Below are 126,223 nucleotides of genomic sequence, written 5' to 3'. Positions count from 1 at the left end.
TCGGGGAGGACCGGAGAGGGTCCAGAGCCCAAGAACTGTAAGGATGAGACCTAGAGGTGCGCCCCCTCCTGCCTGGATCTTAGAAAGGAGACTCAGCAGCTCCTGCAATTCAGAAAATAAAGGAGGGATTAAGAATGTCTGTGTTCTCCGTACTGAAGGGGAAAAATCCAGTTGTCATTTAAAAATTTTTATTTTGGGCTGGGGATGTGGCTCAAGTGGTAGCGCGCTCGCCTGGCATGTGCGCGGCCCGGGTTCGATCCTCAACACCACATACAAATAAAGATGTTGTGTCCACCGAAAACTGAAAAATAAATATTTAAAAACTCTCTTTCTCTCTCTAAAAAAAAAAAAAAAAAAAAAATTTTTATTTTACCACCATAAAATTTTTTTTTTTTTAAAAAAGAGGATAACAAATTGGTGACAATTTCTTCTATAGTCATCAATGCAGAAATTAAGTGGCATCACTTGGGGAGAAACATAAAATGTTACCTGGTCGCTGTTTAATTTTTTTTGGGGGGGTGCAGGGATGGAACCCAAGGTCTCATGCACACGAGGCAAGTGCTCTACCACTAAGCTTCATCCCCAGTCCTAAAATTTATTCTTCAAAAAGTATAGAACAGAGCTGGGCACGGTGACGCACACCTGTAACCCCAGCAGCTTGGGAGGCTGAGGCAGGAGGATCGTGAGTTCAAAGCCAGCCTCAGTAACAGCGAGGCGCTAAGCAACTGAGACCCTGTCTCTAAATAAAATACAAAATAGGGCTGGGATGTGGCTCAGTGGTCGGGTGCCCCTGAGTTCAATCCCTGGTATTGAAAATAAAAATAAAAAATAGAATAAAATTCAGAACATATGGAACATTTTGCTTTCCATCTTCCTAGATCTATTCCCATTTAGCCATTTTAAAACCTCAATAGGAAATTTGTAGAGAATCAGATGTGACTGCGTTACTATTACTGTCCTTGATGGAGTCTGCCTGCAAACGGGATATTCTGTCAAGGTATAGATAGGTAACAGCGGACATGCTTGAAAACGAGGTGTCTGCTGTCCTTGGGAGGACTTGCCTGCAAACGGGATGTTCTGCCAAGTGCGCTAGGAGGGCGCTGAGAAAAATTTCATTATCTGTTCTTAACAAGAGCAGAACTCGGCATGCTCGAGGCCGAGAGTAGATGAGCCATGAGAATCGGGTCACTTCTGATTAGAAAGTAAAACTTCTGTGTGCTGTTTAATTAGCTGAAAGACCTGATTTATTGCTGTTGGAAGGCTGCCTTCTTTGTTCACAATACTATAAAAAGATTGCTTGTATGCAATAAAGGACTGTTTTTTTCTGCTGCTGCTTTGCTTGCTCTGCTTCTTCTTTCTCACGCTGACCTGCGAGTGAACTACTGCAACATTTGGCGTAGATGGCAGGATCCAGCACCGAAAGGGTAAGCACCCCGGGTTAAGAGAACGAAAGGGGAACTTTCAGGATTAACAAAAAAATCCAAAGGGTATCGCCCCGGGTTGAAAGGACTTTAGGGGGACTTTCGAACTAACAAAATATCGAAAGGTATTGCCCCGGGTTGAAAGAGACCTTAGGGGGACTTTCAGAACTAACATGGGAAACTCCCAGTCCTTAGAGGAACACTATGTGGAGTTACTACAAGGATTATTATATTCCATAGGTGTGGAAACATCTCATAAGAGACTCAAGGAGTTATTTAAAATTATAGACTGTCATTGTCACTGGCTCCAGTATCAAACCAAGGTCCAGTTAAATTTAGGGGAATGAAAATTGACCAGACCCACCACATCCCCTTTCTCTAAATCCCACTTGACCTGCGCACAGAGCTGTGTGAGGGCAGATGTGATTTCTGTCACTCCTGTATTTTTTGAATTCCTTGGTGGTGCCTGAGCAGTCACTGATGGCCTCTGTCACCCCAAGGGCGCCAAAGCCAGAGAACAAAGAAAGAAATTCTGGACTTTGGGGCTCACAGTCACGTTGTAGGTAGAAGATTTGGAATTATTTGGAAAAACAAGCAACCAGGCAGAACTGGAGAGGAGCTCTCTAATGTCACCAATGACCAATAGGGAAGGTGACAGCTCAGGGGACGCCAAGTGAGGGTGGGTGAACACTCGGGACCGCGTGGACCTGAGTGAGGCCTTCAGGACTCTGCGGACATGGTTTGAGTGTCCCCAAGGGCTCGTGTGCTGGGAGCTTGGTCCTCAGTGTTGGGAGGTGAGGGACTTCAAAAGGAGGGGCCCGGTGGGAGGGGCAGGACCAGCCCCACCTCGAACTCCTGTCTCCCAAGGATCTCTCTCTCTCTCTCATGCACTACCGCTGATGTGCCCTGAGGTGATGCAGTCAGGGGCCCAGCCATAGCCTGTACCCTCCTGGTCACACTTTCAGCTTCTAAAACTGGGAGCTAAGTAAACTTCATTTCTTTATAAGTTACCCAGTCTCAAATATTTTGTTACAGTAACAGAAAACGGACTGATATAAGCAGTGAAATAAAGAAGATCATGTGTTGGGAGACCCTGCTGGGAAGAGGGGCAGCGTTAACACACCTATCGGGTTCTACCCAGGTCACATGGAAGGATGGAGCAAGGACCACTCGTACACAAGGAACTTGGAGTCAGGAGCCCCTGAGCTTTCAGAGCACCCGTTTCCCAGGGAGGATGGGTCAGGCAACCCTGGGACTGCCCACCTGTCGCAGGCAAAGGTGAATACTTGGTCCAGTAGAGAAATCAAGAAGCCAGGGATGAAGCCCCACCCGAGAGGGCCAGAAGATGAAGGGGGAAGAGGGCAGGAGTGCTGGCAAACACGAACGGGACCCTCTCTGCTGCTGTGGGATTGCGACACCATATTTAACATGAACAGTTGGATGGGAATACGCAATATCAGCTCTATCTCAATCACTTCAAGTATAATACTGGGACGTGTGGTGTAGAAAATATTTTGTCTCCAAGATACAATAAAGTCAAACCTTGGAAATGACTAAAATTACATTTTACAGCTTGCTTTGCAGTTGCTAACGTAGCCACACTGTCATCTTGATTCTCGCTTCCCCTGCACCCGGTGAATCAATAGGGAAGCCACAGGATCTTGCAGGAAGGACTGAGATTTGCTGGTAGGGAAGTGGTCAATGATGTCCCCCTGTGTCCATGTCCTTATCGCTGGAATCTGTGAATATGACCTGACTTGGAAATAGGTCTTTGCAGATCCTTTGAGCATCCTGGATTACTTGGTTTGGGTAGGCCCTAAATCCAGTGACAAGTGTCCTTAGACAGAGGAGAGGTGTACAGGGAGGAAGAGGAGGAGCCATATGAAGACAGAGGCAGAGTGATGGGGCCACAAGCCAAGGAATGTGTGGAGGTACCAGAAGACGCAGGAGGGATTCTCCTCCAGAGATACCACCTTGATTTTGAACTTCAGAATGAATTTTTGCTGGAACTCGCCACACTTGTGGCTCATCTGCTACAGCAGCCAAGGAAAGGAATACGCCGTTCTGTGAATAGCCAAGTGAGGTCTGGAGAGAAGGAAGATGCTCAGGGCTGGAGCAAGGACCCACTCGGGGTCTTCCACACAGGAGAGGCGCAGGTTCTTGGTCCCCGGTGTGCATTGGAACCCCCTGGGGAGCTGGTCATGTCCCAGGCATTGGGCCCGACATGAGTTTGAGACAGCAAGGATGTGCACTGTTGCTAGGCTGGGGACCCCAGTGACACGAGCCAGCCTGCATCCTCTAGACGCATCCTTCATAGTCAGAATGATAAACAGCCACTACAAAGACAAGCTAGAGAGAAACGGACACCCCTCAAAAGAGTCCAAACACGTAACACTAAAGAAAACCAGGTACCAAGTGCAGCAGCACACGCCTGTGATCCCAGCAGCTGCGGAGGCTGAGGCAGGAGGATCAAGAGTTCAAAGCCAGCCTCAGCAACTTAGCAACTCAGTGAGACCCTAAATAAAATATAAACCAGGGCTGGGGATGTGGCTCAGTAGTTAAGCACCCCCAAGTTCAGTTCTTAGTACCAAAAAAGAAAAAGGAAACCCTGTGGTAGGACTGACCAGAGTCGTAATGAGACAGAAAAGATGGACTAGGGCATGGGTATAAGATTCGACCTCTGATGAAGGTCCTCCCTCGTCTCCCCTTTCCACTGGGAACCCTGACTACGCGACATGTGGGGTCCCGGCCGGCATCTAGGTCTCTGGCTGGCTCCGTGCTTTGCTCCTCTCTGTGCAGCGGCCTGTGCCTTCTTCACCCCGCGTGCGTGCGCTGGGCTTTGTCAGTGGGCACTGTTCAGTACATGCTGCATGCAAGGTGCCTCCTTCCTGAAGTCCCGCATCCCCACCCCCACAGCTCCACAACCAAGCCACCGCCCTTCTCCCTGGCAAGAGAAAGATGACCCCACTGGGGACTCCAGTTCCCCTGGATGCACAGGCCCCTGGCCAGCATCGAGGGTGGAACAGTAAAGGGTTTCTTGGGACGCGAGCCCGAGGACTTCAAGGCTCAGAGCCCTCACAGCCCGATTGGCGCGTGTTCTCTCGAACCACGCAGCGCAGGCCCTGCAGGCCACCCGCGCTCGCAGAGGACTCCACACACGGCTCGTAGCACATGGTACTCTTTATTGTGACGCTCAGTGGCGAACATCTGTAAACCAGCTTACTGTAGTGGTGGCAGCCGTGACACATGCTAAGGCACTTTCGTTATAGAAAAGGGTGCTCCCCGAGAGTGCTGCTCACTCCATGGTGACAGCAACTCGGACCTGAATTCAGCACTTTCTAGGCATCCAGAGAGCTTCATGGTGGCGGGGTTTCTTTCCTTTCAAAAGAACGCCTCCTGCCTCAAGCGAGTCTAAATGCAGCATTTACAAACAGGAACAGGAGCAGACTCGGCAGCCAGTGTCGACCAGGGGACAGCTACTCTTCTAAACACGGTTCCCAAGGAAAGGCAGTGATAAGGACTCGGCATTTTATCATTTATTAAAAGAAGGGAAAAAGAAAACCTTTTTTTTTTTCTTTCAAAAATCTCTGCAGGTGGCTGAGTTGAAGCTGCTGAGTCAGCAGTGCAGGTGCGCTACCCTCGGGCCCAGTCCTGGAGCAGGCACCCGGCCACAGAGGGCCACCAGCCCTCTCTGATCCTCTGGCTGCAAGACTTGGGATAAGTCCCTTAACCATTAAATATATTTGGTCCCCAAGAATGATGGGAGAAGCCACGGGAAGGCTGCTGGACTTCAGAGTGGCCCAGACACCCTGGCTGCTGGGCCCCGACAGCCTCGCTGTGCAGGGACAGGCTGCCCTGGCCAAGGAGGGGAGGGGGCATTGCACTTGAGACCCTTTAGAATCAGGAAGGGGGCAGTGAGCACGGTGCCGCCCAAAGGGGGTGGGAGGAACGGCGCTGCCCCCAGCATTCTGTGCCCTGCACAGAGGTGGCACTCCTGGGCCACTCGGGGGAGGTGTGAGGTTACCGCGTGTGATTGCCAACAGCAGAGAGGGAGGAGGAGGGGAGAGCTGGTGGCAGGGCAGGGGACGGGAGGGCGACACACCTCTAGGGTGTCAAGCTATCAAAACTCCTTTAGTCTGAAGAAAAATAGATTCATAGAAAATTCTAGGGCCCACCCCGGGGCCTGCCCTCACCTCACCGTCTGTGCTTGTAGGCAAGAGAGGGTGGAGACCTGCTGGTCACTTGTTCCCCGGGCCTGGGCCTGGCCCTGACTCTTTGGTATCAGATTCGAGGGTGGGAGGGGAGCTGGGGCTGCAGCAGAGGAAGCCAGCGCCCTCGACAAGGCTGGGTGGGTAGGGTCGCGGTCACAGCAGTCCTGAGGTGGGGTGCCGCGGGGTCTGGGAGGGGGAGGCGGAGTCCTCTGTCCGTCCGGCTCGGGCAGCGGGCAGGAGGAGCGGCCTACTCAGCAGGCTTGGCCTCGGCCCCGTCGGCCTTGCCATCCACCTCCTCGTCCGAGCAGTCGCCAGTGCCTTTCCGAGCCATTCGACGGGGCACAACAAACGGCAGGTCCCCACGCCTGTGGACGGAAGCAGAGGGTCAGTGGCGCCCAGTGGGGGGTGGCCTGGCATGGTGAGCACATTTCACAGGTGTCTTCAGGAGACACTGGGCACTCCCCGGGGCAGCAGTGCTGAGCCTGGGGAGCCACTGACTGGGTGGGACAGGGACAGACTCAAGGAAGCAGAGGGTCCTGCAAACCATTCATGTCCCAGATATGGTGACACAAAGCGCTGGCACTGACGGTTCAGGAAACAGGACAGAAGCTGCTCAGGTCACCTTCCCTGGCAGCCGCCTCCCTGCTCGAGCTTCGGTCACCCAGGCAGTGGCTGGGGGTGGCTCAGGGGCAGAACAGTTGCCTAGCATGTGAGGCCCTGGGCAGCACCCTAGGACCCTCAGGCAAGACCTCTGCCCAGGGTAGGTGGCACCAAGAAACCCAGGACAACTACTCACAGGGACCCAAAGTCGGGCTTCTTTGATCAAATCAGAAAATTCAAGTGAAATATTGACGACAAAGTCCAGTCTTATTATTATGTCCCCACCCCCAACCCGCAAAAAAACAGGTCCCTGTGAAAGAGGTCAACAATGAGGACCTGGGAGGGAATGATCCCCTGGGGCCAGCAGGCACCCCGAATGCCAACAGCCGCTCTGGAACTTTCTCACAGTGGCTCACTTGCAGGTAACCCCAGGAGCTAATGTGCTGGGGATGGGCCAGGGATGCAGCTCTGTGGCAGACAGTTCGCCCAGAGGCCCCGGGCTCCATCCTCAGCAAACCACCCCCCACCCGCCTTCGAGTGTGCCCCAGGTCTGGAGCTGCAGGACAGGCTGCCAAGGAACAGGTGGGCCCAGGCCCCACGGGCAGGGAGAGTCCAGGAAAGCCCGCTGCTCTGTGACGGGCAACCTCTGGGCTCTGCCACCAAGCACCCTGCTCCTGGGCTCTGGCTGGGCTCTGTGACCAGGCTTATAAGGAGGTCACCCCCTGAACAGGCCAGCTCTGGAAGGACAGACGAGGACAGGGCGGGCCGCCTGAGCTCACCTGAGCTTGTTCTTCAGGGAGCTGACCTCGCGGTTCATGGCGTCCGCGGTCTCTGTGGCGTCCTCTAGCTCACGCTGCAGCTTCCGGCGTGAGGCGTTGGCCCTCTGGGCCTCCTCCTCGGCCTCCTCCAGCTGCCGCTTGAGCTGCTTCAGACGGGTGGACGCCTTGTCTGCCTGCAGGGAGAGGTGGCAGCCCTGGTTAGGGGCTGTGGGCAGGAGAGGGGGCGGCCCTGGCGGGGGCTGTGGGCAGGAGAGGGGGCGGCCCTGGCGGGGGCTGTGTGCAGGAACAGGGGGCCGCCCTGGTTGGGGCTGTGGGTGGGACAAGTGTAGCCCTGGCTGGAGCTGACAGGTGGCAGCCCTGGGTGGGGCTGAGGGTGGGGACAGGTGGCAGCCCTGGCGGAGGCTGTGACCCACAGGCCTGGCCACTGCCCTGCACACACCTGGTCCTTGTACTGCTCCGCGTTCCTGCGCTCGTCATCCACCTGCAGCAGCACGTCCTTCAGCTTCTTCTCTGCCCGGCGCACCTGCTTGCAGGCTGCCTGGCGCTCCCTGTGTGGCAGACACATAGCTCAGGGGGCTTGTTCCCAGGGAGTCTGGCCAGCAGCCATTTCTGGACTACCCATTTCCTGGGGCCTCGCTGGCAGGTGCCCACGGGGAGGCCTTGAGGCTAAGGTGCCAGTCTAGCAGCCTGGTCTCTGGGACAGGCTGAGATCCCAGGCTCGGGGAGGGGACACTTCTTGAAGAGCACATATGGAGCTGGGGGCTGGGTAAAGTGAGGTTTAGGGTCTGGAGAGACCCCCACTAGCTCCAAAGCAGTCTCAAACTTGCTGAGCCACAGATGGCTACACAGGGGGCCAGGACCCCGGCCTCTCCCTACTTTAGCCCTGAGACAGCCAGCAAAGCCCCCAGCTTCTGAGGTGAGCCACGGTCCAGTTCAAGTCCTCCAAGGCCTCAGCCAAACACAAGGGCCCACGTGGGCAGAAGGGCTCTGGGCTCAGAGAATGCTGGTTCCTGATGTGTCTCGGGCAGGACCCAGGCAGGGCCTGTGGCCTTTCCAGGGGGTGCACAGAAAGGCCCCCTGGCAACTTGGGCAGGGTAAGGGGCACCTACTTGGTCTCGTTGTCCAGCTGCTCCTCCAGCTGGGCGATCTTGGCCTCGAGGGCGGTGATGGAGGCCTTGTACTTGGACTTGACGGTGCCCTCCATCTCCTGCAGCTTCACCTTGAGCTCCTTATTCTGGCGCTCCAGCTGCTGCCGCGCGTTCTCGTTCTTCTGGGCGTGGCTGCGCTCCAGGTTCAGGTCAGTGTTGATCTGGTCGATCTGCAGGAAAGAGGGAGGGCTGGTGACCTCAGGGAGGCAGGGCCTGACTGCTGGCCAGAGGAGATGGCAGCAGATCCCACCAGGCCCTAGAAATTCCAACACCCAAGACAGACTCCACAGGGGACCTCCAGCCGCCACGACAGCTTCCCAGGAGCCAGGGGCAGTGGCGCCCGGCCTGGCCGCCCGTGCCCACCTGCAGGTTGGCCTTCTTCAGGCGGTCGTTGATGAGCTCCGTGTTGCCCTGCTCCTCCTCCAGCTCCTCCTCCAGCTGGGCGATGCGCGCCTCCAGCCGCCGCTTCTCCTCCAGCGCCAGTGCTCTGGGGGGTGCAGGGGAGGTGAGAGGCCGCGGCTGGGAGACCCTCCGGGCCCACCTCTCACGCCCCGGGGCTCACCCTTTGCCGCTGCTGTTGGCGATCTCATCGGCCAGCTCATCCCGCTCCTGCTGGGCCTGACGCTTGGCGCGCTCGGCAGCTGCCAATTCCTGCCGCGAGGACCAGGTGTGACCGGGGCTGCTGGGCCTCATCCCAGCCGGCCACACACCTGAGGCACCCCCATGCACACAGCCCTTCCTCTCCCTTGAGCCCCTTAGCTCACAGGCTAATTCCTCCCTCTGCGGTCACAGCTTGAACACCACATGTTTACAAAACCCCTCTATCTAAGGTGCTAGGAATCAAGCCAGGGGCCATGGATACAAACGAGAAATACCCAGGGACAGATCAGACCCGAGACCAGGCAGGCTGAGGCACAGGTGAGTCAGGCTGGTGTTGAGGGCTCCGCACACCAGGTCTAGGGGGACAGTTTGACCCTAGCAGCCTTCCAAGCAGGATGTGCCTGAACTGGGCAGGAACGTCTCGCAGGAGCCCCTCAAGGCCTGGGGATGCTTTCACCATGGGTTGCCTGGTGTCCCACAAGGCAGCAGGGGACACTCGGGCCCCTCATACCAACAGTCACCATTTCTCTGAGCGTGTGCATGTTAATCACACCAGGGGCCTGGCCACGTGAAGAGGTCCTGGAGGGACTCCTGCAGGACGGGCAGCTCCCTCCTGGGGGTTGCCATGTGCTGCTGGCCCTCCCTGCCGACCCCAGCTGGCGGGTGAAGCCCTGGGCTGTCCCCTGCAGCCTGCCTCACCTCCTGCAGCTGAATCATCTCCGCCTCCATGCTCTTGAGCTTCTTCTCGTTCTCCTTGGCCTGCGCCAGGATCTCCTCGCGGGAGGCCCGAGTGTCCTCCAGCTCCCGCATGCAGTCTTTCATCTGGGCCTGGTGGGGAGGAGAGATGAGCACTGCCCGCGCCCGCCTGTTTTGCCCCAATGCTCCCCACAGGGGCACCTTGCCAACAGGGACGACAGCTGTCACCTGATGCCGTGTTGAACCCACTGGGGCCGAACAGTCTCCCCTCTGACCTCGTTCCCATGGTCAGGGTTCACAGAGCACATGGCACTCTCCAGGGGCAACGGGCCCAGTCCCGCTCCCTCTACAACTTCCTCTTAACTTGGGTAGGTGCTCATGGTGCTACCCCACATGCTGACCTGTGGTCAGCACCCAGGCTGACTGGCTACCAGGCATAAGGCAGGCGCCTCCTGTCACCCTCCTGCCTTCTGCTTCCACTCTACCTGTCGAATAGTCTTTTATCCCTTTGCAGAGGAATCCCACACTGGGGTTCCCTGAGCACCGAGCCAGACTATGCCAGCTAAAGATGCCACCAGCAGTCCTGTACCTGTCCCCACTACCTTGGCCATAAGTACCTTGGCACAGAACCCAAGGCCTTGTGCATGGTAGGAAAGCACTCTACAATGGAGCTCTCTAATCTTTACCCTCTTTAGTTCCTCAGGCTGGCCTTGAACCTGTGATCCTCCTGCCTCAGCCTCCCAAGTGGCTGGGATTACAGGTGCATGCCGTGGCGCCTGGCTTTCAGACACTTGTTGCGGGCACACTGGGCTCGCTGGGCCCACAGAACAGCTGCGAACGTGATGTTCTTTCATTATCGAGAGATGAGACCCTCCTGAGCACATGTCCGTGCTCTGGGCTGCGGCCTTCTGCCCTTCAGGCCAGGCCAGGCCAGTACCTGTTTCTTCTGGACACCTGCACTGGTACCTCCCTTCCCTAACTCTTCAGTGCAGCCAGGTTTGAACTTGTCTGCTTTTCTGTTGAAGATACTCAAGGTCACCCATCTTACTGAGAAGGTGCCTTTAGCTTAGGGTTTCTGCACTCCTCTGGACCCAAGGGTCCACGGGGTGGGCCACGACATCGCATCCTTGTTCAGAGACAAGGTGATGAGTCCCAGGCTTCCCCGGTCTTGCCCCCTGCCCCGCCCAGCCTCACCTGCAGCTTCCGCAGCTGCTTGATGGCCTCCTCCCGGTTCTTGTTGGCTGTATCGATGTGCGCCTCCAGGTCTTTCAGGTCCATTTCCAGTTTCTTCCGAGCGGCCACTGCCATGGAGCGCTGCTTCCTCTCGTCCTCCAGCTCTGCCTCCATCTCCCGCACCTGAGGAACGCTGGCAGCTCAAAAGACCGGGCCACACCATGACCCCAGGCCCGCTGAGCCCGACCGGCTCCGACCAATCCTGTGGGGTCTGTGGGGCCTCCTGGGCCAAGGGGGGGCTACTGACCATCCGACTGTAACCGAGTGAGCCAGTGAGCCCTGGGCGGAGGACGGTCCAGGAACCTCAGCCCAGGTGGAGCAAGGGGAGGGAGGGCCTGCTGGGAATCGGGATGGCCCCGGAGTTTCTGCGGACGAGGGGTGCCCGACGCACCTGCCTGACCAGCTGCTTCTTCTTTTCCTCACTCTGCTCGTCGCGGCCCAGCAGGTCCCGCTCAAACTGGGCCTTCACGGCCTGCAGGTTCACCTCCAGCCGCAGCTTGGCGTCTTCGGTGGCCTGCAGCTCGTCCTCCAGCTCCTCCAGCTGGGTCTTCATCTCCTCCACCTGCTGCTCCAGGGCCCGCTTGGCCTTCTCCAGCTCATGGACCTGGCCCCGAGAGCGAGGTCAGGCCGGATGCACGGGCAGGAGCTGCGCCCGCCTGCCGCCCACCCGAGACCCTGCCGAGGTGCGGTGCTCACGCTTTTGCCCACGTCGTCCTTGGAGCTCACGAGGTCCTCCATCTCTGTGCGTAACTGCTTGTTGAGCCGCTCCAGCTCCGCCTTCTGCTCCATGGCCTCTTCCAGGGCCCGCGCCAGGGACAGAGCCTTTGTCTCCTTCTCGCGGGCCTCGGCCTCGGCTCGGTCTCGCTCCTCTGCGTACTTGGCTGAGATGGTCTTCTCCTCAGCCAGGAGCTGGGAAAGAGGTGGGCATCGTGAGGCCAGAGCCGCGGACCACTGTGGGCACAGGCAGGCCACGGACCCAGGACCAGCAGGCCTGAGAACTGGCTGACCCAAGGATGAGAGGCACAGGGTGTCCCTGTGGCCAGAGGAGAGCGGAGATTCCTCTACCTCCGTGTTTGGATCTGTTTAACTCATCACTCAATAGTAACACGGGTGCCCTTCTGGGAGAACCCTCAGGAACCATCCGTGCCCCTGAATCTGGAAGACCTTTGGCTTCTGTCTCGAAGACAATGGGAACCTGGCCTCCGCCAAGGACGCTCTCCACCCCCTGGTGTCCATTCTCTGCAGGGGCCCACCCCACTGTCTGACCGCCCTCTGCCCCAGTCTGCACTGGCTCCCTGTGCTGGGACCGTTTTCACAAGGGCCAGAGAGTACACTCGTTCCTGGCTGGCCAGACCACGTGCAAACGAAGGAGCCCAGCTGTGTTCAAGGAAACGTCTCCCACCAGTGTGGGGGGCTGGGTTTGGCTGTGGTGTGCTGCCCCCAACTTATCCACCCTGTGACTCTACTCGGCCCCTGTACTCCAGTCTCTGGAGGCTGCTTCCGATCGTTCTGAATGAGTACTAGACCAGAACGTGTAACTAAAGCATTTTAAACAGTGGGTAAGACCAGCTCATCTTAGAAAGTTTAAAAAATATTGGGGCTGGGGATGTGGCTCAAGTGGTAACGCGCTCGCCTGGCATGCGCGGGGCGCTGGGTTTGATCCTCAGCACCACATAAAAGTAAAATAAAGATGTTGTGTCCACTGAAATGTAAATATTAAAAAGTTCTCTCTCTTTAAAAAAAAAAAAAATTGAAACCAAAAGCAAACCAACAAACCATGAAGGAAAAGATGCTCCTAACCCTGTTGCGGAGGAACCCCAACTGCTTGCTTTGTCCCCAGGCCCCTCGGCAAGCTGGAGACCGAGGAGCCCTGGGCGCCTGTGCCCTCCTGGCCTTCCCCAGGCTCTGCTGATCCCACCACGGCCCTGGCCACGGGCTGTGGTGCTGGGAAGAGGGACGAGGAGGGCCCCGGGCTGAGGCCGCACACCTGGTCAAACTTCTTCTGCTTCTTCTCCAGGTTGGACACGCTCTGCCGCTGGTGGTCCAGGTCCACCAGCAGGTCGTCCAGCTCCTGCTGTAGGCGCGTCTTGGTCTTCTCCAGCTTGTCGTAGGCGGCCACCTTCTCCTCATGCCGCTGGCTCAGTCCCTCCATGTCCTTCTGGAGTTTCCGCTTGGCTTCCTCGGCCGTCTCCAGGCACCCCACGCCGTCCTCCATCTTCTTCTTCATGTCAGTCACCTGGGCAGGGCAGAGAGTCGGGAGACCCCAAGATGTCACCTGTTAGGACACGCCCCTCCCTGGGGCACCTGGAGGCCGGCCTGCTGTGCCACAGGAGGGAACCTGGGGTCAACTTCCCTCCTTCACGGGGCTGAGAAAAACGGAGTCTCTGTGGAGGGGCAGCGCACCTGGGCGTGGAGGGTGGCGATCTGCTTCTCCAGGGTGCGCCGGGCCTCCTCCTCCTCCTCCAGCTGCTCCTTGAGGGAGCTCTTCTCGTCCTCCACCTGCTTCAGCTTGGTGCTCAGGCCCAGCTTCTGCCGGTTCTCCTCCTGCAGAAGCTCCTACCCCAGGACAAAGATGGCGTGCTCAGGAGACGCCGGACTCGCGCACCACAGCCCCAGTGCGGGGGAGGACCAGCCCTCCTGATTTGGGGGACAGCCACATAAAGCCCAGGTGGGAGCTGGGCAGACCCGCAGATGGAGGACGGGGTGATCGGGTGAACTCTGAGATGAAGGCCCAGAGGCCCGCGCTAAGGCCACGTGGGCATGGGATCCGGCTCCTGGTTCCCGACGCTGTCCTCACCTGAGTGTCTTGCAGCTGGGACTCCAGGGCGGAGAAGTCCTTGGTGAGCTTGCTGGACTTGCTATCTGACTGGTTGAGAAGACCGGTCACGTTGTCCAGCTCAACCTACACAGGAAGACAGGGGCAAGACGGTGAGCCCAGCCACACCTGCTCTGGCAGAACCGGCCTGTGTCTCGGGTCGCACCAGAGGCCCCGCTGAGCGCAGGAGGGAGACTGCGGCGAGCGCCCTGTGGGTCCGGGCCGGGGTCCAGTAGAAGCCTCACCTGCAGCTTGGTGACCTTGTCAGCCAGCTCGGTGCGCACACGCTCGCCCTCGTTGAACTTGACCTGCAGCTCCTGTAGCTGGGCCTCCACCTTTTTGCGCCTGTGCTCCGAGTCCCCCTTGCCCTGCTGCAGGGCCTTCACCTCATTGGCCAGCTCCCCCCGCTCGCTCTCCAGGGTCTGCTTCGCCTTCTCAAGGGTGGCCTTCACCTGCGGGAGGAGGGACGGTGCAAATGGCATCTGTGCCCCAGCATCTGCTGGCCTTTCTAACCTCACTGAAGAGCCGCTCTAGGCCCAGAAGGTGTTGCCTTTCCAGCAAAAACGATGGCCGCCAGCAAGAGCCCCGACTCAGAAGGCCCAGACCCTGGGTCCTCTTCTCTCAGGGGGAGTGAGGTGTGTTCTCATCTCCAAGGACCTTGGCTCTCAATCTCTAAAATAATCCTGCCCAGCTGCCCTCCCTGGGAGGAAGAAATATTTAATTTTTTGGTACCAGGGATTGAACCCAGGGGTGCTTAACCACTGAGCCACATTCCTGGCCCTTTTTATAATTTGTTTAGAAACAGGGTCTTGATCAGTTGCCTAGGGCCTCACTGATTGCTGAGGCTGGCTTGGAACTTGTGATCCTCCTGCCTCTGCCTCCTGAGCAGCTGGGATCACAGGCGTGTGCTGCTGGGCCAGCGGGAGGGTGTATTTTAGGGTAAGATGTCATTGCCGATGCTGAGATTCTCGCAATGCTTACGACACAACGAGGGAAACTGTAATTTAATGTTTTGACTTCCAATAAAACCCTCCTGAAATTTGATGTTCAAAGTAATAATGTAATGTTCTTTCTCAAAATACAAAAGTGGAATTAACAAAATAAATGCAAAAACTCCATTCTAGACAGCAAGTTCAAGGCTAAACTGGCCCCTGAGTGAGTGCAAAGGCTGCTGAGCGAAACCTGAGAGAATAAGGATCCACCTCAGGCCAGGTGGAGCCAAGGGAGACAGGCAGACCAGGTGTGTTGGGGTAAGTACTCGTAAGAGCCTTGGCCTCTCCAGGGCTGCCTGCCACCATCCCGGGACCAGGAAGCCAGCTGCATGGCCACCACCATCCGGTTTCCCAGTCAGTGTCAGCTGACCATTCGTGGATGCTCAAGAGAGCACCCCAGGCGGAAAAGGGACCACTAAGGCTCTGACCCTCGGTTTGGGTGGCTCTGACTCCCTTTCTGGTCAGGCAGATGTTGAACAGGACAGGCCTATCCTCTGCCCAGGTCCCTTTAGCAGCTGGAGGCTGGCTTCAGGCCCGGGCAGTCTGGTGCCAGAACTGCTCCTCTCTATAGGCCTGGTTTAGAGACGGCCAGGGTCACCCCCGGAAGCAGCCTGGCCTGGGGAGACGCACCCTCTTCGTCTGCTCCAGCTGCTCTGCCAGCTCCTCCACAGCCTGGGAGTGCTTCTGCCTCATCTCCTGGATCTGAGCCTCGTGGGTCTTGGCCTCCTCCTCGAGGGTCTTCTTCAGGATGTTCACCTCCTGCTCACGTTTGGACCTGTGCAGAGAAATGCCCTCAGAGTGGAGCTCAAGGGCCCTGCTGCCCTGGGCTCTTCCCCAAGCAGGGAGGATGGCCAACACACAGCTATTCCAAGAAGCTCGCCTGCCACCCTTCCCCTCCTTGGCCTCCATTCTGTACCTTTTCAACCTAGGGCCCACCCTTGCTTCACCCCAAATCTTGAGTCCGGTTCTTCAACAGTTCTTAAAGCAGAGAAGTTGCTGAGGCACTATCCATGCCCACACCTTCCCTGCACCTGAGGCCACTGTGTGTGCAGAGGCCTGGATTCCACCCCTTCAGGACAAGGCCTCCCTTACTCCACAGCCCTTCCCCGTCCTCCATGACCTGCCAGTCTTCCCCATGGAGCACCTGAGTTCCTGCTGGGCAGCTGTGGAATCCAGAGTGTCCTCCAACTCTGTTTTCAGTGCTTCCAGCTCTTCCCCAAGATCCCGTTTCTGCTTCTCAGCTTTATTTCTAGAAGCACGCTCAGATTCCAAGTCTTCCTGGAGTTCAGAAATCTGAGATTCCAGCTCCCGAATCTTCTTTAGGGCCATATTCTTCTGTGCAGCTTCTTCTTCCACTCTGTCAAAGAGACCAATAACATCAGTAAGAGGCCAGTTTCACCCTCAAGGAACAGGGTTTGTAAAAGAGCTGTGTGTGTGGGGTGCAGCCAAAGCTGTATCTGGTAGTCATAATCATGGCCCTCAGGCTCATTCTCAGCCAATCAACAGCTGAGGCATCTTCTCAGAAGATTCAAGAACAAAGCACTTGGAAAACTGGAAAACAAAGGATTTCATTTTCCAAATTTAAGAATCACAACTTTAAGAAAAATCAAAAGTTCAATGAAAAAAATGTGAATGTACTAATGACTTTAGATGATTAAGAGGTGTCAATGTTTAAGTTCACCGAGGTAACAAAGGTACCATTCTGGTAGAGGGGGATACGTGGGAAGTCTCTATCTTCTGCTCAATCTGCTATGAATATATAAATAGTGTAATTTCTTTTTTAAAAAGGGAGGACGACTTGAGGTGGGCAACAAGGGTTTTAGATGACTCTTTTTTGATGTTAGAAACAAAAGACAAAGCTGCCCTCTTAGGAATACGAGTGGCAAGTGATCTGCACAAACCGGCTCTTCTAGGATGACAGCAGAGCATGCGTGCAGCTGGCCGATGCACGGTGACAGGCCAGGAGCCACCACCAGGCGCTGACACCGGCAGCCCGGGCCTCACCTGGCCAGGGCGGCCTGCAGCTCCTCCTCCTTCTTAGCCAGCTGCATCTTGAGCTCTGCGATCTGTGCCTGCAGCTCGGCAATCTGGTCACTGAGGTCTGTGGAGTCTCCCTCCAGCTTGCGGCGCGTCTTCTCCAGCTCCTGCCGCTGCTTCTCCTCCCTGCGGAGGCGCTCTGCCAAGGGAGGGCGTGAGGGCTGAGGCTCAGGGCCGCGGGCTTTCCGTCTGCTCCTCGTTACTTATACAACGTGCTGAACATTTACTCTAGGACAAAGTTAAGGTCCAGAGGGTGGCCATACACACCCTCACACCCAGCTCTTGGACAGAGGGCAGGACACTGCGGGAGCTGCCAAGGCCCGAGACTCAGTCCACCTGCACCCAAATTTGCATTGGCCCTTCCCTGGTCTCCCTCGATGGCTGTGCCACATTCTGCAGGAACGTGAACTCACACAAAGGATTTGGAAAAGCAGTCGGGTTCAGTCTGGCTTTACGACTCCTTTGTGACGCCACCTGGGTAATTAACCGTGCTGTATCCGGCACTGATAACAAAGATGGGAAGACACCCTACGCCACGAGGCTGCTGAGAGGTGGATGAGCCAGCCTCGCCAAGCACTCAAATCCAGCCTTGTGAGCACCAGCAAAGGGTCAGCAGTGGTTCTTCCTAGACTTGCCTTCGGCACTCGAGCTGGTGCTCTGGAGACAGCATAGTAGGCCTCCCAGGGTCTGTTCATTCGGGCCTGTCCCCTTGTACATGCATATCCCAGGGCACATGGCCACGGGCAGCACAAGGCCACGGGCAGCTTCGCTAGGTAATGGTTGCTCATGCTCAAAGCCATCTACCACTTATATTTCCACGCACCGTGCCTGGATCCTGACTGGTCTACATCTTGGTTAATACCTGCTAGTGGCAAACTGTCATACTGGCTGCCCCCAGACCCCTCCCAGGTGAGGGAGGGCATCTGTGGGAGAAGTGCTGTCTGCATAGGGAAGTGCTCTCTTGCCCACTGGCCCAACTCACCTCATCCTGTGCTGAGCACGGCCAGGCAGGGTGGTACTGCCAAGCTGGGGAAGCACTCCCAGCACTCAGCCTGCATGGTTTGTCCCCTGCGTCACCAGATCTGAGCTGGGAACGGTCTGGACACCCAAACCCCCAGCAGTCCACTTTTCTTAAAGGGCAGGGGCAGGGCTCTTCAGAAGTCCAGTCCTCCTCCTGCCTCATATCAAGCAATGACCTCGGCCAGGCATGGTGGCCCACGCCTATAATCCCAGGGAGGCTGAGGCAGGAGGATCACAAGTCCTAGGCCCGCCCAGTCAACTTAGTGAGACCTTGCCTCAACATAAAATTAAAAATGGGCTGGGGACATAGCACAGCACTGAAGCACTTGCTAGCACACGTGAGGCCCTGCGTTCAATCCCCAGTACCACAAAAAATAAAAAGACAAGCTGTGATCTCCAGCGATATCTGTCTAGCACTTCACAGCACATGTGTCTGTGTGAACATAAGGCCCTCTCAGTGTCCTCCATGCAGGTAAGAGAAGCTAAAGCCCACCCAGATTAACAGGTGTGAGGTGACGCAGCTTGTAGGTGACAGAGTTGGTCAGTTCTAGAGTCCAACCCAGACCCCTTGTGGGGCGTCTTAAGAGCTTCTGAAAACACGTTTCCAACAATGCAGTGACCCCAAGGTTCACCCTGAAGACTCCTCACAGTCCCATCCAGCCACAGGGACCCTGAGCCCACATTCCCATGGGGACCAGACACTCTGCAGAGCCTGGGGCCTGGGGCTGCACTGAGGCCAAGCTCATCACAAGCCGTGCTGCCCTGGTGCCCGCCCTGGTGCCCAGTGCACAGGCAGGCCCTGCCCCGCGGCCTCACCTTCCAAGTCGGTGATCATGGCCTCGTGCTTGTTTTTGAGCTTGGCCAGGCTCTTGGATTTCTCCTCCTCTTCCATGAGGTTGGTGGTGAATTCAGCTATTCTGTCTTCCAGAAGCTTCTTCTCCTGTGGGGAGGGCGTCGGGTTAGGGTCGGCTGAGCATAGGCACCCAGCTCCCCAGGGGGCCCAGAAGCCCAGGATGGAAGGGCGAGGCAGGGCCCGCTGAACTTCATCCATGTCCCAGTTCACAGGGTGGCTCTGAAAGGTCGCTGGCTGCCCCAGAAGGGCTGCATAAGCTTCCTTAGGGCCTGCACACGTGGGTGCCATGCCTGGATGGTCTCTCAGGCCCAGGTGAGAAAGGCTTCTAGGTGTGGCTGGAGCTGGGGGGACAAGTGGCCCTGTCCCTCTAGGGAAGCTCTGTGGTGCTGTCCACGCCACCTTCTCTGAGCCCCCAGAGTGCACAAGGCTGGTCTCCTCACCTTGTGCTTTGTGGGGCTCCCCTGGGGTCCTACTCTCCGTAAGGTCCCCCAATATCTTCCACTTCACCTCCCCACCCCTGGGGACCAGGGTGGCCTCCTGGCCCTGTCCTGTCTTCTCTAACCTGCTCCTCAGCTTTATCCGTTCACTGGGCTGCTGTTGACAGGGACCAGCTGCTGCCTCAGAACTGGTTAGGGGAGAAGCACCCCCCGCCTCCACAGCAAGGAAGGCACCCCAATCCCACCAGGGACTGACACGTGCGCTGACACCCAGAGGTCCAGCCCTTGACTCTTGGGTCTGAAAAGCAGCTAACCTTTCCCCAAGCCCCAGTCTCCATGCACCAATTCCTTTAAACATGGCCCTGGCACCCAGAGGTGAGGGGCACCCAGGGAGAAGCCGCTGAGCCATGTGCTGGAGGGCAGCTCTGCAGGTGACGGCTCGCCCTGCCATCCGCAGCCGCCCGGGCCCACCTTGGCCAGTTTGCAGTTCTGGTCCTCCATGATGATCTGGTCTTCCTCCAGCTTCTTTAGCTTGGCCTCTGTGGTCACCTTCTCCAGCTGCAGCTTCTGCCGGGCACTCTCCTCCTCCTCCAGCTGCTCCTCGAGTTCCTGTTGGGCAGGAGGGGCCGTGAGAAGGTAAGGCAGCTGCGGGGAGGTGGCCAGGCCCCGTTCCCGCCAGGAGCCAGGGGCGTGGATGGGCTTCCCTGGGCCAGCTCTGTGCCGGGCAGCAGGCAGAGGCCGAGCTGAGGACGCTGCTCCCCAGGCAGGTGGAGCGAGGACAGACGGGAGGAACTCGGGGGTCTCTGAGCCTTCGGAGCTCGGCCTGGGAAGCCTGTGGCAGGAACCACCACCCCAAGGAGGAAGTCCCTGGAGGGCCGCCCTCGGGGACAGAGTGACAGTCGAGTTCACGAGCCCCCGGGTGCCGCTGCTCCTCCGGAGCTGCCCGCCCTGCCGTCCCCGGGGCGGCGGCGCACCTGGATGTTCTGCTGCATCTTCTTCTTCTCGGCCTGCAGGTGCTGGCAGCGCTCCTCCTCCTCCTCCACCCGGGCCTCCAGGTCGTGGCAGATCTCCTCCAGCTCCTGCTTCTTGGCCGTCAGCCGGGCCCGGAGCTCCTCCGCCTCGGCACACAGCTCTGTTTCTGCCTGCAGCTGCTCCTGCAGCTGCAGCTTCTCTGCCATGAGCTGCACAGAGCACACGACAATGGAAGCTCCTCCGCCACCTCAGGTGACATGGTCTAGAAAGTGCTGCCGCTCCCTGCCACCCCCCTGGCTTGCCCCTTCGCCTCAGCTGCTCCCCGGTGAGCTTCAAACCAAGGTCCAGAGGGATCAGGGCAAGGGATGAGGGGGTGGAACTGGGGCTCGAACCCACCATTCATGACTTCCACCCTCCCGTGGGCAGCCTCTCCCTGGAGGAGGTGTCTGCAGACACCAGCCACTGATTTTCTGCCAGGCAGCCTACCTAGAGGCGGCCAGCAGGTGGCAGCACTGGAAGAGTCCGCACTCTGGGAGGGTCCTTGCCCACACCTACCTGAGACTGCAGGGTCTCCATCTCCGTGAGCCTGTTCTCTGCAGCCAGCTGCTTCTCCCGCACCTTCACCAGCTCCTCCTCCTTGGCCATCATCTCCTCCTCCTGCCGGCTCACCTGCAGCAGTGGCTTGACCTAGAAGACAAGGAAGTGAAGTCAGCCTTGGCTGGAAGATGCCCACCTGCCAGCAGTCACAGGCTCGTCCCTCACCTCTGGAACCCAAGCTCACAAGAGTGAGGGGCCACCAGACCCTGCGGGGAGGCGCAAGCGCCTACGACTTCCTGAAAGTCCATTTGGCACTGGTGCCGCAGGCCTCTGGACTGCTGGTCACATGCCAGGGAAACCATCCCTAGCCACACACGAAGATGACCACGGCAGCACTGCTGATGGCAGCGGAATACAGGAATAGGGGGAAGGTCCACGGTTGGAAAAGTAGGTAAAGCACACATCCTCCGGGGAGCAGGAAACGGACTTCTACACGCTGACACTGAGAGATCCTAAACAGAAAGTGTAAAATACAAACTTCCTACGAGTCAAACCTCAGCCACGTAAGAATGCAGGGACTGAGAAAGAGCAGGAACAGACCCGAGACACCTACTGCTGGTCGGGGGTGAAGAGGCCACAGGTGGACCGTTAGCTACCACAAAATACACACTACGAACAAAAGCAGCCTGAACAACAAGCAGACTGTAAAGGGCTGGGGAGGGCCATCGGACGGGAGCAAGGCAGCTAAGTCACCACTGGGCTTCTCAAGAGGGCGCTGACGGGCCCTGGCAACGTGGGCCTTGAGACGTCAGGAGCTGCTCTCTGAGCCCACCTGGCTGTGGCCATCCACACCAGACAAATGCCACGGTCACATGCCGGGCCCCACAGGACAGGACAGGACCACCTGGGCTCATGTTGCAGGCACAGGGCAGCTGAGGGCAAGGCTCACTCTGGGGACAGTGACTGCCACACAGAGGTGGCACTAGGCCTACTTGTCCCTGTGCTGCTGGCAGCCGGGGAGCACGTGGCGGGTGAGGGAAGCCTTTCCAGCACCCACCTTGGTGAAGAGCCGCCACCACTGCCAGTTCCGCAGCTTGAGGTAGGCAGCACAGTTCCTCTGCAGGACCTTCATGGCCGTCAGCTGCTGCTGCCGCTTGGCAAAAGCCCTGTGGGGCAAGGGACATGGTCAGCGCCTTAGGGTCGGGAACAGCAGATACAACCTAGGTCCTGACCCACCAGACCCCAGCCCTCACCAAGGCACTCAGTGTGAAGGCCGCCGGGAACCAGCCACCAACCCCATTCAGTAGGAAGCCTAGCAGGACCCTGATCACAGAGCCCAACGTGCCCAGGAGACTGACACCTGCTGCCACCCTGCTGGCCTCAAAGTCTGAGCATTGGTTGGGTGGGGGAGAATGTTTTGCAAAGCTGGGGTGTCAGGTGTTGGCCAGAAGGCTCGGGGGATAACCAGGACACCATTTGTCCCAACACCACAAACTCATGCTCCACCTCCCAAGGCTGAGCTCACACTAGGATCCAGGTCCTAGAGCAAGGACCCAGGGGCTTGGGGATCAGCGTGCAGCATGGGAGCCCGGCCTCCCTTAGGAATGCTCCTGACTCAAGGAGAGCACAGGGCTCCTTGGGGACGTGCAGCCCCTGGGTATTGTCCTCACAGAGCAGTGGGACAGGCAAATCCAAGCACACAGTCCCCTTCTTGCCACTGGTACCTCTAATAGGAAATTAGATTAGATTAATTTCTAATCCTTGGACTGAAGGAAGGGCAGAAGAGCGAGCCTGTGGGCCTTCCCTGGCAGACTCTGGCTGGCACTGGGTGCCTTGAAGTATGGCTGGCCAAGCACCCCCAGCTGGCCAGCAACAGGAGGCCATGGCAGAGTATGACGTAGGGCAGGCATGTCAGCACTCACTTCCTGGCCAGGTAACCCCTGCAGCAGGCCTGGAAGCCTATGATGACATCAGTGATCTTCAAGTCCCGCTCCTCCTCTAGGTGGGCCAGCACGCCGGCCCGGAAGAACACTTTGCTCTGGCCAATGCGGTACAGATTGCTGTCGAGCTCCAGGGCTTTGATCTGAACAGGAGGAGAGCAGAGTGCTGAGGCCGCGCTACACTGGGCTTTAAGATCAGAGCAGACACGAGCAAGAAAGCAGGAGGTGGTCCCCAAGAGGATGGACGCTACCCGTCCTGGTACCAAACACCAGTCCCCATCACCCAAATGCCGAGAGGCTGCTGCTCAGGGCACCCAGCAGAATCACAACCAGCACGGACGATCCAACATGGCATCAACTGGTGGAAGGGCCGTCATCCAACAGGATGGGCACGAGCATGTGGGGCAGGCACATCAGCAGCCAGAGGCCAGCAGCCAGAGGCCCGTGCTCCGGAGGGACAGCAGCTGGACTCACCATGAGCACACACGCCTGCTTCCCGTCCATGAAGCCCTTGGGGATGGAGTTTGGCGTCAGGATCTCATACCTGAGGAAGGAAAGAGAAGCCTGGTGATTCCACCTCTCGCTTCCATTCTGCAAGGCCCGGCATCATGCGGGATGCTGGGATCACCCGCAGTGGAGCAGACACACAACTCCTCACAGGTTCTCCTAAGCAGGAAGGCACCTGGCAACTCCCACCCTGCCCTTTCCTTTGGCTGAGGGGCACAGGAAGGCTGGGTGCTTTCTGGAAGGTGACTGGAACCTCCCGCTGCACTGTTTCTACCCTCCAGGGGGCGCTGTAGCCCGACCCTGCTCGTTGCCCATTGTCTTGTGTCTGGGACCCCGGGACGGCCATCTTCCCTGGGAAGCTGCAGGACTGTACAAGGAGCCCAGGGCTGCATGGAGGCAGCCACTGACACCCAATAACCATCAGGCAAAAACGACAGTACTCCAACGTCTGCACACCCGGCAAGGAGCCGCGGTGTTCTATGACTTCCATCTTCGTAAAGCTCCTCTGTGCCCATCTGTCTGGCTGACACTAAAAATTTCTTTCATGGTTTCTCTACCCGCAGCAAACAGCACCAGGCCCGCGCAGTGGCGGGGGGCGAACGTCTACAAGATGACTTTCATTCCGCTAAGAAGCAAGGACCTCCCTCACGTGGAAAAGGCGGAACAGGAAGGACGTGGGGGGAGCCAGCCGGACCTCGGCTCCCTGTGTCTGTGCCTGGGGCGGCAACCGGGAGGGGGCTTGGGCCCTGCTCACCTCTGCCGGAACTCCTGGAAGACCACCCTGTTGGGGAAGCCCTGGCGGCAGATGCGGATGCCCTCCAGGACGCCATTGCAGCGCAGCTGGTCCAGCACGAGGTGAGGGTCCAGCTTCCCAGCCTAGAGGGAACAGCCCACATGGGCTCAATTCTGTGCTTAAGAGCCGATGAGAAGGGGAGGCCCTGGACTCGGCAGAGAAGGGCCCGAGGGAGTCCCTGCAGCCCATAGGTTCTGACAGCCACGTATGAAGATCTGCTGAGACAGTGGGCCAACAGGAGAGCAGGCTGCGGACACAGCACCTCCTAGGCCCAGGGCCGGTCCACAGAGGGACACCACTTGGGGGGGCCTGCCTGCTGCTTCGAGAGACAGACAAGGACACCAGAGCCCACACCTCCCGCCGGCCCCACCAGCTGCCAAGCAGCCGCACCTTCTTCTCGTGATTGGGGATGATGCAGCGGACGAAGTTGGGGTTGGTATTCCTCAGCGTGGCCATCAGCTTGGCCAGCTGCTCCTTGTAGAGCTGACCCACGGTGCGGAACATGCCCTTCCGGGTCTTGAAGGCCCCGGGCAGCGCCGTTTCAGACATGCCAGCTACCTGGTCCAAGCCAATGATGCGGTCCACTGCGGAGGCCAAAAAAGCGCATGAGTGTCCGGCCATCCCAGCTAGGGATGGGGCAGAGGGGGTGGGAGGGAGGGAGACAGATGCAGGGACAGAAAAAAGGACAGTATGGAACTGCAGGACCTCGTGCCCAGAGCTGGAGTGTCGAGATCACCCCACGCTGAGCTGACGAGGCCCGAGAGGGAAGCAGCGGGGGGCTGCATTTGCCGCGCCGCCTCTCATGGCTGCAGTGTCCCCAAGGCGACCATCAGGTCCACCTCCCTCACCCTGCCCACTCTGCGAGCTCCTCCTCTCCAAGAGACAGCCAGGTGGACGGTGAGTTCTGGGATAGAATCCCACCAGGCTGGCTCCGGGTAAGGAGGGGTTAACCCGGCCTACAGCGCGCTGCAGCCCCACGGCCCCAGCTGGAAAAAAGAGCTCGGATCTTGAGTTCACCCTGACCTTTACTGAAGAGCGTGAGCTGACCTAGTTGACCTTCACCTAAGAGTCAGGAGGGAGCTCCAAAGTGACCCTGCCCTGTGGGCCAGCTCTGAGGACTGCCCGCCATCACCCTGCAGAGCCCTCAAAAGTAAGGACAGAGCAGCGCTAGGTGGCGTCAGAAACAGCCCCAAAGGCCCACTGTTGGCCACCGGCATTCGCAGGCCTCTTCACACAGCTGCCATCATCCAAACCACCCGAGGAAGCCGCCCTGCGGGAGCGGCAGTGAAGCAAACGCTTCCTCCAAGGTGAGAACCAAAGCGGAAGTCACGTGAGGTCACTTTTAAGCAAGAGCTAATGTGAGGCCTGGAACCTCCGTTGCTGGGCGGATGCCCCAGGACAAAGCCCACGTCCACTATTTTTTGAAGACAGTGAAGAGCACACAGCCAGCAGGAGGCTGGAAGCTGCGAGCCCCATCCCACCAGGAGAGCCACTCACTGTCTACCAAGGCTTCCCGGGGGCGGGTGGCTTGTGAGAGCCACAGGGGAGGTGCCCAGGAAGGTGGATGTGGTCCCACAATAACTGGTCCTTCTACACGTGACCTGTCCCTGGCCCAGACGGCACAGGTCTTGGCCAACTGTTGGACACACACAGAGATGCCGTTTCGGTTTCCAGGCAGAGACACACGGCAGCGCACAGCACCCAGGCCTCATGCCGAGGCCCCAGCAGCCATTCAAGCAGGAAGCCGGGCCCCTAAAGGCGGAGCGCCAGGAGATCCGAGGGCTCAAGCGGTTTCTTTTCTGCATTTAACCTGAAGTTCCCAGATCTCTCAACATAGCCCCTCATTTGATTTTGTACTGTAGGACTGTGGGCGCCAGTCGGGGGTCTGCCCTGAGACAGATGGGGACGGGCACAGGCGGGCAGGAAGAGCCAAGCGGGCGAGGAAGACACAGCAGCGCGTGCACAGCTCCAGAGCAGCACACACACACACCACTCCAGGACGGCCAGTCACCTGATTCTAGGTGGAGGATGGGAAAGCGGTGATAGAAATAGGCTCTCTGAGTGCGCTGCATCTCTGCAACAGAGAGGTTAGAGCAAGACCCGGGCGAGGGAGAGGAGACACCTCAGGAACAACAGAAAAGAGCCGCCTCAAGCAATCAGTCTACCAAGGAGGAGAAGGCGGGAGAGCAAGGTGGGCCGGGACCCGAGCAGCTCGGCTGCCTGGTGCACCTGGAGGGTGCGGGGCGGCCAGCAAGGCCGGAGCAGCCTCTGCCTGAGAGGAAATGGCCCTGGCGCTGGCCTTGGCAGGCTCTCCCTTTTTGTTCAAGGAGACCGTTCTTGTGGGAGCTACCAGACAGACACCATCTGCTTGCGTCAGGGCCCCTTGTTTGGTGGCTGTGCCCATTGCAGAGGTGGGAGGATGACTGGCTACGGCCAGGGGCAGGGTGTGGAGGGCAAAGGGCGTACCATCCTTCCACAGCTCTGAGACGAACTTGTCGGAGGACTGGTGGAGCAGCGTGGCGATGTTGTCATTCAGGGGGTCCATGTTCTTCATGAGCCACTCGTCGGCCTTATAGTCCACCTGCGAGACCAGAGCCCCGTCACGGGCTGCCACGAGGGACAGGAGCTCCCACAACCTCTCCCAGGACAAGGTGAGCCCACGTGGAAAACATGGGAACACGCTCTCGGTGCTTCTGTTCCCAGAAAGGAAGTGGCAAGTGACAAAGGCCATGAGAACTGACACTCTTCTCTGAGGGCTGGACCTCGAACAGATGACGATAAACAGCCACAGCCATGTGGCAGAGCACTGACCCTCCCTTTTTTTTTTTAAACATTAATTTTTTAGAAGTAGTTGTACACAATGCCTTTATTTATTTACTTTTATGTGGTGCTGAGGATCGAACCCAGGGCCTTGCACGTGCTAGGCCTTGCACTCTACCTCTGAGCCACAACCCCAGCCTCTGACCCTCCCTCTTAAGGTGGTATGATCACAAAGAGGAAATCCTGGAGGGACATGTAACAAGCAGGCCCCTCGATGGAGCAGAAGTGCTATGTAGCAGGAAATCCCTGAGCTCCTGCACCGATGTGCACTTGCGCAAGGCGGGTGCACACGGAGGACGCTGAACAGACAGTGTTTGCTTTTTCCTGGGTAGTTTCAGGAGAGTTGCTTTCGCAGCCTTAGAAACCAGACAGGCTCTGCAGGGGAGCCTGGCTGGTGTGGGCCACAAGCTGGAGATTGGGGTGAGGCCTGGGATGGTGTGGATGGCCTGGCAGGAGACTGCCCAGCCCTGTCCGACCTACATGCTCGCCTGCAACTAAGACTTCAAGCGAGGGGCACAGAACCTACTGAGAAGAACCAGCTTTAGGCTCACCTCAGACCTCTGTAGCTTGGCTGAGGAACAAGAGGCTGAGAGATGACCGCCAGCAAGTGCCCAGGGCAGGTCCACCAGGCACGGGCTGTGCAGCCCGGGCAGTGCCAACAGCTCCTGCCACATGGTGGCTCTGAAGTGGGGGCAAGTCCCTGCCCCCTTGCAATAGGACATGCTGGCAATGTCTGGGGACAGATGCTGTCACAGCTAGGGAGGGTGGTACTGCCTGGCCTCCAGTGGGACAAGCCAGGAAGGCTGTTACATGTGGCCCTGTGTGCAGGACAGTCCCCACGATAAGGAATGATCCCGAAGGCACATCCACCCCCAGCACTGAGGCCGGTGAGCAGGCTCACAGGGGACATGGAACCCTAGAAGGCAGGTGGTATCCCATCTTCCAGATGAGGAAACCAAGGCTCGGAGATTAAGTAACTGTCCCAAAGTCACCTGGCTCCCTAGTGACAAAGATCTAATTACAACTGCAGTCACAGCCTAACCTCCTCCACACCTGGAAGACGGCTTAACACAACTGCACAGCTACAGCCGCCGGCCACAGCAGCGAGCCGGGGGACCAGCCACACCATCCAGGAGCCACAGGAAACACCACGCCCCCAAGCTGCCCCTCCTGCTCCCGGAGACATGGGCCCCTCGTGCACCTCACCTTGCCGGCATAGTGGATGATGCAGAAGTCAGCTTTGTCCTTCAGCTGCTTGGGCTTCTGGAACTTGGGGTGGGTGCCCTGCTCCTGCACCACCTTCTCCACGAAGCTCTTGTCGGTGGCTTTGGGGAACCAGCACTCCTCGTCCAGCAGGGCCAGGATGCCAGGGGGACCCGCCTGGAGGGCGTGCAGCACAGGTACAGGTGAGGCACATGTGCGAAGCCACCCCACCCACGAGAGAAGCCAGCACCTGGGATGGCAACCCCAGGACCGCACGAGGCAGCACCACGCTCCACGGGAAAACACAGCACAAGAGGGCATCAGCGTGGGAGCCCCAGGTCAGCTCCCGGCAACAGAACCATCCCCTGGCTCAACCACGACAGACAGACAGACAGACAAGAGTTCTAGTTTGGGCAGGGGAGGAATTCTGGGGTCTCGCTGTGGCCCAGAGACCCCGACCTAACGCTCTGTCACAGCAGCTGTGTACACTGGCCCCTCTGCTAACGAAATCCACTGCGGGTCTGATGAGAAGCAGCCCCTGTGCCAGGCAGGGTCTGCCCAGGTGGCTGCAGCTGGATTCAGCTCCTCACTCTGAGCCCTGTCCCCAGACTACGTCTGCTCAGGTGTATGGTGAGGTGACAGGGTACCCAGCACGTTCCCTGAGTAACAGAGGGCCCAGAGACCTATCAGCCTACGGACACTGAAGCAGATTAGGACATTGCAGACGGGTAGACAAGACATAAAGCCAAGTGGGTTCTTGATAATTAGAAAATTTGATGTCTTAGAAAAGACATCATCGTGTCTAATTAATAAAATACTCCAGTTGTATAAAAACAAAACCCCGCTGTCATTGCTAAAATAGTTCCAGGAGAGCTTTGGCCCCACCCCCAGCTAGTTTAGCAGCGCTTCTAAAACGAAGGCTTTGCTCTGGGTCTTCTGAGCAACGTTTCTGGGAAGCTTGGGCGTCCACGGGAAGAACCTGAACATAGTGTGTTTCTGTTCGGGAGGTAACTCCAACGCAGAAAAGCTCAGGCCTCATTACGGAGCGCACACCCCAAGGCCAGCCACCAAGAAGGGACCCAAACTCCACCTGGCGAGATCTTAAAACATGTCCTGCTTGGGAGTTTGGAAAGGGGAAGGGCTTCTAGCCCCAGCCAGCCAACAGCCAGCGCCTGCCGTAACAGCTCCAGCTCTGAGGATCTGAAGCTGTCTGTGGCACCCGTGCAGCCGGGGACCATGCTCAACACGCGGTCTGCGAGGTTCTACGCAGCACCGAGAGGTCCTGGGGACAGGACCTCACTGCAAACTCAGGGCTGTTTCTTTAAGACAAGGAATGACAGGCAGACCCCGGGGTCTCCTGGAACTGGAGGCAGGACGCTGGGCCCCAGCCACGCGCCTCCAGCTGGCACCGCATCTATGCCCAGGCTTATCCTCCAGGTGGCACCAACACCAAGAGGAAGAGACAGTACCACAGCCAACACAGGGCCAGAGGTGAGGAGTGGGCATCAGAGGGAACAGGACAGGAGCCATGTGCAGAAGAGGCCGGCGCGAGTCTTACTGGCTTATCGATGAGGTCGATGCAGGGCTGCAGGTCGAGGCCGAAGTCGATGAAGTTCCACTCGATGCCCTCGCGCTGGTACTCCTCCTGCTCCAGGATGAACATGGTGTGGTTGAAGAGCTGCTGCAGCTTCTCGTTGGTGTAGTTGATGCACAGCTGCTCGAAGGAGTTCAACTACAGGGAGGAGAGCAGTGTCAGGGGCACAGCCCGCAGGGGGCCAAGAGGAGAGCAGCTGGGCAGACTCCCGGGGCCTCCGCGCAGCCCTCGGAGCCCGGGCCGGGCCCCATGCCACCCAGCAGACTGGTAACGTCTTCTCAGAATGATCTGGTAAACCACACACGGCAGGCTGCCAAGGAGGCGTCAGGGTTAGGATGACTTCAAAAATTGTGCACCTATGAGCAGGAGTTAACCACGGCTTAAAAGCCGAGATCCTGGCGACAGGTGAGCGTGACCTTAGTGCCAGTACAACAACTGGACTCTGATGTGAAAATATCCAACGTCTACTAGTGACAGATCACAAGTCTGAGTTCATGGTTACCCTGAACCCAGTGATGCCAGGTCTGAATTCCTGGTCTGCTGGGGACGTGGCTCAGTGGTAGCGCTTGCCTGATTCATGGGAGGCCCTGGCTTCCGTCCCCAGGGCCACAACAAAGAAAAAAAGTATCTATGTGAGCAACAACAAACCACCCTCTGATCTGATGTAACTGTCCGTTTTCCCTCCTGGAACTCAGAGCCTTCGTGAGCAGGGACAGTGTCTTACCCTGAAGTCCAAGAAATATCGGCTGAAAGACTAAATAAGTCAGAAGCACCTGTCTACAAGAAGTCCCATGCTTCCCAGCGTCTCTGGCCAGACTCCTGTGTAGCCGAGAACATTCCTAACTGGTGTCTCCACGCAGGGAGGGAGGTGGCTGAGTCAGACAGCCGGGGACCACGGAAAGAGCATTCTGAGCCCAGGAGACAGAGGCAGTGCTCACATCAAAGATCTCGAAGCCTGCGATGTCCAGGATCCCGATGAAGGAGGCGCCCTGCCGCTTGGTCTTGTCCAGGGCTTTGTTGATGCGCAGTACCAGCCAGCGAAACATCCGCTCGTAGGTGGCCTTGGCCAGGGCCTCGATGGCAAAGTCGGCCTGGGGGTGACACCCAAGGAACAGTGTCAGATAGTTGGAAAACCCATGTGCCCTCGGCCCCAGTAACTTCACACTGGGAGCCTTCCCCAGGAGACAGCCCTAAAGGGGAAATGGGAAGAACGCTTCATGCAGATGCTCACGGCCACCGAAGTGACCTCCGTGTGCGACCACACAGGTGCAGTAGACGTAGACAAAAGACCTTTTTAAATAAAATGGGAAAATGATAAAATATTTACAGAAGTGATAAAAGATGCCTGAGACGCGCTTCAAAATACGACAGCTGGGCGGAGACAGGTGCGACTAACGGTGACACGGGACTGGCAGTGAGAGGAGAACTACTGAAGGTGCCTCCGGATGGGCACATGGAGGTCTTTCCACTATTCTACCTTGTTCTGTATACATTTGAAAAGCTCAATAAGGAAAAGCCAGTGACGACTGAGTTAAAAGAAAAAAAAAAAGCTATCAGAAAATAGCTGCCCATGAAAATCCCCACCGGGCAGGACGTCGTCACTGCTTTCTCTTCTCTCAACTTCACTGCATTCCTTTTTTTTTTTGATCTTTATTTTCCCCCACATTTATTAATTGGTGTGTCACAGTCTGTGTGGAAGGGGTTTGTCGTGACACGTTCACACGTGCACGTGATACACAATATGACTGACTGTAATTTGGCCAATCTCTCTCCCCCACACTTGACTGCATTTTCTGAGCTGTTGAGGTTTGTCCTAAATGATCAGGGGTGTGCGTGGCTGGTGGTAATGACACACACTGTCCTTGCAAACTATGTTCCCACCCTTTGTATGTGGATCTGCACAGAAGATCCTTTGGAAATAGGGTTAACAGGTGCCACCCTGCAGGTGTCAAGAGATGGGACTGGCACCTCAAGACCCCCACAACCAGTGCCATGACTACAACCAGAAATATCAAGAGAGGAGAACAAGGTCTGGCCTGGGAACAAGGGACCCGGGCTCCCAGGTCAGCAGGCTCATTTGCCTGGCTCAGCACATACGGCAAGGAACAGCTGCCGGCCTGGGGCGCAGCAGCAGCCGGGAGCCACGCTACAGAAACACCCAGGCCTCGATTTCCACGGGGCTAGAAGACGCCTACGACGAACACCCAGGCAGTCTAACGTCGCCTAGGTGCAGAGAACAGCGAGGCCCAGAGGTGGCCAGAGGTGTGAGCACGTCCCTCTGCTTCCCGGGGAGCCACGTGGATTTGCCCTGGGGGAGCTGACGACTGAGGGGACTCTAAGTGCAAGTGCCTCCTGGCTGACTGGGCAGAACAGGCCTCCACAGAGCCACAGTGGACACAGTGGAGTAGGACACCAGCAGGAAGGCAGCCCAAGCTCCCTGGACACGCGCACACACCTGCTCTTTGGTCTGCGCCTTCTGCACGTAGTCTCGGCCCACCTTGATGCGTGGGGTGAGGATGCCTCTGGTGAAATCGGTCACGTTGATCCCCAGGAGGTGGGACACCTTCTGGGCAGCTGGAATTTTCAAAGAGGAGGAGGAGGAGGAGAGGGGTAAAAATTTTAAGTGGACCAAAGAGAATGAATCCCTCTGTTCAAGCTGCAAATGGACAGGAAGAAACTGGAGAGGTAACCAAGCAGTCGGTACCAGGACAACCGAATCTGGGCCCTTCCTCAGCAGGGCCAGGTGCAGACCAGCAGACCTGGTATCTTTCACCCCCATGGAGTCCCGGGACAGTGGGCAGACCAGCCTAGTGCCAAAGGCACAACGGGGCGCAAGGCCCTAGAGGAGTGCCCTGGACAAGTCACATGCCCCATGTGAAATCTAGAGTGCCAGGCACAGTGGCTCATGCCCATCTTCCCAGCTGCTGGGGAGGCTGAGGCCAGAGGATCACAAATTCAAGGCCAGACTGGGCAATGTAGAGAGACCCTGACTCACACTAAAGAGAGCTACAGATGCAGCTCAAAGATAGAGCTCCTGCTCAGCAAGGCCCTGGTTTCCATCTCCTGTCACACACACACACACACACACACACACCAAAAAAAAAATTTTTTTTTTTTTGTTTTCGAAGGCAGAATGACTTCAACGGAGTCGTGTGCAGTCAGCCACGGGAATATGTGAGGCCAGACCAGGTGCAACAACACATGAGGTCACAATCCAGACCCTCGCACTATTTGGCGCTACGGCAAAAGCCATTGCATCAGTAACCAAGAGGAGAGGTCTGGATTCAGCAGGGATGAGGGAGGCCCTGACCCACACGACCAGCTCTTCTAGCTCATTCTGATGGTCACCCAGGGTCACGTTCACTGGAATTTTATGTCTCTACAAAGCACACTCTAGCCACAAATGCAAAACTTCAGAGGGTCTGGGACTCCTAGAAGATGCTTGCTGCTGAGCAACTCCCCAGCTGGGCACCTGCCCCTGACTGCAGGCGAGAGGAGAGGTGCGGTTACCTGTGTTGTCAGGCATGGACGCCTGGTCGGTGTTGCGCTCCTTCTTGAAGACGATGTTGCCAAGCTGCAGTACCCCCGAGATGACCCGCAGCAAGCCTTAGGGTGACAGAGGCAGGTCAGCAATTGACTCAGGCGGGAGGAAGCCCCTCTCCCACTGGGTAGCCACTCCCGCAGAGATCCTGAGCACAAGCCAAGCAGGGACGCCACATTCCGAGGGGCCCCAGGTCTGGTCTAATGGCATGTGGTGGTCCAGCTGCCCTAGAGGGCTCACCACCTCCCTGCCAGTGTGGCCTCTATCCCCTCACAGACCTCAGCTTGGGCGGCCCTAGGCTTAGACAGCATCTGTCCACACTTCCAACATTCCTAAAGCTGAGCAGGGACACACCTGAAGCCCTGGCCCACCACTTTTCTTGAGAAATAAAGTTTTATTGGAACACAGCATTGCCCATGCATTTACATATTATCTGTGGCTGAGCAAAGATGGCTGTGTCAACAAACCCTGTCCCACCGCCCCCCAAAAAACAGAGAGAAATCAGGGTCCTTTCTCCCCACGCCCCATCTGTCCACAGATGCTTATTTGCCTCAAGCCGGCAGAGGACACAGGCCATCCCACACTGCTGTTTGTTCTGAGCTCTGCCCAGGAGAAGAGCCCACACGGGCACAGGCAGCAGGGCTGCAGCAGCGGCCTGTCCCAGGCGATAAGCACATCATTTGCCCCCCTCTGTAAGTGCCTGTGGCGCCACCAGGAATGACCGCCTGAAGCTCTAACCCCACCCACTCAGGGTCCTCCTGCGCCTCTACAGGGCCCTCAGCAGGAAGCTCCCCAAGGCCTGTCGACTCCCCCGAGGCCCTGGACAACACCATGGCCAGCCCCGCCTGCCCCTCCCACCCACAGGAGGCCAGGCCCTACCCATCTGCTCGTCTTCTGGGATGCCCATGATCCTCATGGCCTCCATGGTCTCCTGGAACATGTCCTTGTCCTGCTGCCCAGGGATGGTGACGTGCCCGTTGGACAGGAAGCGGTACTTGTTGTATGGCTCCAACAGAAGGTCAGCTGTGAGGGTTGAGGGCAAGGGCGGGTCAGCGAGGCACTGAAAGCCAAGGCTTCTGCCAACACTGTGACCTCAGACTTGGGAATGGGGAGCAGTCCTCAGCCAGTAAGGCACTGGGAGCTGCAGGGTGGTGGCACTGCCAGCTCTTCAGGGGATGAGACTGGCACACATGAGCCACAGAAGAGTGGCAGGCCCGTTGGTGTGCAGTCGTGCCTGCGACATGCCCACCCTCCACCGCACGCTTAGAAGCCAGACTCGTCCCCAGGATGGACGGGAGGTGGGAGACATTCTCACTCCTCTTCTCCAAGGCACCCCCAGGCTCACCCCCCAGTGGGTGCCACCCACCCCCAGGGCACAACTCACTCTTGAGGTGCTCGCCAGCCCCAGACAGCAGGTAGTAGAAGATATGGAAGGTCCGCTCCTCCTTGGCTTGGCGGATGGCCCGAGATTTCTCCAGAAGGTCTTTGCAGATGTTGAGGAACAACACAGGTTGAGGGAGGCCCGCTACCTGGGTTCCACACTCTAGCTCGTCCAGTAGAGCAGCCTCCGTCCTGGGGAGCCTGGCCTGCCTAAAGGTCCCCTTCAGACAACGACAGGAGGGCAGAATACCCCCTAAGCACAGGTCCTGACACTGGTGCAGGGGAGGCACAAAGGAGTGTCTACCCAGACAGCAGCCACTGGGGGCCACGCTGGGGGATTTTAACAGCTCCCTCCAGATCCACGCAGAACCTTGTCTGGCCAGTGAAACTCCTGAGCTCTGTGCTCATCCTGGTCCTTCCCAACCCCACAGAAGAGGCATCGAGGGGAAATGTTGAAATCAAGGCCAGCTTCTCTGGTGACTGCTAGTTCCCCCCAGACCCCCACTTCTCATTTCAACTAAACCACAAGGATACAGGTCTCAATGTTGGCACCCACGATGTAGCCATTGACATCAAAGTTGATGCGAATGAACTTGCCCTGAGGAAAGACCAAGAGATCAGAGGCTCTGCCCAACCAGGCAGCAAGGAGCCCTGCTCCCACATCAGGAGGCACAGGCTGGAGAGAGAACCAAGGGTCTACGGGTGCCAGGCCAACGCGGCACCCAGGATTTGCAGACACCATGCTGCCCGGAGCTGGACTGGTGCCCAGAACTGGCCAGTCTGTGCCGGCTCCTCTGGGCGGAGGCAGGGAGGCCTGTCACCAGCAGTGCTCCTCTCTGTGCCACCTAGTCTGGGTGCCACCAGGACACTGGCTCTAGCAGGAGACTGAGAGCTATGGGTGACTCCCAGCTCTCTCCCTGGCTCTTCCCAGCTTTAACGGAAGAGGCTGAATCAACTACGTATGGCCATCTGGATAAAGAGGCGAGGGCAGGTCTGTGTGCAGGGGACCCCAAACAGCCCCCTGGGCCAGCAAGCACCAGGTTTGACCTTTCCTCATTTCTGAGGCGAGAGCTCCCAGGAGGAAGGCCACGTGGGCTGAAGCTCTGGGTGGGCTCTCTGCCCCCCAAAGTGCCGCCTGCTACTCACGAATCGTGAGGAGTTGTCGTTCTTCACGGTCTTGGCGTTCCCAAAGGCCTCCAGGATGGGGTTGGCCTGCAGCAGCTGCCGCTCCAGCTCCCCCTGCAAAGGAACCAGAGCCTTGGTGGAGGCCGAGCAGCGGCGGGGACCGCAGGCCGCCCGCCCACAGACGAGCGCAGCAGAGCCAGGTCCGCAGCCCCACATGCCAGGGACAGGCTTCCGGTGGCGCTGGCAGCTGCGGCTCCACCCTTGGCCAGGCTCCCACATCACCCAGGTGCCACATTCCCACCAGGCTGTGGACATCCTGACCCGTCTGAGCTGGCCAGAGGCGTGTGTCTGAGAGCAGCATGTGGACTAAGAAGGGACATGGTGGCACTGTCCTTCTCTGAACGGAGATAGCTGTGTATCTATCACCACCGCCCCCTTGTTTCTAATCTCCAGTTTTCCTTTTCACAGGGTGAAGGACAGCTCATTTCACGTCCACCCTCATTAGCACTTCCCTGTCCCCATCAGCCCCGTCCCTGCCACCTCCACACCACTCCTGCGACAGCAGGTATCTGAGCACAGGTTCAGCAAGGCCCACCCGGGTCTGTACCGCTCATCAAAGTCAATGAACCCTACTGTGGACTGGTGCTGTCGGGAGACAAAAGGCCCCTCGGGTCCCCGCAGCCTCGTGATACCCCGGCAGACTTCAGGGAGGCTCCGCTTCACAATACGGGAAGTCGAGGTTCAGGGGAGGAATGATCTGCCCAAGGGCAGCAGCTACCATCCAGCAAAGCAGGTCAAGTTGGAGTCTTCTACCTCACCATCAGCCACTGTGACAACCTCCACCTGCCCCATCCCACAGCGGGGCTCTGCCCCAGCAGCCCAGATCAACTCTGGAAACAGACATGCTCTGAGCACAGGTTCAGCAAGGCCCACCCGGGTCTGTGCCACTCATCAAGGCCCAGTAATGACCAAGACTCTCACTCCCCAAGACAGCCTGGACCCTCTGAGGGAAAGGCCTCACAGGCCAAGGTGGTGGATAGGTGAGGCGGGGTGGGGGAGTCAGGGCTTTACGGAAACACTTTACGGGAACACTCTCGCTGCCTGGGAGCCGGAGAGGAAAGCTGGCCACAGCAGGGCTCCCGCAAGGCAGGCCACCAGCACACCTGTGGCAAGCTGTCCTCCGCAAGGCACTGAGGACGCCCTGGAGTCTGCCACCGCAGGTCGGTCGCATCCCAGCTGCATGCGGAAAACCACTGGCAGCCCCAGGGCATGGACAGAGCCTCCTCCTCAACAGCCACCCTTGGCCAGGGCACCTCCCAGGCTGGGGAAGCCTTCACTCGAGGGCCACATGGGTAAGGGGTGCCGGGTGCCTAGGAAGGGTCATCAGATCCAGGCTGAGGGGAAGGAGGCTGCCTCACAGAGCAGGCCCCACGTGAGCAGGGAGAGGTAACCAGACACCCGGCTCCACCCAGCCTCAGGCGGGCCTGGAAGGGCCCCTGGGAAGTCGGCTGAGGCAGCCCTCAGAGCCAGATCTGGGTGGGAGCTACTCCCCACCCACCAAAATGTTCCCGTCAAAGCCCAGGCCAGGCCGCCAGGCTGGCGGAGCCACTCCCGTTCCTGCAGACAGACGAGAGCGTGGCCCCGCCAGTCTGCGCCGCCTGCTTGGAGGCAAAGCTGAGGTCTCTGTTCAGAGCCACACACAGCTGCTGTGGAAAGTGGGACCAGGGGCCAACTGGGAGCAGGCCCTCTGGATGCAGTGCAGAGTTGCCCGCTGAACATGGGGATGGCTGCGTTGTGCGTTTCTCTTTATCAACACCTAACTGGGCACAAAAGAGACTGATTTTGGGGGGAAATCTACAATATGAAATGATGAGGTGGGTGGTGGTGGTGCCCGTTCCTAAGTCTGGAAGGCTCTACCAGGTGTTGTTTCTGCCAGGAGGGCTCCAACTAGTGCATTAAAAAATGGGGGCCAGGGCAAGTGTCACGGGCCATAGTACAGAAGTCTACCCAGAGAGACCCTCTACCCAAGCTCAGTTAGATACTATCTGCAAGTTTTGGGTTGGTCAACTGGGTCACTGTAAGTGAGAGAGAGAGAGGGCTCTGTCCCAGAGATGCCAGGACAGGCCCTTGAATACAGGACCAGGCAACCAAGTTCAAGAGTGTTCCGTGTTTCGCATCCCAGCTGCATGCGGAAAACCACAGCGCAGCTTCAGCGTGGAAATCAACCAAACTAGCCAATGGCCTTTTACACTGAGGGCCTGAACAGTGAGTGGACGCCAGAGGCAACCTATATTCAGCCACACCAGGTAGACGCAAACCCAGGGACAGGGTGACCACCACACACCAGATTTTGACAGCTCTGCCCCTACCAGCCCCTCTAATCCCCACACAGGTCGTCTGGCTGGGTGCTCGGGGGCCTGCCCTCCCATCTACAGCTGGAGACCCAGACATAGGGCATGTGGGTCTCTTTTACTGCTCTCTAATTGTGGTCCTGTCTCCCGTCCTCAGTGCAGGGACTCCAGTGTCACCCTGCCGAGAACCAGTCACATACCAGGCATTCAGTAAATAGCTGGGAAATGGATTTTACTGCAAATTCACAGAAGGTAAACCACGGATAGAGAACTCCTAACCCTACACTCTGTTTTTTAAAATAGGCCTCCAAAAAAAGAATGGAAAATGGGGGGTGCAGAAAGAGGAGGAAAAAGAGACTTTATTAGTTTCTAAATATAACTCCTCATGCCCCGTGGAAAAAAGACTCAGAGTCTTGAGAAGTCTGGCACGGGCAAAGTTGCTCCTGGTCCAGTTCTAGAAGTCTGTGCACGAGCACCTTCTGAGGACACACAGTTCTGCACCAGCCACATACCTCCGCGTAGGTAGGAACTCTGCGCGCAGCACAGCACAGTGCCGAGGGCGGCGGCCTCGCCGCGGTCTCAGGAGAAGCTGCTGGGCAGTTTAGGTGTGCTCGAGAGGGAGCAAGCCCACGGTCCCGCTTCAGACCGCCCCCCGCCCCCAGACTCTAGTGTGGGGCCTTCCGGCACTGCTTCAGCAGTGAGGCGGGAGGTGAGGGCGCCTGCGCATCCAGTCCAGGTCACTGAGCGCGTGGGGCCCCGGGACAGCGCACACCCATTCCCCGGGGCCGAGGCTGCCCTCTGCATGGGACATGACAGGTGTCGTGCACTGTGTGGAAATCTGGGCAGCACCAGAGTCTGAGGACAGCTGGGCTGTACCCGACCTGCAGGGCTGTCACTTCAGAGTGCACCAGAGGCCACTGTGCGTCACACCCAGCCCATCCTGCAAGACAGAAAGTGAGCTGAGCCTACGAGAAGAGTTCTAGCTGCAGAAGGTGACAACGGTGTGGAGTGAGAAGCTGCTCAGTCAAGGGCACACGATGGCAGCACACACATTCCCAGTGCAGACGTGCAATACGTGCAGCTCACCTAGCCAGGACGCCGCTGGGTCACCAAATCCACCAAGAGGGAGGGGAGAAAAGCGGAGGTAAGACAGCTTTCCAGGGACCCTTTCTTCCTGGGGGCTGCCCGCCCAGAGGCATCAACAGCAGGAAGAGAACGGGGACGCAAGGCAGGCCTGCCTGAGGTCTCCGGAGCCTCCATCAACTCAGAGCCACGCCTTGTGCCTCTCTTCCCGCCTCAGAGGTGGTAGACTCGCAGCAATTGGCTGCAATGCCAAGAGTGCTGCTAAGCAGACCCTGGGACAGCTCCGGTTCCCATAGCAACTCAGGAAGTCGGGCGCTGAGGGCAGAACAGGCTGCACCACCAGACCACTCCCAAGACTGCGCTAGGTGGTGCAGGCCTCTGTGGCGCTCCCCAGAGCACCCTCACTGGAAGCCACCATCATCAGGTCGTCCTCCGTCAACCCATCTGAGGCCCTCAACAGAGCGTGGCCCGGAACTCACCTGGTCCTTCTTGCTCTTGTGTGAGGAGGCCACGTGCGCCAGGTACTGGATAACTTTCTTGGTGTTCTCTGTCTTGCCTGCTCCGGACTCTCCCCTGCAAGAGTCAAGCAAGTCCTTGGGTGAGACAGGGCCACCTCCCTGGCCTCTGTCCCTCTCCACCATGCTCATTATCTACCATTCTGCCCTTGTGTTGAGTGCCCACAAGGGACCCCAACACTACTGGCAGAGAAGGGGACAGCCAACAAAAGGCTAACTTCTACAGCCCTCCCTTAGACCATTTCCCACGGCCTTCTAGAGGCTGGATGAAAGTCGGCTCATGTCCACTGCCCGCCCTGTCGCTTGGCAGCCTCTGCAGCCGAGTGTGTTAGGAATCTGTGTGGAGCAGCTGCTGACTTAGGGGTCGAAGGCGCTAACACATGTTGCTCTGAAACTTCACTTGAAGGTGTGCCCTGGGCCATTAACTCCCTGGGCTACGGGTTGACTTATTTCTGTGTTAAGTTCAGAGGTCACCAGCGTCAACCTAAATCTTGGTAAAGAAAGCCACTCTTCAGAGCCAGAGGGAATGCTCTGCTGGGGGCTCTGGAGGCCAGTCAGGTCCCCACTGGACTGGGTGGAGAAGACTCCTGGTTCTGCTCCACCGGGAGCCCCCACCCCACCTGCCCTCCTGGGCCCCTGCCACCTGCTCCTAAAGGAGGCCCGTGAAGTTTCTGCAGGGAAGGGGCAGGAAACGCCTGACCCCAACTCCTGTCCCTGGGGAGCAGGGAGCCTAAACCAGAGAACTCGTCACCTGGGGCCTCGCAGGGTAAGAATAGTCTTTCCTCAGAACAAGGGTGGGTTCCATTGAGAGAGAGAGAGAGAGAGAGAGAGAGAGAGAGAGAGAGAACACAAACAAGGAGGGGAAAGAGGACAGGAGAGAGGAGCTGGAGACAGGCCCCAGCGCCCAGACACGGGACACTTACGTGCACAGAATGGACTGGTCCTCACGGTCTGAAACAGAGGAGACGCTTGGTTACGCTTTCGCTGGATTCAGGAGCCCCCCCCCCCTCTGGCCCCGGAAGAGCTGCCCATTTCCCAGCCAAGAGCACAAAGACTTCAAGGACCCCCCCGCAGGGGACCTTCACCACTGCCACGACAGGCTGACCAGGCTGACCGGCCATGGGCCTCACTCTGCACGGGTAGCAGAGCCGGCGCCGCCACGCCAGACCTCGGGGTGCCCACCACCAACCCCGCCCCAGGAAACCCGAGCCCACTGCTTCTCCCACCCTGGAGGAAGCGGGGCTCCGGAAGCTCCCGCGGCCCTGCGCTGAGCCGAGGTGCAGCCAGCACTTGCGTCTGCAGCTGTGCTAGGGCCTGTGGCACGTGCTCTGGACACTGTCCCGCTTCAGTGGGGGACACTGCTGAAGACAAGGCCTGGCGCAGGGAGCAGCCTCACCAGCAGGGAGACGCCTGCGACTGTGTGGTGAGCTGCTGTGGGGTGGTGGCACATGTCCAGGACACACACCAACACCAGCAGGGTGACCAGCACATTCAAGGCGTTCAGTGGGGTCACTCTCGAGGGAGCTTGGAAAGAAGCGCTGCTCTGACAAGCGCCGGTGACAGCCTGTTCTTGGGCCTGGTGCTGGGAACCTCTGGCAAAGATCCCCAGCTCGTGGGAACTGCTCAGAGAGGAAGGGTATAAACACGCTCCTGTGAGGGGGACAGCAGTGCCCACACGGAAGCCGAGCTTGATGGACAGGCTTTAGGACTATTTGGCCCAGGTCAGTGCTGGCCGTCCAATCTTCAGCAGCAGCTAAAATCACAAACTCATTTTTCCCCATTTTCTCTCACACCCTACCTCTCCCCCGCCCCCACCCCCACGGACGGACGCCTGGATCAGCCCAGGCCATCTCCAGGTCTGAGGGGGCGACGTGTGATCCTGGCTCTCAACTTCCACAACACAAAGCAGACGTGCTACTCACTCCCCGCAGGATTTGTCCATGAAACAAACGACATGTGTGGCCCTGCTGCGGCACCTGTGAAGAGTGAGCCCCCCAGATGGCCTCCTCTCCTCCCACCATGAGACTGCTGTGACAGGGTGGCCACGGCACTGTCAGGGCCGCAGGAGGGGCAGTGGAGGGGCCCGGGGGCCAGGGCTTATCAGTCATGGGCAGGAAACACAGGTGCGGACAGTCTGTGACTGAGTCCCCCCTGGTTGACAGCCCACGCAGGGCCCTGCTTGCCACAGCACAGGGAGAGCGGAGCCGGTGCGTGGCCTCGGGAGTCGGATTCACCTTCCCTGGGCCGACTTTCCCCAGTGCCTGATCTGGGCAGCACAGGGGGCTGGGCACCTACTCTCATCACAGGAAGAAGAACGGGCCCCAGAGCCCACCCCAACGGCAGCTGCCCCTGCCTCGGCCTCAGGCTTCCTCCCCGCCCTAATAAATGTCTACAGGATGAGGGGGGAGCACTGGTCACTAGTACTCCAAAGTGACAGCCACTGGGGAATGCCCTGGGGCCACTTTCCTCCCCGTCTTGTCTTTCCCATTGAACAGAATACAGAATATGTCAGGGCTGCGGGGCCAGGAGGACACCACAGCGCGCGGAGCCTGCCTGGGGCCCTGCCTCCCCCTCTGCGGCTCCTGTGGTCTGCCCAGCCGCGGGCATGTTTAGTCACCGCTCCACAAGCAGCAAGAATGTACCTGCGCGTACTGACGAGTCGAGAGCAGCAACCGCCCGACGCTACCATAAAAGGAAACGTTCTGCATCCCTTCCAGAAGGAACCGTTTTCCCAGAGCTGCCCAAGCCCAGTCCCGGGGATGGCTGGAATTCCTCTCAGTATGCAGGGAGGAGTCAGAGCCTCCACACGGGAGGGCTGCACAGGAGGGAGCCTGGACACACAGGGACGTCTACAGACTGTGTCCAACAGGCCTGGGCACACGGGGGCACACTTGCATGTACTCAGGGCACACAGGTACGTGTCCACAGGTACGCATGTGCACACACGAACACACTCACAGCGCCTGTGCAATCTCCAAGTTCCCACACCCCAGGACTGGACTGTCACTAACCTCATCCTGCCCACTACTCCCACCTCCGCCCCGCCGACCCTTGCCTCCATTTCCTGAGGCCCAGTTACCACTGTCCACACAGCCAGGACACACTTTGAAGGAACCCGACTTTGCTTTGCCAGGAGACTCGTTGGGGCTAAAGCATTCAGAATGGAAGGCTGACAGGAGGCCGTCCTCATTTCTCCATCCCTGGCCCCGCCCCTCAGCCTCCCAAGTCCAAGTCCACCTGCCCCGAACTAGGGCTCCTCACACCTGCAGCCTTGCAGGTCTTAGATTATCGTCTGTGGCCTCACAATAACCTCGCAAGGTAGATGGGGCAGGAAGAACTGCTCCCGCTTTGCGTCTTTCTCAGTGGCCTGGGTCTATTCCTGAGCTCAGATCACCTCTTCTGCTGATGGTGCGGTTAGAATTCTCAGAGGGAGCCAGACGTGGTGGCACACGCCTGTCATCCCAGCAGCTCAGGAGGCTGAGGCAGGAGGATTGCAAGTTCAAACCAGCCTCAGCAAAAAGCAAGGGACTAAGCAACTCAGTGAGACCCTGTCTCTAAATAAAATACAAAATAGGGCTGGGGATGTGCTCAGTGGTCAAGAGCCCTGAGTTGAATCCCTGGTACCAAACAAATAAAAGATTTCCCAGCAGGCACAGGCTCTGGCTTGACCCAGTTCGCCCCGCCTTCCCCTGCCCCATGCATTCTGGCAGGGACCTCTTCGATGCTCAGGCCATCAGCCTGGCCCCACGTTGTCATCTCAGGGGACGAGGACACTCGGAGTCCAGCCTGCTCTGTTGTGCCTTGGGTCTTAGTTGGGCACATGAGCATGAGGCTGTGTGAACACGCCTTCCTCCCTGCACACTGGAGGAGGCCCGGCCCTGGGCAGCGCACACACCCACCAAGGACCACCCTGTTCTGGGACAGACAGCACCTGAGCCCTCCTGTTCCTGCCCCATCTTGAAGGTGGTGGGGACAGAGACAGGTCTATGATTCTTCTGCTGTGGAGTCTCAAAAAAGCAGCAGTCTTACCTCCAATAACATCTTCCCGAATGCCTGAGCGGGGGACAGCACTTGGATCAGTGCATGTGGGCAGGCACCCAGGCTGCTGTCCTCAAACCATCCCCCCCGCCCCCTGCAGCTGCTTCTCTAGTTCCCCGCTGAGCCCTGCTTGAACCACAAGAAAGGGTTGCGTGAGTGACACACTCAGTGACCAGGCCATTCCCTTCCCTGATGATATTTTAAACCTGAAAAGCCCTAAGGCCAACTGAGCCGATGCAGTGAAGTCACTTGAGCTGCTGGCCCGGTGTGCACAGGAGCCTCCAGCCAACTCAGAAGGCTTCGGTGGGAGGAGGGCGCTTGGCTGCAGGTATCCTGCCCAAGAACTGCAGCCCAGGTAGATGTCGGGGCCTTATCGCTCACTTCCTCTCTGAGAGGAGCTGTGGCTGATTCTTGTCCATAAAAGGCCACGAGGCTCACACAGCTGTGACATCAGCCTGACAGGAAGTACAGGAGGAAGGGAGCAGGGCCTGGCTCACCAGGAGCCACTGCTGGAGACTGACTTGTGGCCAGGCTCTTGGGGACAGCGCCTGCAGGGGTTCCTGTGGAGTAAGTCTTGCAGGGCTACCGTGGGAGAGTGTCCTGCCTTGGGACCCACCTCTGGGTGCACAGGGCTCTTGGGAACTGACTGAGAAACGGAACAGACCCTGAGACTCCACAGTTACTCCTCTGTGGACAGAATCTGGGTCTTAGAGGGTCTACATGAACTCCACCTTGACACTCAGGGACTGGAGCCTCAGAGGGCACAGGTTCAGTTGCCTCAGCCTAGAGGTCAGGCTCTAAGTCCCCAAAACTCAGAGTCTATCAAAACCATCAGTCACAGAGCTGGGCAGGAACTCAGGCCCTGGATTCCCAGCTCTTCCCGAGCTCCTCTCCACTGAGAGCGCCTGCAGGCAGGCACCGGGGACCACAGTGCTACTTCAGCCCTACAGACAGACAGATGGGAGACAGACCTTCCGAGCGGCCTGCCGCCTTCTCCACAGCCAGCCTGATTCACAGTCTAGGTGAGGGGCTCGGGCAGCAGAAAGAGGGGGAAAAAGGCAGAGCATTCCTACTGGCAGAAGCTGCAGGTCAGCGGGTGAGTGGAGGCCTGAGGTCTCACAGAGTCCCCTGCCAGCCCCAGACTGTGCAGCACGCCCTGTGTGGCCCAGAACCAGGGAGACAGTGGCTCAGCAGCAATCCAAGCCAGAGGCAGTTGGACTTGGCCAGGCAACCCCCCCCCCATGACCCCTGCGCTCCTCAGTGGGGCTTGAACTTGCCCGGGAGGCCAAGTCCCCGGGTGCAGAAGGGAGAAGGGCAGCCTTCCCCACGGGCACCCTGGGTGGTGAGAACCGAGCTCCTGGGACTGCTCATAACTTTCATTACGTCAGAGGGTGAGCAAGACCTCAGACGAGGCTTCTCTTGGCCAAAATGCACCAGCAGAACACAGGCAGTGCCCCTGCAGAGGCCCCCTGGCAGGAGGGCCAGGCTAGCTGCAGTCTATGTCGGTGGGGGGGTCGGGCCGGGGAGTGTCTCTGAGAGGCCGCCTCATAGGCAGCTCCAGCAGGTGTGTCAGGCCAGAGGACAGTCAAGGGCCAGCTCTGCCTGGCACTCACCCAACATTCCCCCTGGGGAAAAGGAGAGGTGGGGTGGGCGGGGACCACTGCAGAATCCTAGAGAGAGGAAGAAGCAGGGTTCCCAGTCCTGCAGAGGGCTGGGCCCTCAGAGAGGGAGCAAGAGAAGAAGGAGGACACCAGGACACAGAGCAAGACAGGTTCACGTAGGTAATGCTGGTGACGAGCCTGGTTCTGGGAGCACAAATAGCCCTACAAAGAGGACTCCACCCCTGAGAGGGTGAGTCAAACCTGCTTGAGGAGACCGACAGGAGGAGGTGAGCCACAGTGGTGCAGGACGGCTCCCAGGAGAACCCAGGGCTCCAGCTGCCTTGGAGAAGGGGGGCCAGTCCAGGGACAGGCACACTGGCCCCCAGGGCAGAAGATGCTCAAGAGCACAGCCAGGCCTCCTCTCCCCTCAGCCCAGGCCTGGGCCCTCCTGCATTTATTGGACCAGCTTGTGCTGGCCACATAAGACAACCTGAAGGGCCAGGGAGCATGACTGGAAGGACACCCTGAGCCCCAAGGACAGCCTGGCTCCTTAAGGGTTTATTACAAGAGTCAGCACTGGGTCAACAGCCTGGGTGAAGACCAGACGAACTTGAGTCCTGCAGGCCCTCTGCTTACTGACCTCTCTTCTGAACCGGCAGCTTAATTCCAGAAACCTGACGGGTAGAGGAAAGCAACTCCGCTCCAAACACCACCTCCTGCCCCGGTGTCCTGGGCCACAGCCCCCTGAAGTCTCAGCTGAAGCTGAGAATGCGCAGCTAAGCGGCCATGCCGGGCAGCCAGGGGGAGCCTGGCCATGCAGGTCAGAAGCACAGAAGGGCTTGGCCGCCAGGGGTTTTACAGGGGGGTGGGTGGAGGACTAACAAACACGATGGTCAAGTTTTCAACCACACCAAGTTCCAGGTTCCAGGAGGGCACTCGGTCCTCCCACTCAGCCAGCCCCTAGCGCAGCGCAGGCCCACTGGGTTGGGTTAAAAGCCAAACAAAAGTAAGCCCGAAGCTGTCCGTGAAAAGCCTCTATTCACGCTCCCTCTTCTAGAAAGGTTTTCTAGAAATAAGACTGAAAAGCCTAGCCACGCTGCCCTTGGGCAGTCTCAGTGCAGGGCTATGCTTTCCTCCTGGGGGTTGGAAGAAAACAGCCTCCTCAGTCCAGGGTCAGCGGGGACCACAGGCCAGCGTGGCCTCCCCAGTCCACCAGCAGCACAGTGGATAGAAGAGTGGTTCAGAGTCGCAGGACAGCAGACTCCAGAGCAGCACAGGGCCACAGGCCACATCTGCTCCACAGTATTCCATGGTGGCCCCAGGGGAAGGCACTGTGACCAGTCACTTCCTGTGCCTGCTGATCCCAAGGACCTGGACTCTCAGGAGCCTCTTGGAGGAGATTAAAAAGCCCGCCTGGAGGACGCAGCTGGCTCTCTCTTGCTGAGCAAGCAGGAGTGTGGCCAGGACGGGGTGATGGCGGGGCTCACGGAGGCGGTTCAGGCAGGATGCTGCAGGCTTGGTGGCCTGCTTCCCCACTAGAGGTGCTTGTCACACACAGCACCTGCTCTCACTCTCAGCCTGCCACGTACGTCGTACCAATCCCGAGAAGCAGAGAGAAACGTAGCTCCTTCACGGTCAATTGCCAAGCCCTGGCCAGGTCAGTTAGGAAGTGACAGAGCAGAGACCCCTCCATCCATTCCCAGGCCTGCACGTGTGCTCTCTGCAAGGTGCCTGGTGCAGAGCAGGTGCTCAGCTAGCCCAATGGGACAGCTAGGCACAGGGCCTACCCCTCCTGGGTGAGCCCACACTGCCCTCCTAGGCACACAGGACACACAAGGCCTGGCTCCAGGCGGCCCTGGCAGACAGCAGGGCCTTTGTGGCAGGGCTCGTAGCCGCCCGCTGGCACGTTCCTGCCTGAGTGGAGTCATGGCATCCGGGGCTTCCCGCTGCTCCAGTCCTGCTTTTCTGCACCCCTGAAGCATTTCCCCGGCCTCTGAGGAACACGGTGGGCACTTCTTCTGAGAAAGACCTTGTGAAGCAGTTCACAGGGCAGGGAGGATGGTGGGGGGGCTGCTCCTCGCCCTAATCTCCCCCCGACCACTGACAGAAAGGAGATGCCTTTAGCAACCAGCTGGAGGAGGGCCGAGGTGGGGGCGCCCGTGGGCCCTGCCCAGGGGATTAGGAGACCCTGGTTTCTGGGGCTGAGCACAAGCCAGCTGACTATCTGAGCCTCTCTCTTCCTATGAATTACATGGACTACGAGACTCAGGTGTGGGGACAGCATAAAAACTCCACCCTTCACTGTTTATCCAAAAAGGCCGGTCAACCTCCAAGGGGAATGCAGTCGCTCACTGGAGCCCTGGAGCCACCGCTCAGTGACAGGCCACTTCTGGTGCAGCTTTCCCTGAGAAGCAGAGGGGGGTGGGAGGGGGCAGCCAACAGTTCTCCTAGTGGCTCAGGCCTGGAATGAAAGCAGCCCTGCTGCCGCCTCCCCAGAAATGCTAGAAGCTCATTAAAATACCACAGTCACTGAAAGGGGACCAAACCCGGCACTGCCACCAGTTAACATCAGAGGACTTACGCTTTTCTACTCTGCTCCGGAGACAACTGGGCTCAGGACCAATTCTTTCCATTGGCCAGTTTGGCCAGTGGAGAGAATGTGGAGACCAGGAGGCCTGGCCATAGAGCGGGCCAGGAGAGCCATGTCCCAGTCCAGCTGGGCATGCTCAGACCATGTGCTTCTGCTGGCTGAATTCCACCCTGGGCCACACCTGCACCCCTGCTGCTGCCTGCCACAGGGGCCAGCAGCGCCCAGTTCACGCTCCTCTCACCTCGTGGCCTGCGACAGCTCAGAGCCTGTGGTGCTGTCATAGAAACCTGAGGAATGGCCCCATTCCAAGGCTGAGAGCCCATGAACGGCCATGACAGCAGAAGAACCAAAAGGGAGAGCCAGGGTGGGGAGGGTAACCAACCATGTCCCCACGACTTTAATTAAACCCAAGGCTGGGAATTCAAACAACAAAACTGCACGGGCACCTACGGGGTGGCCACAGGCCACCGACACCCTGGCCCCACCCACCTTCCCTGAACCCCTCGACACCTGACACCGGTGCCAGCCTCCACCTGGACCAGCAGGCCTCCAGCGGCAGGACACCTGCACAACCACTCGGCAATCCATGCTCCATCGCCTATCTCCATGGCCTGGTCCGGGGCACCATATGCTGCCATGACCCACCCTGTGCCCGCGGCTGACAGCACCAGGCTATCCCACCATTCCTCAGCACTGGGTCAAATCCTTGCCGGAAGAGATCCAGGCAACCACTACTGAGGGACTGGCGCTGGCACTAAAGTCAAAGCATATGCAAAGCTTAATCCACGGGGCCTTAACTGAGGGAAATTCTGTCCCTGGGGGGACAACTGGTGGCAACGTCTGTGGACATTTTTGGTTGTCAGAACTGAAGAAAGAAGGTGCTGCTGATGTGTAGTGAACCAAGGCCAGGATACTGCTGAACATGCTACGGTGCTCAGGACTCGTCCCCACCTCAGAGACTTGCCCAGCCCTGAATGTCACCCGTGCCAGGCTAGAGAAGCCTGGTTTAGTGTGACAAACAGGCAGAGTGACACATAACTTACTATGCAGACTGGAATGCTTTTCAAAGTGAGAGGATACTACTGCTAATAACTGCAGACACGGGCGGGAGGCAGGGCTGTGCCGGCAGCCAGAGCATCTCAGAGATGAAAGACAGGAAAGTCTGGGAAGGGTCAAGGAGCTTGTCTCATAAAAGTCCCAAAGCCACCAGATAAATGCTGGGATGTCATAAGCTACAGTCAGCTCAGGAAGGAAATCTTTGTCTAGTTCTTGTTTAAAAAAAAAAAAGAAGAAGAAAAGGAACCATCTGGCCCGGCCTCGAAAGAAGAGGGATAGAGAGCAAACCCGTTTCCCGCCAAAGCCAGGTGGGTGGCACGTGCCAAGACTTCAAGACGGAGAGTAGGAGAGTCTGGCGGCCTGCAGGGTCCACCCATCACCCTGACTCAGGGCCAGAACTGAGGCTCCTCCGGAACCTTCCTCACTAGTGAGCCACCTTGTCCTACACAGGCCACTTCTGCTCCTAACTTCCTCCCTGCCTGTGAACCAGCGGCCTGCGGCTCCTGGCTTTGCAGGTCCACCGTGCACAACAGGAAGGAGATTTTCAACAGATTGGAAACGTCCTTGTTTGTCAATGCGGGAGCTAATAAGCCACAGCAAGTCCGACACCTTGCAGAAGACAAGGTGGAAACTGCTAAGACGGACAGGAGAAAGACGTGGACCCACCGTCTGCACAGACCACCTGGATCTCAGGAGCCTGCTGTAGACCCACTCCCACTGCTGGTCTCCGCAAGGCGAAACGCCGTCTCACCTGCCCCCCAATCAGGTAACTCCGTGTCCCCACTGAGTCTATCCTATTAGGACAACATAAAGGCAGTCCAGCTGCCCTCTCTTCCCCAGGTATTTCCCACCTATGCAGGACACAGGCACAAAGAGGACGGCACAGGCAAATCAAGTTTTTCTTGTCACTGAACGAATAAAAGCCGGTGAATCTCTCGGGGAAAGGGTCCCACAAGTTAGTGAAGGACATCTGGAAAGCCAGATCCGGCACCCGAGGCTCCCGCAGCCACACGCCAGATGGTCATGCTGCTGCTATCAGAATGGGCTGCAGAAAAGGAAAGCCGCTGGCTAAGCGCTCAGATCCCAGGTCCAAGTGTGGGAACGTGCCCTCATTCAGTAGTTCAGATCTCACAATGACCCCAGAGCACACTTCCTGCTCCAGGCCAAGAGACGGCCAAGAGAAAACTGACCCATAACCTCTGGAGACAGCGATCCAGAGTCTCCTGGAGTCTCACTGAGTGCCTCCCCCAGACTGTCCTCATTAGCACCCTGAAACAGACATCCTACTTTAAAACTCAGGGCTGGCTTCCGCGAAGAATTCCGATAGATATGAACTCAGCCAAAGGCTAGGCCAAACTTGTGCACCCTTCATAATTCATACGCCTGACAGCGAAGCACCTTCTCCATGACACTGCAGGTGTGGGAAAGACACATGTCACCATCGGAAACCACGAGCTAGGACAAAGTTGCTAATACTAATAATAATACTACTAATAAGATTCATTCCCACTGGCTATAGAGACCACGATGTTGAAAGGAAACAGGATCCATAAAACCCTGTCCACACAAGACAGGAGAACACGGCCCTGCCTGAAAGTCAGGTTTGGGTTAGGATGATGCATGCCAGGCACTGGCTGAGCTCGGAGAATGTAAAAGCCACATGGACCCTGGCCACATAGAAGGGAGAAAAATAAACAGAAGAGGAGGGGCTTGCCAGGCACAGAGGAGCGCCGGCCCTGCGGAGCAGAGAGACCTGCTGCAGAACTGCAAGGGCTTCCCTGCAGCGGAGCCCGAGAGGTGGGCAGGGCCCAGCGAGGAGGGGGGCTGCGCTGCTGGAGCTCGAGTACGGCCAACGAGGACAATGTGCATTCTAGATAGGGGACAGGGTGGTGGCAGCAGAGAGAGGGCTCCAGGAGAGGGGAGGCAAAGAACTGTGCAAGCTGGGACTAAGGCCAGGGCCACGGGGTCAGAGGGCGCCTGGATCAGAAATGATCCAAGAGAAGCAGCACAGACGTACTGACCGACTCGGGGGCGTCAGCGGGGGAGAGCACGGTGACGAGCCAGGCTTGGAGGAACAGCAGCTTGGCAGAAGCAGCTGGTGGCAACTGGGTGATGGTGTCCTGGGCGATGGACAGTGGATGAGGCCAGCACGCGGAGGAACCTTGGAGAGAGGCCTGGGAGGGGGAGGAGCACCCCACACAAAGGCAGGGAGCTCGGTGAGTGACATGGCCCAGCCCCAGGGGCAGGAGCCAGATGAGAACTCAGGAGAGCAAGGGCTTCCCCCTAAGACGGAGCTGGGGATGACTAGAGGTGAGAACCAGGCAGGAGCCCAGACCCGTTCTCCAAAACGCCTCACCATGACAGGTCAGGGAGCACGGGCCAAGCCAGGGGGTGCAGAAGCCTCACAGGCTTCCTATCAGTTTTCCAAAGATAAACAAAACTCAAACACATTTCCAGCCACGGAGAAGGAACAAGAGAAGGTGAGGGGAGGACGCAGGAAAGGGGGCGACTGGGAAGAGGAGCGACTGGGAAGAGGGCCTGGAAGAGGGCAGAGGGGACTGTGCCACCTCCTGAAACGAATGGGACCCAGGAAGATAATCAGGAGACACATTTTCTAAAAGCTTCCAAAACACTCTGTCAACATGCAAACCTGCCAATGGCCCTAGCTCCCATATGATGACTCCCATGTGATGCTGGCCACCAGGCAATGTCCCACTGCCAGCCACCAGGTCAACGAGACACCGAATGGGAGTTAGCAGCTACAGAGCCATCGGAGGCCGCGGCTAGAGATGCGGCCCGGGGAGGCCAGGCAGGCGCTCCCTGCTGCAAGGCCCTCACCTTGCATCATACTCCTGTAGGCAGTGTCTGTGATGGCGTAGATGTGCGGTGGCATCTCGTGCCTCTTCTTGCCCTTGTACATTTCCACAATCTCCTCGGAGTAGATGGGCAGGTTCTTGTAAGGGTTGATGACCACGCAGAACAGGCCTGAATAGGTCTGGAAAGAAGAGAGCAGAGGAGTGGTCAGGGGGCCTCGTTCTCAACAGCGGGGAAACTGACAAGCAGCTCTGCTTCAAGGCCACGTCAGCCCGGCATGAAAGTGCTCCCTGGTGCCCCTGCTGCAGGTGGGGGGTCACCAGCAACCTCCCCGCCTTCTCAACTGCATGGCAGCTGCCAGCTTTGCATGTTGACAAGCTGCACGTCAGGTGGGACCACAGCACAGCAGACACAAGTCCAGCTACAACACTCAGAGCCCCGGGCAATAAGAGACGCGTCTGACGTGTCTGTTGTGGCAGAAGAGGAGCAGAGAAAGGGAGCCGCTGCAGCCCAGGGGACTCAGTGGAGCCCGAGTTATTCTACCCTGAAGGGCTCCTGGGGACGCCGGGTTGAAGCTCTTGGTGCTCCTGAGCCAACCTGATCCTCTGTGGGCTCTGGACCCCTCAGAGCCAGCCCTCTCCTGGAGGCAAATCTCTCGAAAACTTAAAGGCCTCGTTCATGACCCCTGTGAGCCTCCTCTAAGACTCGGGTCTTCTCTGGAAGAAAGAAACTCAGTCAATACCCTTCATGTGAGCACCTAAAATACACCCAGTACTGGAAATCTGACTCGAACAGATTAAAATCAAACCCCAGGAGTCTGAGAGCCAAGTTCACTTCCAAGCAAGGGCAAATGTCTTAACCTCTTACCCTCCATTTCTCAATCTGTAAAATGGACACAGAGACCCACACTGCATTGGGTAGTAACAAGGCAGAAGTAAGATCAAGTGCTTGGCACAGTGCCCGTGTGGCTGTGGAGAGCAGCCCCGGGCAGGTGGGAGAGCCACTCCTGCGGCAGCGGGGTGAACGAGCTGGCTGTCCTCGGAAGCCCACGTTACTATGACCATTAATTGTTTTTCTAATAAATTTCCTCAGCCTTTTCCTCCAACCACCCCACAGACTCCCAACAGCTACACGAGACCCCCGAGACCACGCAGATGGCAGGTGCCCAATTTGGGGGACCTGGATCTCCTTAAGCAGTTGGAGTAACCCAAGCACCATCTTCCTAGGAAGGTAGTCCTGACTCAGTTAAGGGACAACAACGTATTGGGCTCAGCCAGGAGCACACACAGGTCTCATAGTTGCCAACGCCAACTGCGTGCTGGAGGCCAGTTCTCTGGGCACCTACCTTCCACCTTGTCCTCCTCATGAGCTGCCTACGCCTTTGCTGCTCACAGATGTCCCCTCGAGCCACAAGCAGCCACCCTGAGGGGCTGCACCCTGATGTCAACTGTGCCCTCTCCAGTCACCCCCAAAATGAGGTGGATCTTCTGGCTTAACCCAAAGACAAGGCCCACACAGGAACCAGGTGTGAAGACAATGGCCTTGGACTTTCCAGCAGCAACTGGACTGGTCCACGTGCAGAAGGACCCTGAGCTGGGACCTAGCGAGTGCTTGTAGGAGGGGACTCGGGCCTGGGCCTTCCCTTCCTCCTGGATGATCAGCCACTTCCCCTTCCAACGACTCTCTTCCCGAGGGACCAGGAAGTCCACTCGTGGAGTTGGCAGCCCGTGGGCTTGGGCACCACAGAAGAAGGGAGTGAGGCAGGGACCTCTTCTGGTGTGCCTGTGTCAATGTCGGGTGGGGACAAGACAGAAGGCCAGAGAGCAGTGAGGTCATCCCAGGAACTCCAGACAATCGAGCTTTGTTCTTGGGCTTTGAGAAAACCCACACTCTAGGAAATCCAGACCAATCAATGCCAAGGACACATGGGTACATGTAGGGAGTGCCACAGAGCCAGATGTTTAGAAACAGCTGGCATCAACAGCAAAAGGGGGCAGAGGGTCATTAGGACAGGTCTGTCAGCTGGGTAGGCAGATGGCCTGAGCTCAAAGCTCTTTCTGTGGGCAAATCCCACCTAACCCGGGCGAGCACCATGGGGCAAACAGCTCAGGTGGCAGGGAGCAGCCACACTGGACACTCACGGCAGCAGACCCTGAGGAGTGGCTTGGCCCCCACACAGTCACGCTAGGGAGCTGCTCATTCACAGGCTACAGAAGCTCTTTGTGCCCAACTGCTCCTGTCCCAGGGCCCTGCCCCCCGCGCCCAGGAAAAGAGAGCAGCTGTGCTGCAGCATCAGCCATGCCGCCCACGATGCCAGCAAGTGTGGCCCAGAGGCTCCTGCGGTCACAATGCAGAACCTTGTGCAGGGAGACGTGGCTGAGAATGTGGTGGCACCCCCCACCCCAGGCAGCCACCGATGGCCTTGATCTTCCCACAGCTCTGCACCTGCTGGGTTCTCCACCAGGAAAACTCTGGGGACACTGGCTTCCCCCCTAGTGACACTGCTTAGCAGGAGGCCAGTCTAAAGGACCTGCACAGTGGAGGTGAGCAGAGTTCTAGAGGAAAAGCTCTGGTGTCACATCTCAGCTATGTGCACGTGCACACAGAGCCCTGCAAGTCACCTGCAGAGCAGAGACACGGCAACTGGCGGCAAATGTGCTGAAGCTGGGGGTGGTTTGTTTTGCTGGGAATCAAAGCCAGGGCCTCCAGCAGACAGACGCTGCCCCTCAGCAGAGGGCATCTTAGCAACTCATGCTCCTCCTCCTGGAGGGAGGGGGCCTGCAGCCAGGGAACAGTCAGGCATAGGCGGCCAGCCTGCTGCTCACCCGATCCAAGTTAACCACGGACCCCAGAGGGGGCACACAGAGGACCAGGTTACCTTCCCAGGACAGTGGCAGCACAGCAGTGCAGGCCTGCTGGAGCATCACCAAGTCCCCACAGGAGTCTATGGATGAGGAAGTGAGACCCTGCATGGCCACACCACATCCCCCACATGGTCAGTAAGGGACCTCGGGAGCTGGGCTTTAACCCAGGTCCTAGGGCTCCAACTCCAGGCTCCGGAGTGCTCTGCTTTACTGATCCAAGGCCATCCCAGCTCAGTCACACACAGAGGCTGTGACATGAGTGATGAGGCCTGCCAAGGAGCACTCCACTTCCCGTGGGACCATGGCTCCCGTGGGATCCCTGCAGACAGGTGCTGCTTCCTTGAAGTCCCTTCGTTTACTGCAGTTCGCTGATGGTGAGTTTCAGTGTTGCTTTTAATTTCAGGAGCTTTTAATTTGGTCCATACACACCGTCCTTAAAAGACAGATGAGACAGAATGGGGCTGAGAGTTCCTGTCTCATGGCTGCCAATGTCTGGGTACATGACCCCGCGTAAGTCCTTTGACATCTGCGGACCTCAATTGTTCCTCTCTGCCAGAGTGGAAGGTTGAGCCAAGCTGGTCCAGAGAGAAACGAGACATTCCGTCTATCTACTTGTGGACAGGTCCTGGCCATCATCTCATCCCCAGAGGGTGGTTATCAAGGCAGGACATAAGGCCCTCATCATCAGGCATCAATTGAGCAGTCGCCAAGCAACGCAGTCCTCATAAGTTCTGGGCTGGTCAGGACTCAGGGCAATCCACAATGGCCTGGGACTCAACTGAGGGTTTCAGCTCACCTTAGTGAACTCGGAAGTACCAAGCCAGTGGAGTGGGCAGCACCCCACAAAACATGTCACCCAGAAATCACAGAAAATTAAAAGGCTGGCCTTGGGGGGGTCCTCACCACCTCTGTAAGCAGGATGAGCCCGTAGCCTCCTTCTATCACCTATGTGACCACGAGCAAACGCCTCAGTGGGGGACTTGGTTTTGCCATCAGCAAAATGAAAGGAGGGCAGTAATAACCCAGAGGTCACATACAATGACCCTTCCGTCCAAGACCTTTGAGGACTGTTATTCAGCCCTGAGAGCAAGAGGACCGAGGTGGCTGTAATAGCATATTTAAATAAAGAAGCTATTTCAGAAAGAACAAGAAGCAGAGCTCTCTCCTCCATGGGGACACACACCAGAAGCAAATGTCTGGACTGGGCAGAGGAATCTGGGGTTGGTAGGAGACAGAACCGTGTGTCCCCAGGGCCAGAAAAGCTCAGGCCTTTTACAGAGAGGCTGGGATTCCACTCGTCCCTCCATGTTCTCTCGCACTGCCACACACTGTCCTGCAAATGCAGCCCACCAGAGGACAGAGATGACACTCCTGGTCTCTGCATTCACTTCCCCTTCGTCTCACGGACATGGAACTCGGGGGCCAGGGACTCAGGATCCCAGTCTTACTCTTGTGGCTCACCTTTGTTCCAAGTACAGTCCCCAGAAGGAGGCACACCCTCGGCCTCCATAAGGTACAAATGGCAGAGTACCAGAACCAAGACTGGAACAAACGAAGAGGGGAGGAACCAGACGGGAAACCAGGAGACTGCACGCCCTGCTAGAAGGAGTTGACCACGCTGGCCTGAGCCCACACAGTTCCCCCGGGGCCAGCAGATGGGCAGCCCTGAGGCGCAGCAAGCTCTGCTTCCTGCATTCGGCTTCCTGCTATGTTTCTGGCCACACAGGGAAGTGAGAAAGGTGACGCTGTAAAATCACCCCGCCGGGACGTTCAGACGCCCAAGGTGGAGCCTGCCCCCCAGCATCCCTGCCCCAGTATTCCTAGAGCCCTCTTCTCCCGCAGAGCCGGGCACCTGGGCGCCCTGTCCTGGGAGCCACTTACGTAGATGAGCCCTGAGTAGTAGCGCTCCTTGAGGTTGTGCAGCACCGAGGCTTCGTTGAGGCACGTGAGCTCGGCCATGTCCTCCACCTTGGAGAACTTGGGGGGATTCATCTTCTGGATGTCGTCCTTGTTGACCTTCACCTTCTTCCCATTCTCCACCAGCTCCACGATGGCCTCCTCGCCCACCTCCTCCTTGAGACTGGCGGGCTCGAAGCCACTCTTGTCGGAAGGCACCCATACCAACTTCTTGGCGGCCCAGTCGGCCTGGGCCAGCGGGTTATTGATGAAGTTTTTGTCCACGTAGAGATACTTGTCAGCAGCTTGCTGCGCCATGATGACTTACAGCCAGGACCTGTGGGAGAGGAAAGGACAAATGTGAGCGCCAAGGACATCAGCCTCTTCTCCTGTGAACTCTCATACAGCAAGGCCACCACACAATGTGCCAGGATCCCCCGCTGCACACTTAAGACACGCACTGCGGGCAAAACAGGTTGACAGAAGCGAGTCTGCTAGAAATCAGGGGTCAGGTGTGTCACTTGAGGGCCACCCAGCCAACCAATGCCACGAACAAAACCACTCTGCAACTGACAAGCTCAAGAATCTCGGGTGGACGCAACTACAGTCACCATGCTACGCTGACCTTCCACCACACAATTTAGGAGGACACCCAACAAAAACAGGTCTCCAGCGAGCGGAGAAAGACAACTCATTGCACCTGCTCACTGGTGGAGGACTCCACCGGAGTCGACTAAGGGGACAGAACACCACCAGTACATCCTGCCTCCAGATTCTAATTCCATCTGCTTAAAACATATCAGAGTAAGAACAGAGAAGTGGGGCTCCAGGGACATCACAGAGAGAGGCAGCACTCCCTGCAGGGCGCAGCTGAGATGCCAACAACATTCCCAGCTTAGGGGCCAGGAGGACAAAACCAGGATAACCCTCACGGCTCCTGAAACACTCGCACACGCCACCTCGAAAGAGCGTCATCCTACCTGCTAGGTGAGGTGCACCGTGTAATCCCCCATTTACAGATGAACAGACGGGCTCCCGGGGTCACCCAGGGAGGACTTCCAACCCTGCTCCTGGGCCTTTCCAGTCATTCCACCCCAGAGGTACAGGCTGGGGCCCCTAAGGGCCAGATGAACCAGCACCAGGACCTGACCCCCTGGTCGGAGACGCTGAGCCCCCGGCCGCCCACCAGGGAAGCCGAGAGGCGCTCCAGCCTGAGCTCAGGACCCGGGGGGCTCTCCCCTCAGTGAGATCAGCACCCACCCCGCCACCCCGGAAATCTGGAAACCCCAGGTCCACATCCTTCCGCGTTTCCAGATTCAACAGGGACTTGGACTGGGTGGCTTTGCTCCCGTACTGTTCCCGGAAAACAAACCCTGTAGCCCCAGCAGGAGACCAGGGACCAGGGCGCACTGGCCTTGCAGGACCACACAGAGGGAAAACAGCGTCCAGGTTAGTGGCGTTGGCTGAAGGCCCGGTAGCCTCCGGCTTCCCCAGGGTCTAAACCAGCAGCACCACCCAGCCTAGGGTCACGGCAGCTCCCACGGCCAGGCCACCCAGGTGAGCCAAGGCCTCCCTGCCAGAGTTAATCCCAGTGGTCCTCTGCCTCCCTGTGCACACGTGAACGCTGGCCAGCAGCTGTCCCTGCCACATCCCTGCCTGCTCAGGACCTGCAGTGAGCGCAGGGCAGAGACCCCTACCAGCGGCTGGTTCCTGGTCTTTCCCAGCCCTCCAACCCACAAAGAGTAAGATAATCTGCCACCAATGCCCAGAGAGAAGCCACTCAAACCCTCCACAAATCCTAAATTCACTAGTCATTAGGGGTTTCTCTACCCCAGGCCAGTGAGGGCACCGGAGGGCATCTTCACAAGGTTCCTACCAAGGGGAGGAGGGTGAGGGGATGGTATTAAGCCAACCAGCATGAAACCCAGTTTATTCACCACCTCACTTAACCCTGGAAGAGAGCTTTTATCTTCTCCAACTTAAAAATGAAGAAACAGGCTCAGAGAGGGCAAGTCATCTGCCCAGAGATGCCCAGTCCAGTCATGAAGATGGACATGTCTGCCAAGAAGCTCAGGACAACAGCAGGAGTGGAGAGGAAAGCACTCAACTAACATTCACTGGCTGCTACTGGACAGCAGGGAGGCCAGGCGTGACCCTCCCCAGGGTGGAGTTATAGTGTGTTACAATTCAGTATCTCCCTCCCTCGGCCTGCTGCTGCGAGGTGACAACCCTCATCAAAGCCTACTGCAGCCCAGCGACACGGGCCCTGGTAGGACCGACAGCAGAGAACCCACATCAGGGGCTGGCTCTCGGCAGGCCCTGGGCTCCTCCAGGCTGCAGGGAACCAGGCGCCCAGGCCATCCTGGAATCGGGGTAAACCTCGGCTCGGCCCTCAGATCAGTGGGGCAGCTGGGGGGCCATGGACACCACGGGAACTGGCAGGGGAAGAATCCCACCCGACTCCCTCCCCACCCTTCAGACCTCAGCAGTGGGACAGTCAAGCCAGCACTGTCCACCCCTGGTGGCTACAGAGGCCTGGAGACCAAGCCCCACTTCCTGTACCGGAACAAGGCAGGGTTGATCCCTCTCCTTCCAAGGCCTCCTGGGAAGGCCGCCCCGCAGAGCCCCCCTTGCCGGCACCTCCCTTCCGCAGAGCTTTCATTAAGCAAGGCTGGGCCCTGCCTGGCCCGGCCAAGGACAGTGCTGCTTGGTCTCCACAGCTCTGCTGGAGTGACGTGGGTCGGCGCAGTGCCAAGACCAACACGGGGCTGGGCTGCTGGGGGACCTGCAGGTCATGACACACGGTGGGCCCCCTCGCCTGCTGGATGGGACGGGGGCGGAGGCTGCAGCTGAGCTTCTGTTCCCGCCTGTGGCAGGTGAAGAGGCTCCTGAGCCCAGAGTTCACCTCCGCAGGGTGCAGTGGACAGGGCCACCTTAGCAAGGCTCCCCAGGACCAAATTATAAACCAGGGATAGTAAGGAGTTGCCCAAAATTAAACAAGGGGCACTCTGGGAAGGGCTCCAGGGAGGCTGTCCCCCACAAGCAGCTGCACGAGGCCACTTCTCCTACCCTGTTCTGGGACATGCTAAATGGCCTCTGTGAAACCTGTTTTAACTGCAAATAGGAAGACTTTCAGGAATCAAACAAAAATGCTACGCTCATTTCCTGAAGCACTCACCCCACCCAAGTCGGTTGTTGGCTCATGGAAAGCCACCCCTGGCCACCCCTGCATCTCCCTGCTACTCCGACCTCTCCTCACTGGCGACAAGCGCTGGCTGACCGTTTTCATCCCAATCCTTCACTTGCAGGTGATGCCGCAGCAGCTCAGAGGGAAGTGACTACTCAGCCACACATCTAGGGACGGGGACTTGAACCCAGGACTCTGACCCCAAAGCCTCCCTGCTGATCACTTAATGGCTGCATGACGTCCGAGGAGGTCTTCCTCTTCCTTGGCGCACCTCCTGAGTGGCAGCTGCTGGCACAGGAGCAGGAACCCTCTCGTGCCCCATTTGTGCCCTCTAGTTTCCCAGAGGGCAGGTTCGGGGTGGCTGCCACTCGGGCAGCACGGCCAGCCGCTATCGCTGTTCACGGGAGCCCTCAGTGGCTGAGCGGAGGGCCCCTGGGGAGTCGCCTGGAGAGCCTGGGGAGGGTCTGCGGAGCTGGCGGGTGCCCAGGGGCCAAGGGGAGCCAAGGGGAGCCATGGCTGGGGCCCAGGGCAGACTGTGGCGGGCGGAGCCACGCCCTCTGTGGTGGCTTCCTGCGGGTTCCAGTCCAACTCCCGAAACCCAAGCAGTTGCCTTTTTAGGCCATAATCGAGCAGGACACAACCCGAGGCTAAATTAGGACTCTCAGGAAATGACGAAACTGAAAGTAAATGGGTTGACCAAAAAGCTCTCCTTTCAACTGGGAATGTGCTTCCTCGGTTCCCTGACTTCTCCGCGCCCCCAACACCCGGGGACCTGCTGTTCCTCCGGAGTCCCCTTAGGAGCCTTGGCTCCCTCCCCTTCCCGCTTCTTTTTTTGCTCATCTGTTTATTCATAAAACAAACTGCTGGCCTCGAGGCCGGCCTCTCTGCTAAGCCCGATCCCGGTGGAGGCGCCCTGAGCTTCTCCAGCCCCAGACATCAGGACCCTGGCCAAGTCCTCAGAGCCACCGGGGCTCCTCACAGGGCCACCGCCCACAGCACTGGTTCCTCGCCCCGCCCTGGCAATGGTTTCCCGAGCCCTTTAGCCTCACAGTCATTTTACAGGTGAGGGAAACGAGGCTCAGACAGGCCACCAAACCCAGGTTCAAACGGAGACCATGTGGCTCCCATGCCCTGCTCAGCTTCCCATGACCACCTCCCCGATGAGGACACTGGGGTTACGGGCAGAAACCACAGAACCCTGTGGTTCAGCGGCCAGGCAGGACGCGTCCTCCAAGCAGTGCGCCCACCTCCCTGCTGGTCTGAGCTAGGGACTCTATACCCACATGCCAAACTGCCGGAGCTGGAGGAAGAAGGTGGCAGTGGCCTGTGCAAAACCTTAGCCTTCCCTAAGCCTGGCCCCTTGAGCTGGACCACCTAATCCCCACAGCCGGGGCACCCCAAGTTCCAGCTCACAGACCCCGGAGGCCTCTTCGCAGACGCTGGAAGCCCTGTTCCTGCTTAATCAAGGATGTATGCGACAGACCCTTGGCTTTGGTTTTCCCGTTCCCCATCCATCCCAGGCAGAACACATGCTCTCGCTCCTGTGGCAGCTGATTTTGAGCTGAAAGAAGATATCAAGTCCAGAATTCCACCATTAAGGAAGATTCTGCGAGAACAACTGTCCCAACATCACAGAAATCTTCAAAGTCATCAGCCTCACTTATCAACTAGTACACAGTGAGGACAGCAGGCAACTCCATGATGAAGGAACAAAGGTCCCACAGAGTTAATCCCGTAGTGGGCGCCAGGACAGATGCACCCACACCAGCTGAAGTGGCAGTATGAGCACCGAGGTACAGAGCAGACATAAAGCCAGCCCTGGTCACTGTGGAACCCGCACCCGAGGCGGGGGACACCCACCAGGGAGATGTGCAGGAAAGATGAGCGGACAATCGCTGGCCGTGTGACCTGGGCCACTGCCACCATTGACTCCACTTGTGAATGCTGATAACGCCTCGTGCTCCTTCCCCGTTTTACTCCTTATTCCACGTGCATTGCGTAAATGCACCTGACACTGGACAGCACACCCCCATCAGGGGAGAGCCACACCAATAACACTCCACCTCCAGACTCCAGGAAGGCCGAGCAGAGGGAGACGGGACTCAAGTGAAAACACACGAAAGCTCGGGTGTCACGAATGGGATGTCACCTTGGTTACCGCATCAAGCTGCATCCTTGAAGCTGGGCAGAAAATTGGTGGGGGAGGGAGGAGATGGTAGAAAAGCATCTCAGGCCAAGGGAGAGAGTGGGAGCCAACATTCAGAAAGAGAGCAGTCGTTTGTAAATTATTTATAAGTTGGGCTGGGGATGTGGCTCCAGGATAGAGCACTTGCCTAGCATGAGCCAGAGCCTGGCCTCCTTCCCCAGCCCTGCAAGAAATGAATTATATAAAAGTGATGTGACCAGGGACATCAGTATTTTCTCAACCTCAGCACTGTGAACATTTGGGGTCAGATAAAACTTCATTGTGTGGGGATGGTCTGTATACTGTAAGGTATTTAGGGCTCTACCAATTAAAGGCCAGTAGTCCTCTGTCCCCTGTGTGACAGTAGAAAACATCCCCAGACATTGCCCAATGTGGGGACTAAGAGGAAAACCACCCCAGCTAAAGCAGAGTGGCCAGATGGACAGTGTCTTTCCCAGAGATGGAGACCCAGAAGAGGTGGCAGGCCTGGGAGACACAGTGTGGGGAAGGAGGGTGGGATTTAAGGTGCTGGTGGGAACAAGATCACCGTGAAGCCAGGGTCCTGCACGGCCAGTTGTCTCCAGGCTCTGAAGCACCCACACTAGATCTCTTCCACGAGACAGTCCTCAGGGCAAAAGGACCCTGGGACCCAAACAATGACAGCATGGGTGGCTCAGCCAGGAATGACTGTTCTCCTTGTAACAGACTGTAGTTTTAAATTATTTTGACAGTTTGGAAGATTGAACCCTACCATTGAGCTAACTCCCCCACCCTTTAATTTTTTTTTTTTTTTTTTTTGAGACAGGGTTTTGCTAAATTGCCAAGACTAACCTCAAACTGGCAATCCTCCTGCCTCAGCCTCTCCAGTCAGTTTCTGGGATTACAGGTGTGCAACACCACACCCAGCATAGGAAAATCAGAGCTGACCTAAATTCAACCTATATTCATCTACATATACATTGTGTATATAACAAATCCAGGGCCCAGCCCTTTTAAAACATTTTTAATTGGACAGGGTCTTGCTAAATTGCCCAGCTGGCCTTGAACTTGCAACCCTCTGGCCACAGCTTTAAAGATCCCAGAGATTATAGGCTGGCCCAGCTTTAAAGATCCCAGGTGCCTGAGATGTAGCACTTGCCTAGCATGCATGAGGCTCTAAGTTCAATCCTCAACCCTACAAAATATAAAGACCCAGAAAACCCCAATTTAAAAATAAATCAGCAAACCAGGAAAAGGAAGCTGACATGCCTCCCGGGCAGGGTACGAAGCTCCCTCCCAATCTCCAACTCAGAAGCTCAGCCTGTGATTCACAAGCAAAGTTCACCTGCGTCACACGGTCCAGGTGCGGGTCCAGGTGCGGTCCAGATGCGTAATGGAGACAGGTGCAGCCACGTGTGGGGGCAGGGATTGCTCCCGTGGCTGTGCCAGCCCGTCCCGTCCTGAGAATTCCACCAAATGCTACTTAGTGAATGTTTTATGGCCACGCAGGCTTAGTCCAGGGAGTCCATGGCTCCCACTACTGTGACCCCAGACAGATCATTTCCCACCCGGAGCTCTCCCCAGCACTCCTCAGACCCCCTGAAGCACCTCCCCAAGAGCGGCTGCCAGTGGAGGACCCACAAGCAACATCCCACCCTCCTTCCCCACACGATGTCTCCCAGGCCTGCCACCTCTTCTGGGTCTCCATCTCTGGGAAAGACATTGTCCACCTGGCCACCCTGCGGTAGTCACCATAGACTCCTCACCTGGAGTTTAGCAGCCTCTACATTATCTCCAACAGCCTGGCCTCCTCGGGGGCTGCTACAATGCCTCCCTCCTGGCCTCCCCGGCCTCTCCTACAAGGCCCTCAACTCAATCCTCCCAGCTACCTTCAGGGTGACTGCAGCTCACATTTCTGTTTACACTACCTCCTATTTTATGGATATTAGTAGTGGCCCAGGTCAGACGGTTGAACAGGTCCACACCTCCTCCAAACCCCCAACATCTCGCCTAGTGAACAAGCCTTTTGTGACCAGCTGATGACTCTCCCAAGCTCCCTCTGCCCTTCCTTTCTGCAGCTGTCCTTCTCGACTCCACTCAATCAATTCCCTGTTCACATCCCACGCTGCTCACTGCTCGGGCTTCAAAGAAGACATGTCCTCTGTCCAAGGACCCTCTTAGATCTCAGCTCACACGTTCTGCCTCTGAAAGGCCCTGCTCCCCCACGGACCCCCCTGGGCGCTGCACTCATCTCCACCGCAGTAACCTGAACAGCTGGATTGTAATTACTTGCAGTTGTATTTGAAGACAGGGATCAGGTCTCAATCATTACAACTCCAAATGTCTAGCACAGGCCTAGACCTAGAGCAGGGCTCCGCTCGGGAACAAATGAATGAGTGCACTCATCAGTCAACCAACAAGGAATGAGGCAAAGGCGTGGGAGGAGTGAACAGGGAGGTTTCTAAGAGGTAGAAATCCTCAGGCTGCGTACAGAGGAGGGAGCAGGGAGACTCAGCCTGCAGACACATGTGAGGGACACGGCCACTTCATCTGCCACACAAACCATGCCGTTCACAGACTGATTCTTATACCCCGAATCAGAAAGGAAATTTGGGGGCTTTTAATCTACAAAGAGAAACAGTGAAGATCATTTATTGCCTACCCACAAGAAGCTCTGAATAAAATTAAGTGATTGGCAGAGGTGGAGGCACCTACCACCTGCTGCCAGACCAACACCCAGGAAAGGACACTGGCTGAAGGGACCCTGCACCCACTGGGATGCCATGAGCAGGTCCCAGAAGCCCTCGGCCTGTGCACCTGCCTAGCAAGTGCCACAGCCACCCACCTCCGGTGTCAACTCAGAACACAGAGATGGAACTTGCAAAACCCCCAGCCATGGGCAGGGGACATGGGTTCTGCAAATCCCAAGGTAACTGCTTGTCATGCACCACAATGGAATGGAATAGGCATGACTTTGGGGTCAGACAGACCTGGGTTTGCATCCCAAGTCCCCTGCACACAATTCCTGTGATCTTGAAGCTATTAGCACCTCAAAATCCTAGCTTCAGAAAAAGAAAAAAACAGCTCCAGCCCAGGGAGCACCTAGGCACCTTAGCGAGAACCCGTCTCAAAATGAAAAATAAAAAGGGCTGTGGAGGCAGCTCTGTGGTAAAACCCCCCTGGGTCCAACCCCCAGGAGCAAAAGGAACCTCCATCAGAGGAACTCAAGTTTTGGCACAGAATCTGATTTTTGCCACTCTTCTACTCTGACCACTGACCTCGTGACCCACCCGGCCTCCCTAGGAATGACACTCAAGTTTCTGGAAGCCCCACCAGCAGAGGACAAGGACGCAGAGCAGCACTACACACCAAGACCCTCAGGGCTTGTCAGCGCTGTCCAGTGGGGTGGGCACCGAGGGCACCCCAGGAGGAAGGCTCCAGGCTGGCCCGGGACATGCTGCTGACGGGCTGCACAGGCCTGCAGAGAGCTGGGTGGGGGTTTGAATCTGGTGGGGCACTGCCGGCTGTCACCTATCTCCCACGCCTCAGCTTCCCCACCTGCGAGATGTCCTACCTACAGGCAAGGGCAGCACTCAGCTCAGCAGGACAATGAAGTCTTCCCGCCAAACACCAGGGCTAGAGAGCAGTGTCTACAGGGAGGTCCTGAGGTGGCCACTCTGCCCTGAGAAGAGAGCACTGACCTTATAGCAGCCTTCCCACCAACCCCACCCATGAGCTAACAGTCCCCAGGCTGGGGGCCCACAGGGGTCCTCTGGCTGCCCAGAGCCCAAAAGACAGAAGCCAAAGAGGAACCGAGGGGCTGCGGGTGCCCCCTCCCGCCTCAGGAATGTTGTTTGCTTACAGAAGAAGCTGAGGCTTGTTTCCATTAGCCCTCTTCCAACCCCAGCTCTGAGCTCCTGCTGATGCTGAGCAGATAAGGAAACCAGACCAGAGAAAAGGCCAAGCAGGAATCTAGCTCCAGAGCCCAGAGCCCATCCCCTGCCCTTCCTCCTCAGAGGCTGCACAAAGAGGTTGGGTGACTCCAGAGGACCCAGGGACACTGAGTCACACTGTGTAAGGCAGGGTCTGTTGGTACCTAGTAGAGCCCAGGCCGTCAAAAAGGACACCAGCTAAAATGTGCTGTACCACACAATTTTTATCTGTCAATTCAAAAATAATTTTTGGCAGTGCTGAGGCTCAAAGCCGGGGCCTAGGCCAAGCAAGTACTCAACTTTGAGTACACCCCCGGACCAGTGATTTTTTCAAAATGACACTAGAATTGAAAGAAACTGACCAAATCATGTTAAAAGCATGAACAAATATGTTATGTATGATTTTAGTGCACTTTAAAAAAAAAAAAAGAGAGACACCAGAATTTTGTGTAGATTTCTTGCTCCTACACAGTAAAGGGGTGGGGGCAGAGTGTTTATCTTGGGATGAGATGAAGTCCCCGGAGCTGGAAAGGGGGCACCTTACCCAGGATCTTATCAGCCATTTAGGAATGTGGACTTTATTGTAGGGACAAAGAGGGAAGAGGGGAGGATGACATCATGAGATTTGTATTTTAAAGAGATCACCCTTCCTGACCTTAGCTGAGGGAAAGTACCCTGCCAGGCCAGGGGGGTGGCGACCTAAAGGGGAAGGCCAGCCTCCCTGCCTAGGCTGGGAGGGGGATCAAATGCTGTGGGAAGAGGCAGCAGCCAGATTCCACCTGAGACTCCAAAGAACCTGGCGCAGGGAGGGTCCTGGGACTTGACATTGCCTCGCCTTCACCCCCCAGGTGAGAAATGACTGTATCCCAGGAGCTCCAGGGCCAGTTCTTTCCAAAATATCTTGGGCACAGACCTCAGGTGGCACGTGTCACACTGACTGCACGGTACTGTCCAACAGGGTCTCCCCAACTAAGAAGATACTGTCTCAGGGCCACGGATCCGCAGCCCCAGTACTTCTGCATAGAAACCCTCTCTAAATGAGGGACCAAATCAGTCAGGGTGGGATGCAGTGAGCTGGGGACAGCCTAGTCACTCAGCATGGTAGCCCACCTGGCCTAGAGAAGCTACCTGGCCTCTGGAACACACCAAGTCCCTCACTCAGTGTCTCCCACCTCCCTTCCCAGCCCCTGGTCGGCCACACTCCACTCCAGAGCACAGCCTGTGCTCCCGTCCCCGCCCAGGCAGGCTGGACGCCCTTCTAGATTTCTCCACTGTGCCGGCCCTCCAGGCACCTTTCCTAACACCTCTGCTTCTCTGCCTGCCTCCCTGCCATCTGCCCTGAGACCTCCTGGAAGGCAGGACTGTGCCCTTGCCCCTCTTGTCCAAGCAGTGACTGAGCCCCATGGTGGTGAACTGGCAGATGAGGTCCCCGCAATGTGGCTCACAGTACTTGACCCGTTTGCAGGTGCCTGGGTGTGTTTCCTGGGATCCTGGCTGTCCACAGAATGGCCATGCTGAGGGCCACCCCTATTGTCCTCAGGGCTAAGGTCCACAGGATGGAGGGAAAGGGGAGGAAGAAAGGAAGGAGTGGGGTAGGCAGCTGTGGCCCAGATGAGCCTTCTACAGGGGCATGGCTTTGCCTTAAACTGGCTCAATATTTTTGCAGTGAGATCACACGTGTGTCTCACCTACTTGGTAATGAACTTTCACTCAGCCGCAAGAAACTGCAAAGAAAAGCAAGTTGCAGGAGCGCCTCCAACCTCACCTCCCCCAGGTCTGAAAGGGCGGACAGAACTCCTTGGCTGGGTTCTGGATGGAGGTGCTGGGCGCCTGCCAGCCCTCCTGCAGGTAACCCCCCTGAGCCCGCTGGGGGCTGCCCACACACGCAGGGGCAACCTGAGCCCTGCAGACTCCTGCAGCGAAGCGGTCCCTCCCCTTCAGTTGCGCTGATAGAATGGTTTTTTCTTTCCTCAAACATGTGAGCACAGTTTGCTGAAACTCAAGGCAGAAAAATAACCATACTCAAAAGATTTAATTATATGGCCTCCGACTCAATGGGAAAGTGCAGAACATGGTTTTCTGAGCCCCCATCATCACTGCTGAGAAGTCCAGTCCAAGGTCGGGAACTGGACAGTTTTTGAAGACCACTCAGTTCACAACCCACCAGACATTTGGGGTGGTTACTCTCTTTGTAATATTTAAAATAGTTTTCTATTTTAATTTCTCTTAATTTGTGCATGGTAGGGAGAAGTGCTGGATCAAACCCAGAGCCTCACCTGTGCTAGATTAAGTTCTGCAGCAATGAGCTCTGCTCCAGTCCCTAAGGAATGATTTTTAAAACGGAGTTATATTGCCACTTCCACTGACAGCCTTCCTGCCTCTCTTCCTGGGGAGGGAGCAATAAGGCAGGGACAGAATCTGGTCACCACCAGGTCCTCACTGCCCAACATAAGGTGTGTGCTGAATAAAACCTGATCTAAAGTGACCCAAAGCAATGGGGGAGTATACAGACTTCCCAAGGGTCCAAATTCCAAGAGTCAAGTCTAATAAAAATAAAATCTCTGCCGTTCATTCTCCCTGGTTTCCGGTACTGGGGTTTGAACCCAGAGGCACTCTTCCACAGAGCTATATCCCAGTCCTTTTTATTTTTTATTTTGAGACAAGAGTCTCACTAAGCTGTTGATGCTGGCCCTGAACTTGTGATAGATCCTCCTGCCTCAGCCTCCCAAGTCACTGCGATTACAGGTGTGTGCCACCACACCTGGTTTCTGTCATACACATCTAAGTGACTAATGTTAAGCCCAATAACCCCAGACCTTATTGTCCAAACATCAGTGTGACTACCACACCGCTTGCCTCTCCCTTTAGCGGGTCAGAACAGGGCTTCTCGGCGACTGTCCTCCTGCCATTCCACTTTACTGCCAGCTGTATCTGATGCACACTAATCTGTTCTGTTTCTAGGAGACACATGGCCGGCCACGGATCAGCAACAATCTTCCTGAATCAATCAGTCATTTAAGTGGACTGATGAGCCTCATCCCTGAGAAGGAGAGGCTTTCCAAATGTGAATGTTCACGCTTGACCTTCACAGCCGCCTTAGACCCAGACGCGGGAGGCTGATGGATTGGATGAGAGATGAGAGATGCCAGACCCAACACTTAGCCAACAGAATACAAGTCAGGGTGACCTGGCCCCCTGGGCCTCAGTTTCTCCACCTGTAAATGGGACAATCGCAGCTGCCCCCAGGACAACCAGGAGGAGCAGGAGAGGATGTGCAGGTGAGGTGCACCCCCACCCCACTGCCCAGATCTGGCTGCCAGGCCATCCCTGCCCCTCCTCTGTGCATTGTGGGCATCCAGCAGCCACCAGTGGCACAGTGCTGAGTGGCCGTGGCAGGCCAGGCCCTCCCCCACACCTCAGCCCCTTTCCAAGACGTCTGTGCCCGGGTGAGCTCACAATGAGTCAGTCAGAGGCCAGAGACGCTGCCCTCAGCCCCCTTCAGGGGTTTGGAGTCACATCCTGCCTAACCCAACTCAACGTGATTTATTCCACCCCAGGAATGCAGCTCATTTCCCAGAATTTGGTCAAGCCCTTCAGTCAAGGAGTTTGATCCTGCAGGGTCTCTGTCCCTCTGCAGACTCAGCCACAGCGGCAGCTAGGATTCCCTGTAAGACACAGCTGACCACAGACCCCCAGGAGAGAACACGGGGCCCAGACATCCCATGCTGGGCTCCAGTTTTGTTTAAATCTCAAACCACAGTGGAATTATACATGTGTGCACGTATGCACACACGTGTGTGTATATATATATATCTTTTATGCATTTATTTTTTGTGGTGCTGGGTTGGAACCAGGGCCTCACATGTGCTGGGAAAGCACCCTGCCATGAACTATATCCCCAGCTGTTTTTTAAAAATTTTAAAAGTTGAACTTTTCATCACAAATGCAGACAAACATGTGGAACAAAAGCTTCACGAAATGATATATACATGCTGTGCACGCTGGCATTTTCCATTCAAGCCTATTTTATTTCACTTCTAAAAATACTACGTGCCACCCACTGAAGCGATTTCCCGACCCACCATGAATCTCAGCTGACAGTTTGAAAAACCTGATCAACCCTCACTGGGCAGAAGAGCCACAGACTACTCCAGTGACTGGCCCAAGATCACATGGTGAGTTAGGCCAGGCAGAACTCCAGTCCAAAGCCAAGGGGCATCTCTGTGGGGACCCAGCCCCAGGCAGGTAAGATGGCAGCTGTAGCAATTCAACAACCTGGCACTTGTCAGACACGCTCATCTCACAGGCTTAAATTGCAGGCTCCTGCCAACCTTGACAGAGCTAAGGCAGGTGCCATGCTGTCCCCTTTGCATAAACAGGAGGGACTTGGAGGCTCAGGGAGACTGACAGCATGGTGCGTGCACACCTGTACTCCCAGCTACTTGGGAGGCTGAGGCAGGAGGATTGCAAATTCACAGCCAGCCTCCGCAACTTAGTGAGACCCTATTTCAAAATAAAAAATTAAAAGGGCTGGAGGTGTAGCTCAGTGATAGAATACTTGCAGGCAAGTATGTGTGAGGGCCCGAGTTCAAGCCTTAGGACCACCACCTAAAAAAAAAAAAACGAAGGAAAAAAATCCAGGTGGAAGAACAAAGAAGAGTCCAGGGTGACAACAGATCAAAGCTGGTCATATTCAATACAGTTAGACGCCACTCCATCTCCAGCCTAGCCCATGCTGAAAGGACGCCCAGAAGTGACAGGACAGCTAATCCGAGAGACGAGGGAGGCCTCTGTCCTGGGGAGGTGGGCGTGCTGCTTCCCAGCTATACCCCTGGGACAGCAGAACCCCTCATGCCTGATGTACTTGGCCCTTGACTGACACACACACACACACACACACACACACGTATCAACAAGAAAGCCAGGGTTTCTGTTTCTCTAGGTTGGCGGCGAGGACCCTGAGAGAATGTGCTGAAGGTGTGAACCTGTGTCTGACATCGAGGGGCGCAAAGAGCTCAAGTGCAGTCCATGGACTTCCTGGAGACCCCTTGTTCCCAGCTCAAAGTGGGGGAGGCACTGTGGCCCCCTTTCCCACCAAGGTTAAGGCATGAGGACCCGGAGAGGGATCCCCTCCTTCCTTACCCTCTAAGACACAATGGTCTCATGAAGAGGTCTGTGGGGTTGTGCCCAGGACAATCTACAGTGGGAGTCTGCGTGGGAGAGGAAGAGAGGTCACTGCCCCTGGGCCACAACAAGCCCCCTAACAGCCTGGCCTCCAAGAAGAAACCTGAGACTGAAGGGCTTCCTGTATCTCCTCCCCACTTTTCTGCCCCACGGGACTTTCTCAGCTGAGCCAGTGGTGCCAGCCCTGGGCACGAGAAGGCACACAGAGCAGAGCCAAGCTTTCCAGAGAAGTTGGGGGACAAGTGGCATCCGCCTGCCCAGGGAAGACGATCCAGATACAGACAATGGAGTGAAGATAAAATCCATTTATCTCACACTTAGGAGAATAATTAACTTACAGTTCCTAGAGCGGCCTGCATGGCACCCTTGTCTGAGGCTGGCCAAGCCCAGATGACCTGGAGCAGGGAGCTGCTGGCAGGATGACCTCAGCACGTCCTTCACCAGCAATCTGGCTGCTGCTTATTTTACCACCCACCAAGAATCGCTCCTCTACCAGAACCACAATCTGGTTCCAAAGTGGCCAAGGCTGCACTTGAGAAGAGGAAGAAACGGCACTGACCCGAGCTGCAGCTTGGGCCACACCATCCCACTGGGGGCTGAGCCCTGCCCCGCCCCGCGCACACACCTGTGCAAGAAGACACACCCACACAGAGATGGTTACACACATGCACACAAGAGCGGGCTGGGGTCAGGGCAGAACCTGAGGCTCTCCTGAGTCAGGCGGGCCTGGATGTGGGTGCCAGATCCTGCACTCACTGGCTAACTGGCCCAGTTATTTAATCATTCTGAACCTCCTTTCCTTCATCTATGGAACGGAAACTACCAAGCCCCCTTCGCAGGACAGTGTGGACAACTAAGTAAGAGCCACTGGTGCTGTGTTCTGAGAGCTTCCCAAGTGACCGCCCTGGACATAGCAGCCCTCTGAGGTAGGGGTGTCTGAAACCCGGCTGCTGTTGGCGTCTGCACTCTGCAGGTCTCACTGGGGACTCTGACCCCTGCCCCTGAAGATGCACCGAGGCAGCAGATGCACAGGGACATCTTGCCAAGCTCCTGGTAGGACCTGACAAACAGCAGCTGTGATGTGACAGGAAGAGGTAAGTGCAGAGGGGACCCTGAGCTTCCTGTCCCACAGCAGAGACGGCCTGCTCCGACTTCCCTCCAGACACCTCTGAACCTGACTGCTCTAGGAGGGTGGGTCGTTCCCCATCACTGCTCCTCCCCTGTCTCGGAGGGGAGGGCCCAGAACAACCAGGAGTCCAGGACTCCCAACCCACCACAACCAATCAGGAATGTCCCAGGGTCTGGGCACCACAAAGCTGCCTGGTAGAGCCGGAAGAGCCTGAGTCTGGCCCCAGACCCTGATCCCGGCTCAGGTCTGCAGGAGGATCACATTCTTTGCATTCTTGTCTGAAAGCCAGAAGAAAGGGGCTGGGCAGGCTGGGCGGGGGGCGGGGATCCACTCTCTCAAACCAGAGATGATTAAAGCCTGGACTTGTCCAGGAGGGGAAGAGCAGGCCCTCCGAAGCCTCCCTGGAACACACTGCTCTTCCAAGAACACGTGTGATCCTGCAGTGGCCACGAGTTCAGGGCCTTGCACCTGGAAGCCCCCTCAGCCCGGCATCCCGTCTCCCCACCGTGAGAACACAAGGCTCCAGGCCTCTGTCAGTTCCTCAGTCTCAGGCTGAATGGAGGCCACTATTCTTCCTCCTGACGAGAGAGAAGCCCAGCACTCACTGCAGATGGAGCGAGGGAGGAGTGGGGACAGTGGGGGAGGAGAGTGGGGACAGTGGGGGAGGAGAGCGGCACTGGGGAGGGCGTGTGGGTTCCACAGAGCCTGCAGCTAGGCAAGTGGATCTGTGACAAAGCTTGCACGGCTTGGCTTGGCGCTATACAGCCTCCTCCTCCTCCACAGGAACCCGGTGGGGGTGGCAGGCCGGCTGTGCGGAAGGCAGGCTGAACAGCATGCTGGTGGGCTGGGGAGGAGGCTGCGGGGGAGGCCAAGAGAGAAGAACAGGAGCCAGGTGCCCCAGGACTAGGCGAGCGCACCCCACCCTGCCTGCCCACCCGCACTGCTGGCCACCTGAGGGTCTCAGGCGGAAGAGGGAGGTCTGGATTTGACACCTGGCACTACGAGGCCAACAAGGAACCAGGACTCCGTAACCACTGTTGCACAGTCGCAGTCTATGAAACCCAATGTCACAAACATCACCCACACCAGTTTAAGTGACATGAGAAGGGGCGGGGGGAGCAGACGTGGAAAATAACTGGCCTGAAAATCAGAATCTGGGAAAGGATCTTAGATCCTCACTTGCTACCTGGTCTTGTTAGGTTCCTGGAGTCTCAACATTCCCTGCTATAAAACGGGGATGCTAATACTGCCACCCTCACGGGATTGTGAGACTTCAATTATAATAACCTGGATATGGCATAAAGCTTTATATATGGCATAAAGCTTTATAAAGTGATAGGAAAAACAGGTTAAAATAGATGGGGGGGGGGTGACTGGGGATTGAACCTGGGAGCTCTGATCCATTAAGCCACATCCCCAGCCCTTTTTACTTTTTATTTTGAGTCAGGATATTGATAAACTGCCCAGGCTGGCCTTGAACTTACAATTCTCCAGACACTGGGACCACAGGCGTGCATCACTGCGCCACTAAAATAGGTTTTTTTTTTTTTGGAACAGGAATTAAACTCAAGGGCACTAGAACCCTGAGCCATACCCCCAGCCCTATTTGAATTTTATTTAGAGATAGGGTCGCACTGAGTTGCTTAAGACCTTGCTTTTGCTGAGGCTGGCTTTGAACTTGCAATCCTCCTGCCTCAGCCTCCTGGGCCGCTGGGATTACAGGCGGGTGCCATGGCGCCTAAAATAGATTTTTAATATATAAGCAGTCACCATGCTGGGCAAACTGCACATGAATGAAACAGTAACTGAGCACCAAAACTCTCTGTGGTATTTCTTCTCCTCACACACAGATAGGGAAAACTGAGGCACAAGGTGGCAGAACTTGCCCAGGGTCCGTCAGCTGGCAAGTGGGAGAGTGGGGGTGAGGGCAATGGGCGTGAGCAGGAGGCAGCAGGGGAGGGAGAGGGGAACGGAATCCAGATGCTCCCTTCATGGCGGTTAAGCCGCACAAGCCAGGGAAGTAGAGCCCTCTACCCAAGGGCGCTTGGAGAAGCTGAACCAGGTCTGGACGACCCACATTCGTGGGGTCGAGTCCCTTCTCTTGTCTCCCAAGCACACAGGGAGGGCGTGGGACAAATCCTGGTGGTGACCCTGCAAGGGGAAGCGAGCTCAGCATGTCAGCTGGGTGGCCCTGCACTGCGGGCTGGAAGCAGTGGGCCCAGGCGTGGCACTCGGATGGCAAGCTGCAGGCTGGGGACCAGCTCTGTGGGTAGAGTGCTTGCCTCGTGCACAAGGCCCGGGGTTCAATCCCCAGCACAAAAAAGAAGGCGGTGGCGGCAAGCTGCGGTGCAGCCACCCAACACTGGCCAGCAGCGCAGCTTAAGTTACAGTCCTGCGCCCATCTTCTACTCCTTGTTGGAGTATAAAGGGTTCATGGGGAGGGACCATCTCCAAGGACACCTAGCCCAGGAGCACTGGGCAGAAGGCAGGGTGGACCAGGGCCCCTGAAGGAGAGATGAGGCGAGGAGTCACTAAGGGGATCCCAAGTGGAACCAGGGAGCAAGGGGACAGAAGCAGGACGGAAGGAGGAGGCGCAGAGGCAGGTGCAGGGAGGGCCTGAGGTTGATGGGTCCCTCATGAACCAGACACTACACGAGTGTGCTCCACATGACTGTCAGCTGCCCAGAGGACACCCAGAAGCAGGTTTCATCAACCTGTTCACAGGTGAGAAACTGGGACCCAAGCAGTTAGGTAAACAAATGGCAGAGCAGCATCCTGGAGGCAGGACTCGGTGCTCTTCCTCAATGAAAAAAGGCCAGTGGAATGTCCCTGGGCACCCAGAGCTCCATTCTGAGCCACGGTCTGCCTCTGTGCACACACCCTCACCCCTCACAGACTGGACATCCCCGCCAGTTGTTGAAGCCTTAACCCCCAGTACTTCAGAATGTGACATTTGGAAATGAGGCCTTAAAAGAGGTAATTAAATTAAAGCAAGGTCCTAGGGGTGGACACTAATCCAGCATGATTAGTGTCCTGACACGAGACCAGGATACGGGCAGGCACAGAGGCCACGTGAGGACACAGGAGAAACAGGCTGCCTACAGGCTGAGGAGGGAGGCCTCACAGGAAGCCAAGCTCCGAACCTCGATCTTGGACATCCCCCTCCAGAACCCTGAGAATCCATCCCTGCTGCCCACACCCCCAATTTGTGGGGCTCTCTTAGGACAGTCCCAGCAAGCTGACACCTGCCCCTCACTTGACTCCTGTTCTCCATGCAAGTGCCACGGAGAGGGCCACAGCGAGGGTGTGGGCAGTGCCCTCAGAGTCCCCCACTAGCATGGAAACCACAAGGACTTCAGTGGCTCCATTAAATGAAGCATCCCAGAACCTAGAACAGTGTCATATAAACTAGAGGAAAATGGGATTTAGTCCAGTTGCACCTTCTGAACGTCCACCTCCTCCTCCCACTTTCTCTCTTCCTGTGCCTGCTCTCCCTCCTCCAATATAATCACTAATAAATGTCAGCCTAGTGGCTCACACCGGTGCTCCCAGCAACTCAGAAGGCTGAGGCAGGAGGATCACAAGTTTGAGGCCCACCTGGGCAACTTAGCCAGACCCTGACTCAAAAAATAAGCAGCAGCTGGGTATGGGGGTGCACGCCTGTGATCCCAGTGACTTGGGAGGCTGAGGCAGGAGGATCACAAATTCCAGGCCAGCCTCAGGAACTCAGCAGGACCCTGACTTTAAATAAAAAATTAAAAGGGCTGGGGATGTGGCTCAGTGGTAAAGCGCCTCTGGGTTCAATTCCTAGTACCAAAAAACACAAATAAATAGAGCTGACAGAGCACCCCGGGTTCAATCACCAATATCACAAAAAACAAACCAGCCAACCAAAAAGCCTGGCTGGCTAGTAAATATTTTTAAATAGTATATATACTTTTAAAGACAGTCTTCAGCAAAACAGTAAAAAAGATGACAGGAATGAAGGAACGAGACACCTCACCTCACAGGGAGGGAGCATCGTGGTCTACCAAGTGCTGAAATCCTCCAAGGGTGTTTTATTATTAAAGCAATGACGCCAGGTCACCCTGTGCGGTGGCAAAAACAGCTTGGGTTAGGGTTCACTTCGTTGTTCTTGCTTGGGTGCACATTTAAGGGGACGGGGTCACTGAGGAGACACCATGACAAACCTCAACCCAAGAGGCCTGGCACCCACACAAAGCCAAACTGCAAGCAGGGGAGGGGTGTGAGGGGCTGAGTAAAGCCTAAAACACCCAGGGCCAAGGACAGTGCCATCCCCAGGTCCCAGGCCCCTTCGTCCCCCCTGCAGCAGGCATCCCCAAGTCTTTGGCTCTTTCCCAAACCCAGCTCCTCTCCTGCTAAGACAGCAGCACACTTCAGGTCAGACCGACTGGGTCTGAGCTGGGCTGGGGAAGAGAGGGAAGCACTGCACCTGGCAAGGAAGCGACCCGGAACCGGAAAGAACACAAGGCCAACCAGCCCCTCCACCCCAGCAACCAGCCCAGGGCCAGCAACCTCTCCCCGCTGCCCAGCCCCCCTCACAACAAGCATATATTGGCTCAAAAGCAGCCACTAGGATTCTGAAACTTCCTCTTTACAACAAAATTAAACTGTTGCAATTTACTGCTACAATCCTTGGATCCTGCCAGGGAGGAGAGCCACAGCAGAGCCCAAGGTGCCTGCTGTGGCATCTGGGCACTTCAGAGACCTCCACCTCCATCCTCACCCCCCACGGCCTCCTACCCACTTTCTCTGCCAGGGCCTCCCAGGGGGCTGCCCCCCCCCACCTCCCCCTAGGGGGCTTTCTGGCCCAGGCCTTGTTGCCACCAGCACACACACCAGGCGGGCAGCGGCAGGTGGAAGATCTTCTCCAAGGAGCTCTAGAAAGACTGCCCAGCTCTGGAGTCCACATGGCTAAGCTTTCTCACCACTAATGACAAAGTGGTTTTACGTGTTTTCCATCAACTGGATTTGGGCACCCAGAAAGCCACCTCGTCCTCTGACCCATCTCACACCACCTCGTCCTCTGACCCATCTCACACCACAACACCAGAGGGAAGCACTTGCTATTCCCAGGTCTAGACCCAAGCCCACCAAGAGCACAACCAGGACCTCTCAGGCACCTGTGGCCTGGCCTGGCCCGCAGAAAGCTACATGGATGCTCAGGAGGTATTTGCTGAATGAATGAATTTCCAAGAGTCAATAAAACCCATGGAACTTTCTGGCAATGTAAATAATGATTCTTCCCCTCAGTGGACCATAACATGGCGTTAAAATATTCATTGTGGAGACTGCTGCCACATAGGAAACTTCATATTCTAGCCCATAAGTGAGAACACACAGTATCCATTCTGCTTACAATTATGCAAAATACGTGTGTGTGGACAGGAAACCCAGAGAGACGCAAGAGTGGCCGGGGTGAGGGGGAAACGCGCTTCCTGCCAGCTCCGTTGCTATAACCCTCACCCTACTCCTTACTTGTCTTGAAAAGGAAACTGATCCAATAACAATGATGCCTCTCAATATTCTGTGAAAAAAATCTCACCCCAAGTCCTTTGGGAATGATTCGCACCACAGCCAGAGGGCACAGGCAGAATTCCCAGCATTAATCCATTGGAGATTAATGACCTGGGAGTGGAGGCCTGCACTCCCACTTCCCAGGAAATGGCGCAAGGAAGCCTGGCTTAATGGGCTACCCCGGCCTGTGAGGGAGCTGGGCCCAGGAGCTCCCAGAGAAAAACCTTTTACCAGCCCAGGTGACTCACAAGGCTTTGGGCACCCTGAATCACCCCTGAACAGAACTTCGATGGCGTCTGAGTGACTGAACAAGGTCCCAGCCCTGAGCCCTGGACAAGCCCTGCCCTGTCCACACCTTGCAATCGATCAGTTCAGACGCAGCCTCCTCCAGGCAGCCCTCTCAGCCTCCCCAGGCTCCCGGCACCTGTACCTGCTAGAAGACATCAGCTCCCAGAAACGAGGCTCCACGTCTCCCTCCCCTGGCACCCCAGCACCTGGCCCAGTGCCTGGCACACAGGGAGAGCCGAGTATGGCCACCGAAGGACAAAGGGTGGGACAGGCGGACACATGAAAGCAAGAACGCAAGTTTGCAGATGCCGAGAGGAGCCCACCAGGAGAAGGTGGCAGGCCTCAGGCCCCTGGCCTGGCCGTACCTGGGGCCCAGCCAAAGTAGGCAGGCGCAGCAGGAATCCTTCAGGCCTGGATTCACGCCAGCAGCCCTTCTCTTCACCTGCCTTCCCTGAGGGCCAGCCACACTCACTTGAAATAGTCGCTTGGAGTTAAAGGTGAAGCTGGTAGCCAAGGCAACACGGCGACCCCATTGAGTGGGCAGCTCAGCATGGAACTCGAGGCCCCATTCCACCTGGGGCCAGAGCTCCGTGCCTCTGACAACCTCTGGGCCAACTGGCAAGGGGGGAGGCACATGCCCCTCATGGGTGCCCACCCGCAGGGCAAGGGCATCTATGGGGCCACTCCTCCAGCTACAATCACAGCACCAGAGTCTGACCCCTGCTTGATGACCTCATCTGGCAAAATGGGATGATTTCCTACCTCATGGGAACAAGGGGAGAACTCAGTGAATCAAACCACACAAAAGTATGAGCCGGGCACACACAGGAGCCCCACAAACTTAACCATGACGATTATCAACAAAGCTGGGGCCACAGCTCTGCCCACCCCTGTCCCTTCCTCCCTTGCCCCCTCCCACATCTTCCCTCTTCCTCGTGGGCAACTCCAGCCTCCAGAAACCTGGCTTAAGATGCTAGAAAGTCCCTGACCACTCAGACACCCCGGGCCCGCCTGCTGTCAAGTCCCCACGTCCTGACTCCCTATCAGAAGGAAAGGTTCCTTGGGGCCAGGGAATTCTTTCAGCCTTCCAACTCTGGTGAAGCCACACCAAAGCCAGCACAGTGCAGGACACACAGCAAGACCTCGAGGAGTCCCTGTCAACTGATGGCAAAGAAACTGGAGGGCCATTCCCTTACATTCAATAGTGGGCTCTTAAATATTAGAAACCAGGGCTGGGGACGCAGCCCAGTGGCAGGGCATGTGCTTATTGGCAGGCTCAGGCTGGGTTCAATCCCCAACACCAGTCGGGGAAAGGAGGAAGAGAAGGAGGAAGAAAAACAATTCAAACTTTGAAACACCCCCCACCACCACCTTTCTTACCCCAGGGATTCCCAAGGGCGTCCCCAGCCCCACTGGGAGACATCATTACAAGGCACGCCTGAGTCTTTGGCTGCCTGGACCTCTCTGTCCCCCAGCCCCAGCCCACACCTGAAGCAAAGGCATCAGGGAGACTCCAGTCCCATTCACGAAATAAGGACTGGAGGCTGACTGTGCCAGGCACGAGGCTGCGGCCTGGGGACAGCGATAAAAGGGACCTGCTTTGACCTCCAGCTCCTCACAGCCCAGTGAGCTCTAAACAGCTCCCTCCTCCTGCCCAGGGGACGAAGTCACCCAAACTTCCAAAGCCTCTGCTCTTTGTGTGTATCAGACAGGAAGCTGCCCTCTGCAGCCCAGTGACTTCACGTAAAACACAGGAAGCAGTGGCTTCTGCGCAAGGACCACTCCAAATAAAGGTGCCTCCACGGCTTTGAGACCGATTATTTATTCATCTATTTCCTTTAATGCTCTGGCCAGCTCAGAGCGGCCTGACCAGCGTGTGGCATCAGGCTAGGAGCAAGCTGCTGGCCTGGGAAGCCCCGGCACCAAGGCCACGCGGTGCCTGCCGCCTGCTGGCAGCCTGGGACACCTTGTGGGACAAACTTAAAATCTCTAAAACTCAAACATATATTTCCTACCACCCGAGGATAAATGCTGCTGTCCATAATACAACACGGAAGAGGAGGAGGACGAGGACAAGGACGTTTCACACAGATTCACAGTCCTCAGAGGCAGGCAGCTTGTGCTGGGGAGGCGGAAGCTCACAGGGAGGCAGAGCCTGGGGGGGTCCGGGTCTGCCTGCCCCCAAGCCCTTGCTCTGCTCCCTGTACCACGGGTTCTAGGTTGAGAATCCATCACCAGAGACGTTAAGTGAGTTAAAGTTACTGGAAGCCCCGAAGGACGGGCCTGGTGAAAGGACAGTGGGAGCCATGTGGCTTTCTGAATGGCCCACCCCTGCCTGGCACCACCCCATGCGAGCGACTGACTTTTCTGAGCTGTGGGAACTTCCAGCCCAAGGGCCCCACCCACCTGGAAGAAGTTCAGAGAAACCCAAATCCCTCTCCCATTCTTTAACCTTGTCCCGCAAAGGAAAAGATTGGGGCGTGGAAGAGGACCTGGGTGGAAAGACCCAGGAGCGAGCGCGTGTTGCTAGCTAAACCACACGGAGCAGAGGGGATGGAGCCGCTTAAAAACTTTGAAAGGCAGCCTCTGAGAGCGAGAGAACTGGGGCTGTGTGAAACCAGGAGCCTTGGCAAGCCACTCCTTCTTTAAGTGGGAAAAAAAAAATTTTTGATTAGCCAGGGACGGAGGTACACGCCTATAAACCCAGCGACTCAGGAGGCTAAAGCAGGAGAACTTAAGTTCAAGCCCAGCCTTGACAGATGAGCGGGACCCTGTCTCAAAAAAAAAAATAAAAAGGGTGGGGCAAGTAGCTCAGTGGTACAGCCCCCTGAGTTCAACCCCCAGAACCAAACCAGCAAACAAAGAAGAACTGAAGTTAAGATGAAAGAAGGAAGAAAACCTAAGGCCCAAGTTTCCAACATGTAAATGTCCCTTTGGTCAGTGACAACCTTCTACAAGAAAGAAATCAGCTACAGCTCCCCACACTGGAGGGCGGTCATCGCAAGGGCCCACGGGGCAAGAGGGGCCCCCCCTAGAAGGCCCCCTTTCTCCTCTGCCATAAGGACCCGGAGGTCCCGGGGAAAGGCGGCTGCAAAAAGTGACTTCAGGGTGGGGCAAGACCAGCTACCTTCAAACCTCTCCACAGGCCTGGGCCCAACCTGCCTGGGCAGGAAGTCACACCCTTCAGTGGTGACTTCCTTCCCAGGTCCTGTGAGGCTCCCTGCAGCCACAGCAGGAGGGATGGAGAGGAAGACAGCTGCAGGAGAATCCTCAGTCTGAGGCAGCCAGGGCCCTGCTCGGGCCACCTGCCTGGGCACTGACTCACCCAGGCTTGAAGGGGGCAAAACAGGGCCCAATTCCAGCACAGCCAGCCTCAGTTCCTTTTTAAAGACTCGCATCAGACCCAGGCGGCAGCTCCCCCTGTGCCCTACAAGGGGCAGGTAGGGGCACTGGGGGCAGATCCATGCCACAGGGCATCCCCCTCACAAACCACCTGCCCATGTGGAGGCAGGGCCATGTGAGAGCCAGGCTCATCGTGTACTGAGTGACTCAGCCACTCCTCACGCTGCCTTGCAGGGCCCAGGCCTGCTCAGGACTCTGGTGGGGTCTTCCACAGCCTCCCCTAGGGAAAGGAGCCCACCAAGCTGCGGGCAGCATCTCCAACACCCACTATCAAAAACTGAGGCAGGCCTTCCTTGAGCAGGGGGTCAGGGTCCTCCCACTCACAATGCCCCTTGATCACATTTTCTCAAGAAGGTGGGCTTTCCCAGTGTTGTTAATGCAGAAAAACCACAGGCCAGATGTCTGGGAGACAACTGAGCTGGAAGAGAAAGGGGCTCTATATAGTGAGGCAATGACCTCAAGTTAAAAAAGAGGAAGACCAGGGGGCACGGTGGTGCACACCTGCAACCCCAGCAACTTGGGAGGCTGAGGCAGAAGGATCTCCAGTTTGAGGTCAGTCTCAGCTACCTAGGGAGACCCTGTTTCAAAAGACTGGGGGTGTACCTCAGTGGTAAAGCACCCTGGATTCCATCCCCAGTACCAAAAAAATTAATTAAAAAAAAAATAGAGAAGAGGACCCAAGTGAAGGTCTGATTTAGCCTTCTGGTTTGGTGGGCTTTCTGGGACAGAAGGACACAGCTAGGCAATCTGGGGGAACCCTGGTATCCCAAAATACTTTCCAGAAGCACATGTGGGCTTCCTTTTTTCATACAACAAAGAAAACTAATCATTTACCAATTCCCAGAACATGAGGGAGTAGATCAGTTAATGGCCTAAGAGGTCACTGTAGCGAAAATGTGAACTGTTGAGAATACAACAGAACCGGGCTGGGGATACAGCTCAGTTGGTAGAGTTGGTAGAGTGCTTGCCTCTCATGCACAAGGCCCAGCACCACAAAAAAAAAAGAGAGAGAGAGAGAAAGAGAATACAACAGGGGCTGGGGTTGTGGCTCAGAGGTAGAGCGCTTGCCTAGCATGCATGAGGCACTGGGTTCTATCTCCAGCACCACATAAAATAAAGATACACACACACACACACATAAGAATACAACAGAACCAAACAGTTTTCAAGCACTTCTAAGACCCTCTGTCCTTCCCTGCAAGTGGTCAGCACTGAATATGAAATTTACAACCTAGGGCAATGCAGCTTAAAGATGAGACTGGTCAACCAGCCCGGTGTGTGTGTGTGTGTGTGTGTGTGTGTGGTGCTGGGGATCGAACCCATGAACTTGTACATGTGAGGCAAGCACTCTACCAACTGAGTTACATCCCCAGCCCCCCGCCTTGTTATTTTTTTAAATACATTTATTTTTATTTATTTTTTTATGCGGTGATATTGAACCCAGGGCCTCAGGCATGCAAGGCAAGCACTCTACTGCTGAGCTACAACCCCAGCACCCACCCCCCTTATTTTTATAGTTAAGAAAAATAAGAAATATTTCAACTTTTAACTCTTTAAGAGTAATTCATACACAGTAGTATTCTGTGAAAAGGAACTCTTACTCTCAGTTCTCTGGCCTGGGACTTTACAAGGGACAGCCATTACTACCAGGGTCTCAGTATCTTTTGAGAAATAGCCCATGCATAGGAGCAGAGGTGATATGCCAGGTTTTACATAAAAGGGAGCACTGAGGGGCTGGGGATGTGGCTCAAGCGGTAGCGCGCTCGCCTGGCATGCGTGCAGCCCGGGTTTGATCCTCAGCACCACATACAAACAAAGATGTTGTGTCCGCCGAAAACTAAAAAAATAAATATTAAAATTCTCTCTCTCTCTTTAAAAGAAAAAAAAAAAAAAAGGAGCGCTTGTGCCCATGACTTTGCATTTAGTTTTCTTTTACAACCTATCTTGGAGAGCATGTCCTCTCTAGTACACTTAGATCAGCCTCATCTTTTTAAGGACTACAAGGATTTTCAATGCACAGCTGTACCAGGATGAACTTCAACTTTGAAATGGACAGTTAGCTTGTTTCCTGTCTTTTTCTCTGACAATGAATGCTATAATGAATATTCTCAGACATTTCCTTTTGCTTGTTCAAGTTTATCTGTGGGATAAATTCCTAGAAGGCAGTTAGAGGGACTATGCTTTGACAGACATCGCCAAACTACCTTTTAAAAAAAGTAGTTGTAGCCAAGCATGATGGCGCACACCTGTAATCCCAGTGGCTGGGGAGGCTAAGGCAGGAGGCTCATGAGGTTCAAAGCCAGCCTCAGCAAAAGCAAGGTGCTAATAAGCAACTCAGTGAGACCCTGTCTCTAAATAAAATACAAAATAGGGCTGAGGTTGTGGCTCAGTGGTAGAGCACTTGCCTGGCATGTGTGAGGCACTGGGTTTGATCCTCACTACTACATTACATACATACATAAATAAATAAGTTTAAAAAAAAATAGGGCTGAGGATGTGACTCAGTAATTGAGTGCCCCCGAGTTCAATCCCCTGTACCCCTCCACCAAAAAAAAAAAAAAATAGTTGTACAAGATACACTCCCACCAACAAGGTACAAGAGTGCCTCGGAAACAGCAGCACTTTGGAGGAATTTAAATTAGTCATCTCTTTAGTTTCCCAGTCATTCCTATGCATAACTGATAGACACATAAATTGATAAATCTTTTTAGGGAATATGGCATTTTCTATCAAAATCAAACATACTCTCAAGCAGAGTCAGAGCTGGGAGCTGCGTCCCCAGATATACAAGACCAGTGCTCTTCACACAAAACCCGCCATCACCTAGACCTCCGGAAATGGTTTTAGAACCAAGACTGGAGTCAGTCTGTGCATCTTCTGCTCAGGCCAGAGCCATTTAACAAGGTTACCCAGCACAGCTCATCAAGTGCATCTCTGCAAAAGCATCAGCAGATGGGCCTCAGGACCACTGTGTCCACACCACTCGGGCCTCGTAGGCCACAAGCACTGCTCATGCGCACCTTTTTAGAAGTGAGAAGAACCCTGAGCTCAGAGCTTGGGAAACAAAGCACCCCCACTCTCACCCAACAACCCTAGGGTATACAGGCTTAAAAAAAGAAAAAATGCACACATGTGTGTATAATATACATATTTTTAAATTTATACAGCCACTGTTTATTAGGCACTTTATGTACCTTATTCCTTCCAGTTCTCCTAACTGATCCTATAGGATAGGCTTGAGTCTCCCATTACACATGAGGAAACTGAGGTTCCAGGAGATTATCTCTCTTGCCCAAGGTCACAAAGCTAGTAAGATAAGGTGAGGATCTGAACTCCATCTACCTCCAACTCCATGTTCTTCCCATGACCCCACTGTTCCCAGGTCTAAGAACAGGATTCTGTAAACCACAGGGCACCACTGCCCAGAGCGGCAGCCAAGGCTCCATCTACTGTCACCCAAGACTGTGAGCTCAGGGGCTCAGCACACCAAGGGTTAAGGTGAGAAGCAGTGACTCTCTGGGGCTGCACAAAGGAAAAATGCACTTCCTGCCCCCACGGGCAGAGATGCTGTTTTATGCTCAGTAAATTAGGACGTTTGTTTAATTAAGAGGACACACAGATTTTGTTATTCTAAATATTTTTGGAACATGATGCTGGGGAGGAAGCTGTCAAGGCAGGGTTGTTGTTTTTTTTTTTTTCTCCCTCCCCCCTTTGCTTTAGGTTTTTCTCCCCCTCCAAGAAAAGGGTAGGGCCAGGCTCAGAAGAAAACAACTGCCAACCCCTCCTCTCCTTTTGAAATAAAGATGTCAAGCTGGTAAGGCTGTCTTAAGTACTTTATTGAAGGATTAGCTAGAAGAGGAAGTGAAGAAAGCCCAGCCAGCCTGGTTTCTAGCAATACCCTACCAGTCCACACAACAATGCTGCATTTTTTGAGTGTGTTTTTCTTCTTTTAAAGAGCTAACAGATCCTTGTTTTGTTTTTTCTGGAGCAAGAGCAGGGAAAGGCAGGCTGTGATTAACATGCGTCCTTCATCCTTCAAGAGAGAAGTTGTCCCATCTCCAACCCCTTAGGTTAAAAAGTTTAAAAATAAAAAACATGAAGGCCAGGGACCCAGCCCTCTCTTTCCCCTACCCTCCTGTGCCCTTCAGACCAGGGGCCCCACAGAATGCGCCTCTCAGGCTGCCCTTCCCCCAGGACTGGGTAACCTGCCAATGCTGGCTAGCAGGGCACCTGGCTCTGCCCACCTGCGCTGCCGGGACTTGCTGAGTGTGAAGAACAAGGCTCTTCGGTGTCACCCCACAGCCATCTGGGGGCACACTGGCTCTCGAATTACACTGAGCAATCTCTTGACGTTTTTTTAATTACCCCCCAATTATCCACTAAATGACTCCTCACTTTCCAACACCACACGCATGCCTCAGTTTGCCAAAACTGCAATGTGCTCTTCCTCGTGGAGGCCTCCAGACAGTGCTGGCCCCTCTTGCTGGCCTCGAAATTCCTCGAGTCCTTTGTCTGTGGCATGCTTGGGACACACATCACAGGCTGCCTTTGTATTTCAGGCACTCTGCCCCGGTTTCTCCTTGAAGACTGTAAACTTCCGGGGCGGGGGGGGGGGGGGGGGGGGAGGGGAATCAGAGGCCTCCTCCGGGAGGACTCCGGGATCTCACAAGGTAAGTTGGCTCCCTTCTCCCAGTCCTATGACTCACCCTACCTTTCTGGGGTCCCTGTCATCTCCACCTCACATTAGAGTCATCTACAGATTTGTCTCAACTCTCCCCTAAAGTGCCCGTGGGCAGGGGCCAGGTCTTACTCAACCTCGCCCCCACCCCCACATACACACCACCTGGCAAAGTCCCTGGCACAGAGAAGTCAGTTAAATATTTGCTCAATTACACATCTGCATACCCTCCCCCACCCACGGCAGCCTTGTATCTAAATTGACTAATATTAATTGAGCGATTGTCTAAACAGGCCTTCAAGAAACCTCCCTCCTTACCAAAAAGCACCAGGTGAGGTTATCAGGCCGATTCAGCCGAGTCAAAAGTGGCCACAATGTTGCACTGCCTGAGAGGCTCTCACTCTTCCCCCTCAACAGTTACTCAACAGTTACTTTGAAATCCTGTTAAACCCAGAAAAGGGCGCAGTGAACCAAGAAGTGGCAGGGCCTCTCAATTGCCCAGCGGAGGGAGCCGCCCGTCTCCAAGACCTGGGACTTCCCAGGAACCTTCTCCACACCGCTGGGTGGGGCCGCAGGCAGCAGCCCCGGCACTCACCCTGCCCCCAACTTGTCCCGGAGGGTAGGTACAGGCTCCGTTTCAGTTTGAAACTGAGGGCCCCCGGGGAGGGATGAGAGAGCTGCACTCCTGCTTTGGGCGGGGCTCGGGACAGGATGGGGTAAGGACCCCTGCGCGCGGAAGTGGGGGTTGTATAAAACCCCGCAAATGGCCCAAACAGGAAAGATGCAATAACCCGGGCTGGGTCCTAAGGCATGGCCAGCTTCTCCACCCCCCTGCCGCCGGGCGGGGCAGCCACGGGCGCGGTGGAATCAGGTGCACGCCTGGGCGGCCCCGACGGCAGCCGGCATTCCTGGGCCTCTTTCCCCGGGCCACAAAAGTGAAAAGTGGAAGAGCGGAAGGGGTCCTTCCTGCCCGCAACCTGGGCGCCCACCGGTTCGCCCCTTCCCATGCACCCCACGCACCTCTCCCCGCCCCCGCCTCCGCCCGCCGAGGGCAGCCGGGCGAATGAGGAAGTCAGCGGCGAGGGCGGAAACCGAGCCGGGCGCAAGTCTGCGGCAGGATGGTCCGATTCTGACTCAGGAGGACGCCCTGACAGCTGCCAAGCGGTCGCCGCCTGCCCGTTACCTCCGTTTCCAAAACCCCCGAAACTTCCAAAAGAACCGCTGCCCGGAGCCCCCGACCTCATCCCAGTTCTCCTGGTCCCGGGGACAGCGGCTCCCTGGAAGGGGTTAAAAAGTTTGCCTAACTTGGGCCCTCCGCAAGGCGAGGGCGGCGCGTGCCCCGGCGGCAGGAGGAGGTCGGGCTCCCGGTGCCCGGTGCCCGGTCCCCGGAATGCGCCGAGGCGCGAGAGCTGGGGTGGTGTCAGGGAGCGCCAGGCCCCAAGCCGTCCGGTGTTCCCCGGGGGTTCGCTTCCAGCGGCGCCCTCCCCGAGGGCCCGCGCGGGGTCCCGGGGCCCCTCCCGCGAGGATGCGGTGCCCGGCGGTGGCCGCTGGCGTTCGCGCCCGCCCGCGCCGATGCCCGGCCGCGCAGAAGCTAAGAACCACACGTCGGCCAGCCGACCCTAGACGCCGCGCGGTCGTCGCCGCCCCCGCTCGGCCGGCCGGCTGCCCGGGGCGGGACCTGCCGGTGGGGCTGGCTCACCTGAACCTGGATGTGTCCCGGGGAACAGGCGCTGCTTCTGCCGAGAGGGCTTTTTCGAGCGCTGGGGCGACGGCGGGGTGGGGCGAGCGCGCGAGGCGGGAGCAGCAGCAGGTCAGCCTCGCTCAGGCTCCAGTGCCCTGCCCAGGAACCGCGGTGATCTGCGCGCCTCACCGCACCCAGCTCGGCAGCTCGCCTCCTTCCCGCCCCGCCTTCTTAGAGGCGGGTCCCTTCCAGACGGGCGCCGCTCCGGGCGGAGCTCGGAGGGACGGCCCCGCCCGTGCCTAGCCTCACCCATTCCAGTCCTCGTGTGGACTTGACAGACAGACACCCGGGCCTGTAGGAAGGTGGTGGGCGGAGCCTCCGCGGCCAGGGGATGGGAATCATCTCCGCATCCGCCCTCACCTCCGCCGGCTCCACCTTCCTCCGCGCTTCCTAGGCGGGAGCCCCGCCTCCTAGGGGCGTCCAACGAACTGCCAGGTTCCAGGACGAGAATTGACACTGACGGGACCAATCAGGAGCCGACGGCTCCGGGCGCGTAGGACTCCGGGCGCGGGTTGTGGTGCATTCCCTGAACCCGGGAGAGGCACGGAAGGAGTAGACTGGGAAGGTCCGCGGCTCTGACACTCCGCCCTGCGAGCTGTTTTCCCTAAGTCCTGCCCTACCAGAAGAACAGACATTAAGTACCATATATGGGAAAAGTGGTATTTTTCATAATTATGATGGCTGTGGGGGCGGGCATTGCCTCAGCCCTGGATTCGGGGTGTGCGTCCTGAGTTCGGTTCTGGCCACTGTCTTCTGCTAGAGCCCGCACGCGGCGGTCTCCGGGCCTCCGAACCTTTCCTCTGGCTGTCCACGCTGCCTTGGAATGCCCACTAGGCTCCTCTGCATCTCCACGAGATCACCTCGTACCGGTCCTTTCAGATACTTGTTACAAAAAAGGTTGCCTTGGTTTGATTTTGTTTTGTTTTAGGTAGATAAATTGCACTTACTTATTTTGGTTACTGTTCTCACAAGAGGTTACTTTTTCATTAAAAAATGTTTACATTTATCTTTTGATTCACTGGAATTTGTTTTGGAGAGAGCAACAAATCTAAGAACTTTTGCAGTAATCACTCACTTTCTCCATGATTTCAGATACCACCTTCATTACCTGTTTGAACTCTTGTATATACTTGAATCTATTTCTGAATTGTATCCATTCATTTTCCTGTGTGATCCTGTGCCAATTCCTCGATGCTTCAACAGTGGTAGCTTTATAATACATTTTATGTCTACGAGGGCACATTTCTCATCATTACTCTTTCCTTTTGGAATGTTTTTGCTATTATGACTAAACTATTCTTCCAAAGGAACTTAAGAAAGAAAGAAAAAAAGTATGATCTAAAAACAAAAGAAAGATGAAAAAAAAAGAGTTTATATATATCAGAAGTTATCTTCTGAGTTGATAACAAAAATCCCCCAAACACTCTAAAATAAAAATGAAGGAAAACAGGAACAGGCAATTTTAAAATATAGGACTCTGGATGTAGCACAGTGGTAGAGCACTTGCCTAGAATTCATGAGGCCATGACCAAGAGAAAAAAAGAAAGAGAGAGAGAGACAGAGAAAAGAAAAGAAAGAAAGGTAAATTTTAAAAATGAAGTATAAATAGTTAATAATTACAAAAAATCAGTCACTAGAAATGCAAACAAAACTGCATGGGGCACCTTTTTTCACCTATCAAATTCAATAATAATAATAATAAAAGTAAAGTCTTGGCCAGATTTAGAGATACAGATGAGAAAGTATATTAATCAATTCCACCTGAAAAATCATCCTAAAAATATATATATATCAAGGTGTAAATCGGCACTATGGACCTGAAAGTGTTTTAAAAACTGCTAGCAGCTGCACTTACCACAGAGCATTGTTGACAATGGCCATTTCCATTTTCCTAGCTACCAGCTTTCGAGCACCACTTTCTCCAGGGAACTAAGGCCTCTGTTGGCCAGGCCCTGAATTTTCTTTTCCGGTCCATTAGCCTGTACTTTTCCTTTAACCAAGGAGGCCCTCTCATTTGCTACACAGCTAAAAACTCCATCCTCCAAGAACCTACACCCTTTCAAGTCTCTACTCCTGTAATATTTTGGAAAAACATTTCATCTGTTTTGTCTTACATATTAAAATAAGAGTATATTTGGTATAGAAAATACTAAAAGTAAAAATAATTAAAGTCCACATCATAACAACTATAACTAACCTTATTATTTGCTTCAAACCTTTATACACATGCACATAAAATAAAAGTGAGAGACCCACACATTCATGGTCATCACCCCACTTTTGCAAATGTCACTGCAAAAAGTGGGGAAAGGATGGTCTTTTTTTTTTCTTTAGGATGGTCTTTTTAATACATGGTTCTAGGTCAACTGCATATCCACATGGGGAGATCTAAGCCTTAACCCTCACTTCACACAGTTCACAAAAATAGTTTAGAATGTGTCAGAGACCCAAATGTGAAAAACAAACAATAAAACTTCTGGAAGGCAGCATGGGAAAATATTTTCATGAGTTTGAAGTAGGCAAAAATCTCTAAATTCTTGTTTTAAGAAAGTACAAGCCGGGTGTGGTAGCCCATGCCTGTAATCCCAGCAGCTCCGAAGGCTGAGAATCCAAAGCCAGCCTCAGCAAACACAAGGCTCTAAGCAACTCAGTGAGACCCTGTCTCTAAATAAAATACAAATAGGGCCGGGGTTGTGACTCAGGGATTGAGTGCTCCTGAGTTTAATCCCTGGTATCATAAATAAATAAATTAATTAATTAATAAGAAAGAAAAAGAAAAACTGCAGCTGGGCATGGTGGTGCACGCCTGTCTGTATCTCAGCGACTGGGAGGCTGAGGTAGGAGTATGGTGAGTTTAAAGCCAGCCTTAGCAATGTAGCAAAACCCTGTCTCAAAAAAACAAGGGATGAGGATATAGCTCAGTTGGTAGAGTGCTTGCCTTGCATACAGAAGACCATGGGTTCAATCCCCAGCACCACACAAAAAAAATAAAAATAAAAAGGGCTGGGGATGTGGTTCAGTAGTTAAGCGCCCCTGGGTTCAAAATCCCTGGTATTAGAAAGAAACAAAGAAAAAGTAGCCAGGAATGGTCGCACTCACCTGTAATCATAGCAGCTTGGGAGACTGAGGCAGAAGGATTGCAAATTCAAAGCCAGCCTCAGCAACTTAATGAGGCCCTAAGCAATTTAGCAAGACCCTGACTCTAAATAAATAAAATATTAAAAAAAAAAAAAAAAAAAAAAGGGCTGGAGGTGTTGCTCAGTGATTAGGCATCCCTGGATTTAATCCTTGGTACCAAAATAATAATAATAATAATAATAATACAAAATAGGGCTGGGGATGTGGACGTGACTCAATCAAGCACAAAAACATATAGCCCATGAAAGAAAATTATTAAATTGAAGCTCATTAAGATTATCTGTTTGCTAAAAGACACAATTAAGAGTAAAAAAAATCAAAATAAAAGCAGTTTAAGAAAAATAAATAAATAAAACCTCTGACTATAAGATGTTTATTAAAAAAAAAAGAATTTTAAAAAGAGTAAAAAAATCAGACCAGAGCCTGAGAGAAAATATTTACAATACTTAATGTCTAACAAAGGATGTGTACACAGAATTTATCAAGACCATCTATCTACATTGCTGGGGAGTGATATTGGCCAAGTTATAATATTGTGTATTGTGTGCATTAGCAAATCTGTAATGACAAATCCCATCAGTATGTACAACTATAACGCACAAAAAAAAAAAAAAAAAAAAATGTGGGAGGAAAAAGGAACATCTATTGTAAAAAAAAAGACCGCAGGGCTGGGGGAGTAGCTCCATGGTAGGGCCCTTGGCTCACATGTGAAAGGCCCTGGTTTAGATCCAGGCACCACACACATTCAAATGTTAACATGTAAGCATATGAAAAGGTGCTCAACATCATAAATTATCACAGAATGCAAGTGAAATCCATGATGACGTAGCAGTATTCCCCAGATGGCTGGCTAAAATTAAAATACCAAGTGTGAGCACAAAGAGGGAGTACTGGAGCTCTTATAAATTGCTTGTGGGAGTGGGAGTTTGTACGACCAATTTGAGAAAGTGTTTGACAGTTTCTACTATAACTTAATATACATGTATACCCCAAGAGCCAGCAGTCCACTCATAAGAATATACCCAGCAGAAAAGAGTATTTAGATTCACGAAAGGATGTATAAAAACATTCTTAGAGCTGAGCTTGGTGGTATATACCTGTAATCCCAGTAACTAGGAAAGCTGAGGTAGGAGGATCACACGTTAGAGGCCAGCCTCATCAATTTAGTAAGTCCCTCAGCAACTTAGCAAGACCCTGTCCAAAATAAAATAAAAAGGGCCAGGGATGTGGCTCAGTGGTTCAATCTCCAGTCACCGCTCCCCCACAAAAATCACAAATTGTATACTTCAAAAGAGGAGTTTTATGGTCTATGACATATCTCAATATAGTTATTTCTTTAAATGGATGAATCTCATGGACATGCTGTTGAGAGAGAGTTTAGACACAGAAAGATGGAAACTATATGATCTGACTTATGTGAAACTGTAGAATGGGCACAGTCAATCCCTAGTGACAAAGTCAGGGGTGCCAGAATGTTCTAGATCAGTCCAGCTGGTGGTTGCACTGGGTTTCCACATAGGTAAAATTCACTGATTTGGACACTCAGGGTTTGGACACTCTGTTGACTACAATTATACTTCAAAAAAGGAAACAAAATAAAATCGAAGCAAAATGTGAATAACTGATGAAAATGGCTAAAAGGTACACAGGTGTCCTTTTTCCACTCTTAAAATTTTCAATACATCTGTAATTACAAAAAATTAAAAGTTATAATAACATAAAGAAAGAAATTTGGATCCTGCGGTAGATATGTTTGTAGTCCTGCCAATTACTAGTCTTTTCAATATCCCAGGAGCTCATCTGCCTGCAAACATACTTTTTTTTTTTTTTTAGAGAGAAAGGGAGAATTTTAATATCTATTTATTTATTTTTTAGTTTTCAGCGGACACAACAGCTTTGTTTGTATGTGGTGCTGGGGATCGAACCCGGGCTGCACGCATGCCAGGCGAGCGCGCTACTGCTTGAGCCACATCCCCAGCCCTGCAAACATACTTTGAATTTCCTAATTTCCTGGTCTTCAAAACAAACTGGAACTTTTTCTTTTCTTTCTTTTTTTTTTTTGTGGGAGGGATATGGGGATTAAACCCAGGGGTGCTTAATAACTGAGCCACATCCCCAGCCCTTTTTTTAATGTTTTATTCAGACTCAGAGTCTTGCTAAGTTGCTTAGGGCCTCGCTACATTGCTGAGGCTGACTTCAAACTTGGGATCCTCCTGCCTCAACCTCCCGAGCTGCTAGGATTACAGGCGTGCGCCACTACACCAGGCTCAAAGTGGAACTTTCTGAGTCGCTGCAGCCACATCTCTAACAGCTCTCCCTGTCCTCTCATTCCCATTCCTCAGAGACCTCTGCATTCAGGCCCTCAGATGCACTCACCCTCTGCCCTGCTCTCCTGGAATCTGGCCCTTGGAGGCCAGCAAGCTGCCTCAACCAACTGGGCTTCCTAGAGGGCATTTGAATCGGATTAGCCCCCCACCCCTACAGACTTTCTAGAAACTTCCAGAGGGACCGGTCTCCCCTCTGCTGACTGCTCCCCAGCCCCGTGGCCAGGGTGGACATTCAGCCGGAATGTGCAGGACCAGCTGACTGGTCAGTACCAGGGCTTGTACCTGCTGTGAAATATTTTTAATACACCTCTACCAGAAGCTCACATTTATTGTTTTACTAGGCAGCAAGCACTGTATTAAGTGCTTTTTATTTATTTATTTGGTGCTGAGGATCAAACCCAGGGCCTCGTGTATGCAAGACAAGCGCTCTACCACTGAGCTACAACCCCAGCCCTTACGTGTTTTAAGGACTGCCTCATGATGATACGATGAGGGATACACAAATATTATCCCCCTTTTACAGATGAAGAAACTGAGGCTCAGAGAGGTGAAGTGACCAGCCCAGTTCACAGTCTATTAATCGGCAGAGTTCAGGCCAGAGCTGTGGAACTGACAGGGAGAGTGCTCTGGCTGTACTGGCCGTAGTTCTCAGCTCTCCCGCAATGTCCCTGCCCTCTCTCTGGCCTTCCTGGCCCTGCCCGACCTGTAACTATTCTATCCTTGCAAGTGACGACCAAATCCATATCTCCCAACTCCAGCCTCATCCTGTTCTTCAGTCTTTCTTCTTTTCTTGGGTTTTTTTTTTTTTTTCATTTTTTAAAAATTGTGGTAAAATACACATTACATAAATTTACCGTGTTGGGGTTTTGTATTGTTGTTTTGGGCTTTGGTTTTCACGGAGCTGGGGATGGAACCCCTGGTCCTGCACACGTCACAAGCTCCACCGACCATTCCAGGTGTAGAGTGCAGTGGCATTACCGCAGTCGCGTTGTGCAACCACCACCCCATCCATGATCCCATCTCCAAAACTTCCTCTTGCAAAACTGAAACGCTGCACCCCTTCAACAATACCTCCCACTCTCCCCTCCTCCAGTCCTGGCACCCGCCATTCTGCAGTCTATGCTTTTGACTGCTCTAGGCACCTCATACATGTGGAGTCATACGGGTCTTGTCTTCTAGTGACAGCCTTTCTCCACTAGCACAGTGCCCTTGAGGTCCATCTACGCTGTGGTATATGTTAGAATCACCTTTTTGTGTGCGTGGGAGGGTGTAGTAGGGATTTTACCCAGGGGTGCTCAACCATATTCCCAGCCCTTTTATTTTGAGACAAGGTCTCGCTTAAATTGCTTAGTGTCTGCCTAAATTGCTGAGGCTGGCTTTGAACTTGCAGTCCTTCTGCTTCAGCCTCCAGAGCTGCTGGAATTACAGGCATGTGCCACCACACCCAACAAAATCACTTTCTTTTTAAGGCTGACTAATATTCCATTGTAGCTGAATACCACAATCTGCTTATCCATTTAACCGTTAATGGACACTTGGGCTGCTATTGGGTTTTAGCTATTGGGAATGATGTTGCTATAAATATATAAATTTATCTTCAAAACCGTTCTTCAAATTCTTTTACTCATATACCCAGAAGTGGAATTGCTGCATCATATGGCAATTCTATTTTTAACATTTTGAGGATGACCAAGCTGTTTCTCCCAGTGGCTGCACCATTTTACATTCGCACCAACTCGACACATCCCACATCCTCACCAACACTTGCTATTTTCTGGGTTTTTAATTCTTTTTTTTTTTTTTTTTGGTACTGGTGATTGGACCTAGGGGTGCTTAACCACTGAGCCACATTCCCAGCCCTTTTTATTTTGTATTTGGATTTAGAGTCTTGCTAAGTTTCCCAGGATGGCGGTGCTCAACCACTGAGCTACACCTCCAGCCTTCATAAAAGCATAAAGAAAACATCTGAATGGCCCAGAGTTCTGTAACCCAAGTCCAGGATTCTTGGCGCGTTTCCCTGTTGCTGGGCAGCATTCTTCTCTCCTCCTGCACAGTCCCCAGCCGAGCCCCCACCATCTCATCCAGGTTCTCGTCAAACCTGTCTGCGCACCTGACTTCCCGCTCTACTCCTGTTTCAGGCCCCAGACCCACAGGTGCTGGGATTCGGTGACCTTGTGTCTCTGCTCCCAGGACCTGCATGTGGGCACTGCCAGAGCCTGAGGAGAACCGCCAAGGGCCAGGTGGCAGGTAGCACGTAGAGGAGCCCTTTCCAGGCAGGAATGCAGGGCCCAGAGGGACAGCCTGTGACAGATGGGGTGTGTCAAGAAGCTGCTGGGCTCAGAAGAGGCAAAGCCCTGAGGAGGAGAATGCAGTGCTAGGATTAGTGGCCTCACAGCGTTGTCCTCAGGGGGACCTTGTTAGAAATGCAGAGCCTCAGGCTCCGTAGCCCAAGGATACAGCAGGTGCTTAGCTGTGGGAAGCCCCAGCATCCATCCCCAGCACCTAAGGAGTACAGGGGTGGGGGGAGGAGGGGAAGGGGAGGGAGGAGCAAAGCCTGGCGTGGGGGCACTCACCTGTAATCCCAGTCACCTGGGAGGCTGAGACCCAGGATTGCAAGTTCAAAGCCGGCCTCAGCAATTTTGCAAGACTGGGGATGTAGTTCAGTGGTAGAGCCCCCTGGGGTTTAATCATCAGGAAGGAGGAGGAGGAGAAGGAGAAAAGAACAAATGGCAGCATTTCAGGACCCATCCCCACTGTGACTGCAAGCTAGCAAGGCCCCCTCACTGAGGGGCTGCCCTTCCAGGAACATTATATCCCCGGAGGGCTGAGGTGTAGCTCATGGGTGGAGTGCTTGTCTAGCGCGTCCCTAGCCCTGGGCTTGATCCTTAGCACTGAAAAAACCAAACAAACTCTAGAATCTCTAGGGAGAATCTAAAGCAATGTCTTACAGCCGGGTGTGGTGGCACATGCCCATAGTCCCAGCAACTCGGGAGGCTGAGGCCGGAGGATTACAAGTTTGAGGCCGGAGGATTACAAGTTTGAGGCCAGACTCAGCACCTTAGACCCTGTCCCAAAATAAAAGAGGGCTGGGGATGTAGTATAGCAACCCTGGATCCAATCCCAGAACTGCAAAATAACTAACTAAAGCGTTGTCTCAGTAGTAATTCTGGAGCACCTGTATTTCTACATTCATGACTATTCAGCAGATGATCCCCGAGAGCAGCTATGTGGCCTCCATCACAAGCTCCACACCTCCTCTTCCCCAGAAGAGCACTCGGGGCCTGAAGCACAGATTGTCTGTCTGGGGCCCCTGGTGCCTGCCCTCTGCATTCCTTCCTGTCCTCTTGGGTCTTTAGGGATGGTTACTCCTTGCAGAGGCCTCTCTGGGTCCTCTCGCCTGGCACAATGTCCCTCCGCTGCTCCTTCATCACCCTGTGCTCCCTTTAGTTATACCACCAGCTTGTCTGCCCCAGACAAGGAGGCCACAGGCTTCCTGAGGACCCAGTGTCTGCAACGCCCTTGATAAGTGTTTGTAGAGTGAATGAACAAAAAAAAATGTTAATGAAATCAAAATAAGAACATATATGGGGCTGAAGCTGGGGCTCAGTGGCAGAGCACTTGCCTAGGATGTGTGAAGCCCTGGGTTCAGTCCTTAGCGCCACATAAAAAATGAATTAAATAAAGGCATTCTCAAGGTGGGGGGGCTGGGGTTGTGCCTAGCAAGTGTGAGGCCCTGGGTTCGATTCTCAACACCACATAAAAATAAATAAATTAATTAATTAAAGGTCTATTGACAACTAAAAACAAAAGGCATTCTGTCTCTACAACTACCAAAAAAATTATTAAAAACATTAAAAAGAACCATTATTCACTGGCATATGCCTATGGTATCATTCCAGATAGTGCTAGGAAATAAATCCATATATAATTCAATATATATAATCCAAATATAATCCATAGGCCACATATCTCACTCACTTAAAATGCATGATTCAGCTGTGAAATGCATGATTCAGCTGTGTATGACCTACTTGGTGCACATCTGAAGTCCCAGCCACTTGGGAGGCTGAGGCAGGAGGATCCTAAGTTTGAGGCTAGCCTCAACAACTTAGTGAGACCCTGTCACAAAAATCAAAATAAAAAGGGATGCGGATGTAGCTCAGTGGTAGAGCGCCCCTGGGTTCAATCACCAGTACTGCTAAATAAATGAATAAGGAAAAATCCAAAGTGTACAATTCAGTGATTTTTTAATATCTTCAGAATTCTACAATCATTACTGCTAATTCCAGAACATTCTGTCTTTTCTTTTTTTTTTTTTTTAAAGAGAGAGAGAGAGAGAATTTTAATATTTATTTTTTAGTTATCGGCGGACACAACATCTTTGTTTGTATGTGGTGCTGAGGATCGAACCCGGGCCGCTCGCATGCCAGGCGAGCGCGCTACCGCTTGAGCCACATCCCCAGCCCCTGTCTTCTCTTTTTATCATCGGTGTGTGTGTGTGTGAGAGAGAGAGAGAAAAGAGGGGGAGAGAGAGAGAGGAGGTGTGTATTCTGGGGATTGAACCCAGTGGTGCCTTACCATGAGCCTCATCCCCAGTCCTTCTTATCTTGAGTAGGCATCTCATCAAGTTGCCCAGGCTGGCCTTGAACTTGTGATCCTCCTATCTCAGCCTCCTGAGTAGCTAGGATTACAGAAACGCACCACTGCACTCGGCTATTCCAGAGCCTTTTCATCACCCCCAAAGAAACCCCATATCCCTCAGCAGACACTGCCCAAGCTCCCCAGGCTTCCCACCCTGCGGGAGGTAACAGCAACCTACCTTCTCCATGGTCCCCCCCTCTGGGTGTTCCGTGTAGATGGAATTCTATAACATGTGGCCTTTGTATCTGGTTTTTCACTCAGCACGATGTGTTCCCGGCTCATCGCCGTGGTCGCATCTAACCACACGCCATCTGCTGCTGTTGCTGGATGATACTCCACATCTTATCCATCCACTCTCAGATCCGGGTACCACCAGCCTTGGTGATGATGCGCAGCATTTAGATTTTGCGATACCATTTTCGTGTTGCCTCTCTTCATCTCTAGGTCACTGCTTGGGCACAGCTGCGTATATCCCTGTTTTACAGATAAGTCAGCTGAGGCCAGAGTGAGCCACCGGACATGCTGATCACAAGGTGTGAAAGGGCAGAGTTGGGGCTCACGCCTTCTCGATGCATCACCTGCCTCCCTCCCAGTCCAGTGTATGTTCCCCATCTCTCCTCCCTGACCCACTCTGGGGGACAACCCAATGCCCTATGGCCACCTGTCTTGGATACACAGAGGCGTGGGTGTGTGCTCAGGGAGGGAGGTGTCAGCCTTTATCTCATCTGGATTGTGAACCAAAGGCTTGTCCCCTTCCAGCCTCAGGGCAGGCAGGCCACTTGTGGGTCCAGGGCCTGATGAGTGAGGTGTGGACAAGGGAGGACCCCATCCAGGAGTCCCGGGCCACCCTGAGCACAGGGGCCTCTCCCACCTGGTCTTTCCTATCACCACTTCTTTCTGCTTGACCTTCTGGTCATGCCCTTCCTCGGCAACCTGAAAACCATGAAGAGCCTCCTTTATGGCACTTGTCACGCGGAGACACGACCTACGGTTGGTTCCTGTATCTGTTCTTCCACACTTGAGAGCTGAGGGCACCAAGGTCCTCATCACCTTTGTGTCCCAGGAACGGACACTTCACAGGGACTCAGACCTCAGCGGTGGAATGAAGGGATCTTCCTGTGTCACTAACAGTGCCTCTCTCATACGGTGTGCCTTGTCCCCACAACACCCCTGTGGTGTGCATCTGATGTCCTTATTAAAGAAAAATCAGATATTCAGAGAGGCAGGCGCGGGGCCTCGGAGACAGAGACAGAGCTGGGATCCAGTCCAGACCCCCCTGCCTCCTGATCCGCTGCACCTCCCTGCCTAGGCCGGGAGTGTCCCCATGAGCAGTGTCCACCTTGGAATCACACCCTTAGGAGCAGATCACATAGACATCCAGTGGACAAGGGCACACAATGCTTCCTGAGCTCCACTGCCCTGTGATCCCCTCGTTAGATCCCACATCAAGTCTCAGGAGAGAACACAGACCGAGGTGGCGCTCTGTGGCACAGCCCAGACCCCGGGCTCAAGCCCCAGCCCTGAAAGTGGAAATGGTGGGCATACGGGGAACTTCCTATCACCGGTAGGTTGTGAAACAGTGGACCCATTCTGGGGACCAGTGTGGCACTTCCTTTACAGTCAACAGTTACCACAGGCTAGTGTTTGAATGTCCCCTCCAAATTCAAGTTGAAATTTAATTGCCATTACGGTTTGGGGAGGTGAGACCTTTAAGAGATGGTTAGGTTGTAAGGGCTCCACTCTCCTGATGGATCAAGGTCACTCTCTGGCAGGTTTGTGCCTGGAAAGTGGGCTCTTCTGAAAGGGAGTTTGGCTTGCTCAGCTCGCTCTCACACCTACCTTCTTGTTCTGTCACCATGGGACGCCCTTCTCCACCAGGTGACATAGCAAGAAGGCCCTCGCCAGATGCCAGCACCTTGACATTGAACTTCCCAGCTTGCAACACTGTGAGAAATAAGCTTATTTTCTTTACAAACCACCCAGCCTGTGATATTCTGTGATAGCAGCAGCAGACAGACTGAGATACCACATGACCTTGAACTTCTTATGAGGGGGAAGCTCCTGTCCACACAGAAACTCAGACACCCTGTGAGTGTTCGGCAGCAGTGTTATGCAAAGGGTGAAAACAATACAAATGTCCATGAACCAACGTTTGGAAAAGCAAACAGGCGGTGCACACAGTGGGGTATTACTTGGGAATAACAAGGAGAGAGGCTGCCTGTGGACGAACATTGAACACATCGTGCTAATTGAAAGAAGTCAGCCACGGAGGCCACAGAGTGGAGGCCTCAGAGTATGTAAGTCCTCTTATGTGAAGATCCAGAAGAGGCCACTCTGTAGGGACAGACAGAGGCTGCCAGGGTCTGTGGAAGGGGACCAGGGACTGACTACTAATAGCTATGAAGCTTCTTTTTTGAGTGATGAGAATGTTCTGGAATTAGATCATGGGAGGGTTGAGCAAGTCAGAGGATCACTGAAAGCCACAGGATTGTACATTTTAAAAGGGTGAAGTTTATGGTATGTGAATTATATCTCAATAAAGATACTATACAAAGAACAAAAACAAATAAAAATGCAGTGGCCTTTGCTTGCTTGAGTTCCATGGAAACAGGCATTTGAAGATGAGAACCAAGTGGTCCACCTCCCACCCCACACCAGGACGGAGGGCGTGACCTGGCACAGCACCCAGAACCACGCTGGGCATGTGTGACTCCGTCGGGAGCGTCCCTCAGACTTCCCTTCACGGTTGCATTTTTACCATTTGGCCTCATGTTCTGTGTGGCAAAGGACCTTGTGATCATAATGTGTTCCCTGCTGGGGTCGGGCCAGGTGCTGTGAAGCCTGTCTCAAGATGGGGAAGCAGCATCAAAGGCCGCCTTAGCAACCAAGCCCAGCTGCAGGGTGACAGAGTTAGGGTGACATTATAGGATTTGAGCAATTAGGAACAAATGAAACTTCACCCCCAGTGCAAAGCAGCTGGGGTATAAAGGAAGCTGGGATCTGGCACCCAAATCCTTGGTTTGAATCTTAGCTCTACTACTTATTAATTGGGTGAAAACTAAATAAAATCACATCAGTAAGAAACATGACACAATGCCTGGTACACAATAAGCCAACGAGTGTTATCATTAGGTAGAAAAGAAGGCTGGACCAGGGTCCCAACTCTGCCACTTCTTTACTGTGTGATCTTAAGCTAATCACATGACCTCTCTGGACCTCAGTGTTTCCTCTATCTGTTAGAAGACAATCACAGGGCCAGGAGTATGCATGACTGTAATCCAAGCTACTTGGGAGGCTGAGGCAGAAGGATCATAAGTTGGATGCCAGCCTGGGCAACTTGGTCTCAAAAATAAAAAGGGCTGGAGACATAGCTCAGTCATTGAACACCCTGGGTTCAATCCCCAGTACTGAAGAGGGAAGTGGGGGAAGGAAGGGAGGAGGGAGAGGAAGGGGAGTGTGATTTTGTGCATCTAACTAACAAGATTGTCTGATGCAGCTTATCTGGTTAAGCACTTTACAAACTCAAAAGGCTCCTGTGTGCAGAGTTATCTTGGCTAATGGGGAGAGTGACTTGCAAGATTCTGGAGATAAGAGGAAGCTCTAAGTAATGCAACAGAGAAGAGAGGCCAAGGACACACTGCTCTTGCCCAAGAGAAGCCCTCCACCTTGAAGTCATTCAGCCAACAGAAGCAGAGACAAAACCACTCAGCACCCTTGGGCAAGGCAGGAGGCTCAGCCAGTGAGGCAAGATGCGGGGTTTCTTGTCCTTGTCTACAGAGGCAAAGGCGTCAAGCTGCAGGAAGGGTGCAGGACCAGGGGGTCAACTCTGCCGCTCTTCACTGTGATCTGAAGCTATCCCTTGACCTCTAGGAGCCTCGGTGTTTCTTTACCTGTCAGAAGACAATAGTGTGGCCAATACTGTGTCAATGCCAATGTCCGGGTTGAAGCTGCCTCCAGGGACGGGGGCTCCTCCTCTGCCAGCAATCCCTCCATTGGTGGCTTCCCATGGCTTTGGAAAGACAATAACAGCTGACATTTATAGAGGAGGAAGGACATGCCAGGCATTTTCTGAGAACATTTCCTTATACACTTGGCTCTCCATTTCTTCTGGTTCTACATCCAACGGAGAATTAAAAATATCTGCAATCTCAAATACTAAAAAGAAAATCTGCAGAATATTGTGTCTGATCTGAACAGGTTCAGACTTTTTCTTATTATTCCTAAACAATACAGTATATCAACTGTTACACAGCATTTACATCATCTGGTATTATAAAAGGTGATTTAAAATCTATGGGAGGATGTGTGTAGGTTGTATGCAAATACTATGCCATGTAAGGGACATAAGCACCCAAAGCCTTTCCTATCTGAAGGGGTTTTGGAGCCATTCCCCCACGGATGTCTAGGGATGACTGCATTCTCTCCTGTGATCCTCACATTAGTCCTACAAGATAGGTTGCCTTAGATTCTCTATGTTACAAATGAGGTCCTTGAAACAGAAGTTTTGTGACTTATTCAAGGTCATCCAGCTATTAAGTAGCAGAGCCAGGCTTTGAGCCCAGGCCCTTTGGCTCCCAGGCCCACCATCCCAGCAATTTCTTTACTGTTTTTCCATCAGCAGAAGGGGTTGGTTGGTCAGAGCCTGGCCCGACAGCCAAGGAGCAGAGGAATCAGGTTTTCTAGGTCCATGATTTTCTATTAATAATAATAATAAAAGTCATAGTAATAAAAACTACTAATCTAGTGGTCCTTGTGGGTGGCATCTGTCCAGCATGACCCCTGGGGGTCCTGGGTCTCAGGCTCGCAAGCAGTTCCACAATCAGGTACCTGACTGATTATATTCCCACAGCAAACTCCGTACAAACCAGTAAACTCATGCTGTATCGTTAATGGTGTCCAAAATAGAAGTTTTTTGTTTTGTTTTTTACCTCCTATTTTCTGTAAGAAATAAGTTTGTTTGTTTTTTTTTCAGTAAAACACACTTACATACATGAAACAAATTTCCCCAAAATATTCTCTGATTTTTTGTAGTTTTTTGTTTTTCTTTTGCAGCACTGGGGATCGAACCGAGGGTCTCCTACAAGCTAGGCAAGTACTCTATCATTGAGCTACACCCTCAGCCCTATTTTATTTTTTATTTTGAGACAGGGTTTTTTTTAAATTGCTAAGGCTGGCCTCCAACTTGCAATTCTCCTGTCTCAGCTCCCAAGTTGCTGGGATTACAGGTGTGTACCACTGGACTCAGCCTATTTCATTTTTTTTTTTTTTTAAATGCTGGTCATGACATTGACACACTAGTGGAATTCCATTGACTACAGCCTTTGGTAAGCTACTGAACCTCTATAAGCCTTTGCATAACTCAAAATGTTGTTTTGAGGAGTGAGGTATGTGCAAAGTGGCACACAGAATCTCATTCACGGTTAAGAAGTTCAAGGGCAGCATACTTTGGCACAGGCCTGTGATCCCAGTGAAGTGACTTGGGAGCCCAAGGCAGCAACTTAGCAAGACTGTTCTAAAATAAATAAATAATAAAAAAAGGACTGGGAATGTAGCTCAGTGGCAGAATGGCCCTGGGTTTAATCCCTGCCAATAAATAAATTAATTTGTGGTTTATTAATCTCTAATAGTGTCCTAAAATAATCTGGGGCTGGGGAGGTAGCTCGGTGGAGGAGTTCCCATCACAGACGGCCTGGATTCAATCCCCAGCATCACAAAAACAAAGCAAATCCCCTACATCATTTATACCGACATCTATTTTCCCTGGCGCTAGCGCACGGCCACCAACCATCGCCCCATTTGTTTTAATGGGCTCCCTAGGTTCTCAATTTGGGCAGAAAAGATTTATCAATAAAAATCTCCCTTCCACTCCTGCCCTGCCCACCCCTTCCCGGGGGAATTTGCGCTGCCCTAGAAGTAATCAACGGAACTGTTTTGCTTCTTGTTCCTGCAGGTTCACATTTACAGGGCGGCGCCTAAAGTTGGGGTGCAGGCGATTCAGGCCTCGGCCCCACGCACAGGAAGTCTACTCACTCGCCGCCGCAGGTACTCCTTGAACCTTTTCTGTCCGGAAGTCCTGCGCGCCCCACCTGCTGACAGGTAGATTTGATTGAGTCCGCCCACTTCCGTCCCATGAGCCAATCGAGTACGTGTATGCAAATCAATCCAGTCTCCGCCCTACCCGACAGCCAATGGTTGCGCAGGTGCAGCAGGTCCGCCCTGTCCCGTCGCGAGAGAGCGTGCGGGGGTCTGCAAAACTTCTGCCCTCGAAAAAGAACTTTGGAAGCGCAGGAGCTGGAAAAACAAGGACGGCCATAAACTGACGAATAGAGACTGATGGCCCTGGAATCATGGTGACTGAAGCTTCAAGGATTGCTAGAGGCCATTGCGCTGGACCTCGAGACTGGCACTCTCCCTCCCTCCGCAATATTCCTGCCAGGTGCCAGGTGCTAGGTGCCAGGTGCTCGCACAGACTTTGGTGAACATGGAGAAAGCACCACCTACAGACATGGCCTGGCTGGCGTGAGAGCAGGACGCGGCTTCTTCAGAAGAGCCAAAGTCTGGCTACTGGGTGTGGGGAGAGCCCCTCCGAGGTGGGTTCAAGTCCCATCTCTACCACTTGTTATCTATGTGACCTGTCAAATAAATCCTGCTTTTCCATCTGGAAAATCGGAAGAATAACATTGCTCTCCTAGTTTTAATATGAGGATCGAGGTCAACAGCCTAGTCCAATGATCACAGTGTTTCTGGAGGCTGGGGCAGAAGGATCACAAGTTCTAGGCCACCAACCTCAGCAACTTAGCAAGATCCTATCGCAATATATATATATATATTTTAAAGAAAGGTCTGAAGGTGTAGCTTGTAGCTCAATGGTTAAGGGCCCCTGAGGAAGAGGAAGAAGAATGTATCTAAAAAGTGGCTGGGCGGTAGAGTGCCTGGCAGGCACCCTGATGTTCAGTCCCCAGCACCCAAGAAACTGACCAGCCAACCATCTCTTTGGATCTGAATGCTGGTTTTCTCAGTTGCTCTTGGTATGACCTTGCACAAATCATGTACCCTTTGAGTCCTATGAGTCTCACTTTCTTCAATGCTAAAGTAAGAATTACACGGGCTGCCATTGGAATTCAATGAGGTAAGGGTTCTAAGGCAGCTGGGCTCAGGACCTGGCTACGGGTGGTGGCTCTGGCTAAAACTAAGGGGCTTCCTGGAACCCAGTTTCATCATCTGTCTTCTAGATATAACCATTCCTAGCTGGGCTGTCATGAGTTTTAGATGACTTGTGACACATGTTTATAAACAGAAAAACATCACACCCATGTTAATTAGTGACATGGTGATGCAGCCAGCACAGTGGAAAAAGCATGACATTGGCCTTGGCTCTGTCTTTTTATTTATTGTGTGACCTTGGACAAGTTATTTCACCTGCTGAGAGGTCAGGTTCCTCTCCTGTAATGAACCACCTTTACAGGGCTAGTGACAGCATTGGTAAGATGGCGGGGAAGGTGCCTGCTCTGTTCAGCAGGCAACAGACTATTTATTTATTTATGCTACTGGGGACTGAACCCAGGGGCTCTCTACCACTGAGCTACATCCCCAGCCCTTTTTATTTTTTTATTTTAAGGCAGAGTCTCCCTAAGCTGCTGGAGCTGGCCTTGGACTTGTGATCTCCTGCCTTAGCCTCCTGAGTTGTGGGGTCATAGGCATGCACCACGGCATCTGACACAGCAGACTTTAATGAAGTGTTATTACTAGAAAATTTTTCTTTAATTGCCTGGATTCATGTTTCCAGTGGAATTCCTACTAAGATTCTACTTCTACTAACACTTAGAAGATTAAATATTGAAGGAAAAAAACTTCACCCAGTGTTCATTAACTACAAATAGTCATTGAATAGCTACTTTGTGTCAGATACTTTGTCCAAGAGGTTAGCAATTTTCCTGGAAAGAAAAAAAAATATTTTACAGATTATAATTTCACAATAACTCAATAATTTTTGATATCTGAGAGTAAATTATCCTCCTCATTAACTTTGTGCATGCATGTGTGTGTGTGGGCGGGGGGTACTGTGATTGAACCCAGAGCTTCTCAACCACCAAACTATACCCCCAGGCCTTTTTTTTGTGGGGGGGAGTACTGGGAATTGAACTCAGGGGCACTCAACCATGGAGCCATATTCTCAGCCCTATTTTGCATTTTATTTATAAACAGAGTCTCACTGAGTTGCTTAGTGCCTCACTTTTGCTGAGGCTGGCTTTAACCCATGATCCTCCTGCCTCAGCCTCCTGAGCCACTGGGATTACAGGCGTGAGCTACTGCACCCAGCTACTCTCAGCCCTTTTTATTTTATTTATTAAAAAAAAAAAAAAAACGGGGCTGAGGTTGTGGCTCTGCAGTAGAGTGCTCGCCTAGCACATGCGAGGCACTGGGTTCAATCCTTAGCACCACACAAAAATAAATAAAATAAAATAAAGGCATTGCTTCCAACTACAACTAAAAAATATTTTTTTAAAAAATCTTTTATTTATTGATTTGTTTAATTTTATTTTGAGACAGGGTCTCACTAAGTTGTTTAGGGCCTTGCTAAGCTGATAAGGCTGGTGTTGAACTTGTGAGCCTCCTGCCTCAACCTCCCAAGTCACTGGGATTACAGGCACACACCACCACATCCAGTTTATTTTAATTTGAGACTAGGTCTCCCTAAATTGCCTAGGCTGACCTTGGGATCTTTTTGAGCTTGTGACCCTCCTACCCCAACCTCCTGAGTAACTTAGACTGCAGGCAAGCCACCATGCCTGATGATCAGTAATCCTCTCTTTCAGAATTTTCCCTTTCTTGCAAATAAATTTCAGGATCACTTTGTCAAGCTTACTAAAGGCATTTGGAAGATGTGGGGTGGGGGTGGGGGTAATACTAGAAATTGAACAAAATGTTGGTATCAGTAAATTTTATATAAATAGTGGCACATGCCCATAATCCCAGTAATGTGGGAGGCTATATCAGGAAGGTCACAGCAACTCAGAAGCCTGAGACAAAAGGACCACAGGTTTGAGGCCAGCCTCAGAAGCTTTTGCAAGACCCTCAATAACTTAGGGAAACCCTGTCTCAAAGTAAAAAATGAAGAGGACTGGGGATATAGCTCAGTGGTCAGTGCCCCTGACTCAGTCCCAGTCCCCAGTAAGTAAATAAAAAGGTTTCCCAAATCAATAAGAAAGCAATTTTTTTTTGAGATGCTGTAGATTGGACCCAGGGCCTTACACATCTAGGCAAGTGCTCTATCACTGAGCTATACTCCTGGCCCCTTAAAAAATCCAATTTTTAAAATGGGTTAGGGAAATGAATGAACAATTTGCAACTTTTTTTTTTTTTTTGGGGGGGGGGGTACCAGGAATTGAACCTAGGAGTTCTTAACCACTGAGCCACATCACTAGCCCTCGAGTGTATTTTATTTAGAGACAGGGTCTCCTAAGTTGCTGAGTCTGGCTTTGAATTCGTGATTTTCCTGCCTCAGCCTTTGGAGCTGCTGGATCACAGGCGTGCACCACCTTGCCTGGCCTATGCATTTTCTTTGAAGGTACAAAGGCAGAGACATGGCCCCCAAGGCCTAAAATACTGACTCTCTGGCTTCTCCGGAAAAAGCTGGCCAGCTCCCAACATGGAGATATCTGGCAAAACATATAATGTATATATTATAATTTATATTTTGTTCCAAAAAGGGAACTCTGGGAGGTGGGCATTGAGGGGTGGGGCATACTGAGGAGAGACAACACAGCTCCCTCTCCATCCTTTTATTTTGGTACCAGGGATTGAGCTCAGGGGCACTCGACCACTGAGCCACATCCTCAGCCCTATTCTGTATTTTATTTAGAGACAGGGTCTCACTGAGTTGCTTAGTACCTTGCCATTCTGAGGCTGGCTTTGAACTCATGATCTTCCTGCCTCAGCCTCCCGAGCCACTGGGATTACAGGTGTGCGCCACCACACTGGCTCTCCTTTCCGTCTTTTTTATGTTTTGGATTTTTATTATGGGCCTGTATTATTTTTCAGAAATATTAGACTTAAATTTAAAATTAGCTAAGTTATGTAAAATATGATAAATAACATAATAAAATTTAAAGTTAATTCTCAATCTCATGGTCTAGGCCTTGATGGAATTAGAAAACCCACCTGCCGACTGTCACCTGCTGTCTGCACGTGCTAGAATTTACCTTGGAAATCTGGAGTCATTTATTTTTCTCAGATCACCGGGAAAATTTTCCAAACCCCAACAAAAGTCACCTTGGAATGGAGTGGCCGTCCAGGGGATAAACATTCTCAAAGTCACTTCACTCTGAAGTCATGTTCTATGGAAGGAAATGACCTCAATCTAGAAGTCCTCGGGATGGATTTCCCTCTGCATCAGAGGTATTTAGGGACTCAGGCTGAGTCACTGCTCCCCATTGGGTTTGCTCGCCCACCCCGATAAGGACAAACACCTCACTAAGGAGCAATAGCTGCCCCTGCCCCGAGTCCCTAACATGACTACCCACCAGCCTGGCCAGCCAGCCAATTCACTCCCAGAGTTCTCTAGCTGTCCCTGGAGGCCTCTGGCCTTAGACTTTTCTATACATGAGCCAAAAAATCCCTTTTGATTCCAGACATTGGGACTCCTGCTCTTGTGGTGGCAGGTAGCCGGGGACAGAGTACTGGGGTCCAGAGGGGACCACTAGTCACTGTGAGTGTCTATTGAGGGACTGTGAGGGAGTGTGGGATGCTGACCTGTCCCTCTCAATCCAGGGACATGGGCAGCAAGGGCTGCACATGACAATAATCTAGAGCACCATCTTGGACATTTGGGATCCCCTTGGGTTTCCTCCCCAGGAGGTCATCAGGGGAAGTAATCACCAGACCAAGGAGGAAGCCCAGGTCCAGAAAGAGGACCTCACTTGTCTGAAGGCACCCAGAGTGGCAGAGCTGAGACGAAACTCATGCACTCTCTCCCAGCCAGCACTCTGCTCTGCTCTGCCTGCGCAGCCTGGGTACAGCCAACCTGTGCCGGGCACAGCTGTAAGCCCCGGGCATGCCTTGCTCATGTGTCCCACCCAGAACCCTGGGGAGATGACCATGACAACTGCACCTTACAGTTGAGCAAATAGGGCACCAGGGGGCTGGGGAACCAAGCCAGGGCCACAGAGCCAGGCAGTACCCAGGCCGGACTCGGGCCCAGGGAGCTTGGCTCCTTGGCCCCATCTGGCTCCAAGTTCACCCCTCATGCTCCTGGCTGCCGCATGTCAAGGTGAACGGGAGCCGGGGCCTCTGCCTTCCCCTGCAAGTGTGGCCTCTAGAGGCCAGGCTCTGTGTGGGGGGAGGTCCTCGGCTGCTCAGCTTTCCCACCATGTCGAGGCTCGGCAGGGAGGCCTTCCTGAACAGCCTTCAGAGCTCCCCGAGAATCCTACTAACTGGAGGAAGTGTGGCAGCAGCGGTGGTCTCAGAACTTCTGGGGGGTATACCCCAAAATGTTGAAAGTAGTGTCTCAAGAGATATTTGTACCCCTGTGTATAGCAGCATCATTTACACTTAGCCAAAGGATGGAATCAACCCAGGTGCTCACTGACACCTGAAGCAATGGGCTCTGTTCCTACGACAGATAGATTATTCGACTTTAAAAAGGAAGCCAACACTGCTGGGTGCGGTGGCGCACTCCTGTAATCCCAGGGGCTCAGGAGGATGAGGCAGGAGGATCGAGAGTTCAAAGCCAGCCTCAGCAACAGTGAGGCACTAAGCAACTCAGTGAGACCCTGTCTCTAAATAAAATACAAAACAGGGCAGGGGATGTGGCTCAGTGGTCCAGTGCCCCTGAGTTCAATCCCTGGTACCAAAAAAAAAAAAAAAAAAAAAAGGAAGGGAATTCTAACACTAACACTTACAATAGCAGCACGGGTGAACTTTGAGGACATTTTGCTAAGTGAAATAAGCCAGCTATAAAAAGAGGTTCACCGCATGGTTCCACACTTAGGCACCTAGAATAGTCAAAGTCACACAGATGGAGAGCAGCGTGGTGATTGCCAGGGGTTGGGCAAAGGGGAATGGGATTTATTGTTTAATGGATACTGAGTTTCAGTTTTTTCTTTCTTTTTTCTTTGGTACTGAGGATGGAACCCAGGGGTGTTCAATGACTGGGCTATATCTCCAGCCCTTTTCATTTTTTATTTTGAGATAGGGTCTCGACAGGTTGTCCAGGCTGGCCTTGAACTTGTGATTCTCCTTCCTCAGTCTCCTGAATCACTGGGATTATAAGCATGTACCACAACGCCCAGTGAATTTCAATTTTGTTAACATGAAAAAATTTCTGGAGCTAGATAGTGCTGATATTTGCACAAAACATGCAGTCACTGATGCCACAGACCAGCTGGACAGTTAGTTAAGAGAGGGGCGGGGAGGTAGCTCAGAGGTAGAGTCTTGCCTAGCAAACACAAGAGGCTCTGCGTTCCATCCCCAGTAGCGCAGGGGGAAAAAGATTCAAAGATGGTTAAGGAAGAGCTGGGCATGGTGGCACACACCTGTCATCCCACTGATTTAGGAGGCTGGGACAGGAGGGTTGCTATTTGGAGGCCAGTCTCAGTAGTTTAGTAAGACCCTATCTCAAAACAAAAACTAATAAGGGCTGGGGAAATAGGTCAGTGGTGGAGTCCCACGGGGTTCGATCTCCAGCACCAGCACCACCAAAAAGCAAAAGATGGTTAGAATGGTGAATCCTACATCATGTTTTACCACAGTTCACCAAGTTTTTCTTTAAAAGAGTGGGCTTTGGAGACAATCTCAAATCCCAACCCTGCCACTCATGAGCTGAGTGCTCTTGGTCAAGTTGCTTTTCCTTTCTGTGTCTCATTTCCTCACCTATAAAATGAGGACAATAATAGCACTACCTTGATAGAATAATGGCATGGTTTATTTGTATTTATTTCTGCTTTATTTATTTAGTGGTACTGGGAATTGAACCCAGGGGCACCTTATCACTGAGCTACATCCCCAGCCTATTTTATTTTGCTAAGTTGCTGAGGCTGGTCTTGAACTTTGGATCACTTATTGCTTTAGGGCAGGACTGGATGGGAGAAAGAAGACCATGACTCTCTCTTCTCAGATTCTCAGTCTCTTTCTCCAAGATTCACCCACTGAGAGGTTCTGGGTGATTGGGAGGGGAAGAAACAAGAGCCAGGGAACAGGGTTCTTAACCCAGGATGCCCAAGGGCTGCTCTGCAACTTCGAGCCAGTTAGTTCACCTCTCTGTGCCAGTGTCCTCATCTAGGAACGGGATAAACTCCCGCCTCTCTCATGGAGAGAAGTGGGGACCATGAGGAAGGATGGCAGGGCACCCCCACATCTCCACGGCTCTCTCCTTCCACCAAGCCAGGGTGGAGCCGTCTGTGGGCTCCTTCCCAGGCCGCTGCTTGTTGGTGAAGGGCCGCAGAATGCCGTCTCCAGGGACTGCAGCTTCGTTCCCTGTGACCAGGAAGAAAGTCCTTAACAAAAGGCCGCGGGGCCTCCGGGGTGTGCGGAAGAGCCTTTGCCCTCCTTTCAGGGCGTCAGTTGGGGGTCAAGGAGCCCCAGAGCCATAAATAAAAGCAGCAAAAATGAAACCAAACAAGTGTTTACTCTGAGATGAAAGCGCCTGGCGACGCCCTGACCCCAAGGACGGTGTACAGAGACCACGTGTCTGGGAGGCTCCGGACTGTCCCAATCTGCCAGGGTAGGGACTGCGTCCCGGGCCCGGTGCGAGGGGCAGGGCGCGGGAGGCAGCACCTGAACTCCGCCCTCCGGGCCCTTCCCCAGGGCTGGCACCTGGGGACACTGGGGCGGGAGACACCAACGCCTGCTCCCCCTGGCTCTGGCCCCGCCCACTGGCTCTGGCCCCGCCCACTGGCTCCTCCCGCCCCCGCCCCTCTACCGGCCTGGGACACCTTGGGCTCCCACCCACCCCAGCCTCACTAGCTCCTGAGCTGAGCTGCAAGCTCTGAAGCTCTAGGGTGGGGCTAGGAGTGCAGACTTTGGAGCCAGGCTGACAAGGTTTGAGTCCCAACTTCCCAGCTGTGCGACCTTGGATAGAGTCACTAATCTCCTAGTCTCCTAGTCACCTTCTCTGTAAGATGAGTAACAACAGCATCTGCCTCATAGAGTCTGCCTGTCACCTGGTTATATCTATTCCAGTTACGCATTCTGGGACTGGGGACACAACCACACTTGGCCAAGTGTGAGGCAGACCTGACCTAAATGAGTCATCTGACCTCTAGGAGCCCCTACTCTGCCATGTGGATCACAGAGACATTTGGGGTCTCCAGAAATTAGTGATAGAACAGAGCCAGAAGAGTCGGAGGTCCCTCTGGGGAAGGTGGGAGAAGGATTTCCAGTAGAAGTTTTTTCAAGGAGGGCAGTTCCCCCCTAGAGGGGAAACCCCGTCTGTCTCCCCAGATGTCTGGTTGGTAAACTGGACCAAGTTTAGGAACTGACGCAGAGGCTGTGTCTCTATTTGGATGGTTCAAGTTGGACTCTGTTTATTTTCCCGGGGACTCACTGAATTGCTTAGTGCCTTGCTTTTGCTGAGGCTGGCTCTGAACTTGCCATCCTCCTGCCTCACCTCCTGAGCCTCTGGATTTCAGGTGTGCACCATCGTGCCCAGCGACTGTGTTCATTTGACTTAAGATCCTTCCATTTCCTCTTACGCGCGGATCAAATAGGAATCTAGCAAGCTGCAGAGGATTTCTTCTCTAGGGACACTATCATCAACCAGCCAGTGTTAGACTCTCGGCATTTAAACAGGATTTCAGTAGGTTGAGATGTGTGTGTGTGTGTGTGTGTGTGTGTGAGAGAGAGAGAGAGAGAGAGAGAGCGCAAGCTCAGATAGGCTTGGGTCATGATCCTTCCTCTGGACGCCCCAGCGCCTCTCCACGGGTGTGCACTCAGGAAATCGGGGATCTGCTGGGCCCCTGCTCTCAGTGTGGTTGGAGTCCCCTCTAGATATACATGGTCACTCTGGTTTGGACACGACTGGGACCTGGGGCACCCAACATGGCCTCTCCACATGGAAACAAGAGCACTTCTGGGAAAGAATTTTACCGGAAGGTAAAAGAGAGGCCAAACATGCAAGGCTGCTTTGAGGCCCTGGACGCCGGCCAGAAGGGAGCTTTGAGGTTAATGAGCACAGAGCGAAGCGGCCTGGGTCACCCTGGACTATCTCCACAAGCCTTAGTAATCTGTTGCTAAGTACTAAATGTTGTTTTTATTAAGTTTATAAGGACTTCTAGGCACGTGGAGTTGAGTAGATGTAACTTTTGGGGTTTAGCAAATGGTCTGTGGGAGTTTTTGCAAGACTTCTTCCTTCCTTCCTTCCCTTCTTTCTTGGTACTGAGGATCGTTCTCAGGGGCGCTCTATCAATAAACTACATCCCCAGCCCGTTTCATTTTTTACCTTGAAACAGGGTCTCTCTAAATTGCTGAGGCTGACCTCCAACTTGTGATCCTCCTGCCTCAGCCTCCCTGGTCTCTGTGATCACAGTTGTGCACCACCGCGCCAAGAGAGTGTTGTCCCTTCTAATCTGTGATGGGTGTGAAGCTGTATCTCGCTGTTTTATCACTGTGAGCCTCGTGGCTGGCTTTCCTGCCGCATCATAAGTCGGTGAGGCAGCAGCCCTGCATGGAAGACCCAGGGCCCCGGGTCTGCCTCGTTTCAAACTTCTCTTCCACCTCCCAGTGGCTGGCCCGGGTCCTGAGCTCAGGCTTGACTCCTGGGGAAGGAATCTCCACCCCAAGCAAACACAGCCAGAGTGGCTCAGCTAGACTCAGAAGGAAGCCGCTGGCCAAGAGGAGAGTCCCAGGGGCCTCCCAGGAGCAGCTGGAGGGAATGAGAAGAGGTGGCCGTTCCCACAGAACCCTTTGGCTGCAGAGACTGGCGTCTGTGCTCATCCCAAAGCCCCGACTCTGCAGAGGTCAGGGAGCCCGGCAGGACTGTCAAGGGCTGGACTGTCAAGGAGCACGTGGCAGCTGCTGTCAGAGAGTCGGACCAAACAGGCCTTCCTTGGGTATATTATTATTATTACCTTTTTAACTGGGGACAAGGCAGAAGCCACATCCCCTAGAACTATTCTAAACAAAGGTCTCCTCGTGGGCTGCAGTAGAACCGGCTTCCAGGTCAAGGCTTTTCTGTTGGAAGTTTCAGTTTCCGCATCTGTGAAGTGGGGTCTGTAACAGTGCCTCCCTCACAGGACCTGAACTCATCGGTGGAAATGCTTAGGATGCCACCCAGCATGCGGGAACTCTAGACAGGTAAGCTCATCTGGGCAAATGACCAGGACGGCGTCAGGATAAAGCACTCCCTTACAGGTGCTCTAATGGCGGGAGAGCTCTCGCTCCAAGGCCAGTTTAAAATCCTGTGGTTTTGAGAATCTTTAAAGTAAAAGAAAGACGCTCTTAACATCTAGTGAGGGAGGGAGCTAAGTGAGGTCGCCGTCCTGCTCTCTGAGGGGCGGGGCCACTGTGAGGAACAGGAGGGTCAGGAACAGAAGCTGAGGGATGAGCGAGTCCCTGGGTCCATCCCAAGAAAACCACAGCCACGAGTCCCCTCCCCCAGCCAACCTCACGCCGACCCAGAGGTCAAGGGGCTGGGGGTGGCGGGGACAGTGCTCACTGCACCAGCAAAGGGACTTATTAAGGACAGACAAGGCTGCTGGAACAGCATGGGATGTCACGCTTCACTAAGAGATGCTCTCCTTCCCCAGGAGATAGCTGGGCAGTGGCCGCAGGCTGGCAGGTCGCTCTGCAGTGACGGACACCTGGCTCCTTCTGTTTTGTTGTTCGGCCATTCCTGGAGGACTGCCTGACACATGTATTCTCCAGCCACAGGTGGCAAACTGGTTGTCACTCTAGGCAGAGAGAAGGGAGAAGGAGAGAGGGGCATGTCATAGCCAGCCTCCAAGACCATCCCCAGTGATCCTTGATTCTAGTGTATTCCCTTCCCATGAATAGGGATGACCTGGGTAACATGAGGATATTTTTGAAAAAAGCAGAATGTGACTTCTAAAGCTAGGACATTGATGACGTTGCACTGTCCACCTTGCTCTCGAGGACGACTGGCTCTCTGGGAAGCCAGTCACGAGGATGCTCAAGCAGTCCTGGGGGGAGACACACACGGCAAAGAGCTGAGGCCTCCAACCGACAGCCGGCATTAAGTTAATAAATGTCTACTGTTGTTCTAAGCTGCTAAGTTGGGGAGAAATTTGTTAAGTAGTAACAGTTAACTGATTCAGGTCACCACTCAGAAATTGCACTTATCAGGGCTGGGGCTGGGGCTCAGGGGTAGAGCGCTTGCCTAGCATGTGCAAGGCCCTGGGTTCGATCCTCAGCACCACATAAAAATGAATAAATAAAATTAAGGTATAAAAAACAAAAAGAAATTGCACTGATCATTTTTTATATTTATTTGTAGATGGATGCAATAGCTTTATTTTATTCATTTATTTTATGTGGTGCTGAGGTTTGAGCCCTGGGCCTCACACATGCTAATCAAGTGCTCTACCACTGAGCCACAACCCAGCCCCCTGCACTCATAATTTTTTTAAAAATTTTTTAGTTGTAGATGGACACAATATCTTTATTTTTATGTGGTGCTGAGGACCAAACCCAGGGCCTCATGCATGCAAGGGAAGTGCTGTACCACTGCTATCACCCCAGCCCATGAACTCATCATTTTTATGCATGTTTATTGGCCTTGATGTAGCCACAGAGCCAAGGGTAGCTGAAGGGAGTCTGGGAAATGTAGTCCTTATTTGGGGAGCCTGTGCCCAGCTAAAACTCCTATGACTCAGATCCTTATTTAATCATATCGTCAAAGTCCCTTTTGCCACATAAGATAACATATTGACCACTTTCAGGGATTAATACTGGAAATCTATACTGTCTAGCACAGTGAGGAAGCTTATATCTGAATGCCCACTGCAGCTTTATTTGTAATAGCCCCAAACTGGCCAAATGCCTTCAATGGATGAATAGTTAAACAGTGGTATATCCATACCATGGAATACTACTCAGCAATGAAAAGAAATGAACGCTGGGTGTATGTGACATGGATGGACAGCAGGAAAACTGCTGGATGAAGCAATGTGTCACTTACATGACACTCCCGGAATAGCACCATTCTGGAGATGGACAGCAGAGCAAGCGGCCAGGGGCCGGGAATGGGGGTTAGAAGGTGGCCATGGAGAGGCCCCTGGCCATGATGATGCAGTTGGGACCTTGGTTGCAAAGGTGGTCACCTGAAGCTACACAGGGGCTAACATTGCTTGGGGTCACATGCACGCATGCACAGAGACAGATGCAGGTTTGGAAAAAGTCTAAATAAGCTCTCCGAGTTGTACCAAGTCACTTTCCGGTGGGGTGTGAGATCTTACCGCGGTTATTTGCATAACCATGGTAACGGCGGGAGGCTGGGTGCAGAGTGTCCTGGTTCCCCCTGTACTTGGTACATTGCAATTTCCTGTGTCTATAATTATATCAAAATAAAGAGTTGAATTATTATTATTTTTTTAAGTGCTAGACTGAAGCTCAGAGACCTGGTATCTAGATTCCAGCCCTGATTCCTTCCCCCACTTGCCGGCAAGCCCGAGGCAAACCCTTGTCTTCTCTGGGATTCCATCAGCCCATCCGTGAAATGGGGGTTTTGGCTCCCATCACAGGTTTCAAGTCTGCCTAACTGTGAACCCTTTGTTCAGAAAACAGCTGGAGTGCAGCTTAGTGGTGGAGCACCGGCCTAGCATGCGGGAAAATTCCCATCTCCTGCACTTAGAAAAGAAAGAGGATTACATTGGAGCAGGCAGTTAGCACCCCAAGGGTGACCCCAGTTGGACTTGCTGCCAGCACCCATGATCCTTTACTGGGGGCCCTTCCTAGCTGCCTGCACGGCTCCTAGCTGCTCCCCCCAGTGCAGCGAGCTCTACTGGACTGTGGGGGGCCCCCTGCCTGTCCCACCTGCCCACTCTTCCCTGGATTGTCTGGGGTCCCAGTCCCAACCAACCACTGCATTCAGATCCTCCTCCCTGGGTTATGTCACTTGAAGCTCAGTCGCAGTCCCCAAAGGCCAAGGAGATGCCAGCTGTGGCCCCAGGAGCAGTGGGTCAGTGCAGCTGAGCCTTGCGGGGGACTTGGGGGGCAGCATGGGTCCAGCCTGAGGGGAGCCTCCTGAACCAAGGCAGAGGCAGCGGCAGGACCCAAGATGACGACGGTTCCCATCCTCCACGGTGACCAGTCCCTCAGGGGCACTTCTCTCCGTATCTTCCCCTTTCACCCGAGACCATGTTCCTCTTTTGACCAAGAAAGTGATCCAAAAAGGACTGTGGTCACTTTCTTATCAGGCCTGTGGTAGGGGCAGTGGACACGTTAGGCCCTTCAACCCCCAGGGCCACAGGCGACTGTTCCAAGGGGGACACCCAGCTCCCCGGGGGTTGCAGTCACCAGCCAATCCCTGAGGCAGACAGAAGGAGGAGCCCCAGCCAGGGTCCCGGCCAGGCAGCGTGGTCCTCCTCCGGAGGCCGCACCAGGGGGGGCCTCACCCCCGGGGTCTTTGTCCTTCTGGGCATCTTCAGAATTTCCTCTTGAGAGTCTTCAGCAGCATCCCGCAGAGGATCTCGGGACAGGATATGTACAAGGGCCTCACAGACCCCAAACCATAAACAATGGTCCTGCTCAGCAGCGGGTTATTGTTCTAGGGCTTCCTGAGGGCAAAGCCCTGTCCTTATTCCAGCTGTGTCCCAGAGCCTGGCACAGAGCCTGATGCATGGAGGGCACAGACACCGCCTGTCGATAGATGGACCAGTGAACGGAGGGCCGGCTTCGGATACGTCACCTGTCACCTGGTGCAACCCCTCAGTACAACAGAGCATGGCTCCAACCCTGTGATATGGCAGGGGTGGGCGGGCTCAGGGAAATCATAAATGATAAGACGGGATTTCTCATCCTCAAGAGCTGACAATGAGCCGGGCACCGGCTGCACACCTGTAACCCCAGTGGCTCAAGAGGCTGAGGTAGGAGGATCGTCAAGTTCAAAGCCAGCCTCAGCAACTTAGTGAGGCCCAAAGCAACTTAGCAAGACCCTGTCTCAAAATGAACATTAAAAAGGACTGGGATGGGGCTCAGCGGCTAAGAGCCCTGAGTTCAATCCCAGGTACCAAAAAAAAAAAAAATGCTGCTGACCACTTATGGGGAGCACCCTACCCCTCCCCTCCCCTCCAGGCCATGTATTCACTCCTGGGGTCCCCGCCCCCCCAAGAGGACTGTCTGCTCAGAGGGCACAGCTCCTGCTGCCCGGGGTGCTGAGCTAGGCAGTCCCACCTCTTGCTGGTCACACACTGGTGGCCCCTTCCCCTGGAACCCTGCAGGGCCATAATATGCTCCTGACCCACAGAGAGCAGCAAAGGTGACGGCTGTGCATCACGCCTGTAGGTCACCACCCGCTGTGGCGACATCGCTTATGTAATGCTCTTCCCAGGAGCAGCCCTGGCCAGCGCTGAGGAAGTGGGCAGCAGTGCGAGGCCTCTGGCCCACACCAGCAGGAACCGAGAGACTCTCAGTCGGACAGCAGCAGGGAGCCTGTGAGCCGAGGGGGATCCTCCCTGTTGAGCCTCAGAGGAGCCTGCCCCAGGCAGGTGGATCACTGCTCAGTGAGGCCTTAAAGCAGAGCTCCCACTCCGCTGTGTGAACACCTTTCCTGGCCCACAGAAACTGTGAGGTAATAAATGTATGTTGTTTTAAGCCACTGATTTTGTGGTGATTTGTTATGGGACAATTGATGATCTGCCAGGGTAGTTTCTAGTTTCAGGTATGGCTGGATCCAGGAGCTCCTTCCTCCTGAAGTGCCCTTTTCCCTACTCACTACCAAGTCTGTCTTCTTTGGTGGAGTAGGCGTGGGGTCCAGACACTGGCCTCTGGCTCCAGGGCTTGACACATGACCCGGGATTCAGCCAATCAGAACTTTCATTCATTTAGCTCTCAGTGATAGCTTCAGGCACCAGTGTGTAGCCTAAGCTGGCACACACAGGGTGAACGCTGGACTTTCCCTGAGTAAGTACAAGGGCCTCACAGACCACAAACCATAAACAATGGTCCTGCTCAGCAGCGAGTTATTGTTCTAGGGCTTCTTGAGGGCAAAGCCCTGTCCTTATTCCAGCTGTGTCCCAGAGCTAAACTAATAGAATATACCATAGCTCTGGGGGTCATTTGTGTCCCTGTGCAGAGAGGACCCGTATTACAGTGGAAGGAAACTGAGAGGAGGTACCGAGGGAGGCAAGCCCTCTCGATATTGCTCACTTGAGCACCTGGATCCAGCCATAACTGAAACTAAAAACCTACCCCTGGATATTGCCCATATATGAGTCAATAAATTCCATTGTTTCTTTAAGCCAATTGAGTCAAGTTCCTGTCCTTGCAAAAGAGCGAGTTCTGATTAATGCACTCATCTCCGCTCTCTCTCACCCAGCATTTGCTTTTACCCTCTCCCATTTTTTCTTCTGTCTTATTATTTTTTATTTTTACTAGTAGTTTTGGCAGGGCATGGCAGCACACACGGGTAATCCCAACTATTCAGGAGGCTGAGGCAAGAAGATGGCAAGTTCAAGGCCAGCCTGGACGACTTAGGGAGACCCTGTCTCCAAGTTCAATAGTAAAAGGGGTGGGGTGGGGTTCAGTGGCTGAACAGCTGCCTAGCATGCGCAGGGCCCCGGGTTCCAGCCCCGCTCTCCCCTAAAGACAGAAAAGAAAGATTCGAAGCACTTTTTAAAAACTCTGTCTTGTGCCAGGCACGAAGCCTTGTACCCAAACCACCAACTGCCTTTTGAACCCAATGCAAAGAGCAGAGCTGTTCTGGGCACCTGCTGCGCCCGGGTGCCTGCGAGCTCCTTCTTGCTTAGGGAACTCAGGCGGGAACAGAATGCCCTCTGCCTGGTTTCACTAGAGGGGAATGTACTGAAATGGCGTCTCCACACTTGAGGGGGCACCCCATTCCCTGGGTGGGGGCTTGTTAAGAACAGACGCTGCCCCCAGCTCGTGGTTCACTAGGTGTTAGATTTGAAAGGGCCACCGAGTCCCCTGTGGGAACCTATTCCTCAAGGCCACAGTGTGGAGGTGGAGCCCGGCGGGAGGCTCTGGGTCCTGGGGAGCTGACTGCTCAAAGCAAGGCTCTCCCTGTGCTCCCCTCCTTCCCAGGCGCCTGCCTGTCCTGCGGCTTTCTTTCTTTCTCTCTTTCTTATTTATTTATTTATTTTGGTATTGGGGATTGAACCCAGGGGCGCTCAAACCACTGAGCCACATCCCCAGCTCGTTTTTTTTTTTTTTTTAATTTTTTATTTTGAGACAGGATCTTGCTAAATTGCTGAGGGCCTTACTGAGACTGGCCTTGAACTTGCTCCTCCTGCCTTAGCCTCCCGAGCTGCTGGGGTTACTGACATGCACCACTGCGCCCAGCATTGTTCTGCTGCTTTCTATCATGAATTGAAGCAGCACAAGGGCCTCACCAGTCAAGCAGGTTCTGGCTCCATGCTCTTGGACTTCCCCAAAGCATGAGCCACAATAAACCTCTTTTCTTTATAAATAGGTACTACTCAGGAATTCTGTTATAGCCACAGAATATGGTCTGAGGCAGGCCCAAGAATGTGCATTTCTAACAAGTCCCTGGCATTGCTGACAGCTTGCTAACTGCTGATCTCTGGGCCATACTTGGAGAACCGCGGAACTAAATGCTATCAAGAAAATTATAGACCTGTTATCCTGCGGCTCTGGAGGCTGAGGCAGGAGGTTTGCAAGTCAGCGATTGAGTGAGACCCTGTATCAAAATGAAAAATAAAAAGGATGGGGCCTTAGCTCAGTGGTTAAGCGCCCCTGGGTTCAATCCCAATACAAAAAAAGGAAAACAAGAAAAGAAATTAAAGAACTAGTAAGGATCGCGGCTGGCTGCTGGAAAGGACACCTCACAGAGGCTCCAGGAGGGCAAGGGGCAAAGAGGCTTGTCACTGTTGCTGGGCACGCCCACCCAAGGCTCGAGGGCCAGAAGCTGACAGGGTGCCACGGTGGCGCCAAGGCCCAGCACCATCTGTCTAGGAAGCTCACGGACCTGTCTCTGCAAACCAGGTCTCCCACGTGCTGTCACTTCTGAGCGGCAGCCTGCCTCCGGCCTGCTTCCCCAGCGCAGTTTAGGAAGGAAGGAGAGGTCACCACTGGGAAATTCCCCAACACAGGAAGGGCTCACAAAGTGCCCGGCAGCCACGGAGCCAGACAAACACGGCACCCAGACTTGGTTTGCTTCTGGACACTCAGGAAAACTTACCTGTGGTAAAAATGTCATTCACCCCTCCTCGGGGCCCTCTGAAAGGGGACATGTTTTTGTTTTCCCAGGGATCAAATTCAGGGGCACTTTACCTCTGAGCTACATCCCAGGCCCTTTTTTAAATTTTTCATTTTGAAACAGTCTAGTTAAGTGGCTGTGGCTGACCTCCAATTTGCAATCCTCCTGCCTCAGCCTCCCAAGTCACTGGAATTACAGGCATGTCCCTGACTGAAAGTTTTTTTTTTTTAATATTTATTTTTTAGTCGTAGTTGGACACAATATCTTTATTTCACTTATTTATTTTTATGTGGTGCTGAGGATTGAACCCAGGGTCTCACATGTGTGAGGCAAGCGCTCTACCGCTGAGCCACACCCCAGCCCCGAGAAAGGGTTTTTTTTTTTTTAACTACTGCGGATGATGGAGCCCAGGGCTGCTTTGCCACTGAGCCACATCCCCAGCTCTTTTTGTTCTTTATTTTGAAACAGGGTCTCACTGATTTGCTAGGACCTTGCTAAATTGCTGAGGCTGGCTTTGAACTTGTGACCCTCCCATCTCGGCCTCCAGAGCTGCGGGGATTACAGGCTGCACCGGCATGCCCGGGGTGGGGTGGGTAGATCTCAAGGAGGGTCTCTGTTGACTTCGAGGGTAATAGTGGTGTTCTCTGCCAGGTGCTCTTGTTAATGCTTTGAATATATCAACCCATTTGGTCCTCACAGCAGCCCTTTCTAATGAGCGTCTGAATATCAGCCCATTTGACAGATGAAGAAGTTGAGGCCCGTGGAGGTGAAGCTGCTCCTGGAGACCACGCAGCTAATAGGAGGGGGGGCTGAAGGGGAGCCCACTTGGCCTGGCTCCTTGGCAAGATGCTGAACCCCTTCCTGGTGGGGCAAGAAGGTTCCAAGAGCTCAGAGACCTGAAGAGTTCTGGGTGAGAGACGGCAAGGTAACAGAGGCCAAAGTCAGAGCCAGGGAGACCACAGGGCAGCCTGAAGCCAGCACGTGGGGCTGAGCTGGTGTGAGGGGTTCCTGGGGAGAATGGGGAGGGCGATGGGTGTGGAGTCTTCTTGAACTGTCAAAGTAACTCTCCTTAAAACCCCCAAAGTCTCACCACTCCCTGAAGACTCATGGGGTTGTTTTTGCACATGGGAGAGGATCTAAATCCCTTCGGTTCTCCTAGGTAGGCACAAGGTTGAGAACAAAATCTCTCTCTGCCACATTTGGAATATCCAAGGCTCAGAGAGGGGAGGCCACTCGGCCAGGGTCACACAGCAAGTCTGTTCCTTCAGCCTGAGCCCAGCTCTTCCTATTATAAAACCTGAATGGTTGGTTTAATGTTTCTATGCACATTTGAGAAGCTTCCCTGTTGCAGGGGCATCCATGGAGACCCTTAACAATTTCTGAAAGGACTTGGGGGAGGCTGGGCTGGGGTCTTCCCAAGAATGTGTCATAAGTCAAGGCTTCAGGAGAATCGATTTCCTGCCTCGAGAGCCAGCTTCCTGGAGGTCCAGTGGCCAGGCTGACACCTGCCGAGTCTCTGAGGCCACAACAGTGAGGTTTCTTACCCAGTTGGCTGTGCCCGTGCGGCTCAGCCCAGCCCCGGGTCTCCCCTGGAGCCACTGAACAAAATCTGCCCTCGGGTTTTCCTTTTTTCTCTGGGCTTCTTGACCCACCCTTCTCTGTTCCACTCTGAGCCTCTGTCTCTGTCTCTGCATTTTTCCTGTCTAATTTTCCTTCATTCTCCCTCTCTCTCTTTTTTTTTTTTCCTTTAGTACCAGAGATTGAACCCAGCCTTACCCACTGAGCCACATCCCCAGCCCGTTTTGTATTTCATTTAGAGTCAGGGTCTTGCTAAATTGCTTAGGACCTCGATAAATTGCTGAGGCTGGCTTTGAACTCGCAATCTTCCTGCCTCAGCCTCCCAAATTGCTGGGATACAGGCTGCGCCCCCACCTGGCCTTCTTTTGTTCCTCAGACTCTTCTCCTGCCTGTTCCCCTGGGCATCTGACCTTCTCCGTTTCCCTCCGTCTCTGGTTCTTTCTTCTTGGTCTCTCTTCTCTGGATCTCACTGTCCTCTCTCCTCGGCCTCCCGTCCCCTTTGCCGGGTCCCCCACCCCTGCAGCTCGGGACTGAGACCCAGCAGGCCTTCCAGGAGGGCTCCCCAGGGGCCAGGCGGGAAGGAGGAAGAGCAGTTTCTCCTCTGACCTGTCAGCTGGCCTTGGGGGCTGGGCTTCCCCTCCCACCCTGTCCACCCTGTCCACCCTGCAGCCTGGGCAGGCTCCCTGGACTCAGGGTAGAGCTGATTCACTTTTGAGGGGCTCTGACGACAGCCCCCGCCGTGGGCTGCCCCAGGAGGCGGTGAGGAGGGGCTGGGTGAGCAGGGGAGAGCCCCAGGTCTCGGGCACTGAGTCCAGGGAGAGAGCACCCCAGGCCACAGTGCTTCCCTGGAAGACGGAAGGACATAAGGACAGACAGCTGGGGCTGGGGGCTGGGAGCAGCAAGGAGTGAAGCTGGGGGAGGGGCTTCCGGCCCAGGGGGTGGGGGGAGCCACCCCATCAGCACCAGCACTCTTAGGTCTTAGGTCCCCCTGCCCCAGCCCGGCCGACCTGTTAGGAGGCACCTGAGTCAGAGGTCCTGGGTCCACGGCCACCTGGTGGCTGTGTGTCCTTAGGTACCCTCCAGGCCACCCCAGCCTGTTTTCTTCATGGATAAAATAAAAAGGCAGGGACATAGCTCAGTGCCACAGCATGTATTTAGCAGCCCAAAGCCCTGGGTTCCATCTGCAGCAACAAACATTAAAAATAAAAGACTTGCACAATTGGATGGGGAGGGTGCTGGGTGCAGGGAGGAGTGGGAACCAACATTTGCTGATTCATGGTTGCTACCAAATGGCCACACACCTGGTAATTTAAAACTACGGGGAGCCTGGCACTGTGGCGCATCCGGTAATGCCAGCAGTTCTAGAGGCTGAGGCAGGAGGATCTGAAGTTCAAGGCCAGCCTCAGCGACTTACTGAGGCCCTAAGCAACTCAGAAAGACCCTGTAAACAAAATACAAAAAAGGGCTGGAGATGCAGCTCAGTGGTGAAGCACCCCTGGGTTCAACCCTTGGTACAAACTACTACAATAGAACAGGAAGGTACCGTCTTTCAGTGGGGGGTGGTGTGTGTGCGGGGCTCAACAGGTCTCAGGCGCCACAGGTAAGGCAGAGGCTGCTTGGTTCCCATGGGCTCCTGACTCGGGAGGATCTGCCTCCTTGTCTTTGCTGGCTGCTAGAGGCCCTTCTTCTGTCCTCAGGGACACCAATGCCACACTCTTCTGACCCTCCTCTGTCCCCCTCTTCCATGTTTAAGAACCCTTGTGATGACACAGGAAATCTGGGAAATGTCCACGCGTGGAGGGCAGCTATTCACGACCTTGACTCACCTGCGACCTCCATGCCAGAGCCCAGCTGCCCACGGTTCCAGAGGAACTCGGGTGAGCAGCCCTCGGGGCCACGCTTTGCCTAACGTGTTCTGCTTTATTTTCCCTCCTGGATGAGGGGGATTCAGTGTGAAATAAAACCCATGAGGATGTCAAGGTCATGGTCACACTTGACCCTTAAGAGATGAAGCTGAGCCAGTGTGGTGACCTGAGTTCCCAGCCAGCCTCAGCAATGGCGAGCTGCCAAGCATCAGAGAGACCTGTCTCTAAATACCAATCAAAGTAGGGCTGGGGAGGTGGCTCAGGGGTCGGGTGCCCGACTATCAATGACAGAGAGAGGGAGACAGAGACACACGGACAGATATGACAGAGATGAAGCTGAAGTCCAAATCCAGGTGTGAGCTCACAGCCCACTCTTTCCACTCTTTCTCACCCCCGCTGATCCCAACCCTCTGAAGCCCCGGGAAGGTCCGGTGGGCTCAGTGGTAGAGCGCAGGCCTGGCACACGTGAGGATCTGGGCTCCGCCCTCGGCACTGGAAGGACGACAGGGTTTACATCACCTGATTGGCACGGGACCCTCAGGCATGCACAAAGCAAAATGCTGAGGGCAGTGGGAGACAGAGATCAAGTACCCTGAGGCACCCCCCTACCCCCACCCCCATAGCTGGGTGGGGATTCATGCTGGGGGTCTTGGTGCCAGGGGCTGGTCTTAGGTTCAAAGCCAGGATCCGCCTCTTCCTGAATGTCCTTGAGCCTTTGCTTTGTCACCTGCAAAGTGAGAACAGCAATGTCCCTACTTCATGGATAGATGGTCCTGAGGACTGAATCACCTAATTCGGGTGCTGGCACGGGGGACTGAACCAGGGGTGCTTTACCACTGAGCCACATCCTCAGCCCCCCCCCCTTCTTGGGTGGTGCTGGGGATTGAACCCAGGGCCTTGTACATGCTAGGCAAGCTCTCTGCCAACTGAGCTATGTCCCCAGCCCCACACCGTAGCCCTTTCTTATATTTTATTTAGAGACAGGGTTTCTCCACATTACTTAGGGCCTCACTGAGTTGCTGAGGCTGGCCTTGAATATGCAATCCTCCTGCCCCAGCTTCCCGAGTCACAGAGATTACAGGTATGCACCACCCTGTCCTGCTAGAAGCAGTTATGATTACTGTGCTTGGGCTGGGGATGTGGCTCAAACGGTAGCGCGCTCGCCTGGCATGCATGCGGCCCGGGTTCGATCCTCAGCACCACAAACAAACAAAGATGTTGTGTCCGCCGAAAACTAAAAAAAAAATAAATAAATAAATATTAAAAAAAATTCTCTCTCTCTCTTAAAAAAATAATTACTGTGCTCTTTTATAATTACAGCCATTTATTATCGTTATTGTTGTTGGGATTCCAATCTGGGTTTGGGAGGAGACAGCAAGACTGTGAAGGTGACAGCCTGCAGGTGCATTCCTTTGAGGGGGGAGCGCCCCTTGCTCACAGGAATCCCTCCCTGTGGGTGTCTCGGTTGCTCCAATGACATGACAAGAGCTTCTCATTCTGATGGGACCAGAACGTGCCCCACTGGCTTCTGGGCCTGTGTGAGGGTCGATGGAGTCAGGTGCCACTGTGTTTCTTCAGGTTGTCAAAGGCCACCCAGATACAGAGACCTGGCACTCTCGTCATTTTCTCAGGAACTGTCTAAAGAGGGTGTCACCTGTGCCTAGTGGGTGGGTCACTGGGATGGGTCACAGAGGACCACTGCCATGCTGATCCTCTGACAGGCCAGGGGGACAGGCGACTGGTGTGTGAGACCCAGAGTGCTCAGGTGACCTGCCCAGGGTCTCCTGGTTGCAGGGTGGTGTTAGGGTCTGGGTAGGAAGGACTCTCCATCCTGGCTCAGAGTCCTACTGTCCCCTGCTCATCACGCTTCTGGGCTGGACTGAGCAAAACCTCAGATAGGACTGGGCGCCCACTGCCCCGCTGATCTGAGCAGAGGCCACCCGGAAATCTTCCTGCCAGAGGGCTCTCCAGTCAGCTAGCCCAGGGGCTTCCAGTGTATCTGTCAGCAGCAAACCGTTT

The 126,223-nt window shown here is 54.4% G+C and overlaps 1 protein-coding gene and 1 long non-coding RNA gene across 2 annotated transcripts; both read right to left on the bottom strand.

The window, feature by feature from the left end:
* Window positions 1–4,583: 4,583 nt before the first annotated feature.
* On the bottom strand, window positions 4,584–87,447 carry Myh9 (myosin heavy chain 9). Its single transcript, XM_027939193.3, has 41 exons — window positions 87,264–87,447; window positions 56,048–56,399; window positions 51,327–51,483; window positions 40,127–40,154; window positions 39,168–39,261; window positions 35,276–35,368; window positions 34,664–34,727; window positions 34,134–34,232; window positions 33,629–33,772; window positions 32,719–32,814; window positions 31,664–31,782; window positions 30,147–30,299; window positions 29,173–29,346; window positions 27,618–27,791; window positions 26,058–26,172; window positions 23,982–24,175; window positions 23,553–23,674; window positions 22,766–22,835; window positions 22,274–22,434; window positions 21,409–21,517; window positions 20,370–20,501; window positions 19,817–20,023; window positions 19,314–19,451; window positions 18,369–18,492; window positions 16,500–16,671; window positions 15,640–15,852; window positions 15,126–15,270; window positions 13,749–13,955; window positions 13,486–13,590; window positions 13,092–13,244; window positions 12,676–12,924; window positions 11,385–11,597; window positions 11,080–11,292; window positions 10,650–10,811; window positions 9,459–9,587; window positions 8,722–8,810; window positions 8,523–8,646; window positions 8,121–8,329; window positions 7,451–7,559; window positions 7,012–7,184; window positions 4,584–5,997 (listed from the first exon to the last, which is right to left on the bottom strand). The coding sequence occupies exons 2-41, from the start codon at window positions 56,378–56,380 to the stop codon at window positions 5,880–5,882; spliced, it is 5,883 nt and encodes a 1,960-aa protein (XP_027794994.2). The 5' UTR covers window positions 56,381–56,399; window positions 87,264–87,447; the 3' UTR covers window positions 4,584–5,879.
* A 36,036-nt stretch (window positions 87,448–123,483) lies between these two features.
* LOC139704977 (uncharacterized) lies at window positions 123,484–125,434 on the bottom strand. The gene is made up of 4 exons (XR_011706905.1): window positions 125,326–125,434; window positions 124,796–124,931; window positions 123,883–124,696; window positions 123,484–123,780 (listed from the first exon to the last, which is right to left on the bottom strand). It is a non-coding gene; the product is annotated as an uncharacterized lncRNA (long non-coding RNA).
* Window positions 125,435–126,223: the final 789 nt, after the last annotated feature.

This window comes from Marmota flaviventris, chromosome 3 (genome assembly GCF_047511675.1).
Source record: "Marmota flaviventris isolate mMarFla1 chromosome 3, mMarFla1.hap1, whole genome shotgun sequence".
Lineage (NCBI taxonomy): Eukaryota > Metazoa > Chordata > Mammalia > Rodentia > Sciuridae > Marmota > Marmota flaviventris.
The sequence above is the reverse complement of the archived record's forward strand: the minus strand, read 5'-3'. Positions and strand labels throughout refer to the sequence as shown.

What these genes read in the sequence shown, in the direction of transcription:
- Myh9 (XM_027939193.3), bottom strand. Translation starts at nt 56,380, where the DNA reads ATGGCGCAGCAAGCTGCTGACAAGTATCTCTACGTGGACAAAAACTTC. An exon ending in TTCCAGGAGTTCCGGCAGAG is followed by an intron (nt 22,836 to 23,552) that starts GTGAGCAGGGCC and finishes TTCCTTCCTCAG; the next exon opens with GTATGAGATCCTGACGCCAA. An exon ending in GCTGCCCAGCAGGAACTCAG is followed by an intron (nt 15,271 to 15,639) that starts GTGCTCCATGGG and finishes TTCTCTGCACAG; the next exon opens with GTCCAAACGTGAGCAGGAGG.